We start from the raw sequence: 144,179 nt of genomic DNA, 5'->3' as shown, positions 1-144,179 counted from the left end.
CTTGCTTGGGAAAATTGCCCACTTCCAATGTCAGTGTCTTTCTATCGGAACTTGACCAGATTCACCCTCTAAATGTTCCAGGGAACTGATATGCTAATTCCCCAACTGCCCACTCTCAGCCCCGATCTGGGGCATTTATGTCCAATGCACCCTCTGTATCATCTATTTCAAGCATTTTATTTTGGAGCATCGCCGGTTGGAATAACAAGGTAGCGTACAAAGAGTTTTTTTCTTTCTTACAACTATTTGATATTTTATGTCTTCAAGAGACTTGGCTAGTAGAGGAAAATAGTTTATGGGTAAATGGATTTAAAACCTGGTCCAAGCCAGCAAGACGCCTGGCCCTGAGAGGCCGTGGCCGTGGTGGCCTGGCAATTTTGATATCCACCAAGATAGATGTTTCAGTATCAGAGGTATCATGTCCAGTCCCGGATTCATGCCAAGCATTGTGTATAACACCTAACGCATTCCCGGCATTTATATGTATAAACATCTATTTTCCGCCCTATAATACCTCGCAAAGGGTTCAAATTTGGCAAGAATTCGATGACTTTATTGGCTTGCTGTATCGAAAGCATCCCTCATGCTTATTGATCGCAGGAGGAGATTTTAACGCCAGGCTGGGCCCAAATTACCCGGAGGCTCTTGACGCTCTGGATTTTTTCCCTTTGGAATCGGCCCTCTTACCCCGTTCGTCTTGGGACAATCTAATTAATAAAAATGGACGTGCCCTGTTTAGGACCCTCATAAAGTCTCAACTTTTGTGTCTGAATGGCTCAAGGTTTGATATCTCTAAGGGCTATTACACCTTTATTTCTAAAAGAGGAGCCAGTGCAGTAGACTACATCTTGGTCTCCCCACAGTGGATAGACCATTTAAAAGAGTTTTGTATTGGCAACAGACCGGACAGCGATCACCTGCCCTTGACATTAACTATTTCATCTTTATCCATACATTCGAACCAACCCAAGTCGATGCCGATCCTAGATGCCACCTATGGTCTTAGACGTTTAAGATGGTCTTCAATGATAATGGAAGCGGTGAAGCAACTTTTAATATCTCTGAAATTAGTGGAGCTGCGTCAAAAAGCTTTCTCTTCCTCGTGTGATATTTTGCCTATATATGATCAGATTATTTCCCTTCTGCAACCGCTAGTTGCCACATCTAAACCTCCCTCTACCAGTGTTCACCCAGGTTTTAAGCCTTGGTACGATAAGATCTGCATGACAAAAAAAAAAGCAACTACGTTATCAAATACGATTTACTAGGCTCCATTACTCGGAAGTAGCCATCTCACGACTCCAAAGACTTAAGAAGGAATATAACAACCTCTTGAAAGAGAAAAAATCAATGTATATAGCCACAAACTGGCGATGCTTAGGTACAGCGGTCCTTCAGGGTAAAGATGAGGAGTTTTGGCTTCTGGTCCATGGCAGATTGTCCCACAAATTGCCTATAATGGTCCCCCCGATTCTTCCTGAAATGTGGGTTACACACTTCCATGCTATTTTTAGAGAGTTAGCTCCCCAACACCACCTCTCACTAGTTCCACCTGCAGAACTCCCTCTTTGGCCTCCTGTCTCCTGTGCAGAAATCAGTAGATTAATTTCATCATTACGCACAGGAAAAGCCCCCGGTGAGGACATGGTCCCTCCAGACTTTTACCAAATGGACCCTGTATGGTGGAGCCCCATCTTGGCAGTGCTGTTTACAAAAATTAATGACAAAGGGAGCATTCCCCAGGGTTGGCGAATAAGCATAGTCGTGCCGATACTAAAAAAAGGCGATCCTTCAATTCCTACCAACTATAGGCCAATTAGCCTATTAGATGTGGCTGCCAAGATATATGGACGCTACTTAGTACACAAACTCCATGATTGGGAAAAGGATCAATCTATAATAGCCGAAGTACAGGCCGGATTTAGAGAGGGGAAAAGCACGTTGGACCAAGTGTTTATCCTAAAACATTTCATCAAGAAAGCTAAAATGAAGTCAATTCAATCATTATATCTGGCCTTTATTGACTTTGCGGCTGCTTTCGACTCCATCGATAGAACTTTACTGTGGAAGAAACTGGAAAAAGCAGGTATCGATAAAAGACTACTGTGGCTACTACAAATACTGCACCATGATACTTACGTAAGAATCCGATTAGGCCTTAATGGACTTCTTTCCCACAAAGTTCCAGCAAAAAGAGGAGTGAAACAAGGGTGTATTCTGGCTCCATTTTTATTTATTTATTTTTATTAATGATATTGTTGAAGTAATGGCCTCCCATTTCTTTCCCCCCCCTCGATTAAGGGGAAAAAAGTCCCGTCCCTTCTTTACACTGATGATTTAGTCCTGCTGTCACTGAATAAGGTCGGTCTAAGACGTATGCTACTGTGTCTTCAGGAATACAGTGACAATCAACGTCTCCAAATTAATTATTCTAAATCAAAAATTATGGTTTGTGGGAAGAGCAGTAGATCCCTATCCTCCTGGACCCTAAAAGGCCAGCATATTGAACAAGTAAAATCTTTTAAGTATTTGGGTATCCATATTAATAATAACTTGTCTTGGTCCCTCCATCTGGAGCATATTAAATTACAAGCAAACAGGGCTTTAGGCCAGATGAAGAAATTTTTTTACTCTTGGGGTGGCCAATTAGTAAGACCCCTGATTAAGCTGTATGTTGCAAAAATCCTTCCTTCAATTATATATGGAGCAGAAATCTGGGGGCTTTCCTCCTGTTCCTCTCTTGAATCTTTACAAAACTCCTTTCTTAGGCAGATTTTAGGACTACCTAAAGGAACTCCTTCTGCCCACTTTAGAGCAGAACTAAATCTTCCCTCCATGGCAGCTAGGATGGATCTTGCGTTTATACGCTATTGGAAGAAGCTATTATTAGCCCACCCCAAAGCTCTACCAAAGCTGTGTTGGGAAAACCAACTGGAGAAGGGGGGTTGGGCCACTAAATTTCATGACTTAGCATCTAATTATGATCTATCTGACAATTTCCTTAAGAGTCAGCCCAATTGAATTGCGTAATAGAATATATAACTACGACGCACAACAACATAGAGCGACTATAGCTACGTCGCCTTTTTCTACTTGGTACCCTCTTATTAAAGTCAATCATGCATGGCCTTCATATCTAGACATTTTGACATCTGCTCCCTTACGAAGAGCATACACTGAACTAAGGTTTCAGACCATGCCTTCAATGATCTTACAGGGTAGATACTGTGGCATCCCTTATGTTGACCGCCTGTGCATCAAGGGCTGTAAGGCCCTTGAAGATTTAGTACATTATATGCTCCACTGTCCTTTATATCATGCCCCAAGAGCAAGATTTATAATTCCCTTTTTACTAAAAAGCAATATGGCAACTGAGACTCAGACAGTGGTCACATTACTATCAACTCCCTAGGTCCACATAATAATATCAGTGGCAAACTTTGCTCTTGCTGCAAAGAAGCTTAGAGCTAATTTTGTCAAAAAATTTCCCGATAATTAGTTGTTGGGTTTTAATACTACTTCTTTTGGATTTAATTTGTATTGTTAATTCATTATGTATGTACTCTGTATATTATGTATTATATTTTGTAACAGCCTATGGCTATATACAATTTAATAAATCAACACTAATTTAATAGGTTAATATTTTAATATTTAATATTTAATATTTTAATATTTAACATCTTAACATCTTAATATTTAACCAATTTAATACTTTTTAATATTTAATATTTTAGTGTTGAGTTTTTGTAGCTGCTTATGTGTTTAATTATGTTTAGGTTTCTGGTGTAATTACTTCATTTTTAAGTTGTTTAATATATATTTTAATTGTATATTGGATGTTTATGTTGTGAACCGCCCAGAGAGCTTCGGCTATGGGGCGGTATATAAATCTAATAAATAAATAAATAATAAATAAACACTAGACTTCAGTTTCTATTGTTATTTATAATGGTAGGCTACAATCCCAAGCAGCGCTCAAATTTCAGGTAAGTCTGTGTGGGACTGGCCCCTTTACATTTTGTGTTGTTGCAGAAGGCCGCTGGGGGGCAGGGAGGGAAGATTTAACTAAAATTAGGGAGAGTCAGTGATGGAGTATATGGAATTTATTAAAGGGACCCTGTTCTCCCCCTCACTTCAGTCATTCAGCCACAGGTTCTAAAAATGACTCTTGGCTTGTATTTGCTCAGTGGGATTCACATTTTTCCCCTCAGAAATTCAGTTTCTGTGCCCTTCATAAGATGTCTGCTGAATATATGTGTGTGGTGCTGTTTGAGGAAAACTCCATTGAGCATGCTGAGATCCATCCTAAAAGCACAGGATATGAAACAATAACAAAAATGTGTGAAGTCCCATTCTAGTATTCTACTGGAATTCAACATACTAAAATTCAACCTAACTGAAATGGATTTTTTTTTAATTGCAAAAATCTTTTGAAAGTTGCTTGGGCTTTGACAATTCTTCAGTGAGAGGAGTCTCATAATTTAAGGGCTCTCTCTGAGAATATGGCACGCTGATGAAGTTTGAACCCAGTACATCTATCAGTAGTTCCCAAACTTTTTTCTCCATGGAGCACTTGAAAACTTTGAAGGGTCTTGGCAGGCCATGCCAGTTTTCTGCCTGTTGTAGCAATCATAATGCACTGTGCTAGATGCTGTATGATCCTTAATTGTATTTTTACTCCTTTTATTTCTCATATTGTATTTTAATGTATCACAATCTCCCCAGTTTGAGCTAAATCTCCCCCCCCAGCAGCCTTCTGCAACAGCACCAAATGTAAAGGGGCCAGTTCCACACAGGCTCACCTCTAATTTGAACACTGCTTGGGATTGTAGCTTGTCATTATGAATAACAATAGAAACTGAGGTAATGCATGTCCACTGAGTATAAGTATTACATTGAATGTCATTATGTGCCTTCAAGCTGATTATGACTTATGGTGACCCTATGAATCAGCGACTTCCAATAGCATCTGTTATAAACCACCCTCTGTTCAGATTCAATAGCATCTGTTATAAACTACCCTGTTCACTGAATGTAATACAATGTAATATAATGAAATACAATATAAGAAATAAAAGAAGAAATAAAACACAATTAAAAGTCAATGTGAATTTTGAATGAGAACATGCCACCGACCATCTGAACAAAACTCAAGGACTGCTGGTGATCCACAGACCACAATTTGGGAACCCCTGACACAGATGATATCAAGAAGGTCCCCCACTTCAGAATTGCAGTCAGGCAGAATGCCTTGCCACAACATGAATACCAGGTTAAGGAATGAATCCAGCAGCATCCTGAGCCTGGGAGCTAAACTACACAAGACACCCAAAGATACATGACTGGCTCCCCATGTTTTTAAGTTACAGAGTTCTTCAAATCAGGTTGGAGCTGGGGCAAGGTGAGTTAACTCTCTCATCATGCCATTTTCCCAGTCTAAATACCTATCTGCTCATTGCCCTGCAAAAGGAAACTTATGGGTATTGCTTCTGAGTTTTTTCTCATGGATTTGGTAGCTGGAGGAGAGTACTTCCCTCACTGCCAATCTCTTGATTCAGTTCTCCTCACCCTGCTAACTTGCAGGTTAAAAATAAATCCACAGAAAATCTTATCACAAATCTCTTGATCTGAGTAGAGGCACTGGCCTTGAGTGATAAAGGACAGCTGAATCCCATCAATGGTAGGCATCCCTCCTCTTGTTCCCAGGTCATGGGTCTGCCATTAAATTATAATTCTAGGCTGCTTTCAAATTCAAATCAGCTTACCTGAATCCAGTTCCCAACAGTGGACTCTAATATTTAGTGCAATACTGCCAACAGCCAATGACTCTGTGATGTAACAGTAGAATTCTTTATTTTATTTTTTATTTTATTAGGTTATTTTATTTTTTAAACACACAAATGGGACTTGCAAAAAAATATTACTATGAGAGGTGTTCCGTGTTCCACCCAGCCATGCCTTCTTTCAGGATACTCCATTCAATTCCACCTTACCCTACTTTTCCATTCTCCTCCCACAACAACAAATATTCACTATTTTGAGTGCAACTAGACTGTCACTATTTTGCAGATGGGACTCAAGCACATACCGGCAAATTCAGGTTGCACACATAAAGTGGATTTGGTGCTCTTTTGCAACGGACCTGCTGTAGTGTCAAATGCCCAGCCCTTGCCAAGCACAAAACAAATAAGTTCAAGATTTCAAAGGGATAATGAATACTGCTGATGGTGAAGAAGTTCAAGGTTTATTAGAGCAGCATTTACAGCATTGTTTGTTCACCTCCCTGAGAGCTATTTCGCTATGGGCGGTATATAAATTGAAATAATAAAATAAAATAAAATAAATAAATAAGCAGCTAAAATGAAACTAAATAGCCAGCAGGTTTCTGCCTCCCCCCGTCTTACTCTCCTCACTGGCTGGAAACCTCCCAACAGCACACTGGGGATTCTTGCCCGGGAGGGGTTCAATCTTCTTGATGTTGCTTCTTGATGATACTTTGAGGCTGTGCCAGCCCCCTGGAGGCTTAATCTCTCTGATCTAGGGGTCCCATACTTATACCCAAAAAAACCCCCTAGGAGGGGCACCTTACACCTATTAGATCATTATCCTTCCCATCATTCAAGTAGCTGGTGATCTCTCCTGATTCTGCACGTGGTACAGCTTCGGCTTGAGAACACAGCTGCACCCCCAACTCAATGGCTTATTTTGACTATCAGGCTACTTGTTTACATTAGCCAAGTGAGAACATGCATAAGCCAATTAGCTCACCGTCCCTTCAAAGCTTGAGAAAGTTGCAAACAATCCCACTTGGAAAGCAGGAGTGTGGGACAAGCTATATTGTTTTGATCACTTGAGCAAAGTTTCTCAGACTCTGTGCTGTTTTTGAACACAGGCATAGGGAAACTTCCCAAATGCTGTTTCTGTATTATGGAGCTTGCATTTTGAGATCTCCAGATTCTAATACGCAATAACAGTGTGCAGAAGCAATCAGCACCCCCATAAATCAGGGGTGTGGGGTAATAATCAGGGGACAGAGGCCATACACATGTCATCCTAAGCCTCCTCGATTACATCTAGATTCTTCTGGAGATTGGCCATACACCTGCTTCCCCCCCAAAAAAAATATAAATAGGCTTTTGACAGAAAATACACTGGAAATTGTGGGATAACAACTGAGTCACATGATCAGAGCTTGGCAAAGTTACTTTTTTGAACTACAACTCCCATCAGCCCCAGCCAGCATGGCCACTGGATTGGGCTGATGGGAGTTGTAGTTCAAAAAAGTAACTTTTTCAAGCTCTGCACATGATGTCATATAACCTCCCAAGAAACAAATAGGAATGAATGCTCAATAAACCAGTAATGCTGTATCCCTCAAACATTGTGGGTGTTTGGGTGAATGCTCAACAAATAAGTTTTCTGGAAGTGACCTCAACAGTCTGTGATCACTGAGATGTAGGAGTTCAGACAACCATGGTCACCTGGGCCATTGAGGACCCAGAATATTCTCTGACTGTTCTAGCCTGACCTCTTGAAGTATCTTCTCAAGGACAGGAGCCGGAGGAAAGGCAAAGAGGAGGCCTTGAGGCCACAGAGTGTTGAGCGCATCTGTCTGTTCTACTCCTGAAATCTGGTACCTGGAGTAAAAGTGAGGGGGCTTGAGATAAGATGCAAAGATATTGAGGATTGGATACCCCAGATAGACCTGAAACAGTTTGAATGCTCTGTTGCTGAGAGTGCATTGCCCCGAGTGAATCTGATATCTGCTGAGGAAGTCTGTTGTCACATTCAGCTCCCCTGTGATGTGTTGTGCTCTCAGAGAGGCCAAATTGCGTTCTGCTCATTCTATGATGCCCTGCTGGCTGGGTGAGGTCTGGATCCCCATTTGTTCAAATGGCATTTGGTTGAAATGTTGTCAGTTAAGACTAATATGTGTTTGTGAAAAAGTATGTGCCTGCAGTGTTTGAGGGCAAGGGTCACTGCTCTGAGCTAATTTATACTATACCCTCTCTCCCCTGTGTCCAGGGTACTCTGGGCCTTAAGATGCAGGCAGTGGGCACGCCACCAATGAAGGCTGTTGGCTGTTGCAACCAGAATTCACTGGGGGGGGGGAAGAGTGAAACTCCTTTCAGAAAGTGTCTGAGAGGCAACGACCACTGGAGAGATTGTCTGAGATCTGCAAGCAGCTAGATCGACTTGTGCATTTTGGCTGCAATTGCATCCAAGTGGGGAAGCAGGAGCCACTGTAGCCGTCTGGTATGAGCTCTGGCCTATGGAATTAGATCTATACAAGCTATCAGGAGGCCAGATATATGTTGTAGGTTCTTCAGGTCTGCAAACCTGTGTATTATGAGAGACTGGACTGGGGCCTGGAACTTGGCTATGTGTCTGGTGCAGGGGTGATAATCCCCGTGGAGGTGACTATCAAGGCTCCTAGGTAAACCCAATGACTCTTACCAGCATTGATGAGAAATCTGTGACTCAGATAGAGCAGCGTTTGCTGAATATCGCTTTGTGCCTGAAGTAGTGATTAGGACCTGATCAAAAGGTCGTCTTGTGCATTTTCTGTTGCCTGAGTTGTGTCACCAATTCTATCATGAGCTTGGTGAAAACTCAAAGTGTTGAAGCAAGTCCAAAGGGCATAGCCTTGTAATGAAATTGTCTAAGCGCATAAGCAAAGCAGAGAAATTTGTGATGGTCTGGAAAAATTAGGGCCAGTAAATAAGCCTCCTTGAGGTCTATGGAAGCAATGAAGTCTCATAACTGCCATGCCTCCGTCATGGACTAACATTTCCATCCAGAACATCCTGTATAGAACATACTAAGTGATAGAAGGTTTAAAACTGCCCAGGCACCCCCCTTTCTTGGGGACCAGAGACAGGTGGGAGTAAAGTCCCATCCCCTCCTCTCCCACTGGAACTGGCTCTATCGCTCCCGCTGATAGAAGGTGTTCTATTTGTTGAGTCATGTTGTGAGCCTCGGACTGATCCTTGGGGACAGGTGTGGGATAGAAGTGATGGTGTGGGAGGGAGGAGAATTCCAATTTGAGCCCCTTGGACACAGTGTGTGTTACCCATGCATATGAGGTCATCTGCTGCCAGACCTGAGTTAAGTCCTGCAGCCTGCCTCCGACCTCCTGGGTCCTGGCACTAGAGCTTGCTCCCTTGCCGGGGTTGGCTGGGTTCAGGTTTGGTGTTGGTAAAGGCTGGATTTCTGGAGAAATGTGATCTGGTTCAAGCTGGCCTCTGTCCATAAAAATCTCTGTAATGAAAACCTCCTTTTTTCGGACAAAAAGAATAAAAAGATTTCTTTGTTAGTACATTTATCATCTCGTTTGGGGCCAAAGGCATTGCCTTACTTTGTCTTTCATCTCTACTAAAATGTTATTCAAATTTTCTTCCCCAAACAGGTTAAGTTCCTTGAAGGGAGCTGTAGACAGATTATTACGAGAAATACTGTCAATACTCCAGTAAGTTAGCCAAAGGGCCCTCCTAGCAACTAGACTGGTGAATAATTTGTCAGCTTCCATGTCTGGATCAGCCATTCCCTGAGAAAGCCTCATAAGGGAAGCCCTGGCCACCAAGGAGATAGGGGGACACCAGTAAATAAAGTTGGCAGACTCATAATTGCATTTTGAGGGCCAACTCCACCTCTTTTCCCCGGTTGTTGTAGGACCCATCTATTTAGAAGTAAATCCCAGTATAAAGATAAATAAGTGGCTGAACCACGGATGGAAAACGAATAAATTCTTCCATTCCAGGTTCCAATTTATAGTGAATATTTGCATAGGCTTCAGACATTTTACTGGTTAGGGGAGTGTCCCATTCAGCTCTGGTCAGCCTTTTGGATGATTCAGGTAGTGGAATGGTCTTGGATCAGATCTTCAAGGGAGGAAGAACCGCTGCCCCTTTAAGGTGTGGTTCCTCTGAAGGCTGCTCAGAACATTTGAGACAAAATGGTAGCAATAGCCTTCTGCAAAAAAAGGGGGAGAAATGTTGCACTTTGAAAAGGCATGGCTCAGGAGTAGGTTTGGGTCAGAGGCACATGTTACCCAATTCTTCCAAGCTACGCAGGAAATGGATTGGACTGTGAAAGACCAAGCCAAATTGTGTTTGCATTTTGACCAATTTGTAGGGCAGTCCAGTATCTCAGAGAGGAGGTCAGGTCTCCTGCTCCCCTGGCACATTCACTGTAGCTGCCCAGTTCCCCTGCTTTTTAGATAGAAATATCTGTGGGCTATAGGTACATTCTTAAACCGCAACGTTTTTTGCCTATTAGTGAACTTCTTTTCTCTTTAATCTGGGAGATAAGAAATGGGATCCTGTGCACGTTTGCTGAGAATGGATTGATCATTTGCATGCTTATTAGGTTCAGTGGGATTTACTCCCCTGCAATCATGCTTAGGATAGGTGAAACTGACCACAGGGGATGGGGAGGGGAGGAGGGGGAGGGGAGGAAGGGCAGATGGGGAGGGGGGATAGGAGCAGGTAGGAGGGGGAGAGGAGAAGAGTGACAGGTTTGATCATTTGCATGATTATTGAGTTCAGTGGGATTTACTCCTGTGCAATCATACTTAGGATAGGTAAAACTGACTGGGGGGAGGGCTGGAGTGGGCAGGGGAGGAGGAAGGAGGAAGAGGAAAGAGGGGAGGGGAGGAGGAAGGGAGTGGGGGGGAAGAAGGGGAAAGGCCGGCCTGATCATTTGCATGCTTATTGAGTTCAATGGGATTTACTCATATGCCATCATGGTTAGGATAGGTAAAACTGACCATGGGGGAGGGGAAAGAGGAAGGAGCAGATTGGAGGGGGGGAAAGGAAGGGGAGGGGAGGACAGGTTAGATCATTTGCATGCTCATAGAGTTCAATGGTATTTACTCCTGTGCAATCATGCTTAAGATAGGTAAAACTAACCATGGGGAGGAGGGGGAAGGGGAGAAGGGGATTGGAAGGGGATGAGGATGGGGAGTAAAGGAAGGGGGAAGGAGCAAGAGGGAGGGAATAGGAGGGAGAATAGAGGGTGTGTTTGATCATTTGCATACTTTTTGAGTTCAATGGGATTTATTTCTGTGCAATCATGTTTGAAAATGGAGATGGACTGCCTTCAAGTTGATCCCAAATTATGGCAATCCTATTAGAATTTTCATGTTAAACGCTATTCAGAGGTGGTTTTACCATTGCCTTCCTCTGAGGCTGAGAGGCAGTGACTAGCCCAAGGTCACCCACTGAGCTTCATGGCTGTGTAGGGATTCAAACCCTGGTCTCCCAGGTCCTAGTCCAACACTGACCCAGGGGAGGAGCAGGGGGGTAGGAGGAAGGGGAGGGGAGGATATTGGGTGGGTGGGCACTGGGCAGAAGGGAAGCCCCTTTCCTTTCCAAAAGGAAAACATTGTGAACAGTATCATTGCTTTTCAGCGTTTCTCCCAGCTTTTTAATTCCACAGCAGGCACATATAGCCTCCCACCCAAATTTAAACCAAAGCTGTCCTTGGCCACATCCACACCAGGCCTTTATTTCACTTTGGACAGTCATAGCTTCTCTCAAAGAATCCTGGGAAGTGTAGTTAGTGAAGGTTGCTGAGAGTTCCTAGGAGATGCCCTGTTCCCCTCACAGACCTTCAATCAGAGTGGCTGACTGTTGAACCAGTCTGGCCACTGGAGCTTCATCAGGGGAATAGGAGTCTCCTCTCAGCAACCTTCACAGATTACACTTCCCAGGACTCTCTGGGGGAAGCCATGACTGTCTCAAGTGAAATCAAAGTCTGGTGTGTGTGTGGCCCGATTAGCCAAACCCAGCAGCTGTGAGTCGGGCTTCTAGAATACTGACAGTTGGTTCTTACTGCGCATTGCCGACACTATCATTGAGTTCAATGCAAAATTTCTTAAATTAATTAAAAATCAGCCAGGCATATTTTTAACTTTTAAACTGCAGAACATGGTCAGCGTATGGGGCAAGGTCAGTAATAAGATTACAGGTACTCTGTGAACTTGGCTGATTTTTAATGAATTTCAACTGATTATGAGGACTCTGACAGAAAAAAGTCCAAAAGGGCTCTGGGTTTTTTTCTCTCTTTTTAGATTTTGAACTCTCTATTCTCTCTGACTGTTTTGTGTATTGCCATGAAAATTTAGAGGGTTGTTAAGCAAGCATTTCTGAGTTCAGGACCATACATTTTGTAAGGTTTTGTTTTGAAATGATCTTATGGGAAGCATCAGAATGGCATGGGGGTATTTTCAATTTAACACTGCTGAATGTGAAAAATCCACACTGGCTATAGTATACAGCCACTGTTGTGGCTGTATAATACAAAGTCCACAATTAGTAGGTCACTGGATTGGAGGCTAGTGCTTGTTTATTTTTGGGAGTGGGGAGGGGGTACCCATTTTGAATTGCAGGCAAAATGCCAGGTCCTTAAAAAGAGCCTGCACAAGACTGAAATAATTCAGGTCTCTGTGAGGTTCCTTCACATGCCTAAGAAAAACATCAGTGGAGACTCAAAGGGTCATAGAGTCTTCTGTACACTCTGTGTTCCACCCCAGCAGTGAATTGGATCCTCTCAGTCACCTTCCCAGTTCACACTACTTGGAGAACAGTCAAAAAGGACCCAGTTTAGATGTGAGGGGCACATGATGTAGGGCACTGTTCTTCAACCTTGGGTCCCCAGATGTTGTTGGACTACTCCTCCCATTAACTCCAGCCAGCTTAGCCAATGGCCAAGGATGATGGGAGTTGTAGTCCAACAACATCTGGGGACCCAAGGTTGAAGAACAGTGGTGTAGGGAAGCCTTTATGCTTCTCTCACTACTGATTGAGTATGCTATTACAGGGGCCTATGCAGTTTTTAAGTGAGCCATGAAAAGGCAGATTAATCTTAAAATGTCCAAGAAATGTATGGGTAGTTAATCCAGTTCTCTCAGATTAATTAAAAATTGAATTCAGAGGGTCATTCTTATATTAAGATATATTAATGAGCATAACATGAGTTTCACAAAATTAATTGCATACAAAAATAATGTCTGCTTTTACTCTTAAAACACAGTGCACTGAAGTTTTAGTGGGTTTACATTTATCATATTCCAGAATTGCCATCTGAATGAGCCCAAATTTAGAACATTTGTCCCAGTTTTAGCGGCTTTACTGTCATCATAGTCCTAACTAAAATCTCATCTCTTTGAATTTTATGCTGCTGGCCTATACCATCAGAATGATAGGTGAACGTTGCCTCTCTCTTCTATCTGTGCAGAGGAAATGAAGACCCCCTGTACAGATCCTGGCTTTGTGCCAATCTTGATACCACTGTTGGACAGCACAGACCGGGAGATGTTCTTTCACGTAGTCAGGGCCATTGGTCATATTTGCTCTAAAGGAAGGGTTGACTTTTTGTCTCTTGGAATTCACACAACAGTCAATACAGGAAAAATTTCAAGAAGGCACTTTGCAGAATCAGTAGAGCAATATCTCATCTCTAATCAGAGAGCCAGTGTGGCATAGTGGTTAAGGTGTTGGACTATGACCTGGGAGACCAGGGTTCAAATCCCCACACAACCATGAAACTCACTGGGTGACCTTGGGCCAGTCACTGCCTCTTAGCCTCATGAAAACCATATTCATAGGGTCGCCATAAGTTCGAATCAACTTGAAGGCAGTACACAATCAGATAGGACATTTAGTTTCATATATTTTATTCACTAATAGGCAAAAAAACCTTGCGGTTTAAGAACCTACCTATAGGCCACAGATATTTCTATCAAACTTTAAAAAGCAGGGAAATTGGGCAGCTATAGTTAATGCACCAGGGGAGCAGAAGACCTGACCTCCTCTCTGAGATATTGTACTACCCTACAAATTTGTCAAAAGCAAACACAATTTGGCTTGGTCTTTCACAGTCCAATCCACTTCCTGTGTTACTTGGAAGAATTTGGTAACATGTGCCTCTGAGCAAGTGAAATCAAAGTCTGGTGTGGGTGTGGCCCCCTGATTAGGCAAGCCCAGCAGCTGTGAGTCAGGCTTTTAGAACACCAACAGTTGGTTCTTACTGAGCATGCCCGACATTATCATTGAGTTCCAGCCAAAATTTCTTAAATTAATTAAAAATCAGCCAGGCATTTTTTAAACTTTTAAATTGCAAAAGATGAAGGTGACAGAAAAAAAAGTCCAAAAGGGCTCTGGGTTTCTCTCTCTCTCTTTTTAGACTTTGAACTCTCTATTCTCTCTGACTGTTTTGTTTATCGCCATGAAAATTCAGAGGCTTGTTAAGCAAGTGTTTCTGAGTTCAGGACTATACGTTCTGTAAGAGTTTGTTTTGAAATGAGCTTATGGGAAGCATCAGAATGGCATGGGAGTATTTTCAATTTAGCATTGTGGAATGTCAAAAATCCACGCTGGCTGTATAATACTTAGATCAAGTAATTCACATACATTTTATATGTTATGCAGACACTGCTAAACAGGCCGTTAGCAAGACCAGAGTTGCAGAACATTCGGTGCATCAGCTGCGGTGAGCAAACCACCAAGAGAAGGTAGAAATAATCCTTGAGATTCTACAGACGCTAATGGAGAATGGTAAGTACTTGGCTACCTTGTTGAGATATCCAATGGCGGTTTCACATACATTTTCATGCAATTATCTAAACTGTTATCTAGCTTATTAAATATCTAAGCTAGATATTTAATGGCACATTTCAAACCAATATTTTCAGAACTCTGTCACCTGGTACAAGAGCAACATTCTGTGCCTTGCTTTCTTTTCTATTCCTTGCTTTCTTTTTAATTCAGCTGTTTATAGAAGCATTCAGTTCACCATCTAGAAACTTAATAGCCTCCTTTAAAAGCATTTTAAATATTACCACTACCACCACCAATAACAATAAAAACAACAGATTTTACATCTCACCCTTCCTCCTGAAGGAGCGCAGTCAACAAAATAACTTAACAAACAAGCTTTCTAAAAACAGGTACAACATTCTAACAGTTACAGTTAAAACATTCTTTCATCTAGTGATCTCTGGGCTGCCAGAACAGTTTCCTTCCATCATCAAATGCCTAGGTAAACAGAAATGTTTTCAAATTCCTCCTAAAAGTCAATAGTGACAGAGACAGATGTCCCTCACCAGGGAGGACATTCTACAAATGGGGAGCCATCACTGAAAAGGCTCTAATATGAGTATGAAAACCAGCTTCTGCCATTGTCATTGTAGAAATCTGGATACTGGATCTAGTGTGTATGCTGGCTGTGCAAAAACTTGAAAACCAACCACCAAAAGTCCCAAATTTTATGTTTATGTTTAAGTCATGTGCAGGGCTGGTTCACACATTATGTCAGGAAAGCATGATGCATTGGTTTTAAAACATAGGTTTTATTTTATGATTTTAATGTACATAGTACTCATTTTGTGACTATTTGGTGAAAGGCAGGATATAGGTACAAATAAATAAAATAAATATAAGGAACAACAGCCAAGAGAGATTTCTCTGTGATACCTACCTGTGTTGCATGCATGCCTTAACACATTTGTTACACATTATTTCCCATGTACAATATGATGCCATACTAACAATATAGCATGAGGTGAAGCAGCAATAACAGTGAAGACAGTGGAGGGTGCAAAAGAAGCAGGTACCCAAACTGGGACTGTCATGTTTGTTTGGATGCCTGGCCTGTGGGATGTCCTTGGTTACACAAATTATATTTTAAAAGCTCCCAGAGTCTTTGTTTTGATGAAATCACAGTAGACATTAGTGGCTGATTAATGTAGCATGGTCAACTTCAATTAACCAAATTAAGATTAATGAAATAACTTAAGGGAAGTGTCAGTTATTCAAATCTGTAATTCCGACTATTACCCTACCCACCCACTCCCTTCATTGGTTCATTTGTAATTAAAAGGTAACTTTGTCCTGATTTTAACCAGCAATCTATGTTTAAAGGTGTCTCGGTACACTAGACAAGCAAGTTTAAAAAATAAATAGCTACAGTTATAAAGCTGATAGTTGTCAGCATAGTTGCTCCCTTCAGTCACACACAGGCAGAGGAGCTCATATAGCTATGGTACCCCTCATCGGGCTTGAGCCTGCAAAAAGACTTGAACTGGCAACCTGCCACCACCCAGCTGCAGCAGCAAGGAAGCTTTCACAAAAGGCCAGAGTGTCCCAGGAGATACTCCCTGAAGCTTCTGGGTTAAGACTGCCTGTGGTCTGGGCACCTAGGAGACTCTGCTCTTGGTGGCAATGGATTACCTTTGCATGTCTCTCCCTGCCTTTGCTTCACCTCCAAATGAATAGGAGCAGGGCCAGACAATACCAGAACCACGTGGGCAGAGTCAATTACTTCTTTCTCATTCAGTCATCACTCAGCGGGAGGGATGGCAATGATCAGCTGGAAAAGACATGTAATTGGTCCTGTCCATGTAGTTCCAGTATCCACATATATACTGCACCGCAGAGAAGCAGCTCCCACAGCACTGTGGATAAATCTGAAGGAGACCATATTGCATTGTAGTGGAGTGGTAACTGTCTAATAGGATGAGCAATATAATGCAACATAGCACTGCCTAAACCAGAGATAGCCAGCATGGTTTCCTCCAGATATTGTGAACTTCAACTCCCATCAGCCCCAATCAGCATATCCAATAGTCAGGGATGATGGGCGTTAGAGTCCAACAACATTTGGAGGGGACCACATTGACTCCCCATGGGCAAAACTAAAGTGCAAAGGAAAATGTGCAGCTTAAGGTGGTCCACTTCACAATGCTTATCACACTGTGCTTACCTAATATTATTCAACAAGAAAATAAAGCTAGAGATGCACTCAAAGGGTTTATTGAGCAGCAAGGGCCCTGTTGTCTGAGACAGCCTCTTTCCCCTGTGGCCCTGGCTCTGTTCTGCTGGAGGACAAGCTATTGTCACTCTTGTGCAACTGATCCAGAAACAGCACTTTCTATCGACACACAGCAGCACAGCATGAATAACTTTAGGAATTTTAGTCTAGATAGTGGAGAGGCCTCATAAGATACTTTAGAAAAAGCAACAGAGACAAGATCAAGAATTTTCCAGGAAACAATTGTTTGTTCTGAGAAAGTAAAACAAAAGGCAATTTCAAAGTAAATTACAGAAGGCATGTCCCAGAAGGAAGGGGGAGGATGAGAGATATGAAGAAGAGAGATGAGATGAGATGAGATGGCAGTCAGCCAAGAGCAACTGTATTGTGATCCTCCAGTGTTTGTAAGGAAAAGTAGGGATGTTGAAGGAGTGAAAGCAGAGAAGCTGGAGAGGCAGAGAGAAAAGAAATAAAGGGGATTGCAATTGTATTCCTGTCTTTTCTTATGATCTAAGAACTCTTCAAAGGAAGGAGGATGAGAAGTCTCAGCATCAGGGAAGCCAAAGAAAACTGAGCTTTTCTGAATAAGGGGTGCTTGACTCAAGGTGGCATTTCAGTGCTAAATGGAAGATTGCATAAGAGTCTAGAGCTCTCTCAGCAACCAACAGGTAAGTGATATGATGTTGTCTTAACTGAATTAGCAGAGAAAATTTGGCTTTTATACACCCCAAGAGTTTCCAGATCTGTTTATAGAGGACTGGGACACTCTTTTTTCCATTTCAGTTGAAGGTATCATGGGGAACTGCAAATGCACTCTGTCCTCTCTTATTAGTCTTGGACAGCTTACCTTACAGACAAAATGGAGGACTGAGTAGACCTTTTTTTAAGTGTTACTTTTACTCTAGCTAAATATTAATCTCTTTTTGGAATGAGTAAAAGGCACAATTCACAGGTTATCCTGACAGCATGAGTGCAACTTCTCTACGACTACTTCCCATACTATACCAGGTCATTTATGAGTTGAAGAATATATCTGTGTTACAGAATTAGATTATTTTAATAGCCATTCTCTCTCTCCTGGAAACCCTGGAAATTATAATGTGGGGCAGACGTCAGTAGGGATCTCTGTTAGAGAGCTATCAAACCCTTCACCAAAGTACATCTCCCAGGATTCTTTGAGGAAATTCATGGTAGTTATATGAAACGGATAGAATAAGCATAGATGTGCCATAAGAGATCACATGGAAGGGGGAAATCACATGGGAAGTTGCTTTATCAGGGTCTCCTCCCCATAACATGACCTCCCACACAATCTTATTTCATCTTACCGGGATGGGATGCAAATCATACTGTGAGAACAAGCCCTCATTTGTCTGCAGTTGCCAACACTCAGCAAGAAGCTTTGAACCTGTTTATAATGACTTCTGCAGATGCCCTGAAATTGCAGTTGGCTAAAGGTGGTGTTCAGGAGGCTATAGTGGAGATCCTGCTGAGGCTCCAGGACAGTTCCAAGCCAGAAGACATGTGCAGTTTAAAGGCTGCATCAGATCTGATTGTGCCCTTGCTACTTGGAGGTAAGAATGAGAGCGCCCAGGGAACGAGTCCAGATACACAAAGCAAGAACAGGTGCAGGAGGGCTATCTGCTTCACTGCCTCCCTTTCCTTGCTACAGATGCATCTGCAGCCTGTCGTTTCCAGACTCCTGGAGGAAATTTTCCTCCACAGATGGGTTTTTAAAAACAACACACAAAAAGTGATCATACCCTTGGTAGTATGATTGTAATGCTGATTTTGTTATACATGCTTGCCTTAGGCATTTAAATGCTAGCTAGCTAGGTTTTGGCCAGAGGCTGCAGGTGGATGATTGAATCAGTGTCTAAGGGTAGGAAGTAGGGACACATTACTGGCTTAAAATGCAGTCATCCCTCTTCTTTGAATCTGGTATATATATTGCAACAAGAGATGGGGAGGTAAGATCCATGTTCATCTCTGCCCATCAGTCTCTGTAAACAAGAAGGGGGGGATCTGTCTCCTCTCACTTTTTTTGAAGTGTCAACACCAGGAGAAACAAGATGATGATTTCCGGGGGGTGGAGATGGGGTGGGCAGAGGAGTGGGGAAACCGGGTGCAGACAGCAGGCGACTGGAGACACCAGGATTTGCAAAATCAAATTGAAACAGTGAGAAAAATCAGCCTTGCTGTGTTTTAAGCCTGTAATGTGTCCCTATGCTCAGGCATTCAATCTGCTTGGAGGTGAAACCTGTGGACCTCCAGATCCTGTTGGACTACAGCTCCCATCATTCTTGACCATTGGCCATTGATGGCTGGGGCTGATGGGAGTTGGAGTACCGCAACATCTGAGAGGGCCACAGGTTTCCCATCCCTCCTTAGAACATTCCGCAGCAGCCTTTTACAAGGCAAGATGAAACTACAGGAGTCTTATACGGTCTTTTGTAATACCTGACCTTCTCAAGCCTATACAGGGTTGATTTTAGCTTAGCAACAGTGGGTTAAAAGTTACTGATCTCACAAGGGTATTTTATCAGAAGGATTTCATTTCTCTTTCTTATTGTTTTGTCTAACTAGGTAAAAGAGAGGAGCCTTGGCATCTGTTCGAAATATAAACACTGGGGAATTGCAGTTAATTCTTTTTATGGTTACAAAATTGTAGTAATTGAGACAAACAGAAAGCCATCCATGTAAAATAGGCATCCAATTAATTATCCAGTTGTTCACTTAATATTTACTTGTCACTTATGAGAATTAATTCTGTAAGGTTTGAGGGAGGTTAGTTTTTGTGTTGCTGTTAATTTTTGGTCACTTTCATTGACTCAAGGGTCAGGGCTGATCTATGTCTTACCTTCATCCCATGGAAAAGTTGAAACCGCCTCTGGTTGATGGTTTCCCCACAGTCCACTACTGTAGCATAGACACTGTGTTAGCCATCCACCTGGAGAACCTATGTGCCAAGGGTCAGGACTGTCCTTGCTGGCAGCACCTGGCACTATCAAACACACACTCCATGTGATGAAGAAAAACATCAAATGTCATGCTAAACACTATGGTGGTAGCATGAAAATATTTATTCCCAAAACAGGGGTGGGGAACCATTTTTCTGTTGAAGTCTGCATTTTCTTGGGGGTAGTCTATTGAGGACACATTCTAGTGGTGGTGATTGGGGCTGGACTCAGCAGTGAGCAGTCCACTTTTTCTACCACCTTCTTTTTTCCCCTCTCTCTCCTCCTCCTCCTCACCCAGTGGACTGCTCATGCCAGAGGTCTGAACCGATCACTTGCAGAAAGGATCCTTTACTCCATCTGTTTGGCTTTTCTGCCATTTCCCTCCTGCCATATTTCCCTTCAGGCTCCCCCCACCTACATAAAATTAGGCCAAGGGCCACCTGCAAGTTTCCTACCCCTGCAGTGCCTAATGAAAGCAACATGTAGATTGATCCAACACTGACTCTTTCTTTTGAGCTCTGCTTCTCTGATCTGCTCCTCACTTGTGTAGCAGCATGGCAGCACTAGGGTCCAAATGCCTTTTTCTGTATTCATCTGGGATACAACCAGTTCACACAACTACTTTGCAAATTATTGTACTCAGACCACCCGTGCACTTCCCTGGTTCATTCTCCATATTTTTCCCACACCACTTCAAACTTTCCAACCTGCAGCTTGTGCTCACAGAAAAACAATTCAGTTGGCATGTTTGCCCATCAGCTTTGTGCAATCTGGGCCAGAAAAGAAAAATCACCAATCACCAAGATGAATGAAGGAGGCAGCTGTATTGCCAGTCACTGGAAGATTATCTAGATGTATATTGAGGAGGTGTAGAAATCACATGTGAATGGCCTCTGTCCCCTAATTATTGCCCCAACCCGTTTTATGGGGTGCTAATTGCTTGTGCACACTGGTATTGCTTTGCACACTGTAATTGTAATGTATTGCATTTAGATAGCTCAAAGCACAGGCTTTGTGATATTGTTTAGAAGCTGGAACAGAAGTTTCCACTCTGTCTGTACTCAGATATAGCCTGTGAGAAGAGGTATGCAGTTAAACAAAACAATGCAGCTTGTCCCATGCTTCTGCTCTGTTAGGTGGGATTGTTTATGGCTTTCTCAGACTTGGAAGGGATGATGGCTAATTGGCTTACAAGTGTTCTCACTAGGCTAATGTAAACAAGTAGCCTGATCATCAAAACAAGCAATCAACCTTGAGAATGCAGCTGCATTCTCAGGCCAAGCTGTACCACATGCAGGGTCAGGAGACATCACCTGAGGGGGAAACCAGCTACCTGAATGATGGGAAGATAATGATCTAACAGGTGCAAGGTGCCCCTCCCAGGGGGTGCTTGGGGGATAAGTATGGGGCCCCTAGATCAGGGAGATTAAGTCTCCAGGGGCTGAAGAACCTCCAAGATAACGTCAGGAAAGACCAAACCTCCAGGGGGCTAACATAGCCTCATCAAGTATCATCAAGAAGCAACACCCAGAAGACAGCAGATTCAACCCCTCCCAGGCAAAAATTATCATTGTGCTGTTAGGACGTTTCCAGCCAGTGAACAGGGGGAAGAGCATAAGACGGGGGGGAAGAGCATAAGACGGGGGGAAGAGCATAAGACGGGGGGAAGAGCATAAGACGGGGGGAAGAGCATAAGACGGGGGGAAGAGCATAAGACGGGGGGGAGAGAGACAAAGACCCATTTGCCATTAGCTTCCGTTTAGTGTTTTATTACTTGCAAAAGATAGTTGTTTGTAAATCCTGCTCTAATAAAGCCTTTAATTTGTTCGCTGCCAGACGTGTTCATGATGCTTTTGAAATTCCAAACTTACTAGTCTTGTGCTTGGCAAAGGCTAGGCATTTGGCATTACAGCAGCTTAAATGCTGCACTCAATAGCACATTCTCCACTTTTTATGTGGTATCATAGAACTACAGCATATAGGCATGCCTTCCCCACTGGTGAAATGCATTTCTATTTTAATTATAGTAATTATTTCTAAATTTGAATCTGTTTAAATCAGCATATGCAAATTTTCATGCAAATCTTTGTACTTGGTTTTGATGATGCATTTCCTCTTTTTTATGATGCACAAGTGTCCACCCTACCATCAACTGACTACCAGCAGCTATTCACAACTGCCATTAGCTTTCAAGCTATGCAGAAAAGCCCAAGAAGGGGTGAATCATGTCACAACAGTGAACAAAGCTATAACAATACTATCAATAGCTCTTCATTTGTTGTACTACAGATGAATCCATGCAGCAGTTCTCTTCAGAGGGGAATGGTGTTATCTGCCAGAGCGTTGGAACATGGCTTACATCCAAGCACACCCAGTTACAGCTGACGGGATCTGGCCATTGCTAACTTTGCCAGGAATGGTAAAGAAGCCTATTCACTTTATTTATATGAAGCATATTTATCCTGCTCCTCAATCAAGTAAGCTGCCAGAGTGCTTTACCCGAGATCAACAAAACAATAACTTATTGTGTGATATCCAATTGTCAGCCTACAGAATTTTGCTAGAGAAAGCCTTGTTTTTAGCATAGCACAACAGCCAAATCCAATGGATGTCCTGTGCTTGTGAATGGTGGTGAGCAACTCACTACTACTACCACCACCACCATCATCACCACCCTTTGGAAGGGCAGGGTATCAATTTAATTCATCATCATCTTTATCATCAGCTCTGTGACAGTTAAGCCTGTAAGCTACCGCTTGTACAACATCAACTCTCAACCTTCTTTAGCTAACAATTAAAAATCAATTGGTCAAAATGCAAGTAAAAAAACAAGACAAGAATCATGAGATCTGCCTGTTTGATGGAGAATTTTTCTCCATTGGGATCTTTTGCTGGGGGTCCTTAAAAAAATTTGAGGACACAGGCTTGAAGCAAAAATGTAGGCCTTTATTCTTTACAAGCATATGCAGGGTCTGCCTCTCAGAAACATCCAGGAGAGACTGCACCGAGACACTGTGTGCAGGCTCTTTTATAGTGTACAGTTACAGCATGTGGCAGTGATTCACCAATCTCACGAGTTCCTGCCCACATAACATCACAGTTCCTCCTTACTGCAATAGTTTCAAACCAATTAGAAAGCTTTAGGCAATTCTACTCCTGATTCCAAGATCCTGTCCATCTTGTTAAAATCACCATTGTTCTGCTGTCTTTCAAGACTAATGAATTTTGGGGCTAGTTAAGACCAGTTTCTGCCATACATTTACATTCTGCTATTGTGAATGTTCTTTCATGCATCCCTGTACTTTCATTGTTCTGATCGGCCACGCTGACCCAGGTACACCTGGAGATATTTGAACAGGTTCCTTGAGTTAAGTTTAACTCAACATAGGGTGTTTGGGAATGTATGAGCACCCCCAGTTCTATTCCTTTGCCAATAGGGGTTCTTATGTCTAGAAATCCCATTCCTAATGTGAAAATATGCATAACTATAGAGAAAGGATTGTAATTAAGGCACAAGGCTACATTCAAAGACCACACAGTCCATGGAAGGGACTGGGTGATTCTAAAACTGCCCCCTGCCTCTCAGCCTCAAAGGAACAGAAAATAGAAAAGGCAAGCTACCTCAGAACTAGGGTTGCCAGGTTCATAGCCTGAGACTGATCCTGTATCTTTAGGAAAAGAGAAAGTCAGCCAAGTGCAGGTGTTCTTGCAACCCTGTAATGGGAAAAACCACAAGGTGGAATTCTCCCTTCCCCCTGCACAATTTTAAAGATACAGAAGACCTCTTGGAGGCCAGGCCTGGCAACCAAGAGGTCTTCTGTATCTTTAAAGGTTGTGCAGGGGGAAGGGAGAATTCCACCTTGTGGTTTTTCTCATTACAAGGTTGCAAGACACCTGCACTTGGCTGACTTTCTCTTCTCCTAAAGATACAGGATCAGTCTCAGGCCCTGAACCTGGCAACCCTACTCAGAACCCCTTTTTTCTTACCATGAAAAACATACCTTTAAAGTTGTAGTACAATATACACTGGGTTATTTTAAAATCATTATAAAATCACACCGTTTGTCTCATTATAACTTCTAATACATGTTACATAATTTTTCCCCTAGATGGAGTTCTTGCTCTACACAAGAAACAATCTCCTTGGATCAAAACCAATATCATATCAATCACTGCTTACCAGTTATATGCTGATTGGGTTTACACAATAGACTAATCACTTGTCAGTCACACTCTGGCCAAATTTGGCACCAGCCGAATTTGGCAAGGAAACAGAAGATCACTATGACAGTTGCCTGCTTTTACTCACAGGTCTGACTGAGGCCTTATGGATTTTAGGGTTCTCTTTGAGCCTGGATCTCAGGTCTTAATAGGCCTACAGGCCTATGCTTAACTCCTTATGATTATAAAACATATACCTTCTTAATATCTATGATTATATATGTGTGGATATATAAAATTCCCCATTATGTTCACTATTCAACTTCTGTCACAAATCAGCCTTTTGGCACAAATCCCAAACTCTGGAAGTTTTGAAAAGGAGAAAGGGTCAGCATCTTCTTCTGTTATCCACTTCTCTATATCCTCATCTTGGCCTATTTTCTCTTTCATTTGATGCACTATTTTGTTCATACTCCCTTGTCCTAATTTTGTTCCAACACTCTTTACACAACATATTCCCATTTGAATTAATATATATATAGCACACAAAACCAATAAGATGTGAAGTAGTAAATGTAAAATGGTCCCACTAATACTTCCAAAAATGTCACTAAACCTCCTGTCAAAAAACCAGGAATCCTGGTGTAATTTTTCTTCCTCATGCTGGATTACTGATATCTGGGCATCGATGGTACTAGAAGAATCAGAGACATTATTTTCCTATCAGAGCATATACAACTCCTTTGCTTGACAGGACAAAGTCTAAGGCTAGATGGTTTTGTTGTACCATTTGACTCATTTCTCCTTTTATGGCCTGTAATCCCAATGCAGTGGCATTAGCAACTCTTTCCAAGGAACATGGCAATTTTCAGATCTCTTGCATAGCTAGGCCCACTCCATAACTGGGGATTGCAATACCAAAAATTCTTTCTGTTTCTGATATATCCCGGTAATTGCGTATGCGACCTGCTGGTAGATCACTCAGTACTCGCACAGCAGGGAAAAGGGTGGCAACATAATTTCCTGACCATTTTTTCTGAGAGGTACTTATAGGCTCTGTCCCCACAAACAAAATAGTGGCCTACCAGTGCTGTAAAACCTTTTTTCACACTTGGTGTGAAATTCATTGATGAAATTCATTGATGAATTGTTTTGTTGAAAAACTTGCCTTAACCTTTCCTACATCTTGCTTGCAGTTTGCTTATCTTCAATATATCACTTACAGCTACTGATGTGTCTCATGGCTTTCGTGTTTGTAGCATCCCATTCATCTTTCTTTCCAGATGCCTCTGGCCTTGGTTCTTCAAGGACAAAGGATAACCCCAAAGTATTCAGCAGCATTTTCATTCGAAAGGACCATCTTCTGTAGTTTGTCATTTAGCAGCTCAGTGGCATCAGACCTCCTAGCTAGGGTTGCCAGGTTGCTGGCCTGAGAATGATCCTGTATCTTTAGGAGAAGAGAAAGTCAGCCAAGTGCAGGTGTTCTTGAATCTCTGTAATGGGAAAAACCACAAAGTGAAATTCTCCCTTCCCCTTCCACAACTTTTAAAGATACAGAAGACCTCTTGGTTGCCAGGCCCAGCATCCAAGAGGTCTTCTGTATCTTTAAAGTTGTGCAGGGGAAAGGGAGAATTCTACCTTGTGGTTTTTCCCATTACAGAGTTGCAAGAACACCTGCACTTGGCTGACTTTCTCTTCTCCTAAAGATACAGGATCAGTCTCAGGCCATGAACCTGGCAACCCTACTCCTAGCAAACTCAGAAGTAGCCATCCTTTCTTATCTAAACTGTCTATATTACAGACTCCAGATACTCATCCTTCTTTTTATAAATCTCTATGTCTGGGCCCATAAGCCTATGAAGAGAGTTGCTTTATGCAGCAGAGTACATTGGAGATATAAAAGAATATAAAAGAGTGGTGTTTATCTTTAAAAAATAAACATTTTATTAAGAAAGTACATGTGGATAGGAAAGCCCAATCATCTACACTAGGTGAATTCAAGAGGTAGGGAGAGAGAGAATTGTGGAGGAGGAGGAGGAACTGGAAATGATGATAGCCCTAAGAATATCAGTCTAACCAGTCAGAGATGTGCTTAAACTTGAGGAAAATAATAAGGAGAGAATTCAAGTAGGAGCCCTTTCATCTGTCTAACTGTATCTATTGCCCCTTAGTGGTCAATAGATTCAAAGCACACAGCAAGACAACATATTGACTTAAGTGACACTTCCAGCATTTAACTCATTGTTGTTTTTATTACTTTGAATGTTTTTAAATACCTGTCTTTAACTGTTTTTGCCAATAATTTTATTGTTTTAATTCCTTCTGTAAACTGCTTTTTTTTACAATAAAGTGGTATATAAATGTTGTAAATAAAATACATAAATAAATGTCAGAGTTACTGTGGCCCTTGAATCTCTTTCCTCTTTTAGGAACAAAGGAATCTGCCATATAACGATACAGGCCATTTGTTACCATGTAGCTCAATACTGATGACATGGACTAGCATTGGCTTTCCAGGATTCCAGGCAATAGCCTTTTCCAGAAATTGAATTTTGGAACTTTACATGCACAGCAAATGCCCTACCACTGAGCTACAGCCCTTCCCGTTTAAGTAAGTATCTTTTAAAATTGTTCTTTTCAATTCACTAATTAATGCACAGCACACCTAGGGCAGATCCACACCATTAATTTAAAGCACATTCAACACACATTTGAAGCACATGAATCCTGCCACAGAATCATGGGAACTGCAGTTTGTTAAGGGTGGTGGGAACTATAAATATGAGGGGAAAACTACACTTCCCAGGATTCTTTGATGGAAGTCATGAGCTTTGGAGTTGGATGTGCTTTATATGTAATTGTGTGGATCTACTTCATAAACTTTGCCTGCATGTAAACCATTTTAATTATTTTTAATGGAAATCAGCTACAAATTTTACTGTGACCATGGGCTGCTCACCATCTCTCAGCCTAATCTGCTCCTCTGAGTGAAAACAACAGAGTAGGACCATGACCATCCCAAGGAAGAAAGGCACACTTAAAATGTAGAGGAAATAACATACAGCCATAATGTGAAATCAAATATATATTTATTTATTGCATTTGTATACCATCCCACAGCCGAAACTCTCTGGGTGTCACACGACCTGTAAAGATATTTATAGTGAAATCCTATGCATGTTACTCAGAAGCAAGTCCCAATGTATTCAATGGGGCTTACTCAAACAGGGAAGCATGCACAGAACTGCAACCTCAAGTGATAAGGAACTTAACCAACCCAAAATTCAGAATCATGCCACTTTAAGATGTTTTGCCACTGTTTTATACTTGCTTTATGCTTACTGGATTTTAAATTGATTTATTTCTTGCTGTGAGCTGCCTTGGTTTCCATTCAGCAACCCTACCTCACAGGGTTGTTGGAAAGACTCCATATATACACACATACTGGAGATGTAAAAATACATACACCCCATATAATAGTTTATTGTCAAAACCGGTTGGCCATTGCAGAACATTTTTATTTAAAAAAATGAAATCAGTATTAGTCTTCTACCAAATAAAAGCAGTGACACCTAAGTAAGCCCTGCCTAAATGCTTTAAGATAGGTTTGGAGGGGGTGAGAAAGATTTACAACACAAACACAATCCATTGCTATCTTCATTCAAATGTCCCATTGATTTACAGCACAATCCTAATCACTTCTACTCAAAAGTAAATCCTATTGAATTCAGTGGGGTTTACTCTCACTATATGGGATTAGCATTGCAGCTTGACTCCCAGAAAAGCAAGTATAGGATTAAAGCTTCATATTGAGAAGGTTTTCAAAACTGGCTATGAATTGGACAAATAAACTGTTCTCTTCAACAGCCCAGGAAAATTTAAACTTGTTTTACTTCTCATAATTAGAAAAATATAACGCACTGTAATGGCATCATAAGCTGCATGGACACTTTAAAATTTCTGTTCAAAAATTATTTGAAAGATAATATGTATATTATGTAATTTTTGCAAGTAATTTAAAAAACCTTGCATGTACACTTTTATAATCATAACTGAAATTGTTTACAGTAAACAATTGCCTATCAAGATCCTGCTGTTTTTTTATTCTACATCTTTCACACAGAGAGAGAAAGGGATTTTTCATAGAATCATAGAATAGTAGAGTTGGAAGGGGCCTATAAGGCCATCGAGTCCAACCCCCTGCTCATTGCAGGAATCCAAATCAAAGCATTCCCGACAGATGGCTGTCTAGATGCCTCTTGAATGCCTTCAGTGTCAGAGAGCCCACTACCTCTCCAGGTAATTGATTCCATTGTCGTATGGCTCTAACAGTTAGGAAGTTTTTCCTGATGTCCATTCGAAATCTGGCTTCCTGCAACTTGAGCCCATTATTCCGTGTCCTGCACTCTGGGATAATTGAGAAGAGATCCCGGCCCTCCTCTGTGTGACAACTTTTCATGTACTTGAAGAGTGCTATCATATCTTCCCCCAGTCTTCTCTTCTCCAGGCTAAACATGCCCAGTTCTTTCAGTCTCTCCTCATACGGCTTGGTTTCTAGTCCGCTGATCATCCTTGTTGCCCTCCTCTGAACCCATTCCAGTTTGTCTGCATCCTTCTTGAAGTGTGGAGACCAGAACTGGACACAGTATTCAAGATGAGGGCTAACCAGTGCTGAATAGAGGAGAACTAATACTTCACGCGATTTGGAAACTACTTCTGTTAATGCAGCCTAATATAGCATTTGCCTTTTTTGCAGCCACATCACACTGTTGGCTCATATTCAGCTTGTGATCGGCGACAATTCCAAGATCCTTCTCACATGTCGTATGGCTTAGCCAAGTATCCTCCATCTTATAACTGTGCATTGGGTTTCTTTTTCCTAAGTGTAGAACTTTGCATTTATCCCTGTTGAATTTCATTCTGTTGTTTTCAGCCCAATGTTCCAGCCTATCAAGGTCCCTTTGAATTTTCTTTCTGTCTTCCACAATATTAGCTATGCCCCCCAATTTTGTATCATCTGCAAATTTGATAAGCATTTACTACTGCTTAAAGCTATAAACCTACTGAGTTTATGAAATTTTCAGACGAGCAGGAAAAAAATAACTTTTCTGACTTTGCAATTGTTTCTACTATTGCATGGACATCAACAGATCCGTTGTCAATTTCAACCCTGATTTCACTTATTGGCTATAAACTTGAAAGGGCAGGTTAGAGCAGCCAGCTATGAGCTCATTTAAAAGAAGTTGCAGGGGGGATGGCTGATATTTTGGTGTATATCTCTTGAACCAGACCACCTAGATACTTTGTTTTAAATGAAAGCTGAGAGTCCAGAGATTGGGGAGACTCACCTGGAGATCCAGAGAGGACCCCAAAAATCCAGAGTCTCAGGGCAAATACTGGAGACTTGGCAACCCTAATTCATTCCAATTTGTTTTTGCAGACTTCCTGTCAATCAGTTGTTATCCAACACTTTCCCATCACTTTCCTTACTGCAAAAAGTATTTTTTTTAAAAAAGTAGATTTGTTGCATCAGAGTGCTTTACTTGCACAAACCTAAATTTGTTAGTATGAGATTGAATCCCTCCCGCAAAATAGGAACAGTCTGGAAGTGACCCAGAAGTACCAGAAGTTGTTTACTTTGATAATTCATGTAACAAAAACCAACCCTTTAAAACTCTGTTTCTACCCAGATGATTTCAAACCCACACTACCTAAAGCAATCTGTTATGTACATTATCTCAGCCTTGTGTTGAAACTGTATCCCCTGTTGATTCACTAAAATATCCACATGTAAAAGAAATAAGCAAAACACACAAGCTGAACATGAAATGAAATGAATTAGCAGCGGTCATTAAAAAATTTATGGTCAGGCACAAGGTGTCTTATTAATTTATTAAATCCTCATAGTTCTGCTCACGGAGCTCCCTTTTGAGAATTCTACCACACACAGGGGCCTACAGTTTGACCTTGTGGCTAGTGAAGCCCAATGAAATTACAAAGAAGTTAATTAACCGTCAGATTCTCAACATGATAAAGATTCCAGCAAGGGATTCTGCCCACTGCACTTGCCCTAGGCAAGAAAGCAAGCACCGAAGACTGTTAGGAAATTGCTTGGTAGATTGTTTACATCTATTCCCAGGGAAATTTACTCTTAATGATTACCTGGAATTGTTAGAGTTTTTGGTAGATATATATTGCAGCAGAGTGTAGAAATAACTGGTCTGTTAAGACAGGACATTGAAAGAATAAAGAAACGTAAGGTTTATTACTATAAAAAGGAAAAACCACATATGCTGAAGCAGCCATGAGGCTTCCACTCAGTGAGCCATTAGTAACTGAGAAGACAGGAGGAAATGGGAGGACGGGGAGGAGCAAAGCCTGCAAAAACAACAAAAACTTTAGAAGAGGAATCAGCATAGGGAAAAATGGATTGCCTTTCTGTCTGTCATCCCTCACTGGTTCAGGTCACTTGTAACACTCATTGGTGCTTTACTCTCAACAGGAATTGCTTCACTGAAGGAGTCTGGTGTGGGGAGTGAGTGGGGGAAAACATGTTCAAAGTGGAGCATGTTGATCTTGAAGCAAAGATTATGGCCAGTGGTTTATATACTAGTCTTCTACTGTAATCGTTTTCTTTAGGTTTTCAGACCACCCAGAGGTTTGTCATAATTTAGAACAGAGGTTAAACTTTTGACTAGACTTGGTTGCCTCCATCTCTGCAGTGGCAGCTGGTGACTTTTTGAGGTGGTGGGGCAGTGGCTGTTAAAGATTACCATGCACATGGTTACAAGCATTGGGGAACACATGTAAACCAAAATAATCCAGGCAAACATATGCAGTGTGTTTGTCTTTTTTTAAAAAAAGGCATTTAGCCTCTCAAAAACCAAACACATTTTTCTTCCTAAAACTGAAATATACAGGAGTACATACATGATTTTCAGCTGCAGCTGCTGAAGGGGCTTTCATCAGGAAAATAAAATGGAAAAAATAGTTAACCCCCCCTCCTCCTGAGCCATGGTCCTGATCTGGATTGGGACCATTGAGGATGCTGTTATGTGACACATGCTGCTAGTTCTCCTATCTGCTAGGTTGAGCTTGAGCGGAAGGTTAATTTGGTGAAGCAAAACCAATTGTATTTACTTGTTAAAACAATTAATTGTAATTCGTTGTATTTTTCCAAACACACCCCTTGATTAGGGAGGCCTGGGGACTGCAGTCCATAATGGTAGAGTTGCCTGCTACTGCATCTGCTCTTAAAAGTACTATATAAATACTGCACTTGTTCATTTTTATTAATGTACTCTGTTCAGAGAACTGCTATACCCCACCTTCCTTTAATTTGGGCTGATGAAAAGTCAATGTTTAGATCAAATTAAACAAACTGGATTGCTAAACTACTGATTAAAATAAAGTTTTCTATTTGCAAGTCAGATCTTATAATATGTATGTGGACAAAGTCCATACTAATTAGTTTATACAAATATTACAAAATTGTGATGTAAATAGAATCTAGATCTAAACAGAGTTTTTATACTACCTAGCAGGCAACCCAAAATGCTTTGTTCAAATAACCATTGCACATACTGATTTTTGTAATGAACAGCCCATTCCTTCTGTGGCCTTTAGTAGCTTAGTGATAACTTGCCTGTCTTCTTGTCCCATTTCCCAGTGGCTAACAAAGTTCAGATGCTGGATGAAGGGGTTGGCAAACGCATCCAGATGCGTTTGAGTTCAGAGATACCTCCTGTTCCATTTAAGCTTTTTGGAACATTACGAATGTTGATGGATGGTCAAGGTAGGAAAATGCCAAGGACTGTCAACCTAGTCTAGGATTTGTTTGCAAACTACATAACAAAAGGGGGAAAATATTGTGTGATAACAGCAGAAGTGTTCTCATTAGTGTGGCTAGATTGAGTTTGACACATCAAACCAACTACATAATGACCTTTTTGAAAGCAATGGATGATTTATATGTTTAAAAATAGTAAGCAGATGCTTTATTTGTCAAGGTCAAGACAAGGTACTAAGGTGTACATTATAAAAACAGTTTAATGTGAAGGAGGGCCCATTCTGAGGGCTACAGTGTAAGGACAAGTTTTGCAATGATTCATGCACAGGAAGTAGGCTGCAGAGCAGCTCCATAGAGGCCACACGGAACACTTCACTCCCTCTTTCTTCATCACCAGTACATAAGCTACATTGTGCCTGTGCAATCCATTGTGAGCAGGCAATTTACCTTACTTAGATTACCTTAAATAATATTATTTATTATTATTTATTTATTAGATTTATATCCCACCCTTTCTCCTAGTAGGAGACCAGGGCGGCTCACACAGGAGAATCCAAGAACCTACTTCTCTCCAGATTCCACACAGCCCACCTCCTGCTCCTGCTCAACTCCTGCAGAGAGTTGCATTCAACCTCTTTCAACAGAATGAGTGACAAAAGTTTGAGATTCTAATTACAATGGCTTCAGAATCTCTTTTTTTTTACAATATTTTTTATTCAAATTTTCATAAAACATACAAAACAAAGTCATAAAACATTCAAAGACAAAAAAACAAAACAAAAATGATTAAACAAAAAAATAAAATGTTGACTTCCCATTTGTCACCAATCAAATCAGTTATAAGTCTACAATATATAACAATCCTGTCTCTTAAATCATATTATAAAATCACTTTCCTCCAGTAGTTATCTTAATTAATCATCAAATCTCATAAACATTACTTTATTCTTTCCACAAAAAGTCAAAGAGAGGTTTCAATTCTTCAAGAAATATATCTATCAATTTTTCTCCAAATAAACATATCGATTAATCCATCTCGTTAATAATAATAATCTTATTGTCATAACCATAGTCCAAATAAACATTTCGATTAATCCATCTCATCAAAATCTGTTAGGTCCAACAATTTCAATAGCCATTATTCCATTATCCCTATTAATTTCATCTTCCATCTTCAATAGTCCTGTTAAGTCCAGTAATTTCAGTGTCCAATCTTCCATTATCAGTATTCCATAATAATCTTGCTGTCATAGCCATAGTCATATAATAAGAGTCTGATGGGAATTTCCTCTATCCCAAATATTTTCTTGCCAGCCATTCTGAATAAGTTGCTGAAATGCTGTTGTAAAGTCATATCTCTGTTCTTCTTTTTTACAAAATGCACTGGCTCATCTCTTGAAAGTTTTTCCATTGTCACATGGCTGCAGTTAATTCCATAGATTTTCACTATATCAAACTCCATCACGTCATTCCAGTCCAGAAGATTATCCAAGCCATTGATAACTTTATCTCTAATATCTTCATTAATTTCTTCAGAGATAACGTTAAATTCCAAACAGTAGATTTTATTTCTAATATCCATAAACTCCAGATCTTTTTCCAATTCCACATTTGTTCCAATCTCCAGGGCTTGTATCTTCCCTTTATTTATTCTTTTCTCATCTCTGATCTCATTCTCCTCTCTCACAGGATCCCCTATTCCTTTAAGCTCCTGCGTCATTTTGCTCAGTTCAATTTTCAGCTCCTTACTACCCTGTCGCAGGGTTTGTTTCGTTATCTCAATCTCATCCATTATTTTCTGAAACATAATTACTTCCAGATTCTCAGCCACTTTCTTAGTTGCCATTTTTAAAACCACGAAAACAAAGCAAAACAAAAATAAAGAACCACTTCTTATTTCAGCAACAATTGGGTTAATATTCCAGGCTTGATGACATCACAGTATAAACAGAGCAGCCTGCCTTATCTCTCTATGTTCAAGAATACAAAACAAATTTAGTTCCCAGCATCAAAACAGTTAGTGGCGTCGTGAAGAAGCAGATTCGTCAAAATAAAATAGACCAAAAAGAGAATAGTCCCAGACAATATAACATTCCTCGGAATAGAAATCCCTCTTCTGTTTATTATCTTTAGAATGCACTTCCAGGACAGCTTTTTGCAACAGAAACAGAGATAAGCAGTTAATTTCGTGAATAACAGAGAAGAGTTATAGCTCACCAGAAGTTCTTCAAAGCCGATCAATCTGACAAATCTCCTTTTGCTGCAACAATTTAAACCAAGTAAGAAAAATAATAGAAAGAAGGGTGCTTGCCTGTTAGTCTGTTTTCTCTTTGAAGAAAAGATAAACGTATCGCTTAAAACAGATAGAGCATGTTCGGAAGTCCGTCCAGCATTGTTGGCTGGACCTTTTCTCATAAATTAATGAAATCCAGTCCTCCCAGCAAAAACAGGCTTTTGAGGTTGATCTCTACGTTTCTCCCTGCCCGGGAGAAATTTTATCAGTCAAAAAAAAATGTTCTGACTGATTTATATCTGAATAAGCTTCTTTTGAGGTGGAAGCCCGTCTCAAAAGCAGGCACAAGCGAAGTCACCCTTCCCGGAAGTCTCAATGGCTTCAGAATCTCAGTTTTTAGGGATTATTCTGCAAGATGAATTGTCTTACATCCTGCAAACCTGACTTAGAAGACTTCCAACTTCCCTTTGAATGGACTCCAGACTTTGCACTAGATAAAGAATTTTTGCCTGACTCTTCCCACAGTGCCAGATGCTAAAAGCTTTCAAAAACAACCAACCCCTTGAATGTTTTCCCAGAGAATGAGAAATGTATGAAAGCGTCACAGATATCTATGTATGAATGTGAAAGTTGGACAGTGAAAAAGGGGATAAGAGAAAAATCAACTCATTTCAAATGTGGTGTTGGAGGAGAGCTTTGCAGATACCATGGACTGCAAAAAAGACAAATAATTGGGTGTTAGAACAAATTAAACCAGAACTATCACTAGAAGCTAAAATGATGAAACTGAGGTTATCATACTTTGGACACATAATGAGGAGACATATTTCACTAGAAACATAGAATCTTAGAATAGCAGAGTTGGAAGGGGCCTACAAGGTCATCAAGTCCAACCCCCTGCTCATTGCAGGAATCCAAATCAAAGCATTCCCGACAGATGGCTGTCCAGATGCCTCTTGAATGCCTCCAGTGTCGGAGAGCCCACTACCTCTCTAGGTAATTGGTTCCATTGTTGTATGGCTCTAACAGTTAGGAAGTTTTTCCTGATATCCAGTCGAAATCTGGCTTCCTGCAACTTGAGCCCTTTATTCCATGTCCTGCACTCTGGGACGATCAAGAAGAGATCCCAGCCCTCCTCTATGTGACAACCTTTTATGTTCGTGAGGAGTGCTATCATATCTCCCCTCAGTCTTTTCTTCTCCAGGCTAAACATGCCCAGTTCTTTCAGTCTCTCCTCATACAGCTTTGTTCCCAGTCCCCCGATCATCCTTGTTGCCCTCCTCTGAACCCGTTCCAGTTTGTCTGCATCCTTCTTGAAGTGTGGAGACCAGAACTGGACGCAGTATTCAAGATGAGGCCTAACCAGTGCTGAATAGAGGAGAACTAGTACTTCATGCAATTTGGAAACTATACTTCTGTAAATGCAGCCTAAAATAGCATTTGCCTTTTTTGCAGCCACATCAAACTGTTGGCTCATATTCAGCTTGTGATCGGCGACAATTCCAAGATCCTTCTCACATGTCGTACTGCTAAGTATCCCGCATCTTATAACTGTGCATTTAGTTTCTTTTTCCTAAGTGTAGAACTTTGCATTTATCCCTGTTGAATTTCATTCTGTTGTTTTCAGCCCAATGCTCTAGCCTATCAAGGTCCCTTCGAATTTTGTTTCTGTCTTCCATTGTATTAGCTATGCCCCCCAATTTTATATCATCTGCAAATTTGATAAGCATGCTTTGTACCTCCTCATCCAAGTCATTAATGTTAAAGAACGCTGGGCCCAGGACCGAGCCCTGTGGTACCCCACTCGTTACTTCCACCCAGTTTGAGAAGGAACCATTGATAAGCAGTCTTTGAGTATGATTCTGGAGCCAACTGTGGATCCATCTGATATTGTTTCATCCAGCCCACATTTAGCTAGCTTGCTAATCAGAATATCATGGGGCACTTTGTCAAAAGCTTTGCTGAAGTCGAGATATATTATGTCCACAGCATTCCCACAGTCTACAAGGGAGGTTACCCAATTAAAAAAGATGAGATTCGTTTGGCAGGATTTGTTCTTCATAAAGCCATGTTGGCTCCTAGTAATCACTGCATTGCTTTCAAGGTGCTTACAGATTGACTGCTTTATAATCTGCTCCAGAGTTTTTCCAGGGATTGATATTAGGCTGACTGGTCTGTAGTTCCCCGGTTCCTTCTCCTTGCCCATTTTGAAGATAGGGACATTAGCTCTCCTCCAGTCATCCAGCACTTCACCAGTCCTCCATGATTTCGCAAAGATAATAGAGAGCGGTTCTCAGAGTTCTTCAGCCAGTTCCTTCAATACTCTAGGATGCAGTTTATCGGGCCCTGCCGATTTGAACTCATTCAAAGTGATTAAGTATTCCTTGACCATTTGTCTATCAGTCTCAAGGTCCAATCCTGACCCTTCTACTTCATATTTCCCGGGAGGGTCATAGGCCCTTTTTTGGGAGAAGACTGAGCCAAATTAGGAATTGAGCACTTCTGCCTTTTCTTTGTCGTTTGTTATCATTTTGCCATCCTGATTGAGTAGCTGTGCCACCCTTTCTTTTCTCTGTCTCTTACTATGGACATACCTGAAGAAAGCTTTTTTGTTGCTTTTAGCATCCCTCGCTAGCCTCAGCTCATTCTCAGCTTTAGCCTTCCTGACACCATCCTGGCAATTCTGTGATACCTGCCTGTACTCTTCCTTTGTGGCCTGGCCTTCTTTCCACTTCCTGTATGTGTCCTTTTTTGTTTTCAGGTCATCTCTAAGCTTTTTGTGAAGCCACATTGGCTTCTTCTGCTGTTTCTCCCCTTTTTTCCTTGTTGGAATTGCTTGCCATTGCGCTTTTAGAAAAGACAATAATGCTGGGAAGAACAGAAGGGAGTAGAAAAAGCAGAAGACCAAACAAGAGATGGATTGCTTCCTTTATGAAATAAGTCATAATCGACTTGAAGGCACAACAAACTATCAAACATCAGAGAGATGGAAAAACACAAATTAATTGACCAGCATATCCTCTGTTCCCTGAGGTGGGCTTCGTCTAAGTTTTGCAAAAGATGGAGGAGGACAGGGTTTAGAAATTTCATTTGCAACAGCAGAAGGGTCGCTTTCAATATTTTCAACCTCAAACCTAAGTATGTCAGGCAGTAGAGTAACAGATACTGCCACATAGTCTTTTATGCTGGCACCACTGTTGGTAAGGTACGTAACCATAATCATAACAAATGCCATTTGCCAGAAAAAGAGGAAGACCAAACAAGAGATGGATTGATTCCATAAAGGAAGCCAGAGACCTGAACTTACAAGATCTGAACAGGGTGGTTTATAACAGATGCTATTGGAGGTGGGTGATTCATAGGGTCGCCATAAGTCATAAACGACTTGAAGGCATATAACAGAAGTTTTCAAGCTAGGTACAGTAAGGAGACAGATATGCAATTCTAGTACATTCAGCAACATTTACTGGATCAGCAATTAAAGGAAAGCAATGCAATGAGGAAAGCTGACTAGATGATAATATCGCTGCAATACACGTGTTACTATTCTATGGCTAAAAAATGTATGTCCAACAGACCTATGCATCCCAGTGTTTGGTTAACTATATGATATAAATAAAAACATCCTTACTTTGCCTTTGAGGGAGATACTGGCGACACCTTTTAAAAATAGTATGCAATTTAGAGTTGCCATCATTCACATTGCATCCTCCTTCCCTGTATTTATTTATTTATTAAATTTCTATACCGCCCCATAGCCGAAGCTCTCTGGGCGGTTCACAACAAGCAAGACAGCAAAATACAATTAAAACCATTTATAGAACAATTTAAACATACTAAAATACAAATATACTAGCATACTAAGATGCTAAAAATAAGTTGAGATGTTAAAATGTTAAAATTAAAATTATTAAATTTATTAAAATGCCTCTCTAGAAGTTACATCTGTTTGGAGAGTAGGTATATCCAATTCACAAGTCTATAGAATACATGCTCATGGTCACTTCATGCACAGCCTGATATTCTATATGCTACAGCCAAGGTGATTCATTTTCCATGTTACGGCTGCTAGCCTATGCACATTTCTTTGGTATAAGCCTCTCCCACTGTAGAGTTAGACATGTTTCTGAACATACTTTGTGGATAGGATCTGACTGCACATTGCATCTACAGTTAAGTACAATCAGATCTATTAAAAACGTTAACATTTGGCTCTTTTGGGGGAAAAGGAATAGTTTTAAGGAAATTGCTCTACTTAGTTTACAAGCCCTGACTTGCTTCATCTGTCAGTGTAGGACAGGCAAATAGTACAAAACAAATGAGTAATACTGTATAGCAGGTGGAGACGTTTTAGCAGAGTGCAGAAGTGGATGAGGGTCTCCTCAAGCAGCATTAGTTCTTTATGATAGAGTATTAGGTGTGCAGGATGCTGGAGTTAATCTCAGTAGAACAGAACTGGAGTCTACACAAAAATTAGGGATGGTGAAACGCTTTGGCAGATCTTCCAGGAGGCCTTGGTAGGACTGGGAAGGCAGACAAAGAGAGATTGGAGTAGGCAAAAATGCTGAGTCATGAAAGTGCTTTAAAAACATCTAGAATAGCCAAACCAACCAGGGCAGTACAGTATCTGGCTCTTGTCCAGGCAAACCTTCAGCCTGGCTAATAAAGTATTATTATAGCCAGGCCAGACAGAACCAATAGGATGCCTGAAGGAATGGAGCTATGCTGGAAACAGAGGATAAACACACCAGTTTAGTCCATTTCACTGCAATCTCAAGATGCCTCACGAAAAGGTGCAAGAAAACACAGATCAGGGGGCTCAATTTCAAGTTGTAGTCACTTCTAGCAGGTCAGGCAGTGATCCGTGGCATGAGTACGGGCATTACAAGTACACAAGTACAAACAGTCTCATTGTGTATCTATGAAATGTTGGAGGGTATTGGTAGACTTTTAAAGCAGAGGCTGGATGGCCACTGATCAAACATGCTGCAACAGTGATTTCCTGCATCAGCAGCAGGGGGTTGGACTAATTGACTGTTGAGGTCCCGTCCAACTCTGTGATTCTGTGGGAGATAATAACTGCTAAGAAGAAACAAACATGGAAAGGGTGGAGAGCTGATCTGAGGAAGCAAGTGCTTCCTTTCGACATCCAGGCACCTGTTAAGAGAAGCTATTTTCTTTTCATTAAACATTTGTTTCTGATGCTTCTTATCAAGGTCTAGATTCCAGCCCATCAGAATGAAGAACTTTTGGGATTCAAAACAACAGAAGCCACTCTACCTACCATAACTCAAGAAAAACTGAACTTTCTGTTAAGATCTACCCTTCCATGGCAGTAAGCTCAGAAGCCTCCCACCTTAACTGCCATCTGTTCTATATACCCGTTAGCCAACATTGACCTTAATTAAGGCAGAATACAATCCAGTGAACATGTGTCTAACAAGTTCCTGCTTAAATTAGTTGATTGCAGTATCTAGTGTAAATTCATTACTGTGACAATCACAGAGTGTGTTGATGCCTGCAGAATTTAGAAAGGTAGCTTCCTAATTATAGCAATCTGAATCCTCAATGTTAGTGGTTTTTCTGTAGCATCAACATAAGATAGATGTTTACCAACAGTTCTCATGTCCGCATATCTCTATAACTGAGCCATACATTACATGTTCAGAACCAAAAAAATCTCTTTTGAAAAAAATGTTACCATATGAACTAAGTTCCATATGTCTATGGTAAAATTACTTGTTTGACTCTTACCTAATCTCTCCTAAAACTGATGCATATCCACACATGCAGGTTTATCACTTGATGACTATGCCATTTGAGTGACAACTTGCATTTGGGAATGGGATGATATAATGCCACAGATAGAATTAGCACACCACCTCATACAGAATGTTTTTCAATAGTAAAATATCACCATTGCTTCATTCAGCTGCCAGTCATCAAGGGCTGGTTCATACATGCACGTTTATCACATAATGCCTGGAACATCAAATAATTTACTTACATTGTAAATGGGTTGTCAAAGATCTAACACCAGAGATAAAACTTGCCCATCATCTCAAAGGCAATGTTTTTCAAGGTAGACAACCCACACATTCAAGTTGCAAGCGATCAACTCATGAGCTATCAAGAGATCTATGTGAATGTGCAACTTGGCCCATTTCTCCATCTCTTGCATATCTTCCTATGCACTTGTATAATGTTTAGATAATTGTGATCGACTTTTAAGAGCCCTGACAAAAGCTGCATTGCCACCTGCCTCATCCTTCTTTCCTGAATGTTCGGCTTTTTTCCGCTGAAAAATGTGCAACACTGGCCATATATATATTGTTCCAATCTTTGTCTTTCAGCTGATGCAGCAGAGGAACTGGGCCAGGATTCTATGTCGCTCAACAGACTGGTGCAATGGTGCAATTCAAAAGACCATGCTGGAGTCTGTGGTGAAGCAAACAGACTGTTGGCATCAGTTTTACATCAGTCACTCTCCAATATGAAAGGCATTGGGTTTAGTATTTTCAAGTCTTATTATTCATGTTTAGTATTCTACTTTGCAAATACGGTTGCAGCACAGGTCCCACACTGCCTTCTATGCAATATCTTGATGAGGCATCCTGGGAGTATGGTGTCACAACATATTACCATGACTGGTAGTAACCCCAGTATCCCTTGGCTGGAACTGCTCATCATCCCCCCCCCAGCAATTAGTTTTAGTGGAGAACATATTTGAAGGATTGTAGTCAGCTACAGGATGCAATTCTCCAGGATGCAGTTCCCAAAATGTACTGCCAGCAAGTCCTGTTGCCAGCCATTACATATAGCTTCATAGTTGGTAACTGGGAGGGGATGTGCTCCTCAGTAATTAGATTTGTCCAGGGGCCTCCTATTGCTGATACCTACCTGACTGCCCCACAACCTGCACACACTAAAGAACTAACCACTTATTCTGCCGCTTTTACTGTTAGGCAGTCAAAGGGTGCATAAAAGTCATCGCTCGCTATCTGTAGGTTTCACAGATAAAGAGGTGTCACTTTGCTTTTCTGCAATAAGACACAATTGTCTTGATATTTTCATGGATTCATCTGATCACGTTTTCCCATCTGATAATCATAATTACTGTCATTTAATAGTACACAATTTTCGTTGGATGTCCACACAGAATGATTTTAAGCCAAGGGAGTATTCATGACATGAACGGATAGCCCAAGTCCGCTTACAGATAATAGCATCCAATTAAAAGTATTTGATTATTTGTATTGCCTAACTGGCTGTTTCGCCCAATTATAAATTTGGCCAAGTACTTGATTAATGCTTCCACATTTTAATCAATCCTGTAATGTTAGTTGGGTATTGTTTTTCTACATGGCTTTTCAGTGCATTAAAGCCACATTTACACTGTTCACCCAATATTTAATTCTTCCTCAATGGAAGACAGAACCAAGTAAAACCAAGAAAAGGGAGAAAAGATTCTGAGAAGGGCCAAACAAACCCTTCAGAAAAATGGGGGAAATAAGAGTTGCCTACAGATTATCAACTGGAGGGATAAGGCTATGCCATGCTTGCAGACTTTTTATCAGCCCATGAATCTGTGCCCTTAACGGCTTGATCTATACTCATTAGCAGCTAGCCCACAGCCATGGGTTACACCTGTTGATTTCTGCAGAACAAGCTGCTCGAAAAGGCACAGGAACTGGCCAACCTGGATTTCTTTAGGTAAGTTGGCAGTTCCAGGAGAGGCACACAGCTTTCCATATTACTATCGAATTGGAGATGAGTGCGCTCTCTCTCTCTTCAGGCTGTAAACACACTAGTCACCAGATCAAAGTGTTTCCATTAGCCACACCTGGAGAGAGAACGGGTTGATCTGCTGATCAGTTGTGAAATCTCTTTGAAGCTGAATTTTTTTAAAAAATGCACTCAAGCTACTCCCACCAGGTTTTACAGTAAAAAGGGGTGGGGTTTGACCAGCGTTGTGTGCCCCCATTTTCAGAAGAGAGGAGATGCACTGGAACTGGCAGAATAGTGAGTGTGTTTCTATCCTCAGCCAAGGAACACACTTGAGAGGTTTTACCCAGTACCAAGCAACAGCCTATGCTGTTTTGCGTCCAGTCTCTTCTCAGGCAATGAAACAGATTCATATATTGTATAAAGCAAGTACAGCAGGGTTAAGAACTGCAAATCAGAAGTAGCATTTTGAACCACTGCTTTTCAGTCACTTCAAGTGAACTTACATGATATTCAGCTGAAAATATATAACTACTTCAGAAGAGACTTTCATCTCCAGCAGCACAGACATTTGTGGGGGAAGAGCAACTCTGAGCTTCTTTCATGCTGAGACAACATTCCCATCCATTTGTGAGCTGTCACAGAGAAGTCTATTATCCACTGCTATCCTTAACTGCCTCTTTTGTTCTAGGGTGAAAACCTAGAACACAGCAAACTGGTCTCTCTTTCTCTTTGTTTTGTAAACAGGAAGTTGTCAAAGCAATTCAAGAGGCCCAGGCAGTGAAGCACCTGGTTTCTATGGCAACCAGCGAACATGTCATAATGCAGAATGAAGCACTGATTGCCTTGGCCATAGCTTCTGCAGTCAGTTTAGGTATTCAAGCATTTCCCCTAGATGTTGTTCCTTAAGTGGGCATTCATGCAACAAAGTGTGGACCATTTTAAAAAGCCCAGTTTGCTTACTCAGGCTTTTATAGATAATGTAGGTATTTCTGTTGGAGATGTTACCTACTTCCCTTTGTCATTTTTTTGGAGAAGCTGGGGCCACCCAGAAGCCTTGGGGACCATTTGAACAGGCAGAGAATACTAGGAAACTGATCTAGCAAGCAAGGCCAAAGGACAGAGAAAGATTGAGCAAGACTAAAAAGGAGAGTAGTGAGGTGAGATATTGTGTCTGAGGTGTTTATGGGAGGTGCCCAGCTTCATAGTCAAGGTGTATTGACAGGAAGGCTTATACAGGAAGGAACAGAGAAATGCAAATAAATCATATAGGGAAGGGGTGGCCCCTATGCAGATCAAGTGGCCCTTTATTTTCAAGGGGAAAGTGATGGCTCCACTTACAGGTATTGGTCATAAAGCACCCTTAGAGGTTTTTAATGTGAAACTTTCAAAAAGGGCCAGTCTGTTTTAACTAATGCAGGAGACACCACCAATCCAGTTTATTGAAGAATCATCTCTACAAACAGGTAGGGTTCTGTATTTGTAGAAATTGTTTGAGGGGATAGGAATAATTTGGATTATGTTAAATATTTTGTCTCCTTTGCAGAAATCATCAGAGAGACATTTAAAGCTTGTTCAGAACATACATAAACTACTCCAAGATGAAAGCACAGGTCCAGAGGTGAAATACAATTCAATAGGTCTGTTGGGCAGCCTCCTGAATTCAGGTACTCTCATCCCCGTTAAGTATGAATTAGAATGTGAGTGCATGATGTGAAACCATTTTCCATTAGGAAATTTGTAGCCATAACACAGCGGGGATAAATGTGTGGGGGTAAGGAGGATCTCTCCCTTCCCCCCGTTGGTTTTCAATATACTCAAACCCACACAAAGTAAATTGAGAACATAAAATGCCTTATAGCTAAATTGCTGTAAGTGTTAAATCGAAAATTTCCCTGTTCTTATGTAAGGAGTGGGATACATTATATTTTCCCCCAGGAATGGTGTACTATTGCCATATCTTATGTAGCTAACTAGCTTAGATATTTATGTATTTATTAGATATTTATGTAGCTAACTAGCTTATGCTAGGTGTCATCACAACCATGCCTCTGCAGTTCAAAGACCATGAAGGCTATTAAACACTTCTGAATGGCAGTACCTCACACAGGAACAAAGACAGCTTATGGATAGGTATTAAGTACCCTCCATGTTTATGGTGCTTTGCAGAATATGTAAGCAAAAACAAAACAGGCCCCTAGCCTCATGAGTTTATAATCTAGATTTAGGGGGCTGTGTTTCCTACTGAGGCAAAAGCAGCAGAGGGCAAACACATGTGAATGTAGTTACCCACTCTTCTTCATCCCCGACTGCAACTAAGTCAAAGGGGTTAAAACAACGTCTTCACACTAGGCATGGAAAAATGTAGGTATGCTTGAAACTCCCTCCCAGAATAAAGGAGAAACCAGGGAGAATGGGTAAAATTGTTTTTAGAGGACAGAAGTTGGGGTAGCTCAAACTGCAAGAGCAAAGGTTCTGGATCAGGGCATATTGGGATATGAGAACAGAAAGGTAAGTGGAGAAGACATAGTGGGGTAAGATGAATTTGCCTTAGGAACATAGGAAGCTATCTTGTACTGAATCAGACCATTGGATCACCTAGCTCAGTATTATCTACACTGACTGGCAGCAGCTGTCCAGGGTTTCAGGCAGAAGCCTCTCCCAACCCTATCTGGAGATGCTGGGGACTGAACCTGGGACCTTCTGCTTGTAAAGCAGATGCTCTGCCACTGAGCTACAGCCTTTGATCTGGGAGGGCCCTATGATCACATGCAGAGTCTCCAGTGCCATGCATTATGAGTGATGTTAGTATGGAAGCACTCCATGCAAGTGGGGAATATTCTATAATAAACCCTGTTCAAATATTTTACCCAAAATTCATATCCAGACTTTTGTAGTTCATGTGGAGAAACTGACCAGAATGAAAGCAAAATGCCACAAGGTAGAATCAAGAGTTGGAAGTAATCTTGGAGGTCATCTAGTCCACCCCGATCAAAACAGGACCTGCAATGCAAAATTTAACTGCAGCATCCGACAGATGGCTGCCCAACCTCTTCTTAAATGCTTTGAAAGAAGGAGAGTGCACCAGATTTCTATCTATTCCACTTTCAAATAGCTTTTACTGCTACAGTAGGGCCCCGCTTTACAGCATTCTGCTAATACAGCGGTTGTCAATTGCAGAAAGGCCCCGCTCCTACGGCACTTGTTCCGCTTTTACGGCGGTTTTTGCTCGTCGCGTGCCATTTTTGCGTCATTTTCACGCAATGCACACCATTATCTTCAATGCGTTCCGCTTTACAGCAGGGGTCTGGAACGTAACCCGCTGTATGACTGGGGCCCTACTGTATCAAGTTTCTCTTAAAGTGCAACAAAAATCTGTTTAATACAGAAGATTAGTTTTAGACTGTAAGCTCCTTTAGAACTTTCATTTTGTATTCTGAAAAGGACCATGCTCATTGATGACACTATATAAAAAAATTCAAGAACGTTCTGAAGGAAAATCAGCACACATTCCTAATGGACTTCTCAAAGATGTGGAGATGGCCCACAGGTTCAGCAGTCAACCATACTGGAGTATTTTACATCTTGTCAATGGGCATTTTAAAATCTATTTATTACATTTATATACCCCTTTCTGCCAAGGCAACTTAGTTTAAACCAGCCTTTCCCAACTAGTGGGCCGCCAGGTGTTGCTGGACCACAACTCCCATCAGCCTCAGCCAGCATTGCCAATAGTCAGGAAAGATGGGAATTGTGGTCCAACAACATCTGGTGGCCCACTAGTTGGGAAAGGCTGGTTTAAACTAACCGCTTGATGAAATAGACAATAGAGAGATGGAAGGAGAAAGCGGAAAAGCAATTAGGTGGAATGGCTGTTACAGACAATTCGAGGAATCGAATTGATGGTCCTAGCCAAGCCAACAGACAGACAAGTGAAGTAACATTTTATTGTCATCTCAAGCTAAACCAATGGCACTTGAAATCCTTGCTATTTTAGCCACAATCCTGAGTGCCTAGACAGATAGGAAACTACCTTCCACCAAGTCAGACCTTTGGTCCATTTAGCTCTGTATTGTCTACATTGACTGGCAGTATCTCCAGAGATTCAGACAGGGGCCTCTCTCAGCCCTGTCTACAGATGCCGAGGATTGAACCTGGGACCTTCTGCATGCAAACAGATGCTCTACCACGGACATAATATGGCTCTGATTCTGTTCCCCACCAACAGCAGCTACCTGCACTCTATCAAAATATTACTTCAGAATACCCCCCCCCAAAAAAATACAGGGCTAGCTGTGCAACTGTCTGGGATATCCAATTATATCCAGTGTATTAGAGCTCCTATTGTTTCCTAGTCAAGGGAGTCAAACGGTATAGTTAAATCCTTATACTAGATGTACTACATCACTAAGGCTGCAATCCAATACACACTTACCTGGGAAGAAGTCCCACTGAACCAAATGGAGCTTACTTCTGAGTAGGCATGCACTGGCTTGCAGCCTTAATAGCTCAGGCTTTACTCTTAAAATGTATTTGATCTTTGTTAGGTAATCTAAGAAAAGAAGCCGAAGAGGACAAGATAAAAGAAACTCTTGAGAAACTCTGTGGCCACATCAACAGCAATGTAGCCAAACAGGCTGTAATGGCTCTTCAGACACTGAAAGAGCACAGCCTCTTTGAACCATAAGTGAGGACATCAGCTTTCTGCACAAAATATGCTACTGCCTTGGCTAACAAGCTGTCCTTTAGGTTTGATCTGTTGTGTTTAAACATGCAATAAACTCTTGCTGGAGCTGATGTTATTTATACGGAAGTGTTTGGGTGATGGAATATATTTCTTGTGATTTTGCAGGAGACTGGGAAGTTTTAGGGAACTTCCAAAAGTATAAAAATTTAAGTAGCAATGTATGTTACTGGTAGTTCATAATAGTGTCCCATTTTGACACATTTGCCAAAAAATGACTTTCACCATCTCCATAGATTTTGCCACCATTTTCCTTTGCTACCCTACCTGCAGATAATTATCCAGATAAAGAGGAATAAACAATTCATCACTTTGCTATATGAGTTTGTTATTGTTTTTTAAAAATCTGTCAATGGCATTGTTTATTTTTCCAGGAGTTAACAAAACGACAATTCTTAGAGCCCAATCGTTCCTTAACTTTGCGCCAGAGCATGCCTTACTTTAAATAAGAATGGCTTAGGGAAGTTTAAAAGTAGCCATCTTCAGAGAAGGCTGTCCATTGCGAGTCTGTATGAATCACTTGTTGGGGATTGCCTTCTTGCTAGGATGGCCACTTCTGTATTGCCCAAAAAATGCATCACCCCCCCAAAAAGGATGAAACTTTCCAGATGTTGATTTCTATGGATAAACACACATTTAGAAATAATTCTCACCATATTGCTAGATACATTTAAAAACAATCTTTTTTTAAAAAAAGTATACCTTTACTTTTGACTGGGGGGGGGCACATTCTTCTCCTAATTAGAAGTTTGAGAAATTTGTATAATCAGTGCTACCACCTTTGAGATGACAAGCTCAATAGAGAGAAAGCAGACCATTTACGTGCACAAGTCTATTATCCTGTGCAGCTCCTATTCATTATAATGTAATTTGTTTAGGAAAAGCTTCCTGAGGATCGTGTCCTGATATGCTTTCAAGCAAGCAAAAGGAAAGCTAAGTGTTATGTGGGAGGTCTTCATAGCACTGGCTGTTGGCTGCTAAATTCACAGCACTACTTGATATTCATCAGCCAAGGAATTTGCACATTGGCTTTTAAACCCTCAGAGACTATTGGGCTGCTGCTTTGCTAGATGGGGAAATGGAAGTTATCCTGACTTCTGAACATTATCATTTGGACGTTTCCTGCATTGTTTCTTCAAATCTCATGCCACCAAATGAATTACTGCAAGGCCTTAAGTTTTGCAGAGCTTGTTGGTATGAGTGTATTACCTGGGGCAAACTGAAGGTCCAGCACGGGAACATAAATCAGTAACCAGGAATACTGCTGTTTCTTAAAAGCAAAATCAGCAAGTAGTCATTTTTTCTGACTACAGTCACAGAGAATATAGTAAATATACAACAGAGAGCCTTATCACGACTCTCTGAAAGGAGTTTGTTATCTGAGCTATCAGAGAAAAATCATTACATATGCCTGGAGAGATCCTACCAGTAGATCATGCAGGTGACAAAACCTCTAGACACACAGTCTCTCTTATAGAACCAAAACTACCCGGGAAACACAATTCACAAGAAAGTTGCTCATATCCCACAGAAAACATCTTGTGCACTGCAGAAACAGCTTGTGGTGGCAAATCGTTAAGGGCTCAGTTTCAGATCTCTACACGTTAACTTGGTTAGTCCATAAAATAGGATCATGAATTTTTAAGGTAACATTCAGTTTTATATAAAACAGCATTGTTGATATTTCTGACAGAGAACTGTTCCACTTTAAATGAGAGAAGCACATGAACTCTATTTTGCTGCTGCTGCTTACTCTACATGCATTTTACAAAAATTACACAAATACAGACTTTATAATGTGTTAGGCAGTGTAGACAAGTCCCTGAAAAAAAAGGTAGGCAACATGTAAAGCAGTCCAACAAAGTTAAGCACTTTTATGTCCCATTGATTTTTATACGAGCATTACACACGCATTTAGAGAATACTTAACTTTCAGTACAATCCTATGCATGCCTACTCAGAAATATGTCCTATTAACTTCAATAGGATTTATTCACAGGTAAGTGTTTATATAACTGTTGCCTTTGGCTATAACATGCTCTTCATTAGGAGGAATCCCAAAGCAGTTTTCTAGGGGTCCCTGAAAACACATAATTGACTTTGCTGTCTAGAACTGTGTTCTACAGAGGTATGTAAGTAGAATGGGTGAAGGATGGTTGAAAAATCTGAAGGCACACGCCATCCATTTTAATGAGGGTCACTACTTGCATAAAAGTTTGCATGGTCCACAAGACATAATTCAACCTAATTCAACTGCTTTAAAAGGCAAATGTAATACTTTTTCCTTCTCAGTGGCACACAACCCGTTTATGGCAGGCTCTAGAGCAGGCCTACCTAACTTATCCACCAAGCAGAAGGCATCCCACCAGCCATATACAGCAACCTGCAGCAGCTCCTCTAGCAACTCCCCAGTTTTAACAAAGCACTGAAGGCAGTTTCATCAGGCTACCAGCAGGCATCCATACCTGACTGATGGCCTATTTTCAGCTTGTTGAGTCACAATGTGTGTGCAGGATGGCTGGCTCTGGAACCTTGTTCCGATATGGGCTATAGCATGACTAGTCTAAGCACATCTATTTGCCAGAGGACATACATGGTGTAAAAATAATCAGTACGTGCTTTTTTTCAAAAAGAGCCTTGCCTTATTCAAATACCACTGAACTTTTAAATATATCCAATAACTTGCATATATCTTGGAGACTTTGTTACATTTGTATTTGTTAAATTTTTTCTTAGTAGGGTTCAACTCCACTTAGACCCCAATGCTAACATTCATTGCCATGAAAAAGGTAAAAGTGTGGGCATTTCCAAAGAATGCTTCCATGTATCTAGTAAAACAAGCAACTTCAATCCAACAGATAGATGATTTTAAGAACTACTACTATATGAAATAACGTTAGCAAAATTGTAAGACACGTTTTTCTTCAAACATCTATAAATAATGCCATATTACAAAGGTCTAAAAAGAAGAAATGACATAATTCAGCCTTGCCCTTTCCAAAGGAGGCCTGTGGTCCAATGCTATTGAACATACAAATTACTACTACTTTACAAATCCAGGTAGGTAAGGGTTTTCAATATGATGAGTCCTTTTGAAATATCTCCAGTGTTCTCTTCAGATCTCTAGCATCAGAAATGGATACATTAGATCTGGTCTAATAAGAGGAAAGCCCTCCTTCTGTACAATTGAGGCCCCCCAACTAAGACTTCAGGCAACTCTGTAAAACATGCCTCCCATTTAAAAATCTCACAGTGCATGCTTCAATTTGTCAACGTGTTCAACAATCCCTGAACAAGCTTTTAATATTAAAGGTGTTTCATGTATCTTCCCCAACCCCCACCCCAAGATGTGATCATTTGGCATCATGAAACTTTATTCTAGGCATCGACCGCTTGGAATGTAACAATTCTAACATCTAAGGAATGTTAGAGAACATTCTATCATTCCTTAGATGCCAGAATCTAAGGAAAACCAAGGCAACAGTCCTTAGACAGTAATCGCTTTAGGGGAGGACCTTGTAGTAGTGTCCATTACTGCCTGCTTGCATCGTCACATCTGTGCACAGAAGGATGAAGATAAATATTCTTCCCTTCAAGAGATCAGCATTGTAAAACTATTCATTAGCTGGGTGAGAAGAGGAGCAAGTTTCTGAACTCCAGCTTGAAGCCAGGAAGAATAGCATCCAGCTATGCATTTTTTCTTTAAAAAAAGATATATTATGGCTTTAAGCTCTATTTGTATCAAGCCTTTTCTAGGTCTCTGAGTTTTGTTTCCTCTGTCTTTGCTATCACAGCAAGAAAAATCGATTTGTCTTTACAGATGATCTCTACTTTAATCTTCAGAAATGGTAACCTGCCTTCACAGCTTCAATATCAGAAATCAGTGTTCTGGCCAGGAAAATCCCAAATATCTAAGAAAGAAAAAAAGAGACAAAACAAGTACTATTAAGAAGAGAAATATTTTGACAGTCTGGGGCTCTTCCCAAAAATAATAAAAAGGTACAAATTCCAACTCCTTTGCTAAACCATTACATATAACCTGGAAAGAATTGAACTCCTTTTAAATAGTGCTGGAATATTATGAACCCAGATGCAAGTACTATTTAGCACTGGTTAAAAAAATGCATTCTCCCAGGCTATGGTCTGAAGGCACATGAGGCCACTATCTTGCTGAACCTAAGCAGGTTTGGGTTTGGGCAGTGCCTGGATGGGAGCCTGCCTGAGAACATCTAGGCCACCTTGGGTTCCATGGTGAAAGAAAGGCAGGGTATAAATGTAACAAATAATAATAAATAAATAATAATTAGGATGCAGCAGCTTGGATCCAATGAAATTTGTGTTGCTTATCCATTAAAGTCACTGCATACATTTCAAGCTGGAAAGCTTTTACAATTATTTTGTAACATAGATTTGTCAGCAAAGTTGTTTCAGTCTACAGAACATGTAAGTCTTCTATTTCTCTTCAGAAGGTGATAGCAACTGCACAAGGATGTTGGGAGGGGGAGAGGAGGACACTTTCTCAAACAAATACATACAACAATTGTCTTGATCTAAGGGCAAACAAAACAAAAACAAGCAGAGCAACATTGTCAGGGTTTCTAACCAGCCTGGATTTTACTGGTCTAAACAGCAATACTATTTTCTGTCAGGTAGGCAGTGATAAGGCACCAGAAACGCCAATATGACTCTGGGTTCTTGTGCTTGCCAAATTTTACCCAGGCTCTGGTCCTAGTGCTGGTATTTTTGAAATCTGAAGTTAGCAATCTTATTCATGGGATCTCCAAACAGTATTGGTATTCCAGTGCTGCTGCAGGTTTGCCCAGATATGAAAGAGGCAGGTGTGTGAGGTACGTAACAGAAACAAGAGACCCCTTCCTTGTTCTCTTTGTAAGCAGAAGAACTTCATGAAGTTTAATGAATTAATTTAAAAATGTATACACCATCCTCTGCCCAAATGTCCTGAGGGCAATTTACATTAACATACATAACATCTGTATAACACAAGAAAATTATTTCAATTCAATTCATAATAAAAGCATCAGCATCACACTATCTGTAAATTACTTCAGTCACAGTTCCTCTCCTCCAAAAGCCTGCAGATAGAAGTGTGCCTTCACCCTTTTCCTAAAAGAAAACAATTATGTGGCTAGGTACCACCTTAGGAGAGAATGTCCCACAGACATAGAGCTGTCATTGCTCCCTATCTCCTCTCCACTATCTTCTGTTCAGCAGCATAACAATATTGAAGAGACATAACCTCATTTTCCCGATTCAAAGTGGAGATTTGGGGGGGGGGGAGAATGGGGATCTAAGTAAATTAACTTTTACCAACTCTAGCAGTGGGGGATGTTGGTGATTGTGTGTGCCAGAAAGAATTGTATGACAGTAGATGATTATAAACATGGAACATGGTGGTTGGAGTCTACTACCGACCACTCAGTCAAGGAGAAGACGAGGATGAAAGTTTTGAAAAGCAAATTGCCAGTAGTTCAAGGAGGCATGATGTAGTAGTAATGGGGGACTTCAATTACCCTGATATCAGTTGGGAGACAAATTCTGCCAAACACAGCCCCTCCAAGAAATTCCTGACTTGTGTTGCTGACAATTTTCTCCTACAGAAAGTGGAGGAAGGATCAGCTATCCTTTACTTGATTCTAATTAATAGAGATGACTTAGTGGATGAAGTGCCAGTTACGGGAACTCTGGGGGAAAGTGACCGTGTTAAGAGTTCTTGATTTTAAAGAAAGCAAAAGCTGAGTGTAACCATACACATATCCTGGACTTCAGGAAAAGCAATTTTAATAAACTTTTATCAATTGTAAGTACGGTTCCATGGCAAGCGACCCTAATGAGAAAAGGAGGCCAAGATGGGTGGGAGTTTCTAAAAAGGAAATTCTAATGGTACAACTGCAAACAGTTCCAACAAGGAAAAAAGCAGGAAGACAGCATAAGAAGCCAATGTGGCTTCACAAAATGTTTAGAGAGTACCTGAAAACACAAAATGACACATACAGGAAGTGGAAGGAAGGCCACAAAGGAAGAGTACAGACAGGTAGCATGGAATTGCAGGGATGGCAACAGGAAGGCTAAAGCTGAGAAGGAGCTGAGGTTAGCAAGGGATGCTAAAAGCAAAAAAAAAAAAAGCTTTCTTCAGTTACATCCATAGAAGAGAGAGAAAAGAAATGGTGGTTCAGCTACTCAATGATGATGGCAAAATAACAGATAACAAAGAAAAGGCAGAAGTACTATAATCCTACATAGGCTCAGTCCTCTCTCCAAAGTGGGTCTATGAACCTCCTGCCAAACATATACAAGTTGAAGGTACAGGATTGCAACTTGGGATTGACAGACAAATGGTAAAGGAATACTTAATTACTTTGAATGAGTTCAAATCTCCATAGCCTGACAAACTGCATCCTACAGCAATGAAGGAACTGGTTGAAGAACTCTCGGAATCACTGTCTATTATTTTTGCAAAATCATGAAGGATGGGTGAAGTGCTGGATGACTGGGGGAGAACTAATGTTGTCTCTATCTTCAAAAAAGGCAAAAAGAAGGAACCTGGGAACTCTGGACCAGTCAGCCTGACATCAATCCCTGGGAAAATTCTGGAATTCCTGGGAAAATTCTGGAGGCAGGCCAGCTCCAGACACTCTTGGATGAGACCAATTATCTCGATCCATTTCAGTCGGGTTTCAGGCCTGGTTTTGGTACGGAAACAGCCTTGGTCGCCTTGTATGATGACCTCTGTCGGGAGAGACAGGAGGAGTGTGACTCTGTTGATTCTCCTTGATCTCTCAGCGGCTTTCGATACCATCAACCATGTTATCCTTCTGGGAAGACTGGCTGAGTTGGGAGTGGGAGGGACTGCATGGCAGTGGTTCCGCTCCCACTTGACGGGTCGGCTCCAGAAGGTGGTGCTTGGGGAACATTGTTCAGCACCCTGGATTCTCCAGTATAGGGTTCCGCAAGGGTCAGTTCTGTCCCCCATGCTGTTCAACATCCACATGAAACCGTTGGGTGCAGTCAGTTCTGTCCCCCATGCTGTTCAACATCTACATGAAACCGCTGGGTGCGGTCATCCGGAGCTTTGTAGTGCATTGCCATCAGTATGCTGATGACACGCAGCTCTATTTCTCCTTTTCATCTTCTTCATCTTCATTACTCCCTATCTCCTCTCCACTATCTTCTGTTCAGCAGCATAACAATATTGAAGAGACATAACCTCATTTTCCCAATTCAAAGTGGAGATTTGGGGGAGGAGGAGAAGCTGTCGATGTGCTAAACCAGTGCCTGGCTGCGACAATGGACTGGATGAGGGCTAATAAACTGAGGCTCAATCCAAACAAGACTGAGATGCTGCTAGTGGGTGGTTCTTCTGACCAGATGGTAGATGTCCAACCTTTCCTCGATGGGGCTGCACTCCCCCTGAAGGAGCAGGTTTGTAGCTTGGGGGTTCTCCTAGAACCATCTCTGCCACTTGAGGCTCAGGTAGCCTCAGTGGCACAGAGTGCCTTCTACCAACTTCGGTTGGTGGCCCAGCTACACCCCTATCTGGGCAGGGATAACCTGGCTTTAGTTGTCCATGCTCTGGTAACCTCCAAATTAGATTACTGTAATGTGCTCTACGTGGAGCTGCCTTTGAAGACGGTTCGGAAACTGCAGCTTCTGCAAAATGCAGCGGCCAGATTGGTAACAGGGACCAGATGGTTCGAACATATAAAACCAATTCTGGCCCACTTGCATTGGCTGCCTGTTTGTTTCCGAGCTCAATTCAAGGTGCAAGGTTTTAACCTATAAAGCCTTACACGGCTTGGGACCACAATACCTGATGGAATGCCTCTCCCGACACGAACCCACCCGTACACTACACTCAACATCTAAGGCCCTCCTCCGGGTGTCTACTCAGAGGGAAGCTGGGAGTCTGGCAACAAGGGAGAGGGCCTTCTCAGTGGTGGCCCCCAAATTATGGAATGATCTTCCTGACAAGGTGCATCTGGCGCCAACACTGTTATCTTTTCGGCACCAGGTCAAGACTTTCCTTTTCTCCCAGGCATTTTAGCATGTTTTTAAATTGCTTTTTAAAAATGTGTTTTTAAATTTGTATATTTGTTTTTAATGTTTTTAATTTTTGTAAACTGCCCAGAGAGCTTTGGCTATGGGGTGGTATATAAATGCAATAAATAGATAGATTAGATTAGATTGATCAACAGACAGACAAACTATAAAGTAGTCAATCTGTAAGTACCTTGAAAACAATGGCAGCCATTATGGGTTTGTCAGGAACAAATCCTGCCAGACTAATCTTATCTCATTTTTTTATCAAGTAACCTCCCTGGTAGACTGTGGGATTCTGTGGACATAATATATCACGACTTCAGCAAAGCTTTTGACAAAATGTCCCATGATATTCTGATAAGCAAGCTAACTGAATGTGGGCTGGATGGAACAACTATCAGGTGGATCCACAGTTGGCTCCAGAATCGTACTCAAAAGTGCTTATCAATGGTTCCTTCTTAAACAGTGGGGTAATAAGCAGAGTATCACAGGTCTCAGTCCTGGGCCCGGTGCTCTTCAACATTTTTATTAATGACTTAGAAAAGGAAGTGCAGGAAATGCCTATCAGATTTGCAGATGATACAAAATAGGGAGGGACAGCTAATATCCTGGAAGACAGAAACAAAATTCAAAGGGATCTTGATAGGCTGGAGCACTGGGCTGAAAATAGAATAAAATTTAACAGGGACAAGTGCAAAGTTCTACACCTAGGAAAGAGAAACCAAATGCACAGTTATAAGATGGGGGATATTTGACTCAGCAATATTACATGCAAGAAGGATCCTGGAATTGTTGCCGATCACAAGCTGAATATGAGCCAATAGTCTGTTGTGGCTGTAAGAAATGCAAGTGCTATTGTAGGCTGTATTAATAGAAGTATAGTTTCCAAATCATGTGAAGTACTAATTCCCCTCTATTCAGCACTAGTTAGGCCTCATCATGAGTACTGTGTCCAGTTCTGAACACTGCACTAAGACGGATGTAGACAAACTGGAACAGGTTCAGGAGGGCAACAACAATGATCGGGGGACTGGAAACAAAGCCCTATGAGGAGAGACTAAAAGAACTGGCACGTTTGGCCATGAGAAGAGAAGACTGAGGGGAGATATGATAGCACTCTTCAAGTACATGAAAGGTTGTCACACAGCGAAGGTCTTGATCATCCCAGGGTGCAGGATATGGAATAATGGGCTCAAGTTACAAGAAGCCAGAAAAACTTCCAGCAGTTAGAGAAGTCCAACAACACTGGAGGCATTCAAGAGCCAGCTGGACAGCCATCTATCAGGTATGCTTTAGCTTGGATTCCTGCACTGAGCAGGAAGTTGGACTCAATGGCCTTGTAGGCCCCTTCCAACTCTACAATTCTATGAAAGCAAACAGTATACTAAGTGGGAGAGACAGATCGACAGAAACTTATTAACGGTGGAGGTATTGGGCACAAATTCTAACATGGATTTTTTTCTTTAAGTGGGTCTTCCCTCACCCCCTAAAAATGCATGCTAGATTAAGTTCACAGAAGAATAAGCAAGACAGATAGACTTGGGCACCTTTACTTCTTGAATAGCCTTGTAGTCCACCCGCAATACCATTTTGCAATTCACTGGTGAATTTTGAATTACTGTGTTACAGCACTTGTTCACTGCATAGCACAGTTGTCTTAATAATTTGTTTGGCGATCTCAGACCTTTTTTTTAAAAAAAAAAAAACAGAATTTCTGGTGAACTGTTTCTAGCTAAGTGGGGTCAGATGGAACTTCATGAAAAAAATAAGTAGCTTGCAGCAATTTGACAATCTGTTAGAAATAGGTTAACCCAGCCACTTGGAAGCTACAGGATGATTTGAAATTCTGTGAGATAGTGAATTCTCACAGAATCTATTGGGTCCCCCTCACAGAGAATACCAAGTCTACTGGTCCCCTTAACTTCAGAGAACCTATAGCAGCAATGGGGAAACTGCAGCCCTCCAGAAGCCATTAGACCCCAATTCAATTGTGCTGTATTTAATTGTGCTGTTTGTGTGTTGGTTGTTGTGTGAATGAGATTGAGTGGATGTGTGTATTTGTATTGTTTGTTGTTTTTAGTGTTTGTCTTATTAGATTCATTTTAAGATGTGCCTGGGAGAACATACTCCGGCCCTAGTAAGGGGATTTTCGGGGGCCCCAATTAACGTAGTGACGGGTAATGGGAGGTATGGTGTTGGGAGGAGAACGTGCCAGGTAAGGGGAAGTCGTCCCACACAAGTTGTGTCTGTGCCTTGTTCCGGTTCTCCTCATATCCACAGGATTGTTGGTTGTACTGTCAGCCAGCCCTCGGATCTCCAGGTGCTGCTCTTAAATGCTAGATCGGTTGCTAATAAAACTCCCCTTATCCACGATCTTATCATGGAGAAAGGTGCCAATCTTGCGTGTATTACCGAGACCTGGGTGGGCGAGCAGGGAGGAGTTGCTCTCTCCCAGCTCTGCCCACCTGGGTACTCGGTGCAGCACTGTGGTAGATCTGAGGGCCGGGGAGGTGGGGTTGCTGTGGTCTATAGGAGTTCTTTCTCTCTCACCAAGCACCCTGTCCAGACGGCGACTGGTCTGGAATGTCTTCATCTTGTGCTGGGCCAAGGAGACAGACTGGGAATACTGTTGGTGTACCACCCACCTTGCTGCCCAACAGCTTCCCTAGCTGAGCTGACAGAGATAGTCTCGGAGGTATTGTTGAGGTCCCCCAGACTCGTGGTACTGGGGGATTTCAACATCCATGCCGAGGCTGTCTTGCTTGGGGCGGCTCAGGACTTCATGGCCTCCATGACAACCATGGGGCTGTCTCAAATTGTTATTGGCCCGACACATGTATCGGGACATACTCTTGATCTGATCTTCGCCACTGGTCATGGAGATGGTGATCTGAGGGTGGGGTATTTTTCATCTACCCCATTGTCATGGACAGATCATCGCTTGCTGAGTTTTAGACTCACGACAGCCCTTTCCCTCTGCAGAGGTGGGGGACCTATTAAGTTGGTCCGCTCCTGGAGGCTTATGGATCCTGTAGCTTTCCAGAGGGCTCTGGGAGTTTTTCCGGCTGATAGTACTGGTGCTCCTGTCGAGGCCATGGTTGACCTGTGGAATATGGAGATGACCCGGGCCATCGACATGATTGCTCCCGCGTGCCCCCTTCAGTGCCGAACTCATACAGCACCGTGGTATACCCCGGAGCTGAGAGTGATGAAGCAAGAGAGAAGGAGGCTAGAGTGCAGGTGGAGGCGAACTCCTGACGGATGTAGTCATTCCTTGGTAAGTGCTTCCACTAAGTTGTACATAAAAGCGGTTAGGGCGGCGAAAAAGTCTTATTTTGCTACCACCATTAGTTCATCCCTTTGCTGCCCGGCGGAGCTTTTTAGGGTGGTACGAGGGCTTCTACATTCTGGCCCTCATGATACTAAGGACACATCGGAAGCTCGCTGCAACGAATTTGCGGAGCACTTCTAGGACAAGATTGCATGCATCCGTTGGGACTTAGACTCTGATGTTATGACAGATGAATCCATTGAAGTGTCCAGAGCGCGGCCTTGTCCTTTATTATTGGATGAATTTCAGTTGGTGCAGCTCAAGGAAGTGGACAAGGTGCTTGGAATGGTGCGGGCGACCACGTCTGCTCTGGACCCTTGCCCATCTTGGCTGGTGAAGACTGGCAAGGCTGTAACCACCGGCTGGGCCAAGGAGGTAATAAATGCCTCCTTGAGAGAGGGAGTAGTCCCTGGCAGTCTCAAGGAGGCAGTAATAAGACCTCTTTTAAAGAAACCTTCTTTGGACCCAGATGTTTTGAACAACTATAGACCGGTGGCGAATGTCCCTTTTTTGGGCAAGGTTTTGGAGCGGGTGGTCGCTGGCCAGCTCCAGGCGCTCTTGGATGAAACCGATTATCTGGATCCGTTTCAATCCGGTTTTAGGCCTGGTTTTGGCACTGAAACAGCCTTGGTCGCCCTGTATGATGACCTTTGTCGGGAGAGGGACAGGGGGAGTGTGACTCTGTTGATTCTCCTTGATCTCTCAGCGGCGTTTGATACCATCGACCATGGTATCCTTCTGGGGAGGCTCGCGGAGTTGGGAGTTGGGGGCACTGCTTGGCAGTGGCTCTGCTCCTACTTAACGGATCGTCGCCAGAAGGTAGTGCTTGGGGAACATTGCTTGATACCCTGGACTCTCCATTGTGGAGTCCCTCAGGGGTGGGTTCTGTCCCTCATGCTCTTTAACATTTACATGCAGCCTCTGGGTGCGGTCATCAGGAGTTTTGGAGTGCGTTGCCATCAGTACGCTGATGACACGCAGCTCTACTTCTCCTTTTCACCTTCTTCAGGTGCAGCTGTTGATGTGCTGAACCGTTGCCTGACCGCGATAATGGACTGGATGAGAGCTAATAAACTGAAACTCAATCCAGACAAGACTGAGACAATGTTGGTGAGCACTTTCCCTGCTCAGATGGTGGATGTTTATCCTGTTCTAGATGGGGTTACACTCCCCTTGAAGGAACAGGTTCGTAGTTTGGGGGTCCTTTTTGACCCTTCCTTGTCGCTCGAGGCTCAAGTGGCCTCGGTGGCACGGAATGCGTTTTACCATCTTCGCTTAGTAGCCCAACTATGCCCCTATCTGGACAGTGATGATCTCGCCTCTGTTGTCCACACTCTGGTAACTTCTAGATTGGACTACTGTAATGCACTCTACGTAGGGCTGCCCTTGAAGACTGTTCGGAAACTTCAGCTAGTGCAAAATGCGGCAGCCAGGCTGTTGACGAGGACCAATAGGTCCATGCATATAACACCTGTCCTGGCCCACTTGCACTGGTTACCTATTTGTTTCCGAGCTAGATTCAAGGTGCTGGTGTTGACCTATAAAGCCTTACACAGTGTGGGATCGCAATACCTTGTGGAACGCCTCTCCCACTATGAACCTACCCGTTCACTTCGTTCAGTATCTAAGGCCCTCCTCCGGGTGCCAACTCAGGATGCCTGGAGAACTGTTACTAGATCTAGGGCCTTTTCTGTGGTGGCCCCCGAATTGTGGAACAGCTTACCGGAGGAAATACGGCTGGCGCCTACGGTTCTTTCTTTTAGGCGCCAGGTTAAGACCTGGCTATACTCCCAGGCATTTTAATGTTCAATGTTTTATGTTTAATGTTTTAGTTTAATGTGTTCCTCTCCGTTACTGATTTTATTCTATATTGTATTTTAATCTCGTTTTGTACACCGCCCAGAGAGCTATTAGCTATGGGCGGTCTAGAAATGAAAATAAATAAATAAATTCGCATCAACCTCAGCCAGAACGGCCATTTAACTGACTATTGTTCAGCAACAATATTTTTTATGGAACAAAGAATCTCTATTAGTAAACACTCTTCCATCAACTGATGGCAGCGGCATGAGTGGTGGCATGAACAGGTTCCTGTGGGGTTCCTGTGAGGTTGCAAGAAGACAGCAGAGAGAGAGCAGCAGGCAAGCTGCTGGTGCTTTATTTTGAACACCTTTGCTACTCGGGTCCTGTGCAGAGCAGAGTTACCAGCAGAGGTGCAATTGTGCCACCTTTATTTTCCAAAAGCTCTGGGGCTATCGAACGCCGCTCGCGTCTTCCTTGCTGCCACCCTCCCTGCTGGGCTTTTTGTTGTCCAGTCTGGTGGAGAGGCAGCTGTTCCTCCTTCACCTTTGAAAGCCCCAGAGCCACCAAGGGCCACCTATCTGTCTTCGCCACCGCATCTTTTTTTTTGCTGCCGCCCTCCACGCTGGGCCTCTTGTGTGCCAACCTGCCCATGATGGCAGACCCGTACCCACTCTCTGACACATGAGCTCCGGCACCGGGCTTCACCTGCAGACAGATCCATCTACACCGAGCAGGCTTCCACCCCTTTCCTCTCCAAGCCAGTCGTTTCCATCTCTCCCATGGGCAGACCCACCCACGCTGAGCACACTTTTACTTCTTTCCTCTCCTTTCTTTCTGAGGCCGTCGTTTCCCCCTTTGCAACGACCTACAAGAGCCGGAACATCAACCGCTTCATCCCCGTGATCAAGTTGAAGTACTGCTTACCGTGGACACCATCTAGGTTGGCAAAAAGCTGGACTGCTCCTGCTCCTTTTCCTGTATTACATTATGTTGTGGTTTATTTCTAGACCGCCTTTTGGCCAAAAAGGCCCCCAAGGCAGCTTACACACAAATAGAAAAACACAGATACAAAATACAAATAAAAACAATACAATTTACAAAACTTCAAGCCAACAAAGTCTTAGCATTTCCAAAAAGCAACAACAGCTAAAAACCAAAAGCATGCATCTTCCTGGTAAAGGGCAGTCCCCAGAAAAATGTCACTAAGTGCAGGGGTGAGGGGGCAAAGCAGAGGGAAAAGCTTGCCCCTGGACAGTCCCAGCGCAGTCTCACCCCTGCAGCAGTACCACTCAGTCTGCAGCTCCTCCTTGTAAAGGTCCAGGCAGAGGGGTGGGGAAAGGCAGGTGGAAAACGCTTGGTGGAAAAGCTTGCCCCTGGATGGTCCCAGCACAGTCTCACCCCTGCAGTATTAGGACTGGCAGATGCAGTACCAGCAGGACACCTCAGTGGTATCATGTTCTGATGTCAACATATTGATATAAGAACTAGTAGACATTGTCTAATTGTTAGGAATTTATTAGGAAAGTGTCAGGAAAGTGTGATTTGTTATTGTCTTTTCACTGAAAGTCGTTATTGTTCCCTTTTAATAATAATATTACCTTATTATTTAATTTTTGTAAATTGTACTGTTTTTATTGATATGTATTTCTATATTTGTGTTTATTTTTTGTAAGCCGCCTTGATGGCCTTTTGGCCAAAAGGCAGGATAGAAATAACAAGCAGGAACAAAAGGGAACAGGCACCAGACTGAAGACAAAAAGGGGAGGCAGGTTCTGGTGCCGAGTAAGATTTATTGTAGTAAGATTTATTGTAGTAGGGATAGAAATAAACCATAATAGTAACAATAATAATAAATTACTATCTTTATATAAGTATTCATTTCTAAAACTTATTCATTACCCAAACTCTGTGACAGTAGGCAGCAGCAGATCTAATCAGTGGATTAGAAATAATATTTGCTGCTTCAACAGTCCAACGAAACTCACCTGCAATAATGAAATGGCTACAAAGATTCCTGCCACAATGTAAATATTCCGGGGCAACCAAGCTTCCAGAGCAGGGATGCAGCCTCTGATAAAGATCCGTTCATCCCAATAGGATATGGACTAGGAGAGGGAAATGGGGGAGGAGGGAGGGAGATATATATATACAAATATCACACTTTTTTTTTTGTTATGAACTCTATTTTCATGAAAAATAAAGAGAGACCACAATGAAAATCTCCCTACTATGAGCAAGACTAATTAAAATTCTGCACCTAGAAAAGCTGGACTGTACAAACAGCATGATCTCTCATTTTGAGTAATTTGTTCTGTAGTTTTTGTTATCTTGCTTTATTCATTGCAATAGTTTGACTTCTACCTTGCTTCCCAGCAACGCCCTTAAAGCATGTTACAAAGCGTAACACGCAATATCTACTCTATTCCTTCATACCGATTCAAGCCACCTCTTTAGCTTTTAGGATTTCAGCAGGCATTGTCCACACTATTTAAAGCAGCCTTGTCCAACCTTTGGGTTCCCAGATGTTGCTAGACTGCAACTCCCATCGGCCCCAGCCAGCATGGCCAATGGTCAGGAATTATGGGAACTGTAGTCCAGCAACATCTGTGGCCCAAAGGTTGGAAAAGGCTGATTTAAAGCATCTCTTCAAAAGCATAAAGACAAGAAACTAGTTATCTTTAAAATGAAAGCCAAGATGCTCAGAAATCAGAATTCTATGCCTGCTACCACACATCCTTCTTCTTCACTCTTGTGGAATCCCAATTACATGCACAGCTCTCACTGTAGGGTAGTTCACTTACATCTACAGGGTCGTATGACAATCTGTATGTGCAAATGAACTGTCACAGGTCTAACAATGCAGATACAACTTTTGTATCAACTTAAAAACACTACAAGACTTTTTGATGAAATTGTCTCACACCTCAACCTGCCAGTCCTCAGAAATTATAGGAAATCAAGTCATACACATGTACAGTTCCTTGCAAAAGTATTCAGACCCCTGACCAATGCTCCCATATTACTGAATTACAAATGATACATTGCAATATCATCTGTATATTTTATTTTGAAACACTGAAACTCAAAATCAATTATTGTAAGGTGACATTGGTTTTATGTTGGTAAATGTTGTAAGAAACAAAAAAAATTGAAACATGTTGCTTGCGTACAGTAAGTATTCATCCCCCACACATTAATATTTGGTAGAGCCCCCTTTTGCTGCAATAACAGCTTTAGGTCTTTTGGGGTAGGTATGCACCAGCTCTGCACACAGTGTCGGAGGGGTTTTGGCCCATACTTCTTGGCAGATTTGCTCCAAACCGTTCAGGTTGGTTGGACGTTGCTTGTGGACCGCAATTTTCAAAAAGCGCCACAGATTCTCAATGGGATTGAGATCACGACTTTGACTGGGCCACTGTAAGACATTCACCTTTTTGTTCTTGAGCTACTCCAATGTTGCTTTGGCCTTGTGCTTGGGATCACTGTCCTGCTGAAAAGTGAATTTCCTCCCACGCTTCAGTTTTTTAGTGGACTGAAGTAGGTTCTCTTGCCATATTTCCCTGTATTTTGCTCCATCCATTCTTCCTTCGATTTTAACAAGATGCCCAGTCCCTGCTGATGAGAAGCATCCCCACAGCATGATGCTGCCGCCACCATACTTCACTGTAGGGATGGTGTGTCTTGAGACGTGGGCAGTGTTAGATTTGTGCCACACATAGAGCTTTGAGTTTTGACCAAAAAGCTCTATCTTGGTCTCATCTGACCACAAAACCTTTTCCCACATCGCAGCTGGGAGCAATCTCCAGATGTGCTTTCAGATGGTACTTTTTGAGTAACAGCTTCTTTCTTGCCACCCTCCCATACAGGCCACTTGATAAGGTTGACTGGTGCACCATTACTCCACTCCCAGCCACTGCACTCTGTAGCTCCTTCAAAGTGATTGTTGGCCTCTCTGTGGCTTCTCTCACAAGTTTCCTTCTTGTTTGAGTGCTGAGTTTTGAGGGATGGCCTTTTCTTGGCAGTGCCTGGGTGGTGTCATGCAGCTTCCACTTCTTGATTATTGATCTAACTGTGCTCACTGGGATAGCTAAACACTTGGATATTAGTTTGTACCCTTTTCCTAATCGATGCATTTGTATTACATTCCTGTATCTGTAGAATGTTCTTTGGTCTTCCTTTTCCTTCAGATCCACAGCCTGACCAATGACCCTTCAACAGTGGGATTTTTATCCTGGCAATGTGACAGCAACTTTAATGGTTCACAGGTGGAGGCCAATGGTAAGGTAACTGTGTCCTCGACAGGGCAATTTCTTTCTTCTGGGTAAACTGGGAGCTTCCACAGCACAGGCATTGAATACTTATGCAAGCAACATGTTTCATTTTGTTGGGTTTCTTACAAGCATTTCCCAACATAAAACCAATGTCACCTTACAATAATTGATTTTGAGTTTCAGCATTTCAAAATAAAATATCATACAGAACGAAATTACAATGTACCATTTGTAATTCAGTAATATGAGAGCATTGGTCAAGGCTCTGATTACTTTTGCAAGGCACTGTATATCTGAACTAGTCCTCTATGAGATTTTCACACACACATTTTCACAATTAAGCCTTCAATGAGAAACTCTCATCCATGAAAGCATTTGGGGACAGTATTCCCATTATCGTCTAACAAGGGGCAGCAACATTCTGTGTTCCCATTCTTAGCTGTTTTAAACTACTTCCAGACAGCAAAAATCAGTTATGGAAATGGCCCAATCCCTAGCCAGGCACATTCATCTGCAATATAGTGAGCATGCTTGTATTTATTTATTGCATTTGTATACCGCCCCATAGCCAAAGCTCTCTGGGCGGTTTACAACAATTAAAAACATTAAAAACAAATATACAAATTTAAAAACACATTTTTAAAAAGCAAGCAATCGGCTGTGGGCCAGAGCACCAGAGAAGGCTCAGAAGTAAAGTCCACATCCACTGAAAACATTAAGGTTACAATTCTAAACACACTAACTAGGGACTAAGCCACACTGAATACAGGGGAACCAATTCATGTAGGATTTTGCTTTAAGGATACAGTTAGAATCAGAAAGGTCATTGTGCGTTGGGAAAGTTCAAAACATACCTAATGGCAACAATTACACATTCTGAGGTGTTATTATTTGCCACCAGCTACTATCCAGCTATCCTTTGGCCTATTTTCATAAATACAAACTTCAGAAAATTGAACAGATTAGCTCAAGTTTGGCCTTGGGAAAGCTCAATTCTAGCTGATAGGACAAACCTTCTTCTCCACACACCCCATCACCTCCCCTGGAGTAAACCGTGTGCAATTTCCTTGACCAAACATAAGGGTGCTTGCAGGAGGGGGGGAGAGAAGCACAGTGGTTGAAAGCCTGATGATGAACAATTTGAGGGTCTAAAGCATGGAGAAGAATGTGGACCAATAAAGTATGCTGCTCAAAAGGAGGGCCTACAAATGATATCTCTCATCTTCTCCTCACATATTCACTATTTAGAGGTCAGCCAGAAACATCTTCTTCACTTCAGAAAAAGGTAGGTAGAATCTGTGGGCCATCTTGTGCCCTACATAGGTAGACTTCCCTGTTCCCCTGGTTCATAGGGTCTCCAAAGCCTGGAACAAGGGGCAATGCTGCCCACCACACTCTTTCACAGGTCGCAAGAATCACAAGACTAGAAAAAAGAGGGCATCTTGGAACACTACGCATCCAAACCTCCCATGCTCTGTCATATATTTATTTAAAATATTTCCATCCTGCTCTTCTGCCCTATGACAGGGCACTCATGGGGTCTCACAATATGATCATATACAGTAAAAAACATTAAAAAGATAAAAATAGATAAAAATACATATATGGAGTTGGGAAATCTAGGGGAGTGATAGCAAAAGGGGACTAAAGAGGTAAAGCTAAAAAAGGGGGTGGGAAATAAAATCAGTTTCAGGCTCAGCCTTCAATCCAGTAAGTGACAGCACACTGGAAAGGAGATTTGGGAGACCGGGAACTCCTCCATGCTTGAGGTATATGTATAGAACATCCTGAGGGCAGATGACAAAGACAGGTAACGGGAAGACAGCTATTGTCAACTGTGGTTTCCCACGGAATTCTGGAAAGACTACTGATATGGCAGGACACTTCTTGGCTTTTATTCTAGTTTCTTGCACAAAAATCTACAAGTTTAATTGTCAGACGCTTCCCTTTGCACTGGGCCCTAGGTACTAAGCCACTGTAGGAAACAAAAGCAGGAGCTGGGGATATTTTGGAAGAATGGTAGCACAGAAAATACTCACCATATTTCTGACATCATAGCCACACTGTGTGTTCACAACCTTTTGCTGAAGATAGAGGGGAAAACATTAGAGTTAACATAACTGATCAAACATGTTGGGATTTGTATATGTGTGTTATTTTAAAGCACAGAATCCCAGTATGAAGAATCCTTCAGGGAGCAGCATACAGTCAAGACTTTAAAGACTATTTCACACACTCAGTTTGGGAAACATTTCCTTTTCCAATCTCCAGTATTAATACAGAACTAAGACGACTGGAAATAGCTCACAGCAGGATCTTGGATGCAGCAGGAAAAAGGAACCCCACACCTCTCACGGCTTTTGCTTGTGCTACTGCAGTTGAAGTATATGTTAAGGTTCCAATCATTTGGTTCCTGGGCACCGCAGCATTGATTCTGTAATAGATAAATCACTCTGTGTTACAATAGGAATGTACAAAAAGAAAAGATTGAATACAACAGCTTCCTGGGATGGTAATCCAACTATCACATCTGTTTCATAAACAACACATGCAGAAGGCTGTAAAAGTTATCTGTGTACAACACAAGCTAGATGTATCATCTGGCATTCCCACTGCCGCTAAGCCACACATGAATGTTTTGTTTCTGGTTTATTTTATTGGGTTGGTGCAACTGTTTGAGGGAGAGATCTACATACCAAGCATACAACCAGCATGTCCACATAACACACCAGCTGCGAGGCTCAAGAATGCAGAGGGGTGTAAAATGCCTGAATGGCCCCTCTATGTAAAATGTAAATATGTCAGAGCAAATATTCTAGACTATAACCTCCATTCATCCTCTACAATTCTATGGACAAAATTCATCAGAAAATCCAACAAGTGGCACAGAATAAACAAGCAGTTAATTTTCTAGCCTACAGGCTGAAGAGAAGAATATAAACACAGTAAGAAAAAGTTCTGTCTGCTGCATGGCTGTGCCTTTCTGTCACAGCCTTCTGCCACATTGCCAATATTACCTCTTTCGTGGCTCATCCTCAACCACATTCCCCTCACACAAGAATTTTAAAAAGGGTATCATTCACTACTGATTTTGCCATTTAAAAAGAACCATGCAAAAATCAAGTATAATTTATCAAGACAGCTTACCATTTTCTGCAATGAATCTATGAGGTTCTGAAGGTCAATGTCATCTCGGTAAGACTTAATATTATTCTTGAAGAATGTCTCCACCCGGTCCCTCACCCAATCCTGGAACAGGAACGCCAGCACAGCTACTGCCATCTCCAGGACAAATATTAGCACAATTGTGCCACAGAACTACAAAACGGAGACAGGGAGTACGACAAAAAAGAGAGAGGAATGAGGCTTTGCTCAAAACAAAAGTAGACCAGTGGTTGTCCATCTATGTTTCAGGGAACCTTGAGATTCCTCAGAATCTTCTTAGGGGTTCCTCAATAAGACAGACAGCAATTGTGATCAAATTTCCCCAAAAGACAGCTTGTCCACCACTACTGACAATCTCCTGTCATACACAGTGCTGTCCTTCTTGAAGAGTTAGAGCCTAAATGAAGCTGCTTATGATGCTACGATTTGGGCTATTTCAATAAGCTATTAGAACTGCCAGATAAAAGATTTTTACAATGTAATTCTATGCATGTCTACTCAGAAGCCCTAAAATACTTAAATAGGACTTACTCTCACGGAACAAGGTGTGGATTGCACCCTTAGTTGATGAATCATCTGCCACCACAGCCATTTCATTGGCAAATTAATTAAACTAAACTAATACATATTTTTGTTAAGAATGTAGAAGAGCCCAGCTGAATCAGACCAAATGTCTATTTGTTCCCACAGCAGCCAGCCAGATAATTACGAGCAGAACATGAACATAAGAGCATTCTCACAGTAGTGTTCATCACTTGGTATGTTTTAATTGTAAAAGGCAATTCAAAAATTTATATACAAATAAAATTTAAATTTGTGTATTTCCAAACCCACAACGTAGATACCTTGAGAAGATAGAAGATATTTAAAGACTTCTAACACTCATTGTTAGAAAAGGCAATCTTTAAAGTACACTATCACTAAAACAACAATAAAACAAAGGAAATTGTTAGCTCACTGCCCCACCAAGTAAAATTGGCCTTCACTGATGAATTACGTAAAACTTTTGTTGATAACCTACTGACTAGATTGCTGTAATATGGTATGATTTCACTTAATCCAATTGTACAAGAACTGAACAGAGGACAAATCTAAAATGCATCCCTACTTAATAAACCCCAAATCCAGACTAAAGTTGACACATTCTGGCTTGCACTTCTTTAACTGCACCACAAACCTACCTAAAGGTAATGGTGTCCCCGCACTTGTAGTGCGAGTTGTTTCCAACTCTTAGGGTGACGTCTTGCGACGTTTACTAGGCAGACCGTATGTATGGGGTGGGATTGCCAGTTCCGTCCCCGGCCTTTCTTTACCCCCCACCATATGCCGGGTACTCATTTTACCGACCACAGATGGATGGAAGGCTGAGTGGACCTTGACCCCTTTTACCGGAGATTCGACTTCCTCCTTTCGTTGGAATCGAACTCCGGCCGTGAGCAGAGCTTCAGCTGCATTACCGCCACTTACCACTCTGCGCCATGGATGATCTACAAACCTACCTAACTGCACCCAAAACCAGCAGATTTCAAACACACACACACAATCCAATTACTTACAAATTTCAGGAGGCAGATGTTCTCCCGCAGGGCTCCTACACAGCCAGCAAATCCCAGAATGAACATTACCCCACCAACAAATAGAATGAGGACCACAGGGTCAAAGCCATGGAGGCGGGTCATTTTGGATAAGTCAGACAGCACTCCCTAAAAAAACCCAAAAAGCATAAAGAGTGAGAACCTAATCCACTTGTACTAATCAGTTATTACTTTAATGAATCAAAGCTTCGTATCATTCTACTGTAAGGATATCTTATACCTCAATGCACAACTCAAAAGCAGAGCTGCATGCATGTTAAGATCCCACAGAAAGGGCAAGATGTGGCAATGGGTGCAGTATCCAAATTCCTGAGAACGGCAGCTCACTCACTCTCTTAGAAACAAAAAAATGCAGGTTTTGCCCTTATGGTTGCAAAAATGTGCTTAGGAAATGCACGGGAATGCATGTTGTAATCTCAGAAGTAAGAAAGATGGCTGAGTAAGATTTCTATTGTTGAGAGTGGAATTTCAACTGTCCTTGCTCTTCCTGTGACTAGGAAAACCAGAATTATGCGCAGTTAGCATCATATACACACACCCACACCCTCCTTGACCTTCTGGCAGATAAATTCTGTGGCCAGCCAACCAAATTAACCATTTTAATGTGAAATTGTCAATTTTAATTAATACTTGTAATAAGGCTGTGCACTGTCTTTAACCTTGTGTGTTGTTCGGGAGATATAATAATTGTAATTAGTGTAGATATAAGTATTGGGAATGAGAATTTGGAAGAATTAAAAGATGTTGAGTTAATTATATATAAAAAGGTTACATTTTGTAATTTGGGCTGTGTATGAATTTGATAACGGGTGGATTAAATATTTGCATGAGTTGTATGTATGAAGTGCTTGCACACAGTAATTCTGAAAATAAAATTACATATTACAAATGGAAGAAAAAGAAGTATTTCTTCCATTTACAAGATTCAAGGAATGCATTTCCTCCATCATTTCCCCTAGGGAAAGGGAGAGATCACATCCATTTGGATACTCACATACTCTATCTTGTCTAAATCCCAAGTTGTGGAGGGAGGGGGGAGTGTTACTTCAGTCACCTGACAGGGCATTTCATTGCAAGAAGCCTCCATGCAGCAAGGAAAATAATTTCAACAGCAGTGGGACTTCAGGCCATGTCACTTTTAAAAAAAAAAAAACCTGTATACCCAAACATGTAATCTGCAAATATAACAAACATGTTTGAAATGTTTGCATCAATCAATACAATCAATGTACATGCATTGAGGATTGGCTCCAGCTCTCTGTCAAGTACACCTTTGGTTGCAACTCTCAGTTTGTCATCATGAAATGATTCTAAATATCAGTTTTTGCCAAACAGAACCTTGCAGCCAAACAGGCTTCCACTAGATGGCGCTAAGAAGTTGCAGCATGATTTTTATTTCTGCTTGCAAGCAGCAGCCTGCCTAAGGCTACATGGAGCCATTTCCCTGCATCTGAGGCAAAACAGCTTCATTTCTGGGTGGATAATGTAGCTACCATGTTATCACCAAAGTAATAACTGATTATAACAACACCGGGCCCTGTTTTTGTTCTTGCTTTTTGACACCTAAATATTTACATTTCAAATAACGTTTCTAGGTATATAGAAGAGCTCCAGTCAGGTACGCGTCCTCTATATACAATCTTTGGAAACCTGGGGGAAATGTATTACAATGTCTAGGTGCAATGGAAATAATTTAAGAAATGCCAGGGGATACCTCTCTCAAACATCATTTCCTAGCATCATTCAAATATGATTTGCTTCAGGGGAATGCCTTTGGCGCCAGCTTCGGATTTCCTTTTAAAATTGACGGCACCAGCTATCAAAACAGTAGAAGAGCGAAAGTTCCAAAATGAAGCTGGAAACATGGACTAGATTCAGTGGGCACACAGAGTGAGTGTTTAATTTGTACAACATGAAAACGTCTCTTTACACACTCATAGTGAGAACCAAAGAACGATAAGTGGAAGTAAAATAGCACCACCCTACAAACCGTTGCACAACTATTAACATAAACATTTGTGCAATACTGTAATACCAGAGTGATTCTACAGTGGTTTTTGTACTTAGTCTGCCCAAACGGAAAAACAGCTTTGGGTTTGGTTTCACTTTTACCATGCAACACTCTTTGCAAGGTCCAATAGTCCTTCAAGTGAGCAAAAGGCACCTTCCACAAGCAGGACACCTCTGGACCCAACAGTCTGACAGTTCTTTGGAATGCATGAGAACATATGGAAAGGCCTGCTGGATCAGAGATCTACCAGTAGATCCCAATCTATCTTTTGTCCACCCCTATTCTAAGTTATACCACCTGTCAACACATCACAGGTAAAGATAGGGATGCCCATTGTTTATATTTGTAACACCCCAGTTTTCTCACTAAGAACTGCTTTTCCCATCTTCGTCTCTGCCCCACTCCCCCCAAAATCATACACTGATAAATCTGTTGCCTGAATATGCTCCACTGCAATTTCTACGGTTGCAGTGGTTTGGCAAGTGCCTCTGAAATAGTGAAAAACTGCAGCAATATCATGATAGCAACAGTTCACAGGGTATATTTTTCTCTGTGATATTATTTATTTATTTCATTTAAAATATTTCTATCCCACCCTTCTACCCTATAATAGGGCACTCAGAGAGGCTTACAATAAAAGTACATAATAAAATTGTACACAATAAAAATCACAAAAACATTAAAATAAATTAAAATACAAAAAATGCAATTAAAATACATAAAATAATATATATATATATATATATATATACACACACACATACACACATATATGCATATATAAAGAGTGGTACTGAAGGGACTACTGAGGTAAAAATTGACATAGAAGGCATAGAATCAGTGTCAGGCTCTACCTTCAGTCCCTCCCAAAGGCTCTCCGGAACAAGATCATTTTCAGAAGTCTACAGAAAACCATCAGGGAGGGAGCAGAGCGGGTTTCTTGGGGTAGAGTATTCCAAAGCTTGGGGGCCACAGCTGAAAAGGCTCTGCATGCCTGTCAGTCTAACATCTTTCACTCCAGGCACACAGAGGAGACCCAAGGCAGATGATATTAAATCCCGGGCAGGTACATATGGGCATAAGCGGTCCCTCAGGTACATTGGTCCAAGCCTATTTAGGGCTTTAAAGGTCAGAACCAGCACTTTGAATTGGGTCCGGAAACAAACTGGGAGCCAGTGGAGTCGATAAAGCACAGGGGTGATATGCTTCCTGCGCCGTGATCCAGTTAACATTCTGGCTGCTGCATTTTGAACCAACTGTAATTTCAGAAGCGTTTTCAAAGGCAGCCCCACATAGAGTGTGTCACAGTAATCCAGCCTCGATGTCACCAATGAATGCATCACTGTGGCCAAGTCAACTGCTCCCAGGAACGGGTGCAGCTGGTAGACCAGTTTGAGTTGGCCAAAAGCACTCCTGGCTACCGCAGCCACCTGATATTCAAGCAGCAGGGCAGGATCCAGGAGGACTCCCAAACTGCGGACCTGCTCCTTCAAGGGGAATGCAACCCCATCCAGAATAGGTTGCAACCCTATCCCTGGAGCAGTTTTCCCCTTGACCAGCAACACTTCCGTCTTGTCTGGATTAAGTTTCAGTTTGTTAGCTCTCATCCAGCCCTTCACAGCCTCCAGGCACCGGTTTAGGATGAGCACTCCCTCCCTGCAATCAGGTGGTATTATTTATTATTATTTATTAAATTTATTAGTCGCCCATCTGGCTGGATGTCCAGCCACTCTGGGCGACGTACAGGATAAAAACAATACATTAAAATGTTAACATTTAAAACCATAACAATAAAAACCTAACCCACCCAAAAGCCTGCCTGAAGAGCCAGGTCTTCAAGGCCCGGCGGAAGCTCATCCTAGAAGGGGCATGGCGGAGATCATTTGGGAGAGAGTTCCACAGGGTGGGGGCCACTATTGAAAAAGCCCTCTCTCTAGTCCTCACCAGTCTAGCTGTTTTAACCGGTGGGATAGAGAGAAGGTCTTCTGAGGCTGATCTTGTTCAGCGGCATCCCTGACGATGCTGGAGGTGCTCCTTTAGATAGACTGGGCTAAAACCGTATAGGGTTTTAAAGGTCAAAACCAACACCTTGAATTGGGCCCGGTAAACAACCGGTAGCCAGTGCAGCTCCTTCAGCACTGGAGTGATGTGATCTTGCCGGCGGCTACCTTTAATCAGACGAGCCGCCGCATTCTGTACCAATTGCAGCTTCCGGACCGTTTTCAAGGGTAACCCCACGTACAGTGCATTACAGTAATCTAGGCGAGAGGTGACCAGGGCATGTACTACCGGTGGGAACAGATGGTTGGGAAGGTAGGGGCGCAGCCTCCGTATCAGATGGAGTTGATACAGCGCCGCCCGGCTCACAGCCGAGACTTGAGCTTCCATGGTCAGCTGGGAGTCAAGAACGACCCCCAGGCTGCAGACCTGGTCTTTCAGGGGCAATCGTACCCCGTTGAGCACCAGGTCCACATCCCCCAGCCTTCCCTTGTCTCCCACAAACAGTACCTCGGTTTTGTCAGGGTTCAGCTTCAGCTTATTCCTTCCCATCCAGCCACTCACCGACTCCAGGCACTTGGACAGGGTTTCTACAGCCAACCTCGGTGAAGATTTAAATGAGAGATAGAGCTGCGTGTCATCCGCATACTGATGACATTGCAGCCCAAATCTTCTGATGATTGCCCCCAGCGGCTTTATATAGATGTTGAACAGCATCGGGGAGAGGACGGAACCCTGTGGCACCCCACAAGTGAGAGGCCAAGGATCCGAAACCTCATCCTCCAATGCCACTCTTTGGTACCTACCAGAGAGGAAGGAATGGAACCACTGCAATACAGTGCCCCCCATACCCAACCTCTCCAGGCGGTCCAAGAGGATAACGTCGTCAACGGCATCGAAAGCCGCTGAGAGATCAAGGAGGACAAGGAAGGTGCATTTGCCCCTATCCCACGCCCTCCTCATATCATCTACCAAGGCGACCAGGGCTGTTTCAGTCCCATGTCCAGGCCTGAAGCCTGATTGAAATGGATCCAGATAATCCATTATTATGGTAGGAAGAGAGAGTTGAGTGTCGTCAGCATATTGATGACATGGTACTCCAAATCTCCGGATGACCTCTCCCAGCAGTTTCATATAAATGTTAAAGAGCATGGGAGACAGAATTGAACCCTACAGTACTCCATAGGCCAATGGCCAGGGGGATGGGCAGTAGTTTCCCAGCACCACTTTCTGGGTCCTGTCCATCAGGTAGGACCGGAGCCACCGTAAAACAGTGCCTCCCAATCCCATCATATCAAAGGCCACTGAGAGGTCCAGCAGCACCAACAGGGATGCACTCCCCCTGTCTGATACCCGGCGTAGGTCATCAAGCAGGGAGACCGGCAGTCTCTGCCCCATGACCAGGCCTGAAACCTGATTGAAAAGGGTCTAGATAGTCCAATTCATCTAGGAAAACTTGGAGCTGAGCAGCCACTACCCTCTCAATCACCTTGCCCAAAAAGGGGAAATTAGAGACTGGGTAGAACTTGTTAAGATCCGCAGGGTCTAACAAAGGCTTTTTTAACAAAGATCTTATCACAGCCTCCTTCAACAATGTTGGCATAGAACCTTCCCTTAGGGAGATGTTAATTACATATGCCAACCAGTCAACCACTCCCACTCTGGCAGATTTGATTAACCAGGATGGGCAAGGGTCAAGGGAACAAGTAGTGGCCCTCGATTCTCCCAGAATCCTGTCCACATCCTCAGGCTTTACAAGCTGAAACGTATCCATAGAAAAATGACCAGAGGAAGCCTCAGGGACATCTGGCACAACTGTAGTTAATGAGGAGTCCCAGTCAATCCAAATACGAGCAATTTTGTCTGCAAAGTGCCTCGCAAACATGTCTTATCTACTTGGGGACAGTTGGGAGAGATTGCAGAGAAGGGGTGGGGTAAGCCAAGTTAATCAATAAAACAAGTTATTTCTAATTTTACACTGCTTTTTTTGTTTGTTTTACAAGACCCACCACCACCAAAAGCAGCTTACAAATAGCAAAACTAGACTCTAGAAACCAAGAAGATTAACATTCACATTAAGACATCATTATTACTAAACAGAAGGCAACAAATTATAAGGTCCCAGAGCCCTAAAGATCAAAAGCCTGGCAAAATGAGACATTGTCATGTCCCCGCTAAATGGCCAAATGCAACTTAAGCATATGAAGTCAGTCCTTAGAGGAGAAAGGGTACAATTCTCTATTTTCTTCAGTATCTGGAACTTTGGCCATTTTGCATGAAGCTTCAGAGATAGTCTGTAATTCAAGTTATATGTAAATACGCCAAATATCCCTTTGCCTTCTCTTTTCCTGCCCTGACTTGCAAATCTCACCATCACACTACGGTTAACTGCAGAACAGCCAACATGTCTAAGAAACTCAGAACCTACAATCATGTAAAGGGGAGCCATTTGAAAAGGGATGACCTTAGAATCAGGAAAGCAGAAGCTCAAAAAGGATGCTGAGCAAAAGACTTGTGTTTTTTCTTCAAACCGAGCCCCGCAGAGAACCAAGGTGACACAAAAGAGTGATGGTGAGATGAGAGGATGGTGTGTGTGTGTGTGTGTTCTATTTTTTAATTCTAACTCAGAACTTCTGATTTTTCCAGAAGTTTTGACACAGAATGAAAGCTGAAGGTTTTCAGCTGGTATTCAGACACATGATTTCAGTCCCAACACTGCTGTTTAATTTTGCTGAACCTGGTGTCAAAATGTCTTCCCACGGGTTCCTCAGGTGTGTTTCACAGCACCTCACAGCATAAGGGGGGGGGACATCTGTGCGGCACTAGGCAAGATGTCTCAGCTAACAATAAAATGTAAGAAGTTAGGCATCCACCCATTCCAAGCTTCGACTGAAAGTCACGTGGAAGCCACTCTTCAGTAGCAAGATCTTTTATTGTTCTAGGAACAGCTGTATGCCAAAGTCACAGATCAGGGAAGCGTCATAGGGCTATTACAATACCAAAATCAGCAGCCCAGACTGAGCGTGGAGGTGAGGAAATGGTGTGGCTTCCTCACTGCAAGTTAAATGCTTGACTGGGGCCTGACAGGGCAATCCTCCACATGCGTACTCAGAAGCAAGCCCAAAGGAACTCACTCCCAGGTAAGTGTATATCATACTGCATCCTCAAGTTTCTTCCCCAGAAACAAATCCCAGTGCACTCAGTTGGACTTTCTGAGGGGACTTGTTGCAACACAATCCAGGCTCTTTGCATCCCTTGAATTTGATTTTACATCAGATTTCTAAAAATAAGCATGGAGATAGAAGAGGGGTATAGCTGGCATTTCTCTTCGTCAACAGAAAGGTTAATGACAGCGTCACAATGTTCTTACCTTTTCACTCCAGGCCCAAAGACCAGCACCAAGAAAGGCAACTCCAGCTAGCTTCAGGGTGGGTGGGGGAAGAGAAAGTTTTATTATTTGCTAGAAAGCATTGTTTAATCATTACCCCCCAGTGCCCACCCACCCTCAGACACAATCAATATGATGCAATACCTACACCACATTTTTCTAAAGGGTTGGATCAAAATGCAGGATACAGGACATCTGGTACACAAATTCATGAAAGCTTCACTCTAGATGACATCTTTATAACTGCTACTGGTTTTTTTTAGGTATGAAAAGATTCAGGGCAAGTGCAGAGTGAGGCACACTGCTGAAGAGATGTTGAGGTATAGCGGATAACTCAATTAAAATTCAACTTAGGGTGCCGTGATGGCACAGAGTAGGAAATTCTGTTTTAGGAATGATTAGGAAAGGGACTAAAAATAAAACTACCATTAATATAATGCCGGTATATAAATCTACGGGGCAGATTAATTTTTGTGTAGGTAGTTCCCAAAAGACTATTGGAGCAGAGAGAGAAAAACTACAAAGAAAGGACAATGAGAATGATCAGAGGGGCTGGAGTATCGTCCTTTATTACAAGCATTAGTGTTATCAGTCTCCCTGTTTTCAAAATGGGTCTCCTGCACGTGGACGGAAAAAATGTGGAAGGGGGAAGCCAGGCCAAAGTTCATGCATAACAGAATATGCAGGGAAAACTGTGGCTTTAAGAATTACCACCACCAAACACCTTAAAATCCATGAGGACTGAGGCCTCCACATGCCAGCTGAGAACACAGCACAGGTTGTTTGGCTGAACAAGAGGACCCAAAAGAGAGAGGGAATTAGCACCTTCTGAGCCTAATTCTCTCCCTACCCATATATGACACCCAAATCCCTCACACACACATCTAAAGGACCAAGGAGGGAATTACGCTAACTGAGGTGAAGGCAAGATGGCCCTACTCTGGACCTTCTTGCCTACTGACTCCACAAGGCAACTGGCCAATATAAATCCCTGCAAGGCAGCAGCCACATCCCCCAGCTGCGATCTGGGTCTTCTTGACTACTGACTCACAGGAGCCAAAGAGACCTGCCGCAGTTTCTCTGTCCAAACCAGGCACCCCCCGGCACAAAAAGAGATGCTACCCCCAGATCTGGCTCTATGGAGCTATGATGGTCAGAGAAACAACATGAGAAAGTCTCCACCTCTTGCCCTGTCCCACTTCTCAGTCTCCAGGAAAGAAGATTTCACCCATTTATGGGTATTGACATTAACAACATGATTGCCAGAACCAGAGGACCCTCTCTAGAACAGGGCTGGAATTCAGATGTAGAACCCATAAACATCCTAAAAGGGAGTGTTTCTAAGGAGAAGATGAAGCTGAGAAGGTGATGAACAGGAGCAAGGTCAATTAGTCTACAGAGAGGCCACTATTATCTTAATACTGAATTTCTGAACTTGTTTATACACTCCATTAGGACCAATCACCTTTTTGCTACCCTTCTAGCAAAAACAGGTCTGGATTTCATCTTAGTTACCGTCACACAAGTATGCCCTTTACTCCTGGCCCCAAGCAAAGGGTGTTTGTTTTGAGCTCCCAACTATTAAAACAGCTGGGTGCCATTTCTATTTATTTATTGTTACGCAGCACAAGGCCAAGAGGAGATCCATTTAAATATTTTAGAAGAAGAAAACACTTTAGTCTTCTCAGAAAAATAGTAATAAAAAAATCATGCAGGCTCAAGAAGGAAGACCAGGGCACGATATGCATCATCGCTGTATGCACTCAGGGAATTATAGGGAGATGTCCTGAACTAATTCCTCTACATAGGTTAGATACTAGCTGAATACTCCCACAGGCCTTGTGATCTAAGTATAACAAAATGACCTTTCAATGACCTTTCACTGCTTTGTTGGCTGGGTCCATTCTTGCCTACCCCACATTAACTATTTCCCAGCTTTGAAAAGGTGTATTTCGTTATAGAAACAAAGACAATGCTTGTATTTGATTTGAAGAGTGGCCTGGTGCACTCTTAGTATAAAAAAAACCACAAGGCTTTCACAGCGCTTCTCTGTTTTAGCACCAGTCCTCGTGTGTGTGTGTTTGTATGTATGTGTGTTTTCCTAACAACATCTACGAAAAGTTAGGCTCTCACTGAAATGGGGGTGCGGAGGATGAATTTCCAACCCGGTCCCCAGGGTCCTTTCAGCAATAATGAAAAAGCCCTGCTCGTTGCCAAAAGCCAGTTAGCTGAAGGCCTATGCCAATTCTGTGCTTCAGTTAAGAGGTTCCTTTAAGAGGTACTGCACTCATGCCACAGGATATTCTCTTGCAGCATTAAAGGAAGCGCACATATAGAGTCTGTGGCCCAGTTGACCTTTTCTGCAAAGATATGGAGCCTTCCTTCCCTGCCTTTCTTCCCACATGCATACATCATATTTTCCTAACACAAGGGGCAATTAATAGTTGGAATTGGGGTCATAGCCACACGTGTGTGCGCTGTATGTATGGATCTGGCATCTTTCCTGAGTTTTTACCAAGAAAAAAAATGGCTTACAACAATATAAGATCAATGCATGCTGACAATTTTCTATTCGATAAGCTCCTACCTCCCAGTGCAACATAGGAAGCTGCTTTATTCAGACTGTTTATTCATCTAGCTGGGTGCTATCTACTCCAGCCTTCCCTAAATTGGTGCCTTCCAGCTATTTTGGACTACAACTCCCATCAACTTTAGCCAGCATGGACACAGTCACTGGTATTATGGAAGCTGTAGTCCAAAACAGCTGGAGGGCATCAGGTTGGGGAAGGCTGGTCTACTCTGACCTGCATGCAAAATGTTCATTCTGAGCGATCGTCTTCCATTTCTGGCCACTGAGTGCAAAGGCATAGGTATGATTGACAAGCATGTCACACTTAAAATATATGAACTGAATGCGTTAAGACTACTTGGTATTTAGGTTTCTGCAATTTCTCATTAAATTCACAATATCCCCAGCACCAGATTTCTGGTAGCAGGCCTAATCAGAACATAAGCACCTTCCCCATACCCAGAGATCCACATAGCAAGGAGCTATGGAAGATAAGGCTATCACTGGCTACTAATCAGGATGGTTATAAGCTACCTCCAGGATCTCAGAATACCAGTCACTGGGGAGCAACAGCAGGAGAAGGCTATTGTTTCTGTGTCCTACGTTTCCCATAATAGGCATTTAGTGGGAAACAGGATGCTAGACTAGATGGGCTTTTGGGCTGATCCAGCAGGGCTCTTCTTATGTCATCATTCAAATCACAGTATACACACCAAAACAAAAAAAATGCATGAATACATACAGCTCACCCATTAGAACCACAAGTTGTAACATGCTCCATGTGTGCTGGCATCATAAATTACAACCGCATCCATGCATGGGGATCATAGGCAGTAATCTCAATCTGGTACAAAGAATCAAGGTTTTGCAAAACCTTTAGACCAGCAAAAGTCTAAAAACAGTTACTATGATGTGGTTTGAAGTGTGTACTTTTCATTATATAAAAAAATCTCACTGGCAAAGGCATATCAATCACCCCCATTTATATACCAGAACGTGTATCTATTATCTAGGCTTAAAAGCACCTGTAAAAACAGAGAGGAGCTTAATATGATTTAGACAGCTGTTTCAGCTTCCGCTTTCAATGGCAACACTGAGCTGTTGGATTTCAGAACAGACACTGGGAGGCAAGGTCATAGTTGGCAAGTGGGCACAATTCTCAGTCCCTCAATCCCTGTGGCAGCTTTGGGATTCTGAGAATTTTCTCCATGTTCTCCACCTTCCTAGAAAGAACTATCACCTTGGGTTGGCTCCCAGAGCCTGTTGGAACCCAAACTGCTCAGTGTTCCAAATGAAGGTGGAAACCAAAATAGCTGTGAAAGACATTTTAAAGCTGTTACCTTCCCATAATTTTCCTGCAAGTGCAGTCAACGCACAAGGCCGAAAGACTAACCAGATAGAAGCAAGCGTGATCTGCAATGACTGGGTCTCTGGGGATCACCGGAGCAAGCAGCAGACATGGTCCCAATCTCTACACTGTCCTCAAGTACACCCCCTCCCCTGCTTTTCCCTATCAGAGTTAATAGCAGCCATCCACTTCTATGGGAGAAAGTGGAGCGCTTACACTTGGATACTGTTACAATGAGATCAATTGCACCCCGCTCCCCAATGCTGCCTAGTCCTCAACAATATGGATCCTGCACCAGTTGCAATGTGTACACCCAAAGCAAGCAAGAGATACAATGCAGCAGCTCCCAACCCACCCACCCACCCCGGCATCATCACCAAAACTCCTCAGTCCACATACAGCCCACAGGAATTTTGCAAACCTTCAGACAAACATCAGCCTCTTTCACTTCCAACCCTCCACCTGACAAAGAACATGAGCATGCTTTTGTGTCCAATCCAGCGACATTTTCCAGGTGCATTTTATCAGCTCCTTATAGCTTAAGCCACGCACCTATCCTGTAGCATCTCAAAAAACACTATATGTATTGTAACACAAGCTTCGATAGGCAAAAACAAGTCTCCTAGACAGTCTGCCTTAGGGCTTCTTATTTTCATTTCCAGATCTTTGTTTTTTGTTCTAATGTAAAGGACAATTTGTACCCTAATCCCTTGTGAAAGCCAAAACTATCACTGGTCTCTGCTATCGATGTTACCTTGCTTTATTATAACATAAAAACCAGGAACACAGCAGGAAACGGCTGACAAGTGTGGTATCTTTGATAAGGATGAAAGGGAAAAAGGGAAAAATAAACGCAACACACAACTGTTTGTATTAAGCCAGAAGACCCCATTTCAAAGGTCATTGAGTGGAAAGGGGGGAAACACACACATACAGGAAAGTGTTTTAACACACATATACAAACAAGTCAGTGCACAGATGTTCAAATTTAACATATAAGGACTAGTTAGAGGATTGGGCATTTTTATTTTTTCCATTTCACAAAAGGTTTTTGTTCTTATTTTTATTTCTAAAGCAGGGATAGCTAACCCCTGGCTCAGGGCTGGATCCAGCCCCACAAGCAATTTTTCTGCCCCCTCCCCAAGGCCCCACCAATTATGGTAGTTGCAGAAAAAAGAAAAATAACGTACACACAGAGCTAGGCTGGACGATAAAGTGTATGTGTGTGTTTGACTGTGTGGTGGCCACCCCCATCATTGGCATGTGGCCCAACCCCCACAGGGAATTGGCCACAGGTGGAAAAAAAAGCCACCCTGTTATAAAGGCTGGTTCACACATTCACGCACATCACAAGATTTCTCTACTCTTGGTAACTGGAAGCAAAGTTTCTAAACAGATTCTGTTCAAATGGATTTATGCCCGAGGTGGTATGAAAGTGGTCTCTGGGATTTATATATTTCATTTATTTATTTATTAGATTTATATCCCACCCTCCTTCCCAGTAGGAGCCCAGAGCGGCAGGTAGAGCTCAGGTAGGAATGTTATACCTGTGATGGTCCTTTCACCTGTCCAAACAGGGCTATAGAAAATCTCCTTGCCAATGGCAAGAGGCAAAACAAGCACCCCTGCAAGAACCACATGCAAAGTGCCAGGGCTACACAGCACCTCTCAGCATTGTTCTGCCTGGTGTGCCAGAGAACACGGTTGGACTGGCAGCCCCTGTCCTGAGGCCGGGCCAAGCAAGAGGGCTGGAGCCAAGAGAGAGACAAGGCCAACTCCTATCTCTCCGCTACCCAAAAGGAGGGAGGGTGAATAGTGAAGCATGACGAGGAAGATGAAAGAAGGCTCCTGCCCTGTGGCCCAAATGCTCCCTCCTTGTCCTTTCTTCTGATCCAGAGTTGTTTTAACAAGTGCAGAGGGGAGAAAGGTATTAACCATTTGGGGGAGAGAAGGCGGGTTGACAGGCAGTTGACAGCATATCAGATTTGGCACAGGGGGATTCCAGCAGCTGAAATGATCAAATGCCCCTTTAAAACTGACATAATCCAGGGAGGCAATCAATATATATACCTTGCTAGAAGTGACATGAAAATCTCTCCCTTGACTTATTGTAAGTTAGAAAAAAAGTATTCCTTAATGCTTGTGCTCTCCTCTATAGTGAGGGCATTCCCTCATCAACCTTCCCTCCAGCTGATATACACAAGGCTGTCTTCAACATGCAAGAGTTGACCTGGTAAATCAGACTAAGATCCAGCTACTCCAGTGATCCATTTCCAACTGCAGCTGGTCAAGTGCCTGAAGAAAGCCACAAGCAGGGCACAATGGCAACAGCCATCACATCATTTGCCTCAGTAGCCAGCATTCAAAAGATGCACCTACAATAGTAGCGAATGTGGTGCCCTCCAAATGTCATTTGCCTACAACTCCCATCATCCCCAACCATTAGCTATGCTGGCTGGGGCCCATGGGAGCTGAAGTCCAACCATGTCTGGAGGGCATTACATCACCTGCCCCTGATATACTGTTTCTGAGAAGGAAGGTTCCATTTTGATATCTTGACTATCCATTGGTAGACCTATCCTCGAGGAATTTGTCTACTCTTTACAAAAAGCATTTAAGCCAGTGGCAATGAATTTGTGTGAAATTGTACACTGTGTGAAGAACTACTTCCTTTTGGCTGCCCTAAAGCTGCTGTCAATTAGCTTCACTGGGTAGCCTTAAGTTCTAGCGTTATGAGAGAGTGAGAAGAATTTATATGACTCTGTACAGATGCAACGTTGCCCAATTACCTTACCATTGTTAGGTACAGGCATACCCCGTTTTAACATTCGCAATGGGACCAGAGAGTATACTTTAAGCGAAAATAACCTTTAAGTGAAGCAATTGTCTTCACTTGTACTGCACGCAATCACCACTAGATGGCAGCGGCGTCATGCCAATAAAGTGTTCTTTATTGCAAAGCACGCGAACATTAAGCGGGGTATGGGGACGTATGGAGCATGTACGTTACAGCGAGGCAACGTTGTGAAGCGACGTTAAGCGGGGTATGCCTGTAATCAAGAGCACCTTGCAGGCTCACCTACTTCTTCTCCCACAGGCATTTCCCTTTTAGGGAGGGGCCCTTTCAGTTTCACAGCTAAGCACTTTCAGCATTACAAGGGCACGGGCACTCACTTACCATTGGTGCCAAACCACTATTCTGCAACCAATGTTAGAAGGAGGATTACAAACTGTGGCTTCAGCTAACTATAAATCATAAGCTAGTATACTAAATTATAGAACCAGTTTGGATGACACCAGATATTTGGTCCTATGCCGGACCTGGTCTGCCACCTTCGCAGCTACAATCCAGGCAAGAAAAATCTGTCCAAATGTGGCCTACATATATACAACCCTACCATGTAAGCCAAAATGATGTGGCAGATTCCCCAGATAAGATCTAGAACTCAACCATGCAATTTTGGATACTACACATATAGGGTTGTACATGCACAGGTCTCATTTGAATGGGCCATCCCTGCATGGATGGTGGAAGAAGCATTATAGCCTCAGCAAGTTTCTATCCACTTTGTCCTCAGCACTCACAACTTTAAAGATCTCTGTCATGCCCTCTATTTCCTTCAAGAGAACTACGCAAACTTCATTATGCATGAGGAAATTCATTAAGTCGTCTGGGGTCAGAATCTGTTGCTGGATCCTCTCCCGGGGCATTTCTAGATTGCATAACTCTAGCTATGACTGAGGAAAACCATATTGCCACAGTCTGTACAGGGCTTCAATATTTCCAACACAGCCCAAGAACCTGCACAGCAGAAAGGCTGTGGCCTCTTCATATGCTACACCAGGGGGGATAAAAGTTGTGGCCCTCCAGCTGTTGCTCAACTACAGATTCCCCAGCACTACATCAGGTATACATCCAAGAAATGTAAAGTGTAAAAGTGACACACATGTTTTTGAAAACTCATCTATTGTACAGGTAACCCATGCAACTTCTACTGAGTGTGTGCACTCAGGGGTGCCTCTTTGTAATACGTGAAACAACTTCTGGACCACGAGTTTGTAAGCAAGGAACTCCCTGGTTCAATCCCACCTCAGCCATACACTCACTGGATGCTCTTAGGCAAGCTCAGACTTCTCTGAGCTTCAGTTCCCTCCTGTCAACCCCACTTCTAATACGGGGATATTGCTAAGTTGACTGAAGTAGCATACATCGAGTGCTCTGAATGCTCTAAAATGCACTATTATAAACAAACATTTATATTTTACATTGGACTCATTTTTTTCCTCCACCACCTTGCCCTAACTTCCTCAAATAGGAGAAAGAATATTTACTCTGGGCAGTCGCTTCTTTTCCACATTTATATTGCACACACATACTTCTAGTGGCTTAAAAACCTTTGTTCAGAAGATTTGTCTCAGCATTACTTGTTTCTGTTGGTAAACAAAAAGGAGTTACTAGGAGGGGCTGTTTCCGGATTCCCACATTGTATGGACAAAGGGCAACAGAAATAATATCTTGAATGGATCAAAGAACAGATTACAATGCCATAAACGTTTGAACTGTTGTAGGAGGTCAGGTTAATGCCTGTACAGCCAGGTCTGCTGTGCTTAGAAAAAGAGAAGTGAAAACAGACTGTGGGTTTTTTTTACCGGGGGGGGGGGAGTAGGAGGCTGGTTTGCCTGTGCAACTTGTGAGCCCACTGGAAGTCAATAAATCACCCTGGCTTTGCTGCTTGCTTGGAGCTCCAAAACCAAGGAGGTTATCAAGCATGTGGAAAGCCCCACACATGGCCAGAAACTGTATTGATATATGTTTTATGGTTGATGGTTTTATCATTAATCACTTTGGGATGCTTCATGGGAAGCGATTCATAAATAAAATGAAATAAATAAAATAAACAGTGGGTATTGGGTTTAATGGATCACACTACACACAGCCCTATAAGAAGCTGCCTTGTTGATGGAGGAGTGGGAGGAGGGACAGAGAAAAGGAAATGGGTGCCATCGATGGGAAGTTAACCATGTCAAGAGGCTCCCTACTCAGTCAGGCCAATTGAGCCACACCGTCACAACCCCTTGGAAGACAGTGGTCATCTTGGTGTAAGAGAATCATCTCAACTGCATGGAGATCTTTTTAAACAATACTTCTTAGTTCCTAGAGACTTTGGATTTAAGCTTCCATCTCTCATTTCTTTAGGATCAACATGTCAACATCTGTCTAGAGAATACATTAGTAGCTGGTGATCTTTCACCGAAGGGGTTAGAGGCTCCCGGCCCAACCCTTTTAGGGTTCAAGGTTCAAGGAAATGGACATATATCAACACAGACAATTAGAGGTTCCAGGCAGATAGTAAGGTTTCATAATGAAAAAAACATTTACTGACCTTCTTAAAAGGAAGAACCAAGAAATGGAAAGATTCCAAATTATCCACATTCATACACTGCCAGAAAACCAGTATTCAAATGATATCCCAATGCTGCTCTATATGTGTGAGCAAGAGGGATACCTTATGTCTTCACCCTTCTGGTATTATAGGTTGCTATTTTTGTTTGTTTGTTCTGGCCCTTCTCCTGTGCTTTTAAAACGGCAGCTCAACATAAAAAGCAAGCAGGTGGGAACACTTTTAAGCCTGGACATCAAATGGTGGGAAGACCTTCCCTGGCTAAGTTTGCATGCGTTAGCTAGCTGTTGAAAGCATATGAACAGCGCTACCTGTCCAATTCTGAAAATCAGTCCTGCAGGGAGAATATGGATGAGGGCACCAATGTGCTATTTCTGAATACACGGTGTCTTACTCCACTCTCTTTCCTATGCTCAATGCATTTAGTTGGAAGTCAGTCCTTGATTTCAACAGAACATTCTTCTAAGCCAATATACAAAACACCTGGGCAATGGAAACATGGTTAATTTGGCAAGATAATCCTTCTCTCAGAAAGAAAAAAAGACTCTTATACTTACCCAGAAGACTATGTTGTAGCTGAAAAGTAGATATTTGTACCAACAGCTGACTTCAGCAGAAGAATACCGGTAATAGTGCATCTTTTATAGAGCTGTGACTGTACAGGATGAGCAAGAAGAAAAGAAATATTAGTTAGCAAGAGAAATGCAGTGGCAGTCAACTTACCCAAATCACTCCAATGGTACATAATCAAAGTAGAGTTTTCATTACTTGAGTCAAGTTGGTTCCAGCAAATATTGCAAATGTATGATCCATGCCAGTTTCCCTCAGAACCAAGTTCCACAGAGCGGTCACAGGGCCAACTCACAAGTAAGCATTCATGAAATCGCAGCCTAAGGCATGCCTACAAGCTGCCACACAGTACATAAAGCGGATACGTTCCAGACAATATTTGATGTCTTTCTAGAGATGCCATTTCTTTTTTAAAAATCAAGTTGTCTCTTTAGGTGCAAGATATATTAATTTTGAGAATGCTATGAAGAAAACAAATAGAGGCTCTCAAAATTAAAACACAAAAGACAAGGTCAGGCACAATATTGCCAGCTGCTAATCCCTCATTTCTAAGAACTTCAATGTTGGTTTCAGCAGTTTATACCTATTGTTGAGTGGATCACCTTCATTGGTTTACTGGACTATTCACACTTTTTGTCTATTGTAGTGCTGCAGAGTTTGCTGTGAAATAATGGCTCAGTTTGCACACAACATGAAGCCAAACCATGTTCATGAAAATAACTAAAAGACTCCTAGGGCATCCTGGTCGTTCTGCTGTTGCGCTGAGCCAAGCCATGGTTTGACTTAGCATGTCATCCAAAGCTGGGCTTGTGGTTTAGCTCTCTCCAGATATGCCACAAGCTGTAACCAAGGTTTGTCCTGTGGTTTACAGTTCATGAATTTTCTGGAGAGCACTAAACCACAAGCCTGGGTTCAGACAACACACTAGGCAAACCTGATGTCCAGATTTCGACTGGACATCAGGAAAAACTTCCCAACTGTTAGAGCCGTATGACAATGGAACCAATTACCTAGAGAGGTAGTGGGCTCTCTGACATTGGAGGCATTCAAGAGGCAGCTGGACAGCCATCTGTCGGGAATGCTTTGATTTGCATTGAGCAGGGGGTTGGACTTGATGTCCTTAAAGACCCCTTCCAACTCTACTATTCTATGATTCTATGAAACCACACTTTAGTGCAGCAGCAAAAAACTGAGGAGGAGTAAAACAGCCATAGTCTTCTCCTCAAGCACCCACATTTAATTGTTCAGACTATTAGTGGTTCCCCCCTACGCGTAAACCTATATCATTCTACTCATTCCTCCCTCAGCCATCAATTCAGAGAACAACGATTAGCAAGTCCTCTTGACCGATTAGAATGCCTTCGAGCAAGCAGAACACATGCCCAATATAAACTAAGTCACCCTTACTTATTAATACAAGAATCTCCAAGTTAACAGCTTGGATCCTAAGGTATGTTAACTTAAGGTAGTTAACAGAAGGAAAGCTTCCTGTCTCCTCCTTCTCCTTAGCAGCCCCCTGTGTCCCATTCCATATTGTTCAGGAGCCACCCACCCACCCTCTGAAGAGGCTTTTGGGGGGTTGCAGGCTGCTGCAGGAGTAAAAGGGGGGGCAGGAAAAAAATCCTTAAAATTAACATCTTAGGATCCAAACCAACATCTTGAAATTAAAGCATGGTTCAATACTTCAACCTTCTCTCCACATTTCTGATGACTGCTATCAACAGCAGCTTTGGTGGTTCTCCAGGAAATGTTTTCGCGTTTTGTCTGTACATGTGTTTTGTAGTAGTTTATTGTTATTGTCTACAACTTATATGCATATAGGAAAAATGCTTCATCCACCCACTCCAAAAAAACAGTGGCCTCACCACTGTTGCCAGGACAAAAGCGCCCTGAGAAGCCATAGGAAAATCTCTGTTTAGCAAACTGAATCAAAGCAAAACACAGACAAGAGAGCTCTTACTTCTTTATTCTAGGACTGCTGTATTTAATCTCATTTATCTGATCCAAATTCTAATTTACAGCATATCCTGTAAGCAACACCAGAAACGTCTGGCTTTAGGTCAAGCTCAGGACAACCATTAATGCAATATGAATAATGTGAAATCGCAGACGTTAAGAGTCACACATCTATATCCACTTAGCGAAAAGCTGGAGCTAAAATGTAGTTGGTAAAAGTTATGGACATTACTTGCTTCTAAATTTTAACGATAACTTTTGACCAACCATTTTGACAGGGTTTTCACCAGTTTATATCCCATTTTGAAGTATCCAAGTCATCTTTCAGGTGATACATTAAAATGACATGCACACTTTCAAATGGACACATTCACACGTTGTACTTTGATTAAGATGCTCATCAATTTGGACTCAAGCCATTTCCTTCCCTTCTCAGGGCACCCAAACAGGATCATACATACATATTAAATGGCCTTCAATTTTAATGGTTAGCAAAAACTAATTTTTAAATTTTTTATCCCACCTCTCTTCCACAAGGAGGCTAACACAATCCATAAAATATCATTAAACATCAGAAACAAAATAAAACCATATGCATCGTAAAACATCTGTTTATGAATAAAAAGTGACTGAGCAGTTCTAAGCAATTTAGTTCACACACTTTCTTTTAAGAAGGTTCTGGGTTTCATTTATTTGAAATGCCACCATCACTGAGGCATACCTGTTCGGAATCTATCTTACTTGATGTGGGCTGAGAGTGCTCTGCATTCTACTCTCCCACCCGTGAACTAGCAACTTGCTGAGAACCTTCTGGAAAAAGGCTGGAGACAAAACAGGCAATTTGCAGGGGGAACCAGCAGGTGGGATTAAGATACTTAGTCCTTTCCCTGCCTCCCTCCCTCCCTCAAACTGCTCCTCCTCCCCTGCAACCAGGATTTCAGGGGGAAGCGTCTCCCACGGATACTTCTCTACAGATCGATTTCTCCTCATGCTGTTTTGCAAGGAATACAAATCAGCAGGGGTTTCAAGGATCAAGGTAGCAGCAGGAGCCACTGCTCCAACCTCACTCAGATTGTCCACCTTTTGTCCATGGCAGTAGACTGAAGAGGAGACAGGTGAAAGAAACAAGGAGAAGATATTCTTAAGCATTTCAGACAAGAACATTCTGACCTTTCCAGGGCATTTTATGTCTTTTAGACAAAGTACTATTTGCAAAACTGCTTGCACATGTTCACCATAGCACATTTAAAGTCATAATGCTGCTCGATGTCTCAGAAAACTAATGCTATGGCTGGCATCAGGTCTAGCCTGTCTAGAGCAACAGAATGTCCCAAATAGAAACCAAACCCACCTAAAGCCCAGTTTCTCAGCAAAACAGTAAGATAACATTGAGCATGTGTCTCCAAGATCTAAGCATTTGGGAAAGAGCACAAGCTTGCCCACAGTAAGTCAGCCTGTGCAGCAATTCCATTTCTTTTTCTGTCTAACTCTCCAAGCAAGTTACCCACATCACCTCAGGAGAAGTGGTATTTACACTTTGACTCCTGCCTTCTGGTTCTGCTCTCTGCATGTCTATCTCTTCATGTCTATCACCCTCCCATCCCCTTATATGGTATAAAAGTCCCTCTCCTCAGCCTTCCTACACAGTAGGGCCCTGCTTTATGGTGCTTTGCAGCAATTTGCCAATACAGCAGTCTCAATTAGACGCAATTAGACTAAAGCCCCACTCATATGGCACTCATTCTGCTTTTACGGCGGTTTTCGGGCATCATGCGCCATTCTATTCAATGAGTTCTGCTTTACAGTGGTTTTCACTTTACAGCGGGGGTCCGGAATGTAACCCGCCGTATGAGTGGGGCCCTACTGTATCCTCCTCCTTTTATTTTCTCTTAGCTAATCTTCCCTCACCCTCTATCTTCTTGATAGATTTAACTAAATAATTGCTGCTCTGATCAAAATACAGTCTATGTACCTTTTCTGTCTATTGTTGTAATACACACATATTGGATTACTCTAAACCAAGGGTGGGGAACCACTTCTGGGCAGAGGTCCAGATCCAGAAGTAGCCAACCCTCTGTGGACCACATTGACAGGGGGGTGGGGTTACCCACCTGCCACATCACCTGACACCAAAGATTCTTCCTTTGCTGCCACAGCTTGAATTTGGCAACAAAAAATTCTGTCATGTGTGGTGACAGAAAAAGGTGGCAAATTTAAAAAACCCCACCATATTCAAGCAGTGGCTGCAAAAGTAGAGCACACTTAAGAGTGAAATCCTGACTCTTCCTACGCAGCAGTACCTTGGATTCTTTTTTTTAATCTTCCTAGCTTTAACTCTCTTGCCCCTGACATCATATGACATCAGATCCAGGAAAGGTGGTTGTAGTTTGTTCAAAATGGCCTGGTGGGCCTAATGAGGCCTATGGACCAGACATTCTTCACCAATGCTTTAAACTCTGGCTTGTTGTCTTGCTGCCAATTCCCCCATCCTTGGGGAAAAAACTCAATTTTTCCCATGGCACACCTTGACTCTACCTTAACAATCTCAACAAGGGTCATTCAAGTATAGGTGAGTATCACAGTCACATGTAGATTTTTATTTATTTATTATTTGATTTATATCCCGCTGTTCCTCCATGCAGGAGCCCAGGGCGGCAATAGATTAGGACATGCAGTAACAACCCGATGCTACATTGAACAAACAATGAGCATTCATGTATGCAACAGCCCTGAGAATCATGTTCTCTTTCCACTCCTACAGATGGCTATCCTACAAGTCCTCAGGTCAGTCTCAAATTACATGGTTTAACTTATTTTCCTCACTAGGCTCAAAATGTTATAGCTTCCATGCTATAAGCAGTCAAGGTGCAGACTTTTAACTCTCTTAAGGGTTCATAGATTAGTCAGCCAATTGCCACAGAGTACTTTCATCATGTAAAATAACAAACTGCTGGCACAGCTTCTCTAACTCATTTCAGACTTGAATTGTTTACACAACTGAGAACGTCTAAGGTTGAACGGATCAGCAGTGAATCAAGAGCCTCAAAATAAGAGATAGAAAGTTCCCTTTCCTCTGTACTTAATGTCCAGTATAAGGGGTAGACAGATCTGGGTTTATCTTACCACTTTCAGTAACGGTCTGGAGAGTTAATGACACAAGACAGCAGTGGTAGAAGACAGTGGGGAATGTGTCCTGGTATTCCCTGCTCATTAAATATTATCTAACATTAATGTGAACCTGATCATTTAAACAGTCCTGAAGTCATCAGCATTCACAGTTTGAAACCTCCCACCATTAAAGAAGTTATCACCATCAAGATGGGCTATGTGGTTCCTCCTCTCTTCCATTTAATCCTCACAGAAACCCTGTGAGGAAGGTTATGGATAATGACAGGTCCAAGTCACCCAGTGAGCTTCACAGTTCTGCAGGGATTTAAACCTATATTTCCCTAGTCCTAGTCCAATACTCTAACCATCACACTGACCCTCCATAAAAACAAACTCACTTTTCACCTTCAAACATTTAGGCCCTTTATACACTTTCATTCTGTAGGCTCCACATCCATGGAGTCCTTCATTCCTTCTACAGCAGCCTTTCCCAACTTAGTGGGCCACCAGGTGTTGCTGGCCCACAACTCCCATCAGCCTCAGCCAGCATTGCCAATGGTCAGGAAAGATGAGAATTGTGGTCCAACAACATCTGGTGGCCCACTAGTTGGGAAAGGCTGTTCTAGAGTATCTCAAGGGACAAAACCCTTTTTTATTATTCCTGCAAACTATTCTATCCACCCACTGGGTTCTAGCAAGGTTCACTGTTGCCCCATTCATATGTCCTGCTCCATCCACAAAATCATTTTAGGGTTGCTGCAAGAAATTCAAACAAGTTCAGTTTCTCCTACTACTTAATGCTTTTCTGGTTTCTGACATGGAAACCTGACGACTCTGGTATAAGCAAAGCTTCCTCATTGGCCTGGTGGAGATATGAGTGGAACAAATCCTGGCTCATTAAGAGATAGGGAAAGTCTGCACCAGGGGTTAATATATTTCTACTCATCTTTCCATGCAGACCTCCATTTATATGGCCTTACTGCCATTCATTATGGAGAAGAATTTCTGTGACTTAATGGAACCGGCATGCTTCATCTTTCTAAGATGAAAATGTTATCCCAAAGAAGACATTCCAGCAAGAAGCGGAACACAGCAGACAAGATTACAGCCAAGGAAGGGCTCCACGCCCTTGGACTGGATTCCACCATTATCTGCAAAAGCCAACATCATGTACTTTTTATATGTTTTGCCAGCATCACAAAAATTATTCCCTGCCCTTGGTTTCTCAACTACTGAAGCAACACAAGCCAGACCATGATAAAAAATAATAATTCTACATATTTTAGAAGTGACTTTGGTTACGAAGGGAACGAGTACTCAAAAGACAGAGAACTGCATATCTAAGAAAGAATTAAGACAGCTCTGCCCTCAGCCACTCACCTCAAGGTAGCCAACGCTGGGTGAACAGAAATAACCATTTACCAATGTGTATGTGACTGTGTGGGAAGCCAGTTGTTATTAAATATCTATCCGTCATTCCTCCCAGAAGGAACCCAGGGCAGCAGACGAATGACAAAACACTAAAAGCATCTTAAAAACAAAACATCTTTAAAAAACATCACAAAGACAAGACTTCTTCAAAAAAATCTTGCTTAAAAAAAATTCTTTTACAACATCTTAAAAACAATTCCAACACAGGTGCAGACTGGGAAGAGGTCCCTACTTAAAAGGCTTGCTGAAAGAGGAAGGTCTTCAGCAGGAGCCAAAAAGGCAACACAGATGGCACCTCTTTAATATTTAAGGGGAAGGAATTCCAAAGGAGAAGTGCCACGACACTAAAGGCTCAATTCCTATGCTGTGTGGAACAGACCTCCTGATGAGATGGTATCTGCAGGAGGCCCTCGCCTGCAGAGAGCAGTAATCGACTGCCTCTGTAAGGGACAAGACGATATTTCAGGTATTCTGGCCCCAAGCTGTTTAAGGCTTTATACACCAAAATCCGCACCTTGAACTTTGCCCAGTAGCTAATGGGCAGCCAGTGTAATTCTTTCAATAGCTGGGTAACATGTTGGCGATGTCTTGCCCCAGACTGCTGCATTTTTCATCAGCTGTAGTTCCGGACCAACCTCAAGGGCAGCCCCATATAGAGCACATTAGCGTAATCCAGCCTGGAGGTTACCCAGTGCATGGACAACAATGATCAAGCTATTCAGATCCAGAAGCAACCACAGCTGTCTTATCAGCCAAAGCTGTTTGCAACATCCTGTAAATTGTTTCACTAGATTTCTTTATTTTTTTTAAAAAAAAATAGCACATGGCAAAAATCTAACAAAGGAGTAGCTAAGTTCATCATGTCATTTGGCAGATTGCTACAGATGACCAGGTTGCTTCATGGTTATAAGCACAACATGGCAAATTGCCACAGTAAGTTATTTGCCATAATCATGTAACTGTTTCTGGACAAGTGACATTAATGATAAACGTTCTGGAAACTTTTCTGCCCTTCTTCCCTTTCAAGATTGCCACTACTCCCGAAAGCCCCAAATAGTGCACAGAGGATTGAGAATTTGTGGCCCACCTATAAACAGCAGCCTCCAACACAAGTTGGCCTTCTGGGCACATGGCAGGCCATAAAACATGGGTTTCATGATATAGATGGCAAGTAGTGGTCTTCATATTTATAGCACATTATCTTTTCCAAATGAGGATGGTTGGCTGCAATTTCTCTCTCTTGAAGAAAGTGAAAATGAAGCATGCTAAATGTATTGACATGCAACACCATGCACAATGAAAAGTAAACGCACTGGAAGTCTTTGGAACAGAGACTCTCAAATTTAGTTACAGCATACCACCCTAGGTGAAGAGGGAGGTGGAGGCAATGAGCCTCTACCCAAATCTAGACAAAACGGAGACATGGAAGTGGGTACTTCCATTGTGACTAACGTAACACATGTAAGTTCCTTCACATAATATTTTGTGTTTTAGCTATTATTTGAACTCCAATTAACATTAAATTATTTGTTTGTTAATAGAATTGAACTTCCCTTCAAAAATAATCAAGGTATGCCATGGGTAGTTTAGATACTTTCTTTTCATTGTGTTTTAAAAGATGTGATCAACGTAACAGTTTTAGCAACCTTAAGAATTTATCTGCAACTTAGATAACTGAATTATCTAAAAGTATTGATTTTTATTATTATTAATCTGCAGCAATATACGTGAAGAGCTAATGTTTCATGTGCAAGTGTCAAACCTACAGTATTGTTTATTGGAAATTGTGGAAAAAAGGTTTTCTTGCAAATAAACTGTGACAAATGTAACATGGCCAACAACATGTAACAATTCATTGACTGACATCCACAAATAAATGCCTCCAAAGCAAAACCCTGTGCACTTTACTATGTATTCACAAGTGCAGGTAAGCATCAGGTCCATGTGGGAAGTTGTAATGCCCATGGGAATTTACACCTGGCTGTGCAACACCCTAATGATTAGTTTCTTTTCAACCCAACATTTATCAACATTTGCAGGGAAGACAAATGTCACAGAAGTCCCCCTTTTTAAGAAGAGGATTTCATATTAACAATCATATTGCATTCACCTGGCCAACAATTTTTTCTTTTCAATTTCCCTGTCTCAATTTCAACAATAACAAAGTTGCCCCCTGACACCAGAACTTCAGTGGCTGTTTCTGCTTCTGCGCATTCTTTTAAGAAAGTCGCATTTCCCATAGGGATTTTCTGTGTTTATGGGGTTTATTTTAAATTATGTGAAAAATCCATTTGTGTTCAAGGCTGCCTTCAACCTTTTACAAGGCTGTACTGTACCCTGAGATAAGGCAAAAGAAGTGAATTTTCCTATCTCTAGATAAGCTCTCCTATTCAGCCTAGCTAGGGAGAGCCAATTAAGACAGGCCAGCTTCCCCGATACATCGGAGAAACTGGCAGAAGCTACTACATCCTTCAAAAAAAGGGGTTGGAGCTCTAGTAGAGAAATCAATTCTAACACTTTTCTAAATCACACCCAGGTAGAACTTACTGAAAATTAACCTAAAATGTTATCTAATTACTAAACATATTAACAAATAATTATATTTCTTCTAGAAGCAATAACGTATGTCCATTCCTTTCTTCTATGATTTTGTCTTTCAGACTGTACACTTCTTGAGGGCCTGTCTTTTTGTAAAACCCAGTAAGGTGCCCTGCATTGATGGTATGGTACAAATAATAGGCCTAATAATTATTAAATTTTCAGGGAAGGTATTACGACACTCCTAAAAGGGGATTTAAATGGCACCTATGGTAACACATTTATCCTATGCATGTTGCGAATTATGGTATTGTGTTGGTCACAAGAACTGTTGTCTGTAAAACACATCACATTTTCTTGATGTCAGTAAATTCCAGGAAGAGAATAAAGTTAAAACATAAAGATTTTTTTCATTTATTAAGGGGAAAAAAGTATCCATTTTTGTGACCAACTTAACATGTTCAAGCAACGTAAATTTATTGTCTTAAGCTCATCTGATTTTGTTCCTAACATAAACTTTCTTCTCACTTTACCAAATATGAAAGCAAGGCTATCAATATAATAAAGGGTTAATAACCCATTGTCTGTTTTCTTGGAGAGGTCTTTAACTGACTTTAATTAACTTTAATTTAACTTTAATTAGAAATAAAAATAGAAAATTCTGAGTCATCTTGCAGGTGGTTATTTTACTCAGATATAATATACCATTTTGAAGAACTGTTGCCAGACCATGAAACTGGAAAATTATCTTTAAAATGATATAGAACATGTTAACTACATATGAAAATGAAAAATGGATCTGTAGGTTTACATTTTCATGGAATTACACAAATTACATTCCATTCTATGTTGGAAAAATTATAGCAAGCTGGCTGAAATGGTCAATTTCTTTTAACCAAAACAAGAAAAATCTGAAGCAACTGTGAATCTTGTGATGCTATTTTGGACCCCAAGGTGTCCTACCAACAATTTAAAATGGCATCCCTTCACATTCTGCAACAGTACCCTTCCCACTTTCTGCACATTTTCTTCTTTCAATCTAAGCAGATTATAAAACTTTTCAAATCTGGGGAGAATGGCTCATGTCCAAACCAGTCTCACCTTCTGCCAGAATTCAACTCAGCAGAAACTGTCATTAAGAGGGAATGATAAGTAGCTCAGTGTTAGAGCACACACTCTCCATACAAAAGGTCCCAGGTTCAAAACCCAACATCTCCATGTAGTGCTGGGAAATTTCCTGCCTGAGACCCCGGAGAACTGCTGCCAGTCAGTGTAGACAATACTGAGCTAAATAAGCCATTGGGCTGTCTTGCTATATCACAGCTTCCTATGTTCCCATCTGTTTTGCAGATACTAGAAAAGCAAGTACCAAAGACCCACTTCTAATTTGCCTTTTAAGCATGCCAGCCTTCCAAGTTTGACACAGGTTTTACCCACATCCTATATTACATTTTCAGTTACCTTGTGATGCTGTTACCCCAGAGTAGGCTTACAAATATGAAAAGCAGCTCCAAGCCTTTTGGCTAGGTTGTAAATTGAACTTCTAACATTCACTTCTATACCATGATATGGCAACATGAATATTCAAAAGCAGATCAGCTCAAACAGCCCAGAGCCATTTGAGTAAGATGAAAAGTCTCCTGAATGAAAGGCTAGCAGTTCAAAAGGAGAAAGTCCAAGGAAAGGTTTAGCTGTGCAGACAAATTAAAAATCTGCCTCATATAATTTGCTGGAGAGACTACCTGGGATGCATCAAACATACCTGAATCCTTGAGTGACAAAGTCAGAAACTTCCACCTAGTTGGCCCTAACAAAAGTTATCACAGGCAACAGATATCAGCAGTGTACTGTTCAACTACTTCTAGAAATCATGTTATTTCAGCTAGTTGCCAGCATTATTAATGCAGGCAGTGAAGCTTCCCATCACAGTTCCACAAGTTCACTGAACCCTTACCCATTTAAAAAAGAAATTGGAAGAAAACTTATACCACAACCACCCTGCTCATCCTCATTACATGTGTGTTTTTGCAAATGCATATGAGCAAAGGCATTCTGCCCCACAAATCCAAGTGGGAATTGATTTGTGCTTGATAAAAACTTGCACAGGATCAGACAGCACAGAAGACAACTGAGTGGTGGTTCATGGGGAAGCGGAGTGTGGTCATTTCAACAGACCTTTCTTCTGCCTTCAGTTTCATAGAAAGACACTGAGACATCTGACATTTGCTTGACTGCTGCTTTGAGGTTAGACAGCAGGGTGAGCCCTGTTCTCCCTTTCTAAAACTCCCCAATCCCTCCAATACCTTTACCCTTCTGCTCCCCTCCCCCACTGTCACTAGTTCAGTCTTCACCACCTACCACCCCAATCTCCCTACCTATCTCCCAAGATCCCCATTTATCCCTCAGCTTCTACACTAAGGAAGTTGGAAATCACCCATATCAAACTGCACATACCAAACTACATGATAAACCTCTCTAATTTGAACAGATGCCAGTTGTGGTTGCTTGGCAGTGATTGAATTACATTCTGCACATACTCAGACACACTCTCTGCTATTTTCACATTTCCAAGACAGAGCCCTCAAGCAATACTGCTCATCATACTGTTTGGCTCCTGCCAAAAGGCTCCCTTTTGCACACAGCTATTTATGGTACAAGAGACCTTTTTGACATGGTATTGGGCAGCCATAGACTCTTGTCTAGCCTTGGACAAATACTTTTTTTCTTTCAGTTTTAATTCAACCTATAAAAGGGGATTCAAAAGTTATAGACTGGTTAAGGATTCTTCTGACAGATTTATTATCTGCCCTCTGACAAGCCACTTTCCCATGATCTCTGTTACGAGATGGGATGATAGAGATGTGTGGCAGGAGGAAAAAGAGTTAAGAGTATGTGGGACAAGGGCCGAATAGGGGGAAAGGGGCATCATGTCAGAATGTCCAGCTCAGAGAGCCTTGCAAGAAAATATTTTTTCAATTTCTTGAATGTTTAGCAATATTTATTTTGAAGAACAAAATAATGCACTTTAGCAAAGATATAATCCTTACTCCAGTTGCAGAAAATGTGAAGCGTGATTTATTCCCCTCCCCTTCTATATTTACCAAACCCACATTTCACAAAGGAGCTGCGTTAGGTTCTAACACCCTCCACCCATCATCCAAACACACAAGGGCAGAAAAAGAAACTAAGTTTCAAAACAAACAAGCCTTGGTATGGTGCATGTCAGTCGATCATTATTATTGTCCTGAAATCCTGTTTAAGAAGAAAACTATACCCTACCAGGCATGTGTAAAATGCAAAGTGCAATCTTTTCGCCTAAAGGCATGTTCTTTTCCTAGAGATTTATAAAATGTAGTTGAAGAATACAGTCTTCCAGCACATGGAAACTTCAGTACCTCTCCTATTGAAGGGCTCCTTTATGAAAGCACCAAGTCAGAAGAAATCAGATGCCTAGTAGGAATTCCAAGAGATTACAGAGTTAAGATTATCTGTCCTGGAGCTGGTGAACGTGTTAGGCTCCAAAGCCCTTTTTCAATGTCTTCAAATGTAAACATAGCTGCTGTGATTATTTGAGTAACTGTTATGAGATCCTATTTCCAGCTACCCCAGTATATGGAAGAGGCTGCTTGGTTGGTTAACAGTTAACAATGGGAGCACCCTGGCTATACTGTACCTTGCCCTGCGCCTGCCCACTGCTTTCTTATTCTACTTGCTGTGACCTCTTCCTACAATTAGCCTCTTTTGACAAGCTTCTTCCCTTATTTATTTATTACTGATGTTTGTTAGTAGCTTTTTTTCAACAGTGGAACTCAAAGCAACTTACAACAAGAAAAAACACAATTAATTGAAATAACTTATAACAAGAGCAAACAATTGCAAAACAATTCCAAACAAAATAATACAACCATAATAAAAAAATAGCAAATATTACAACAATACAAGAATTCCCTTGTACTTGCCTAGTGTGTCTTTTTCCTGACACCTCACCCTATGCTCTTTTCATATCCTGAACCTGCACAAACCTATTGTTGGTCCCTAACCAGCTAGCACATCATGGTGAATCTGCATTTCTGCAAAAGGCCATCAAAAAGCAGTCTTGTCAGAGTACCAACATGTTCATCATCGTCTCCCACTCCAGCCTCACTGAACTGAAACACACATTTATTTATACAATAATTTATACAGAGATGTGCATAATGAAACAAAAGCCATTTTGGAAGGAGTACATTCTAGTGGAGAAGTCATTGGGGGTGCTTAATCCTTTTCTCGATTGCTGTTTTCCCTCTCCAAAGTTTGCTCCCTAAACTACTTCCCAACACCTCAACACCACTCAAGAAGTACCAGACATGTTTGTGAGAGTACAATACTGGATCCTGGGATGGGAAGGAACCGGGGGGGGGATTTGGAGCTGAAAACACAGCTTGCAGGGAAAGGGTTAAGCACCCCCACTCCACGACTTCTCTGGTTGAATACACCCCTTTTCAAAAGCAGCTTGTGTTTTAAAAAAACATTTTTAGAAAGTTTTTCTATGCATTTTGGTCAGGAAAAAACCCAAAACCTCACAAACTATGGGACCTAAATAGATTGCCATGGTTACCATGCTGCACAAGCAACCACTTTGTAAGCCAGTCATTTGAAGTGTCTTGTCAAATGGTGAGAGAAACCTTACCATATTTCTGCACCCAATCAGAATGTCAGGGGCATAGTAAGATTCTTCTCACTACTTGGCAGGGTAATGCAGGTGAACAGCTTACTTACTAAATGGTTGAACGCGAACTGTGGTCTGACAATATGGGGGGAAATCGGCAGCGGTATTCGCCCTCCTCATGACCCACTTTCCCCAGCTACATTCTAAACTGCAAGAAACCAGTAGATTATTCAGTATCCTTTCTAAAAAGAGTTAATTAACGGACTTCCGGGAAGGGTGACTTAGCCTGTGCCTGCTTTTGAGACGGGCTCCTGCCTCAAAAGAAGCTTATTCAGATATATCAGTCAGATTTTTTTTTTTTTTGACTGATTAAACTTCTCCCGGGTAGGGAGAAACGAAGAGATTAACCTCAAAGCCTATTTTTGTTGGGACGACCAGATCTCATTAATTTATGGGACGAGGTCCAGCCGACGAAGGTGGGACGGATTTTCAACAACAAGCTCTATCTGATAAAGCGAACGTTCATCTTATCTTCTAAGAGAGAACGCACTAACAGGCAAGCACCCTTCTTTCTATATTTTTCTTTTACTTGACTTAAATTGTTGCTGTTTAAAAGAGATTTGCCAGATTGATCGGTTTTTGACATCTCACTGGGGAGCCATAACTTCTCTCTGCTACTCACTAATTAATAGCTTATCTCTGTTTTTGTTGCAAAAAGCTGTCCTGGATTTGCATTCTAAAGATATACACAGAAGAGGGATTTCTATTCCAGATTTTTATTTTGAAGAATATTATATTGTCTGAGACTACTCTCTTTTTGGTCTATTTTATTTTGACGAATCTGTTTCCTGACGACCGCCATTAATTGTTTCGATCCTGGGAACTGCATTTTGTTTACTTAAGCATGGAGAGATAAGGCTGTCTGCTCTGTTTATACTGTGATGTCACCAAGTTTGGAGTATTAACCCAATTGTTGCTGAAATAAGAAGTGGTTTTCCTATATTTTTCTTTTAAAATGGCAATTAAGAAAGTGGCTGAGAATTTGGAAATAACTATGTTTCAGAAAATAATGGATGAGATTGAGATAACGAAACAAAACCTGCGACAGGGTTGTAAGGAGCTGAAAATTGAATTGAGTAAAATGAAGCAGGAGATTAAAGATATAGGGGTCCCTGTGAGAGAGGTGACCCTGGAAGGGGTCCCTGTGAGAGAGGAGACCCCGGAGATTGGAACAAACGTGGAACAGGAAAAAGATTTGGAGTCTATGGACTTTAGAAACAAAATCTATTGTTTGGAGACACAGGAGATTAAAGACATAGGGGTCCTTGTGAGAGAGGAGACCCTGGAGACTGGAACAGGGGTCCCTGTGAGAGAGGAGACCCTGGAGACTGGAACAGGGGTCCCTGTGAGAGAGGAGATCCCGGAGATTGGAACAAACGTGGAACAGGAACAAGATTTGGAGTCTATGGACTTTAGAAATAAAATCTATTGTTTGGAACTCAATGTTATCTCTGAAGAAATTAATGAAGATTCTAGAGATAAAGTTATCAATGGCATGGATAATCTTCTGGACTGGAATGATGTGATGGAGCCCAATATAGAGAAAATCTATGGAATTAACTGCAGCCATGTGACAATGGAAAAATTTTCAAGAGATGACCCAGTGTATTTTGAAAAAAAGAACAGAGATATGATTTTACAGCAGTATTTCAGCAACCTATTCAGAATGGATGGCAAGAAAATATTTGGGATAGAGGTAATTCCCATCAGACTCTTACTATATGACTATGGCTTTGACAGCAAGATTATTATGGAATACTGATAATGGAAGATTGGATACTGAAATTACTGGACTTAACAAGACTACTGAAGATGGAAGATGGATAATGGAACTAATAGGGATAATAGAACAATGGCTACTGAAATTACTGAACCTAACAGATTCTGATGTGATGGATTAATTGAAATGTTTATTTTGACTATGGTTATGACAATAAGATTATCATAATTAGTAATGAGATGGATTAATCGATATGCTTATCTGGAAAAAAAAATTGATAGATATATTTCTTAAAGAATTGAAACCTCTCTTTGACTTTTTGTGGAAAGAATAAAGTAATGTTTATGAGATTTGATGATTAAGTAAGATAACTACTGGAGGAAAGTGATTTTATAATATGACTTAAGAGACAGGATTGTTATATATTATAGACTTATAACTGATTTGATCTTTGACAAATGGGAAGTCAATATTTTACTCTTTATTTTTTATTTTTGTTTTTTTTTTCTTTTTTTCTTTTTGTTTAACTATTTTTGATTTTGTTTTTTGTCTTTGAATGTTTTATGATTTCGTCTTGTATGTTTTATGAAAATCTGAATAAAAATTATTGAAAAAAAAAAATAAAATAAAAAGAGTTAATTAACTCACACACTATTATTCGTATTTGCATATTACCATACATGCTGGTGTTGTTGTAGGGAGTTTCATAAACAAGCATTTGTTTGGTCTATTTGTTCCATGAGTATATATTCCTACTGTCAATTCTAACTCACATTCTAATTTAGTTGTGTGGATGTGTTACATTCATAAAAAAATAAAAGGATTCTTCTTCTTTAATTCTCCGTGTGTGTGTGTGTGTGTGTGTGTGTGTGTGAGTGAGTGTGTGAGTGAGTGAGAGAGAGAGAGAGAGAGAGAGAGAGAGCGCTTCATAAATAAAAATATGCACAAGCAAAGACCTTGCTTTGTATATGACTGACAAGGACTGGAAGCACACATAACAATCTCTTGGCCAGTGAGGCAGCTTAGCATTTCTAGATAGATAGCCTTTATCCCAGTTTACAACTGAGCTAATCTCAAAAAAGAGAACAACTTCAATAGTGAGTTTAATTAGAATTAAAAAGTAGTGGAGATACACATACATGCTCTCTTATATGAACTCTCCAAGCAATTTTCACCAAAAATGCAAAAAGATGTGTGAAAAGTTACTCATCTCCACTGTATTATTTAGGAAAAAAGGTTTCCCAACACACACACACACACACACACACACACACACACACACACACACACACACACACACACACACACACACACACACACACACACACACACACACACACACACACACACACACACACACACACACACACACACACACACACACACACACACACACACACACACACACACACACACACACACACACACACACACACACACACACACACACACACACACACACACACACACACACACACACACACACAGAGTATATAGTGGCTCCCGAACTATGGAATGGTCTCCCTGATGAGGTGTGCCTGGCGCCGACGCTGCTATCTTTTCGGCGCCAGGTGAAAACCTTTTTATATTCCCAGGCATTTTAATGCGTATTATTATATGTATTGTTGTATTTTGCTACTGTTTGATTATTTTTGTTTACCTTTGTTGGCTTGATTTTATTGTATTATTGTATTTATATATTTCTGATTGATTTATTTTATGTACACCGCCCAGAGAGCCCTTGGGCTTAGGGCGGTATATAAATTAAATAAAATAAATAAATAAATAAATATAGAGAGATAGACAGATATAGATATATCACAGGCACACTCAACCCACTCAAAAATAGGATGGGGGTCATGAGAAAGTTTAATCCATTGTGACATGACTGGGTTTTGTATCCTTCACAGGAGACGTAGACAACCTCTCTGAGAACTCTTTTGTATCACAGACCTAAACTGAAAAAGGAATTGTTCAGCAGTTCCTGGAAACCCTTTGAAAGACCTTACAAAAGTTACCCCAAAGTGACACTGCAAGAATGTGCTCAGAACAAAAACGTCAGAACTACTACGATGCAGTCACCTTTCTAGGCATTAAGCAGCCTTTGGCTCAACCAGCTGATGTCATGCCCATTGACACAGGAAGAGAAATCAAGCCTGCGAGATTACAACTGGTGGAAGGGAATGTTTGCTTCAGCCAAGTTTTACAGGCCTAGATATTGTCCATTATGCAGACCTGGAAGGATCCCATTATGTGTTTCAGCACCCACACCATTCCCTAATGTAAGATAGGGCTAAATGTTCTGCTTTTAACACTGCCTGCCAAAGACATTTTGCTGCCTGAAGCAAAGCTTGAAAGGACCCTATACACCCTGAAAAGGGCAACACTTTTTAGAAGTCTAGTTGCCCCAAACACTAATTTGCATCTTTATCTTTCCCTCTGCTCCCAAAGCACAGGTCTATGCACACTTGCCTGGGAGTAAGTCCCACTCCAGTGGGACTAACTTCAGTTTAAACCTGCATACCTCCACAACACTCTCCACCCTCTCCACACACACTTTTTCGCTTGCACCCCAAAACTGAGCTCAGCTTTCTGAGGCCCTGCACCTCAGATCATTGTTGCTATGGCAGCTACTCCCCAGTCCAGCATGATGCAGTGTTGTGGGTGAACAAGTGAGCTGGCCAGAGGACACACTGAACCACCCTGTTCCATTCCTAATAGCCAATAAGCATGCACGGTTGCTGTTACTCACCTCCAGCTGGCCTGGTGAGGCAACAAGGTGAGCGAAGAGGGACAAAGTAGAGTTGGGGCAATTCTGTGGTTGGGCAGCAGCAAGGTCACCTTTTTTCTTTACTCAGAATAATCTGTTTTTGCATCTGTCAGTTCTGAAAGATGTCGCAAGTCTGCTGCTTGAAGCAGTTCCGCTTTCTGCATAGCTGGGCCTTTGTGTGAAAATTAAACACCCTGTCTGCATCTAAGAGATTCCACTACAACAAACCATCTGTGTTTTGTGATTATGCATTTTTATTTTATTTACTTAGGAAACTCCTCCCTTTGCAACACTCAGGGCAGCTCACATTGATTACAAATAAAAACACACACTACTCTAGATTATCTATAATTTGATATCACATCTATCCTCCAAGGAGGTCAGGGGTTGTGCTGTTTTATCCTCAAAACCACCCGATGGGGCAGATTAGGCCGAGTAATAGTGACTTGCCCCAAGACTTCCCTGAGTGCTTCAAGGCCAAACAAGGATTTGAACCCAAATCTGCCTGGTCCAAATCCAACGCTCTATCCATTACATCACACTGGCCCTTATGTGACCACTTGCAGCGGCAGTTTAAAATCAGGCTAGCTGGGAACTTTCCCCCCATCATGCTCTTTTTCCTTGAGGTTCCTTTCATTTGTTTATGTCTCAACTGTGACCTGTCTGAACTCTATTATACTATGTAGAATGGTCAAAGAAAGCTTTGGGTTATAGCTAGGAGGATTGCTGTGGTAGAGCAATCAGTCACTGGTGTTACCACCGAGAAGGCTAAAGTTCAGGATCTCCTGGCACCATGCACATAAACCAAGGCTCTTGTTTGCCCATTTTAGAAAGGCAAAAAGGGCAGACAGGCCAGTTCCACCATTAAGCAACCCTAGGCAGTTCCAAAGGACATCACTTTTGTTAAACTTGCTGCAGCAGCTGATGAAAGAAATTTCCCATTCCAGTGCTGCCTTGACAGGTGTGGCATTTCTGCTCAGGATCAACTGGGAGTGATGGAGAACTGATTCTATGGAGAAGCAATGAAGGGTCAGGCAAGAGACTCTAGGGGAAAAGAAAAGATTCCAGTGGGATGCACAAGGCATGGACACGTGAACAACAGCTGCATTCAGGATCACACCCATCTTCCCCCTCTTGTCTGCCATGACGCAAAACAAGCACATGTAGTACTTTTGGAAGCTGAAGACAGGTGGACAATGGCCACAGGACAAGAGACTGCCCAACGGCACCTCAGCTGCAGAAACCAGTAAAAGCATATGTTTTCTGCCATGAAATTAGGAGCTGCTGCTTGCAACCAGTGATGTGGGGTTGAAATGTTTCCACTTTTAGAAAAGCATTGTTTCATAAAATTAGATGAACACAATACATGAGCCAAACTGGGCAAATGGAATGGTTACTAGTAAGATATAAAATCAACGGTAATTAATAAACTAAAGGCAGATATATAGGCATGTGTGCACAAAATCTAATAACAATGTTGTAATTAACTAACCCTAGGAAGCAGATATATTTATACGTACAGTTCATCATGCATGAGTATATTCACTAATAGGCAAAAAACCCAAGAACATAACTATAGCTAACAATCACATGTAAAACTGACCATGGGGGAGGGGATTGGAAGTGGGGAGGGAAGGAGGAAGAGGGGATGGAAGGGGCATGAGGGGTGAAGGAAGGGGGAAAAGGGGGGATAGGAGGGAGGAGGGACGAGCAGGTTTGATCATTTGCATGCTTTTTGACTTCATTGGGGTTTACTCTCATACAATCATGCTTAGGATATGTGAAACTGACCAGGGGGCAGGGAAGGGGGAAGGGGAGGAGGGGAGGAAGAGAAAGGAGAGGAGATTGGATGGGCAGGCACTGGGCAGAGGGAAAGCCCCTTTCCTTTCCAAAGGGAAAACATTACGAACAGTATCATTTTTTTAAGGGTTTCTCCCACCTTTTTATTCTACAGCAGGCACATGTAGCCTCCCACCCAAATTTAATCCAAAATTGTCACTGGCTACATCCACACCAGACCTTTATTTCACTGTAAACAATCATGGCTTCCCCCCAAAAATCCTGGGAAATGTAGTTTGTGAAGGGGGCTAAGTGTTGCTAGGAGACACCCTATTCCCCTCATAGAGCTACAATCCCCAGAAGTCTGGCCACTGGAGCTCTCCTAACAACTCTCAGCAACCTTCACAGATTACACTTCCCTGGATTCTTTGGGGGAAACCATGACTATCTAAAGTGGAATCAATGGTTGGCATGGGTGCGACCCCCTGATTTGCCAAGCCAAACAGCTGTGAATCTGGCTTTTAGAAAACTGACAGCTGGTTCTTACTGAGCATGCCCAGGCTTATCATTGACTCCAATGTTAAATTTCTTTAATTGAAAATCAGCCAGGCACTTTTTTTTAACTTTTAAACTGCAGAGGGTGAAGGTCAGAGTATGGGGCAAGGTCAGTAATAGGATTACAGGTTACTCTGTGAACATGGCTGATTTTTAATGAATTTCAACAAATTACAAGACCACTGACAAAAAATTCAACAGGGGTCTGGATTTTTTTCTCGTTTTACACTTTGAACTCTCGATTCTCTCTGACTGTTTTGTATATCACCATGAAAACTTAGAGGGCTGTTAAGCAAGTGTTTCTGAGTTCAGGACTATAAGTTCTGTAAGGTTTTATTTTGAAATAAGCTTATGGGAAGCAGCAGAATGGCATGGGGGTTATTTTCAATTTAACATTCTGGAACGCGAAAATCCATGTTGACTATAGTATATAGCCACTGTCGTGGCTGTAAAATTAGTAGCTTTCCGTGCTTTCTTCTTTTGCCTTAAAATCTAGATAATGTAAGGGAAGTATGTATTATTCAGTTGCCTATTTAAAATATTTACAAACTTTCCAATAAAAATAATCTCAAGCAAAGCTTTGCATTTGAGCTTTTAAGCCCCACACTTGGAGCAACTCTATATTTTATTTGGATGGGAAGAGAGGGTGGAATCCGTAGAGGAGCTATCAATGCCCCCTACCAGCTTGTTGCAGCCATAGTAGGATGCTGGGAGTTTCCCCATACCTTTTTTCCCTGCATTCCTCCAGTTCTTCATCCAGTGAATGTGAGGGAGTCAAAAAGACCAGCTCCATGACTGGCACAGGTGAGGCTCCTTTTAGGGATGTTTGCAAAAAAGGATTGGGGGGCTTAATGAGGATGCTGTAGATCCTTAACTGCCTCTGACACATGCCTATAGCCCCCATTCACCCACAGATGCTGCTGGGAGAACACACTGTTGGTGGCTTATCTATGCCAACAGAGTTTTGGGGTGGCATCCGGTGGTATAAGCCCTCTCCCACTAGTGGTCCTTCCTCCCAGCCAACACAGCAGCACCTACACTGCATTCAGTGGCTCTTCAGCTGGCCTTAGGCCTGCAGCCTATGTGCACTTTACTGAATTTCCCCCTGTAATCTTGTATTTCATTTCAATAGCTTTTGCCTCCTTGAAAATCATTTCACATATTTATACAAAATGCAAAACTAAACACAATATTATTATTAGTTTTGTTTTAAAATATGCCCAACAAAAATGCTAAATCAGATTTCCATTGATTGAAAGCACTGGACATCTTTACTTATTTTTCTAGAAAACCCACGCTTGAGGCTGCTTTGTGCGGGACTTTAGTTGTGTCCTTTTAGTACCTTTTCTATTGTATAGCACAAAGGACAGGATACCAATGCTTTGAATGCTTGATAAAAAAAAGGCAAATTTATAAATAGCGGAAAGAAATAAAGAATATATACAGGTTTCTGAGGTTGCTGAAGGAAAGAGAAGGCCATTCTTTGTGGAAGCTATTCTCGTATTTCCTCCTTCTTGTATCTTCCCATTAAATTTAGCCAGCAGAAGTGTATCTGTCTGTACACATTTCCCAATTTCCTCTGTCTCTTCCTTTAGGCCAGCGTCTTCCAATAAAAAAGGTGGCCATCTGGCCACCTTATTTAAACTAACTTGGTAATTTTATTATTTATCCTTTCAACTAAAAAGAAAGAAAAGGGGAGATACTTCATACAAAATCTCAAAAACAGCCACTGTATAATCAAATATCCACAAAACATTTTTTTAAAAAGTTAGTCCACTATATAGACCTGACAGAACAAAATTTCTCAGAAGACAAATCTTTCTCTCTCGTCCCCCTCTGGAAAAAAGCACTTTGCAGAATTTTCACTGAATATTCTCCACCATTTTTTTGTGGCAGCCTCCATTTGCCTTCTACAACGCCCTGGAACAATGCTAGGTAGAGGGCATTGTGAAGTATACAAAGTTGCAACTTGACAAGACAGTTGCAGTTGCTGTCACTTGCTGCTGGAGCCGCCACCCCCCCCAAAAAAACCTGAGGTAAAAAAAGGGAGAAGCTGTGCTACTGGCACTGCTCATGGTGAGTCTGAGAAACTACTACTTCTCCCTGGTGAAATTCAGTCTCCCAATTTCTCTGTCCACAAATAGGGTAAATAATTACAAGAGGCATTTTTGCATTGTCCTCTAACAAAACCTCCCTGTTTATTTTTCTTAACATCCCCATTGCAATATTTGCCAGACTCCTCTCAGAAAGAGGTTTCATGAGAAATATCATCATGACAGACAATGAGCGATTCTGGATCACCAACAGCCCAATCTCCAGAAGTAATTTATGCCATAATAAATGTGTTCTTACAATGTCTTTTGAGGAGTAGCAAGTCTTCTTGTTTTTTTTTTTTTTCTCTGGGAGCAACAGCACGTGGAGCAAAGCCTTGCTCTCTCGCTCTCGCTCTCGCTCTCTGTGTGTGTTAATTATGGAAAGGCTTCTCCCCACCCTACCTTCATATATTTCTTTTAAAAGAAACCTTAAAGGCTAGATAGTGGGCAAATGTAAATACATGCAGATGAGTAAATAGCTTGCACAACTACCTCTTCACCTGAGATGCTGCAATCCTACCCACTCATCTGAAGAAACAAACAATTTGTAAAGATGGTTTCAACTAAACAACCTTTTCCGCATTTCACGGGAACAGCATGCAGTCTCTCTGTGGCCTGGACGCTGGCTACAAGATAAGGATCAGATGCATGCACACCCCTTATCACCACCTCTTCATGGGACACATCTCTCCCTCCCCTTTTTGCCCTCTTTAACCATTTTGAGAGCCAGTGTGGTGTAGTGGTTAAGGTCCTGGGAGACCAGGGTTCGAATCCACACACAGCCATGAAGCTCACTGGGTGACCTTGGGCCAGTCACTGCCTCTCAGCTTCATGAAAACCCTATTCATAGGGTCGCCATAAGTCGGAATCGACTTGAAGGCAGTACATTTACATTTATTTAACCATTGTTTAGTGTTACTCTGCACCTACTAACTATGGGGAATTCCAGTTAGCATTAACATTAACATCTTAACCTACTGAAAATCCTGATTTTAAATTTGGGTTTGCAAACCATGTTTAGTATTAACAATGGCTAGTGTCCTTGCGGATCTAATGCTTAAAGCACAGTTAAAAGCCAATAAGGGAAGAGCTGGAAATCTGTGCCAGAGAGAGGAGAGAAACCATAAGCTCACAGCCCACTAAGAGATCCCAAGTGGGATCATACTTAAATAACAATAGTTCTGCAGAACAGCTGTTTTAAAATATTTTTAGGCTGCCTTTCCAGGTAACACCCTTTCAAGGTGGCAGCATCTGTACTAGGCCTCAAGATTATGCCCTTCCACCACCCCTCCCTCCTACACATTACTAATAAGAAATGTATCCTTCACTGATGCCAGCAGCTTCTCTTTCTCAAGGCACCAAGTATTTGCCTGCAGATGTTTTGCAGCACGGAGAAATACAAAGCAAAAGCTGTGGGCAGAAACATTCTTGGCTCTTCAATGAGAACTGTGTATCAAATGCTCACTGGGTCTCCCACAATTGAATGGCCCACACATTTTAATCCAAAGTAATCAAGAGGCAGGTTCTTGATAGGAGGAAGCCAATACTCACTTGACTCACTAAGCCTCTAACTTAAGAGTTAGCTTAAGACACTGACTTGTTCTGATTCTGGCAACCACGGTTTCCTGATTTGGATGCAACAAGAAACTATTGTTAATAGAAGACTTCCTAGATTAACTGCTCCCTTCAGGTGTTCTCTATGCAATTAATAATCACGTGGAGAAGAAGAGCATCACCTATCCTGCCATCCACACGTTGGTGGAGAAAGTCTGAAAAGGGGACCCTGCTCTATTTGCAGAGGTCCTCCCTGTGATCAGGTCATGGGGGGGGAGTCTATACACTTAGAGAGGCCTCTCTTTAGATCTCTCCAAATGCATGGATAAGTCAGAAGGGGGGCATCAGGCATGCTCCCCCATTCCTCCATGCAATTACAATCAGCTGTAGGACTGTACATAAAGTAGGCTCCCACGAAGTGAGGAGGGAAGGGGCAGCATATGGATAGAACACAAAGGCAAAGACTCGTGCATATCTTGGCTTGCTTGAGCCAAAATATGTACATCCAAACTGGACACATCTACCATCCATGCACAGGGCCAGACATACCTGATCACTACTGGAATAATTCCAAAAAATGACAGCTTCCAGGCAAGCAATTTCTGATTCAACAACAGCATTTTTAAAAATGTGTACCTTGTTTTCTAGAGAATGATGCCCAAAACTGTGCATGGTAATTAAAAGATAAGAGACTGTCAAAAAACATTAAAGCATTGCAACCAAGTTGCACGCTAAGCAAAGAAATAACAAAGAGTAATTAGGAAACATTATATAATTGGCTAACTATCATAGGCCAGATAATATGACGTCTCAACAAGCCACTTGAAAGTGAGTTAAGCAGCTAACCAATGAAGTTCTAGAATAAGAGAATTCAACAAGTTTGCTACTATAACCAGGGTTACCAAAGTTTCTGGTGCTCACCAAACAGGCCTCCTACTGGTGACGCACCCTTAACAAGGCCTCATGTCATTGCCTTAAAAACAGACCGGCATATACAAGAGAAGGAACTCCAAAGAGTATGCAGGGTCTAGACCACATAGAGCATAGAGGTAATAGACAGTAGGTTAAAATTTGTGCATGAAAAAGTACTTTTCATACGACTCAGCCCCATCAAAAGAGAGCTAAGAAAAGCATAGCATGACACACAGCCTTCAATTTTTATTACCCAACTGAAAGCTGCCATTTGTGGAACAGTAACACAATATGGAAAGGAGAGCTGCTACTGTTCTCTTTCTCTGGTGCTATTTGCCAGAGAATGATTACTCAGTCAAAAGCAGCATTCAGTGTGCGATTAGCCAATAACACTGGCATTCCAGAGATCTGCAATTCCTTGACTGCAGGTCTCAATGTCCTCCCCGCATCAACTGCAGAGAAGTTTGTGCACAGATGTAAAGATTCTCAATGTAAGAGGAGAGACAAGAGTACTTGTAAACCTCAAGAGCATGATGGAGTTTCCTTTCCACGGGCATCTCACCTTCTGTGGTACCCCTGTCATTACTGCAACACATGCCTTGGCAAGCTTACAAAACAGAACTACAGGAAGTACCTTCAAAGCCACAACTGCCACATGTTCCCCACTACAGTCATTAATGTGCTTTAAACACACACCCTCCCCAAAGTCTGATCCATCAGATGGTAAAATGTTTCACCCCTACTCAAATAAAGTGCCTTGCAAAAGTAATCAGATCCCTGACCAATGCTCTCACCTTTCGCTGCAATAACAGCTTTAAGACTTTTGGGGTAGGTATGCACCAGCTCTGCACACAGTGTCGGAGGGGGTTTGGCCCATACTTCTTGGCAGATTTGCTCCAAACCGTTCAGGTTGGTTGGACGTTGCTTGTGGACCGCAATTTTCAAAAAGCGCCACAGATTCTCAATGGGATTGAGATCACGACTTTGACTGGGCCACTGTAAGACATTCACCTTTTTGTTCTTGAGCTACTCCAATGTTACTTTGGCCTTGTGCTTAGGATCACTGTCCTGCTGAAAAGTGAATTTCCTCCCACGCTTCAGTTTTTTAGTGGACTGAAGTAGGTTCTCTTGCCATATTTCCCTGTATTTTGCTCCATCCAGTCTTTCTTCGATTTTAACAAGATGCCCAGTCCCTGCTGATGAGAAGCATCCCCACAGCATGATGCTGCCGCCACCATACTTCACTGTAGGAATGGTGTGTCTTGAGACGTGGGCAGTGTTAGATTTGTGCCACACATAGAGCTTTGAGTTTTGACCAAAAAGCTTTTTCTTGGTCTCATCTGACCACAAAACCTTTTCCCACATCGCAGCTGGGGTACTCTCATGCTTTCCGGCAATCTCCAGACATGCTTTCAGATGGTACTTTTTGAGTAACTGCTTCTTTCTTACCACCCTCCCATACAGGCCAGTGTTATGCAGAGCTCTTGATATGGTTGACTGGTGCACCATTACTCCACTCCCAGCCACTGAACTCTGTAGCTCCTTCAAAGTGATTGTTGGCCTCTCTGTGGCTTCTCTCACAAGTTTCCCTCTTGTTCGAACACTGAGTTTTGAGGGACGACCCTTTCTTGGCAGTGCCTGGGTGGTGTCATGCAGCTTCCACTTCTTGATTATTGATCTAGCTGTGTTCACTGGGGTATTCAAACATTTGGATATTATTTTGTACCTTTTTCCTAATCTATGCATTTGTATTACATTATCTCTCATTTCTACAGAATGCTCTTTGGTAGTCATTTTCCTTCAGATCCACAGCCTGACCAATGATCCTTCAACAGTGGGCTTTTTATCCTGGCAATGTGACAGCAACTTTAATGGTTCACAGGTGGAGGTCAATGGTAAGGTAACTGTGTCCTCAATAGGGCAATTTCTTTCATCTGGGTAAACTGGAAGCTTCCACAGCACAGGGGCTGAATACTTATGCAAGCAACATGTTTCAGTTTTTTAGGTTTCTTACAAACATAAGACCAATGTCACCTTACAATAATTGATTTTGAGTTTCAGTGTTTAAAAATAAAATATCATATGGACCGAACTTATAATGTACCATTTGTAATTCAGCAATACGATAGCATTGATCAGGGGTCTGATTACTTTTGCAAGACACTGTAAATAAGCTCCAATTTAGAAGTAAATGTAGTTTGTCAACTACAAGAGGCATTTAAATCAGAATGAAGTTGCCTTCAGCTAACTGGGAAATAACCACAATGCTTGATGACTCAATGGGAAGTACTAGGCAGGGTGTAGTTGTGTTTAAAGCATCAGCATACCAGTAACTGATGAGATTTTGCCTTGCCTAGCAAATCCACAGGTAGTACCACTCCCAAGGGTTGTGAGGTTTTACCATTTGTGTCTAAGCAAAACGCCTACCATCACCACCTTAGCAGTGCCATCATTCTAAATTTGCACAGAGCACCCAAGAAATTCGGGTTACCCACATTCACCTCTTCCAGGTGGAGAGGGCCTACCTAAAGAGGGTACCCTGCCCATCACAGCTATCTTTTCCAAGGACCTCTGAATTTCTGGCACACCCAAGATTCACAAGAAAACTGGTAAGTAGCATAATTTATTTATTTATTTGTTTATTCGATTTCTTAGTCGCTCATCTGGCTGGCTACCCAGCCACTCTGAGTGACGTACAAAGCAAAAAACATATAAAACATCAAAAACACCAAACACTAAGCAAGAAAGCTAAATAACATAGAGACTAACTCAGTTACAATAAGGCTTCTCATCTGTATAGTCCAAAAAGTGTGCATTCAGATGGAAACTCGTGATATGAGTCTTCCCACCCTTGCACAAAGACCGGTGTGAGTGAGAGTCCATATGCAAGACCGAAAAACAACACCCCCTCATCAGGGAGAAGTTAGCTTTCTGTATGCAAAGAGTTTCATCTGTAAACACATGGAAACAGTCAACCATGCAATCCTCATATCTGCAGACTTCAGTGGTAATTCCCAGGAAGGGCCGTGCCACCTGTCTCTGCATGTTCAATCTGGGGAGGAGCAAGACACTTCAAACACACAACTATCAAAGATATTGAGCCTAAACAGATGACAATTTTCAGCACCTTTTTTACTATTTGTAGTACAGATATAGATTGTAAAACCCTCTTTATAGGATAGTCTGTAGGGGGTCATCATAGTCAAGATTTTACCTATATTAGGTAAAATCAGGGATGTTCAGAATTTTTATTTTTCCTGTTTCTTACAACAGGCCACAGAAGTTTTATTTATTTATTTATTTATTTTGCAATAGCATCAGGGCTGGCCCAAGATATTTTTAGGGACTGAGGAGGACAAGATGGCACCCTCCTACACATTCCATATGTGGAAGCCAACCAGACTGCCAATCAAACTGGGCATCATCACTGACAACAGGACAGTGTCCTCCACTGTACCTACAGCGCAGGAAGTTAGCTTTGGGGGCAGAGGGCAGCCCACATGCAACACACAGCACTGTCCTCTATCTTGCCAGTGCTCCCCATCCTGCATAACAGTAGGGCCAGCATACAATTAGTTTAAGAGTTATAATAAATTAGCACCAGGGATACTTTGCTTGGATGGTTTAGTTTTGAGCCTACTAACTAGACATCTTATTAACAACCCCCCACTTATCTATGTAGATTGTCTCGTCTGTATATACCTATCGTTTACTCATTCTAACTTCCCAGAAATAAGATAGTGTCTCTTCCAAAGCTTTCACCTGAAACCAACCAAGTGACTAAGTAGTTCAGAAAGCCAGAGAGATGAGACAGGGTGTGGCGAATAAGTAATAATTTTCCAGTCAAATTAGCTACACAAGTACTCTATGGAAAGTTAGGAAGTTATCCTCAGGAAGTTTTGGAGGTACAGAATTCAGTTACGGGGGGGGTATCATATAAAAACCTTTCAATACAAGTTAAGGCTCCACTTACCCAAGTCTGCACATTAAAATATTTCAAGGGAGGGAAACTCAAGAATCCCAAACCTTGTCCCCAAATGGAAAGTGCAGTAAAATCTGACAAACAGTACTTCTAACATAATATTTCCAGAAAAAGTACTGAAGTTCAAACGGAAAAAGTGATGTTTATCGATAAGTTTGTTTTATTTTCAATAACATGAGCAGCTATGTGTAACTAAACGATTAATAGTATTTATATTCTTTCACCTGAAATCGAGAGAAATTGGGGGGGGGACGTCCAGGCTCATAAGAACCACCAACAGACACCACAATACACTGATTTTGGGTTGTTTTCAATACTGAAAAGCAGAGAACTCTCTGCACAAGGCAACTTGCTATCTCGATGCCTTCTGAATGCCTCTCCACTTCCTAAAAGGCCCTACACATAACTGGGAGATTCCCCCCCTCCAATTCTGAAAAACTAAATCCCAGTGGGCAAAAATCACACAATAGAAGGCTTGCACCGCCACCAGAGAACAGAGCATAAAAGGATAAACAACCGACCTTATGGTAATAGATCGACAGAAATCAGCAATGAGCTTTTTTTAAAAAGGGGGGATGGAGGAGATGGGGTGGAGAACTGGGGGGGGGGACAAGGGAGAACGAGGCGCGAAGTTCAACGCGGATCCGTTCGGAACACAGGAAACAAGACTTACCAAGTAGCAGCCTGGTTGGAGCCTAGTAAGTTTCCACCAAGTTGGGGAAAAGAACCCACAAGTTCCTTTATATTTTTATATATGAAATTCCATGAGATCGAGTTCTTCTAACGCACAAATAAAGGCACAAGATTCGCGGCTGAAGAAAAGCGATGTGGGCGTGAAACTGCTGAGTCCCTGTTTCGTGTTGTGTACGTCGCTCTTCACTCTGTTCTTAGCAGGACAGGAAATCTACTCATGTGCGATCTGGCCACGCCTTGTTTTACAACCCGACGCGCCCTCCCCTACAGGCGGTTCTTTTTTTCTCCTTCCCTATAGAAAGGGGAAGTGCTAGACAGGGGCCATTTAGCTCCCCCTTCCTCTGTGCAACATAACATCCGTCAACCCGCTCAGCGTTTCGACAAGCAAACTTTATCCCAGCGTCCCAGACCGATCCTCTGTAGGGTTAGGGGGCACCTAAGCACACTGAAAGGAATGCCTTGGGCGTTTCTAATTTTGCCTAGGATTCTAGTACTTACTACATGGGAGGATCTGTAAAAACGAATTACATGGTGCAACCAGTACAATGTTTATATACTTGTAATTTCAGTGAGCTCTGCCTTTATGACATCAACCTGACATTTTGTTCATTTAGCCAAATGTTGCCCTTTGTGGACAACACACATTATATATGTGTGTGTATCCTTTTCTGTTATGGCACCCTGACTATGGATCATTCTTCCCAGGGAAGCTCACCTGTTGCCTGTCCTAATGTTATTTTTTTTGTTCTCCCAGGCATTTTGATTCTATGTTTAATCTTGTCTGGTTTTGTGTTGACCCATTAGCTGCTGCTGATTTTATTGTTGTTATTTCATTATGCTACTGATCATTATTGTCATCATACTGTGTTTTAAAGATCCTCCGTGGCGCAGAGTGGTAAGCAGCGGTAACGCAGCCGAAGCTCTGCTCATGGCCGGAGTTCGATTCCAACGAAAGAAGGAAGTCGAATCCCCGATAAAAGGGGTCGAGGTCCAGTCAGCCTTCCATCCATCCGTGGTTGGTAAAATGAGTACCCGGCATATGCTGGGGGATAAAGAAAGGCCGGGGAAGGAACTGGCAATCCCACCCCATATATACGGTCTGCCTAGTAAACGTCGCAAGACCCTAAGAGTTGGAAACAACTCGCACTACAAGTGCAATGATACCTTTACCTTTACTGTGTTTTATATTTTTATTGTAAGCCATTCTGGAAAAGGTTCTTTCTGAAGGGTGATGTCTACATGTTTTCAATAAATAAGGTTTACTAGGTTTACCTTGGAATGACATTCCATACTGCAGAACCTTGTAAAAGTCTGATACAGTCGGCTCCACATTTTTCAAAGAGTTGCTTCCTTTGCCTATGCGGGCTTTTTAGTTGTGGCAATATTATTTATTACATTTCTATCCCATCCTCAAAGAGCTCAGGATGTGGTACATGACTCTCACCACATTGTTATCCTCACAACACAGTGTGACTTGCCCAACATCACCCAGTGAGCTTCCTGGGTAAGTGAGGATTTGAACCCCTATCTTAGAGGTTTCTGGTTATGACACTGCTGCTTCTCACTTTTTTCTCCTTTTGCTTACAAAAGCAACCTTTGAATACTGCAAGGCATTTGTTTATAAATTGATCGCTGTGAAGAGGTGATGGATGCTGCAAGGACAGGATTTCAGAGGTAAATCTGGATGCAGAGGCATTCCTACAGCGCCAGGAAAAGCTCTGGTGTACTTTCTTTGAGGATGAGATGAGAGTGGGGGAGAGGCTCATTTATGGTCTCTTGCCCTGAAGCTCCCTAGTTTGATGCCTTTTAAAAGGACCAGTGGGGCCCTGCAACAAAATGTTGCATTGTGGAATGCTACTGTTCAGGGTTTCAATCACTCTATTCCCCTTAACAGTCACACAGCATTTCATGCCCACTGAGCACACTCTGTCATGACTGGCCTGTTTTAGTTAGATTGTTTTCTCCATCTGAAACCCAGCCACCGGCCCAATTTGGGGTTTGTGATTTTTGTTGTTTTGGAGTGGAGTTGAACACACTTGTTTTTATCATTGCTCCACTGATGTCTCTGGGCAGCTCTTTGTGCTGGGGTCGGGACACTGAAAAATAGCTTCTCAGTGTAAACCAGGAAATGATCTATCCCAGAATGAAACAGTTCATATATTTCTCTTGATCCTGTTCCAGCCATTCCATTCCCCTCTCTGGCCCAGTTGTCAGCTTTCGCCCCCTCTTACTCTCTCAACATTGAATGCCACTGAGTTATTGGAAGGTTTGGGGGAGAGGGCCCACCCCTTATGTTTTTTTCTTCAGTGTTTGTGTACTTGTGCATACCTCGGGGAAGTGGCAGAATATCTGCTTTGCATGCAGAAGGTCCCATATTCAATCCCCAGCAACTCCAGCTAGGGCTGGGAATGTCCTGTAGGAAACCCTCAAGAGCCACTGCCAGTCAGTGTAGACAATACTGAGCTAGATGGGATCAATGGTCTAACTCAGTATAAATCAGCTTCCTATGTCCCTATCCCAACACGGCTGATACTTTTCCTTTTGTGTGTGGGTGGAGCTGTTTTGGCTGCATAAGCACAGGAAGACTCAAGTGAGTATTAGCACTAGACAAATTCTTACAGGATAGCTCAATCCATATCGATTAGTTGTGGGAAACCACAATCCCAGAGGCAGCACACCTATGAATACTAGGTGCTAAGGGCAAAGAACGGGAGAAAGCTGTTGCTTTTATTCCTTAGCTGCATGCAGGTCTTCTCAGAAGTCCAGAGGGACCCAGGCTAGTTCTAGCGTTTGAGGCCATTAGCCACAATAAAAACTGGGGGAGGGGGAGAATGACACACACGAACAAAATAAGGCATACAAAAAAGAGTGAGTGGTTTGATTATATATCAGCCGATCTGAGAAAACACATTCATCACCGTCTAATCTTGTGCTATCAGAACCAATATATCTCTATTAATATTTATGAACATTTTAAACTCTTTAATATGATAAAATCTGTATGGATTAACAAAAAAGTCTTATTAAATCACTTTTCCTATATGCTTAAACTTACAACTGTAAACTTAGAGGGGGTGCAACATTTTGGTCCAATGTACATAAAAGCAAAACTTATCAAATGCCAAAAAATTAACAAGGGTCTAAATTTGAGGTCCCGTTTGAGCTTGAGGCCCAGGCCTGCTGACCCCACCCCCCTTCTGGTTGGCCCTACTTGCAAGCTTTCCAGAAGCATCTTTAGCTGGTCCCTGTTGCTAATAAAATGTTTGCCGCCTAAATCTGACTCAGCAGGGCCCTTCCTGCTTTCTTAACTTGCAGCTGGCCCTGAGGAAGAGGCATATGACATGGCTCCAAAAGGATGAGGCAATCTTTTCCTGTCTGCTCCACCTTTTTCTGCTTATCACGAAGTTCACATATGGCTGGTGCTTCTGTCATGGTTCCTCTTTCTTTGATCACAGGGTGAAACTGCAAGGGCATGAACCCTAAGTCAATCAAGTGACAGAGAAGCATTTGTGTATGTTGGGGGGTGGGACTGTCATAACCAATCCACTCCCTTCTTCCCCAACACATTTTCTCTCTTTCTCATCATCCTCAGAACAGCAGAAGAAAGCCAGGTGGAGAAGGGAAAACATTGCTATAAGCCAGAGGCAACCAACATGGTGCCCTCTGGGTATTGTTGGACTTCAGCTCCCATCAGCCCCAGCCAGAATGGCCAATGGTAGGGATTATAGGAATTGTAGCCCAGCAAGATCTGGAGGGCATCACACTGGCTACTTTTGCCATACGCTGTCTGCTCCCTTCAGCCATTCCCAGATATTCAAAATCGATATGCACACACAGAATGTACATCCTCCAGGCTAAACTCCTCTATCCCCAATTTAGGGTCCAGGTATAAGAAGAAAATGATGGTTTGCTTGCTTCCCTTCAACTTGCCTATCTTTTTGCAATGATCGAGGATAGCTACATGTCCTAATTTACAGAAGACAGCCCTCTCTTTGAAGGGCTGTCCGGTCCAAATCTGGTTTAAAGATAGATCCATCAGAAAGAGGAGTGGGGGGCTTAAAGTTGCCTATCATCTGACTTCACTCATTGGCTAAGAACACTGATAGGCAGGAACAGCCAAGCTGGCTCATTTCTCAGAAGTCACTTAGAAGGGTACCTATACATTTTGCTCCATAACTTCTAGGAGGGCTTGAGACGCGTATCTTTTAATGAAAGCTCAGGTTGTGGGCTACCTTCAAACAGTGCCACTGAATGACTTTGCAGGCACCATGGCACCTGCAGGCAATGAATTGGCAACGAGTTGGCAACTCCTTTTTTTTTCAGTTTGTGGGCCACATCTCCTTCTGGGTAACCTCCCAAGGGCTGCATCTCACTGGTTGACAGAGCAATGGATGTGATTTTTACCTTTGTAAAATATACTGCATGCCAGCCATGCTAAACTTGGAGGTTTCTATATATGTGCATGCATGCTCCATAGCTCTCTCCATTCTCCTTCCAGGGAAAGAAGAGTTCAAGGACATATTCCAGCTAAGCAAAAGCATGACCTGTGGAGAATCAGAGAGCCAAATAGAAAGGCCTGGATGGCCACATTTGAAGTTCCTCACCCTGATCTATACATATAAATTAACAGATGCAAATTGTGGGTAAATCTGTGTTCTCTTTTGTAGTCTTGTTGGTGATATTATGTGGCCACCTTACAACCATCTGAGAGCTCATTCTTGAGCATAACTTTCGCTGTCAGGGTTCCCTGGGAAGCATGAAGGCAGTGCACATGCACAGGCCTTGCTAGTATGGAAGGCTGGGAAGGAGCTATTACGAGACCCCGGTACTTTACTGCCACAAGGGTAGATCTCTCTCACTTCAATAAAGACCCTGTCCTCCTCCTGTTTTGGCTCCAAACACATCCATTCATGGCCTATTCATAATGCAGTGTGAAACTGCTGAATTAAAAAAAAATCAAGAGGTTCAGTATTATCACTTGTGGATTGAACTGAGACAAAGGATACTGTATTTACTTATACTTACCGCACACCTGTCATCAAATTATTCTAGAGTGGGTTTCAAGAGTACAACAATTAAAAACAAATATAAATTACATTAAAATCATAAAATAAAGCCACAGAACAACAATGGCAAAATAACAGCACAGGCAGTGCACAGCAACACAGGAGGGAACACATCTGCTTAAAGGCCTGGATAAAGAAATAGGTCTTGAGACCAACCATTGAAAAGCATGCAGTGATGGCACAAGAACTACCTCAGAGGGGAGGTCATTCCACAACCAGGGGGCCACCACAGAGAAGGTCCTCTCTTGTGCTGCAGTTCCTCAAACCAGTGTAGCAGCAATACCAACAGGGCCACCCCTGCTGATCTTAATACCTAGGCAGATTAAAGTAGAGGTGGTGTACCTTCAGAAATTTTTGATGCAAATCATTTAGTTTTATATATCAGTGTTGACACCTTAAATAGGACTCGGGAGTGAATTGGTGCCTGATGCAGGGTTCCTAATACGTATTTGTGAGGTAAACACTTGTGATGGAGGGAGCAGAGGTAATTTAATGGAAGTGACAGGCAAAGTAAGCGTTAAGCACACCCTGCCACTTCACTGCATCAAATCACCCTCCTCTGTATCCACTTTTCCCTAGAAGCCACAGCTGTTGGGGTTGTGTGTTTGTGTGTTTAAAGGCATTTAACATATAGTTCGGCCCTGGTCTACAGTAGGAAACGGTTGCAAGTAAAACAAGTGTAATTGGCCAGCAGAGGTCACTGTTATAACACAACTGCCATTACTGTGAAAGATTAGACTGCTGGTTGATCATATTTTCCTTCAATCAAAAAATCATATGGTTTCCCCCATTCCCAGCATTTTACTAATCAAATCCATACTTTGACTCTTTCAATAAATTATTCAGTTAAAATGTGATCATCTTAATGTATTCCACCACTATTCTCATGATTTTCAGTCTTTGTTTCGGTTCCTTCAGCACAGATAACTGCAAGTTACACCAATTAACAGTATAATTCTAACCATGTCTACTCGGGTCCTATTGAATTCAATGGGGCTTAGACGGTAGCCGAAGACTACAATCCTGTGACATTTATCCGGCGTTACTTCCAAGTAAACATGCAAGTCACCTTATTCTGAAATTTCAGCTACCAAATAGTAAACAATCTACAAAACTGCTAAAACAAACTCACTACTGTATTAACCCCGAAAAAAAAAGCCGTACAGTAATCAATTTTTTTTGCCTCTTTGAGGATTCACATCCTTACATGGTAAAGTAAAAAAAAATCCTTTGTTTAGTTTAAGGCTAAGCAATATTGTTAGAAATTTAAGCACGGGGGGGGATTATGCACCCCTAAAATGCAATCTGTCTTTTTTTTCTAATGACATTCTAAGGGCGCAATCTAACTCGTATTTGCCGGGTTGTGTGGAATAGGATGTGGGGGATCCCCGGCTGAGCCAGCAGGCTCCTGCCTCCGCCGATTGAATCCCCAGCCCGGTAGGCGGAGTGCCGGCGGAAGGCCTTAATATGGAGCATTGTGGGTGCGTGGAAGAGGAGGGGGGGACTTTCTGTGTTATCCTCCTCACATTTGGAGCGCTCCCGCGGCTCCCAATCCAGGTAATATTTCCACCCGCCAATAGGCTAGGGAGTAAACTTATTTCCATGGAGGTCGATGGGGGGCTTTTACTCCCCGGTAGGGGTATTCGCGGGAGCCGGCTTTTGCTTTTATGATCCCCCCGCGTGGCTCCCGAACAACGAGTGGATGCCCCGGAGCTCCCTGCCAGCTCCTTGTGTGCCAGCCGCCCCTCCTGCCGGCTTCCCATGGTTTGGATTGCTCTGTACGAGGAAGATGATTTCCCATTTGGAATTTGCTGGCTCAGGTAAATGCTTCATATTACAGTAGGGGCAGCTGTGTCACAGCAACCGCTAGGTTGACTTGCAGAGACAGCCACTTGACATACGGAAGCTTGCGATTACATTTGAGAACCCACTGATCCTACAGCCTTTGTACCATTTGCCCCTAATTTTTCTTCCTCTTATTTCCATCCGAGAGCCAGTGTGGTGTAGTGGTTGGACTCCAACCTGGGAGAGCAGGGTTTGAATCCCCACACAGCCATGAAGATCACTGGGTGACCGTGGGACAGTCACTGCCTCTCAGCCTCAGAGAAAGGCAATGGTAAACCACCTCTGAATACCACTTACCATGAAACCCCTATTCATAGGGTCGCCATAAGTCAGGTTTGACTTGAAGGCCGTCCATTTCCATTTTATTTCCATCCAAAAGTCTCCAACTGCCAATGTTGTTCCTTATACAGGAAAGATTCCATTCCCAGCCTGCCCTTCTGCTTCCTGTGGTATTAATCATCCTAAGGATTCTATTTTTGTGGCCAAACCTGTAATCTCTGTATACCACTTAAACCAGAGAATCTAGGGGGGGGGGAATACTCCATTTTTTTCAGGAAAGACAATATGCACGCACAACCTCTAAACAGCCAAGGATGTTTGTAATCTCTAGCATAATAGGCCTTTCAGTGGAAAGGGTCCACGGTCAAATATTAGCACTATGCTGCTCCCAACAACAGCCCACATGACTAACCCCATCCATGTAGTTCTGGTACTCAAACACTTACCATCAGCAGTGTGGGATCTCAACACAAAGGAATGACTCCTGGTGCCAGTGAGTTAAGTATGAGCACCAGCACATTCCTGGCACATACAGTTGTCCGATTTTTCAATGCTCACTATCACTTCCTCTCTCTGACTACAATTTCCCTCAAGGTGAACGAGGAAGGGGGCATGAACCTTCTGGAGGCCTTTAGCTCCCCAAAGAGCATTATGAGCTATCTTTGCCCATTTATGCTGCAGTTGGCTCCTCTGGGCATGACAGGATCCCTCATGAGGTAGTGTGACAGCACAGACTTTAGTAGGACACAGAGATTACAACATCCTAAGAAAAGTTCAACTAAGGAGTCTTATGTAGATCTGTTGGCCTTTTAGTATGAAAGGAAATGGGAAATCTTGAGGTGTCTGTGAGATCTTTGTCTCCAAGGGCTAGGCAGTTAATGTCTGCTACTGGGGAGGACAGAGTACCTATCCACGAGAAATGGGAAGTTTCAGCCTAGATCAAGTGGCCTTCTTGCAGCATGACCATGAGTTTACTTGTAAGTTTTAGTAACCTGTACAACAACCTTGTATAGTAGCCAGAGTTATTAGTATTCTGTTATTGCAGAGTGAGGTGGAGGGAGGCTGAGTGTGTGTGTGGGGTACCTAAAGATGAACTCTTAAATGGAGATTTCTCAACTTGCACTGTAAGTGCAGAGCTGCATATATTACATGCGAATACTTGTAACAAAGGCCCTGGTGATCACTTCTTCTAAGGCAATGTTTTTCAAACAGTGGGCCTCAGGCCACTTTACGGTGGGCCTCAGTGCCACAGCCTACCTGGTGCTTCCTCACTCACTTGCCCCATCCCCTAGCCATGCGAAAGCCTTTTGGTTGGGCCAGTGCCAACACCAGCATTTCATTGCATGCTAAGGAAAGGTGGACAGGAGACAGAGGAGTTTGGGAGGGAGGGAGGTCTTCCTATATTGAAGGGAATGGCCCAGAGATGGCATGAAAGGAAATTTGAAAGAGATAAAAGTTGTGAGTAGTGCTCACCTGTATGGAGTACTGGCACCTCTTTTTTGGCTGTCTATGGCAGCCATTTTGTGCTGGCATCCATAGCACTTTCATCAAGGTATCAGTACCATTACCTCATTTATTACCAAATAAAACCAGACTGGATAACACTGGATAAAGGGATTATGATAATAAAAATTGTCATAATCATCAATTGAAAAAAATAGGGAATAAAAGGAAGGGAATGAGGAAAGCTGTTACAGGAGGAAAAAGTGAATGTAAAAAGATTGAGAAAAGATGAAAGAAATTGGCAGGGTTGGCAGTTGAGTGCCAGAGGAGGAGGGGTGAAGAAATGATAGAAGTGAAAATACGTTGAGAGGCATGTGGGGTGGAAAAGGAAAAATATAAAAGAAAGCCTTCCCCAGTTAAAGCCTCTGGATCAGCCAATTCTTTCTAGAATGGGAAGGTTGAGTCACAATACCTCCAGAGCAAATTTCTGTACTTATCTTGAAAGCCAAACTATGCAATTCCTTGTCACAACTCCTTGTTAGGGCAAGGAATTTAGCAATTTCCAAAGCTGGATTAGCTCTCAGTACAAAGCGACGCCTGGTTATTCTAAACTCTGCCTACACATCTGCCATCATTTTGTGACTGGTGGGCCTCAACTCATTTCCAGCTATCTCAAGTGGGGTCTTGGGGTAGAAAGTTTGAGAACCCCTGCTCTAAGGAAAAAGCAGTTTGAGAATGTAAGGGGTTAAGCATCAGCACCCTGCCAGTTTTCTAGTATGGCCTATCACATCCCTATTACACTTACTTGCCTGTAACATAAGGGAAGGGGTTCCAGATTATTCATTCCCCACCCCATGTGTTAAAAGAATGTATGAGAGTTGCAGGCTGTGAGAGTGACCCCACTCACACACCGATGCTCACAGCAGCTATGCCCCCCTCTGTCCATACTTTTCACCTGTGTGTGAAGGGGCTCTATGAGGATCCTGACTGAGCTTGAGTTCTACCTTGTTCTCGTGGTGCTCTACATCAGCCTTTCCCAACCTTTGGGTCCCCAGATGTTATTGAACTACATCTCCCATCAGTACCAGTCAGCATGGTCAATGGTCAGGAATTATGGGAATTGTAGTCCAGCAACATCTGGGGACCCAAAGGTTGGGAAAGGCTGCTCTACATGCATATTTGTAAACTGCCTAGAGAGCTTCGGCTATTGGGCAGTATACAAATGTAATAAATAATATACAAGTAGTCTTTGGACATGTAGGTCAAGCATTGCTGAATGCATTGGCAACAGCAGGGGTGGTCCATCAAGCCCCACAACACCCTCATGTTTTTTCAATACATGGGATGTGTCATCTGATCCCACCTCCCATGCACCTCATTCCACTCCTAGTCACTTGATACTACCAGAACTCAAATGATTGTTAAGAGTAATGATGAGAAATGTGGTCAAAAGATTGAGAAAATGTACGTATGGAGTTTAACAGGTCAGTTTCTTTAAAAAGAGGGCCAGTGTAGCTTAGTGGTTAGAGTGTTGGTCTATGACCAGGGAGACCAGGGTTCGAATCCCCACACAGCCCTGAAGCTCACTGGGTGACCTTGGGCCAGTCACTGCCTCTCAGCCTCAGAGGAAGGCAATGGTAAAACCACCTCTGAATACCACTTACCGTGAAAACCCTATTCATAGGGTCGCCATAAGTCGGAATTGACTTGAAGGCAGTTCATTTCATTTTCATTTTTCTTTTAAAAAGGGGGGGAGTACTAAGAGTGTGTGAATGGGCAGAAACCTGAATTATCTGAGAAAAAATACATTGTTCCTCAGTTGACAAAGGGATAGAATCCAAATTCTCCTAGGAGCTTTTCATTGTGGTTGGAAAGCAGTTCTTTTATTATCTTTGTGATTAGATAAAAATCTCATCTAGTTATCGAGGCAATTCCAAAATCACAATGCAGACAGTGACCTATGGTATGGCAAGTAAAAACAAATAGGGGCTGATATGCAGGACGCCGTGTGTGTAGATTGAAATGGAAATAGACTGCCTTCAAGTTGATCCCAACTTATGGCTTCCCTATGAATAGGGTTTTCATGGTAAGCAATATTCAGAGGAGGTTCACCATTGCCTCCCTCTGAGGCTAGTCCTCCCCAGCTGGCTAGGACCTGCTCAGCTTGCTACAGCTGCACAAGTCAGCCCCTTCCTTGTCCGCAACTGCCAGCTGGGCGGCAACTGGGCTCCTTGGGACTATGCAGTTTGGCCACGGCTGCACAGGTGGCAGAGCACGTAACCCCTGAGCCACTCACTGGGGGGGGGGGGTGATCTTTAGCTGCCCTTGACACCCAGGAGACACGAGTGGAGATTTGAACTCTCAGACTCTAGACTCGTAGCCAGGCTCTCCTCCCCACTGTTCTATACCAGTTGTGCTTTTAGATTAACACAACTGAAATTTTCAGCACAACTTTATACATCTAGGCCCATGTACCAAATCTACATTTTCCTTGACAAAGAAAGGTTTTTTGCCCCAAAGGGATAGGATGGGAAATTGGGGCAACCAATTGGAGTCATGAGAGGAATAAAAACAAAACAAGTTTTTTTCCTCAGTAAGGGCCCCCTCCAAATGTCCTTTTCATTGTTTTTTCACAAGGATTCGTGCTCATGATGGTATTGGGGTGGTTATATGCTATCCCACTTTCAATACTGTTTGTGCCTGCAAACATTTCAGGGCTGACATAAGGCTTTGTTTCCAGTGGGTGCATGTCCTTTAACTTCTTGCTGAAATCCTATCACTTTTCATATCACAAGTGGTCTGGGTTTATTTTCTGTCCTGCTTTTGTAATGCTATAGAGCAAGAGTGCCTCTCCAGATAGCAATAATGCGGCAATATTGGAAAAGCATCAAAGAACAACTAGCAAAACAGAATTATGTGTTGACGGTTCTGTAATGCACTATCATTGTATCAGTGACATGTTGCAGAATACACCTGTAAAGAGACACCTGTCTGGAAGGGCCCTAAGATTTTAAAACAGTTCTTGCGTAAAGCAGGTTTGTAATGAGATATGTAATTGAAAGGCCTACCTTGGCCAGAATGCTCATATGCATTGCAAAAACTTTATCCTCTACTATCTATCTCTGTACTTTATTATTATGCAATTTGTATGCCACTTTTCTACACAAATGCACCCAAACTGGCTCAGAACACAACAGCATATAACATACTGATGATCAGAGCAGGAAAAAGCTCAAAAGATGACTCTTGGGAAAAACACCCTTTGACTGAGGGTCAATCAAGGTGTGAGAGAGGAGATCCAGTTCTGTGTTTGGGAGGTCTTGTTTTGGTAGGAACCAGGGATACTTAAATGTTTTTCCCAAAGGGCAATTAATTGTGAAAGTAGCACATGAGGAGTATGCCCTCCTTGGCTATCCCAATATAATCCTCACCCACCTGGTTGGGTCCCCCCTCCGCAAATCCTGATCACAGTTATCCAAGATCACAAGTAGTGTCACCCTTTGGGCAGGAAAAAAAAGTCCAACCAGAGTAGGAGTAGGAGCCATAAAGAAGTAAGGACTGGGTGGTTAGCAAGGTGGCTTCCAAAAGCAACGAATAAATCATTTAGACTTTGAATAATTCTGAATGTAGTTTTTATTAGTTTCCCACCATCAATTATCCATACTAATATCCAGATACACCTGGCACTTTTGTTCTAACTGGAAACCATCTTGGCTAGATCTTCAGGTTTCAGACCAAGCCCTTCATTAATCCAGTAAGACAAAGATGGAAGGAATACCTAGAGCCAATAGTAGTACCAAACAGCCATTATGACGGAACATTATGTTGCTGATATGTGGGAAGGATTTAGAGCCTAACAGAGATACAAGAAGAACTATTTTTGTAGCGAAGAGGGCCATCTATCTTTATTTTTTATGTTCTGAAGGTTATGGCTTGATCTTCTTAACAGCATCAATGACAGCATCAAGACTTACTTTGTCTCCAAATTCCTTCTCACGATGCTCCAATAGAACACCCTAAAATAGAAAGGAAAATATGGGTCAGCTATGCACTTTGTTTGCAAAAGACTGCACTCAAGTCCCTTAAATGTCCGATAACAAGGGGCAGATTCTCTAACCTCTTTAAAAAATAAAAATACAAAGCTAAGTTCCTAGCCCCATTGCTGAGATTTAAAAATAAAACAAAACTCCAGCGTTCAGAGGTCCCTCTTGCAAGGCATCTAGTTATACAAGGAACACAATTTTCAGCATCTACAGAGATACTTCCTCTCATGATTAGATGCAGATAATGTTCTCAAGTATCAATTCTTATAAGGAAAATATAAAGCAAACAGAACTGAACCAGTTGCATTTCTTCAACATACCCATTTTTATCTGGATCACCTTTTAGTTCTACACCTTTTGTTCCCTTTTAAATTTCTTCACAACTTTGCGAGACTCCTTAATCAAAGAAGCCAACAGTACACTTTTCAGGAATGAACCTTGAGTCACTGGAGCTATCTGAGCTTTCTTTACTGAAGCCATCTTCCCAGCCCTACAAGGATCTCTGGCAGGGTACAGTAATTTCTGTGGTTTTCTAAAGACTCTAGGCTAGTTCAAAGATGGCTCCAGAGAGAGAATTACATATTTTGTGAGACATAGGAGTATTGGTTCCAGTAATTATTAGTTCCACATTTATTTATTTAAAAGTATTTTAACCCAGCTCTTTAGCCTAAAAGCTTCCATAGCGCTTGCAAAAAATCAGCAGTAAAACATTCCCTGCCCTCAGGCTTAAAAAGACATGACACATTAAAGAAGAAAAAAGCAAACAAAAAAAAATTACAGTATTCTTGACACAATCAGCTGGAGTGGAAAGAGTTCAAGGAGGAGGAGCCAAAAGATGTTTTCTCAGCAGAGCCAATCAAGCGGCCCCACTTCACATCTCTCCCTTTGCTGTAGGTGGATAGAACTGAAGCTGCTGAAAGCATGCGGTCTGCCACTGAGCTATAGCCCCTTCCCCCCCCATGACACATTTGAGGCCAAAGGCACCCACAAAAGTTGACCAACACAATACTCAGTACTATTAATATGCATTTTGTATCTCCAGTGAATGAACAAGAGAAGGAAATCCAAGAGTAGAGTTGACAAAAGCAGAGCCTCGAGGTACCACCCACTGTCCCACATGTGGTACAGGAAGGCTGTGGAAGCCAGAAACTCACACATGTATAATAATTGCATGTATAATAAATACAGCCAGACAGTGCATGAATTGTTTTGATAAACAACCCTGACTACATAATCTTGGGGGAGGGGGATGCACTCCATACATGACATTTCTTATTTACTTTATCCTGCTACACCCTTTAAAAAATCTGAAAGTGGACACCCAATGCCCCTGGTTAGGTATCAGTATTTTAAACTTTGTTACATTTATAAGAATGGCCATTTTATTCCCTGGCGTTGTGGGAAAGGGTCAGCTACCAGAATCAAGACCTGGGCAGAAGCTTTTCACATCATTCCTAAATCCTTACACCAAAAAGGGGGACCTTCCTCTGTGAAGTAGTTAGCACAATATTGAATTCAGCCCTACTTCGACTTATCCCAAGAGGCGAGACTAGAGGATTGGTCTCCAAGACCCTTCTATGGGCTGAAAGCTGCACAGAACAAAGCTACCTCCAGGATGCCTGGAAACGAAAACTAATGTTTTGCACTCTTGCTCTTTTTTACACACACACACACACACACACACACACACACACACACACACACACACACACACACACACACACACACACACACACACACACACACACACACACACACACACACACACACACACACACACACACACACACACACACACACACACACACACACACACACACACACACACACACACACACACACACACACACACACACACACACACACACACACACACACACACACACACACAGAGAGAGAGAGAGAGAGAGAGAGAGAGAGAGAGAGAGAGAGAGAGAGAGAGAGAGAGAGAGAGAGAGAGAGAGAGAGAGAGAGATACCTGCTTCCCAGGACCAACAACGAACACTCCTCCCAGGATAATGCCTTCTCCTTCCAAGTTACCAGTATAACCACTCTTCCAAGCATGGAAGAAATTCCTCCAGACGCTATAGCGAATTAGACCCAAGAACAACATCTTTCTTTTCTGAGGCCCGTAGAATCGTTTCTGGAGAAAGGGATTGGAAACACTGAGTGAAAAGAGAGATCTTCCCAGAGAACTGCAGCAATATTTACTGACACAGTTATCCATGCAGGAAAAGGAAGCTGTAGTTATCATAGTGTAAACAGGGTTCAGCTTGCTACAGATAAGACTGTGTGTACACTGCCATTCTACAGGAGTGCAGAGGAAGCACAGAATATGGTGCTGGGCACCAACATTCAGCTTCCTGAGAATCTTGGCTTGCATACAAGAATAAAAAAACAAGTTTCTAGCCCTTATGGCTGCAGAGATAGGCTTGAAAGGGTGATGCCTGTTGAAATCTCACAAGCCAGAAGGATAGTTGCGCAAGATTTCCAATGATTGGGAGGAGGGCTTCAATTTGAAATTTGAAATCCAGGTTCTCTTGGCACAGAATTTAATCTTCTAAGCTGAATTTTTTTAATTTCATTTTAACACCCTCTCCTGAATATAGAGTTGCTCACCTCTCTCACACACATGCTACCTTTTCATTAATCTCTGATTCTCTTGCCAGCCTCCTTCTCTCCCCCCCGCCCCAATTCTAATCTATTTCCTAGTTCATGCACCATTTGCAGATTGCTTCACCAACACAAACACAACAGAATAAACTATGAAGTGATGCTTATAGACATTGGGATTCTTTTTTTAAAAAAAATGCTATTCAATATTCTGATGTATTTGCTATGCAAATTGTGTGAGAAACTAGGTCCATATCCAGGCAGGCACGTAGGCAGGTGCACACAGAGTTGGGCTCACTAAAAGAATCAGAGAAGGAACTGTTTTCAAAGATAGAGCAGTTTGACCTTATCAGCAAGCTGCTATCCAAGAAACAGCTTGGAGAAGCAGGGTTTGTGGGTGTTCGTTGCTGAGCAATTCTTTATAGCTATGAGCCACAATCCAATATAGGGTGATTAAAAGGTAAAGGTGTCCCCGCACTTGTAGTGCGAGTTGTTTCCGACTCTTAGGGTGATGTCTTGCGATGTTTACTAGGCAGACTGTATATATGGGGTGGGATTGCCAGTTCCTTCCCCGGTCTTTCTTTACCCCCCAGCATATGCCGGGTACTCATTTTACCGACCACAGATGGATGGAAGGCTGTGTGGACCTCGACCCCTTTTACCGGAGATTTGACTTCCTCCTTCCATTGGAATCGAACTCCGGCCGTGAGCAGAGCTTCGGCTGCATTACCGCCGCTTATTGCTCTGCGCCACGGGTGATTAAGCATGCCTAAATCTCTGTTGGACTGTTGCCATAAAGTTTCCTACAGGAATGAGGAGAATATATGCATGCATGCTTTTTTGGGGTGGGGAGAAAATAGGAAGGGCAGAATGAAATGTGGCTATATAGTAGGGATGGGCGAGAATTTAGCTGAATTTGGATTTAGCACCAGATTTTTCAGTTGTCTGCATATCCTCCATCTTTGCAGAGTGATCCTGTTTGCTCAATGGTTTCCCCCCAAAGCTGTTTCCCCCTCCTAGAATATTCCTTCAAATATATTGTTCTCGTACTGTTTCTACTTGCAGCACAGCATGACAGCGCACTCTCTCTGCCACCCCCACCCCCACTCCAATAATCCAAACTCCAAACAGGAGGAAAAAAGCCAAGTCTCAACCATGTTGACTCTCAAAGGGGGGGGGGGGCACAGAAAGCTGTTTTCCTCCTCAGCCAGTCTCTGCTTGCTTGCTAACATGAAAACTGACCAGCCTCAGTCACAGCGGAGGAGGCAGCGACAAAACCGCTTTTCTTTCCTTTATCAATATTTTCTTTCAAATTATCAATCTTTTCTTTCTGTCAAAATATTGGTATTTTCTTTCATTTGATATTTCCTTTCAAAAATCAGTATTTTGAAAGAAAATACTAATCTTTTGAAAGAAACATCAATATTAATATCAATATTTTGGGAAGAAAATATTAATATCAGTATTTTTGGAGGGGAAAAATCAGACTAGTAAAAGCAGCAGAAAGCGGACAAAGAATGAACTCGAATCAATACTGCCTGTTAGGTTGACGGCATGCTTTTGAAGCGGCACCAGGTAACAGATCCCACCCCTGCTATGTAGCAAGTGTAACTCACTGTAGGGACCAGACAGTCTCCATAACTATACAGGGAATGCAGAAGCAGGAAAGAGGATAGGAACTTCCATTAAAAGGGGATCTGTTTTTATCCAACCCTGAACATTTGCCTCCCGATTATAGCAAAATAGCTTATTTCCCCTCAAGATCAACATACTGTACTCAAGAGGCACAACCTTCCATTAGTAAACAGAGCAAAATGTCATCAGTTACACATATCTGTTGTTATTTATGGGCCATGTGCATTTTCACTTTCCCAGCCCTTTTTTTATTTTTAGTCCCTGCTAAAATATAGGATGCCTAATCAAGACAAGCAGCCCAGTTAAGAGGGGAATAAATAGGTGCCCTAATACTTCAATTTATTTATGTGTTTTATAGGGAAATCATGCAAAGACATGCCAATAGTTCAAAGCTAACCTGTTTTCTGTCTACATCCTTTAATGATATATAAACAGAAAAGCAAAAGCCAATTAACCTCTTCAGTAGCAGTTCTGCTAACATAATCTTCATGCCATGAACTTCCCTCCAGTTACAAGTGAAGGGACATGAAGAAGTATAACCACATCTCTTACCACAGTAGCTCTGATGGAGGGATCTGTGTGCCACGCAACAGGTGGGATCACAGACCAACATGAGCAGAACTGATTTCTGAAGCTGGTCAAAGCCTCATGTTTGAGTGCAACTTTATTATATGTGTCGTCCCCCCACCCCTGCAAAAAAGATAGTAAGAGAGGTGTGCCTTGTAGAAGGGAAAAAAGCTGTCACCCACACTACAGGCATTTTAACACACGAGCATTAAAAAAACTAAATAATTTTGCAATGCAAATAATAGCCAAAATACCAGTTTGCATTCCAAAACATTGCATTCCATGTTTACAAAGGATCACAGGGTGCTTTCCCCACAAGCTCATGATCCCTGTTTCAGAAGAGAGGCATTTGTCAGGTGAACAAATGAGCATTTCCACAAATTTTCGACCTGCTTTACAAACCAATTCAACCTACTATAGCTTTATGCCTCACAGAGGAAACAATTTTTAGGCAGAATGGCTCAAAGCTTCTGCTGTAATTATCTAGGAGACAGATTAACAATGTGAGTGCAGTTCAACAATTACATCTACCTTTTCATCCAGAAATATTTCCCCTTTGAAATATGGTTGAAATTCCTCCACCTCAGTCCCAATCTTTTCTTTCACGACAGCATACAGGGGTACACCCAGCTGGTCAAGCTGGGACTTCAGAGAGGACAGCTCAGCAGCCTCCTTAAAAATGAGAGAATATAAGTGTTATGTGGTTGCAGCCTACAGCCATCCATTTTTAGCTATGGCACTCACGCAGCTCTATCAAGACATTAATAGTTGTGCTCATGTTAAGATGGCATCACAGACAGATATGGTGGCAGGGTGGGTGGGTAAAAGTGAAGTTCCACGCTGTTAAAGCTAAATGGCAAATCTAAGGAATAGGCAGAAGCCTTTCTTATAGTGGCACTGCAACTGTGGGCCTCCCAGTGTAGTAAATAAATTCCTTCTTTTTCCTCTTTAGAGGGCTGGTAAAGACCTTTTCATTTCAGCTGACTTTCAATCTGCAATCTGCTGCTTTTCACATTTTAATTGCACCATTTGCTAGAAGTTGTGGTACTGATGCCTTCTTTGAATTACTATTTTATTAGGTGGACACAGCCCAAGAAGGCAGCTTAAATATATTTTTAAACACTGTACATTGCTTTGTTATTGTAATAAAAAAATTAAACCAACTAAATGGAGAATTATGTCTTCCTTGTGCAAATCTACAGCCAAACAACACGTAAAAGGTCAAAATGCATATTTTAACCCAAGGAAAGTTAAGCTCAAAATTCATGGCAAGTTCAACAGCTGAAGGGTCTCTCCACTGCATCCAAGACATCCTCCTGCACCTCCTCAATTCATGGCACATTTTCAGGAGTCCATCCCAGAACAATAGGAGGAAGGTAGGTGTAGGAGGACATGAGCATTAAAGAGAAAATGCCAACAGTAATGTTTCCTACCACAACTTTTCCAAATGGAAGAAAAAGGAGGAGAGGAAATGAATGCAGACCAATCAGAAAACCTCAAGAAGCATATTTTCATTCTACTGGGAGGAAGGGTGGGATATTAATCTAATAAATAAATAAATAAATGTGAAACAGTTGATATAATATAAAAAAATTGCAAAATGAAAAACACAAGGAGGTGCCCAAATGTGGTTATAGCAGACTGTATACCATTTAACATAAACATAAGAACAGGCCAGAAGCCAATCTACTCCAGCATCCTGTTTCCTAGACACCGCTTAGAAGTACACAAGCAGGATGAGCTCAATCTGCTGTTCTTCCCCAGTGAGAACCACAGTGTTCAGAGTCATGCTGCCCCCTATGCTGGAGGATTGCATATACTGTAGGCATCATTACTAGGAGCCAGTGATAATCTCATCCTCCTTGAATTTGTCTAACCCCCTTTAAAGCCATCTGTGCTATTTCAGTTCAAAAGCCTCTAGCATAGTCTACCATAAGAGTAGGAAAAACTTTAAAAGCTGCCTCTTTCAAAATGGCACCAGGCAGCATCTTATGATGACATCAAGCTCTAGCGTTGCGAGTTGGCTGGCAGAGGCAGCTACAAAGTCCTTTTGCACAACACTCCTTCCCTACCAAACCGGCTCACAGGCAGAAGCAGCTGCTAGGTGGGAGGAGGCCACAAACTATAGCTTGGCTATTTCTGGCAGCAAGCCCTGCCCATACTGTGCTAAGAGGCAGTACTTAAGACAGCATGTCAGCAACGCTACAACTAAACCACCTGAATGTAGCATAGATCAATTTTAGCCAATAATCTATGAAGAGCTTTCCTTTCTTGCAGCCTATAGAACCTTACTTCACTGCAATGCATATCCCTGTGCATAAGAACTTGCACGAAGCAAAGGTTTCAGAGGAGGGCTGATTTTGGTGAGTTGTCTTGGCCCAGTTCTCTCTCAGGTAGCCAACCTGTGTCTTGCCTGTACTACAAGCAACACTACAAGGACCCTTAATGTGTGTTGTATTTATTTATTTATTTTTATTATTTAATTTATATCCCGCCCTTCCTCCCAGCAGTATTGTGTATAACACACCTAGACTGTACTACTTCAGACTGTATGCCAGGGCTCACACGACTGAATGCTGTTCACAGGGCTGGCACCAGGTATGACAGGGCCCTTGGGCACTAGCCAGCCCTGGGCCCACAGTGCCATAGCCCAACCCCCCCCAATACAGGTGGTGCAGGGCTAATAAGCCTGCCTGCATGCCCCATCTACCTCTGATGTCATGTGAATGACATGCTCATGTAGCATGCATGCACTTCATCACCCACAATGGTGGGGAGGCATTAGCCCCTTAGGGAGGCTCCCACCACCATCTTTGGTGATGGTAGGCATGCACACACAGCACACACGACATTCGCACTGACAGGAGAGGTAGATGGGGCATATGGACAGGCTACCTGTATTGGAGGGGTGCCTGCGAGCTCCCTCTCTGCAATCCACAGCAGGGCTGGGTTGCAGGATCCGATGCTACTGCAGATCATGGAACAGGAGTGCTACCCTCCCACCATAAGGAGGAACCCTTCAGGGGCCTCTCTGGGCCACAGGGGCCCTCGCCCAGGGCCCAACCTGGCCACTCTCTGCTGCCAGCTCTGGCTGTTCAGTACACACACAAACATCCCTCCACATAAAAAATAAGATGTTAGAGACAAAGGTTCTAGCCTAGCCTCCTTACCAACACACTGCTATTCTATGTAGAGCAGTGGTGGAGAACATGTGGCCCTCCAGCTGTTGTTGAACTCTAGCTCCCATGAGCTCTAGCCAGCATGGCCAATTCAAGGATGATGGAAGCTCTAGTCCAACAACATCTGGAGGGCCACAAGTTCCCCATCTGATGTAGAGGCAATTTTTGTGTAGAGGTACATTCAGTCGTGTGACCTACAGTTTGAAGTGGTACAGCCCAGACATAGGTTTACCACCTCAGTGAGAACTAGACCCTCATCTCTTTATCCAACCCAAAAGCTTCTGGAAATCACAGCTGGTTAAACCCCATCAACTGCTCTTCAGAAAGAACCCATAAATAAAACACACACACAGTTACCTCTCTGCACAAAAATCATCCAGGTCGCCGCACTGCCATGATGACAGCACCATTCTTCTTCCACAGTTCTTCTGCTTTGAATGTTCTTTGCTCTCCTTGGAAACAAACAGTAATATTGTTATATATTCTATACTGCAGTTTGTTCACCTGGGCAGGTGTGTGTGATGATGAATTATGCTGTTGCCATCCACTAAGTTGTTTTGGTACTATTTATGGAGGTTTTAAGAAGGCTCTGGAGACTACACGAATGTCAAGGACCATGAGCAACATGTCAAATTGAATGCTATAATCTAAGACACCATGTCATGGGCTCAAAAACTGTTCTCTGTAAGCAAAGAATGGTTGAGTTGTCAGATCCTTTCACTGAAAAGGGAACACCATTCTCATTCTGAAATGGAGAACAAGTGGGATCTGTAACAAAATATTGCCGTGTGGAGTACTTCTGTTCAAGATCCCAAATATTCCATTCCATATAATGCTGACATTCCAAGTCAGTCAGCATTATGTGCCCCCTGACCATGCTCAGTCCTCACTGGGATTTTTTTAGGTTCCCCACTTAGAGTTTTTTTCCTAACTTTTTTTGTACTTTACAGGCTGCGGGGCTCTCCCAAGTTCTTTGATGTATCCCTCTTGCGCATGGTGGTACCATTTTGTCTAAAACAATGGCACATATTGCCTGAACACTGGAAATAAAAGGAATGATGGTAACCTCTATTCCACAGATTAGAAAGTTGCCAGTCAGCTTCCATGAGCAAAGTGTGCTCCAAACCTAGGATCTCTCCCATAGAAGTGGATGTGTGGGCTTTCCATTAGCCTTTTTTCCATACTCAGAAAACAAGGTTCTTTCCCCCAACACCATTTCCAAAGCATACTGTACTGCTTTCTAGAACATTCAGTTCTCAGCTCATAGAGGATCCTCTCCCTCCAGCCTTACCTTCTCCCAAAGTCTTCAGATCTATCGCCTCTAGAAAATCCAATGAAGCCTTTTCTGTTTTAGACAGAAATAAATCCGTATTGGCAAGGATTATCCCTGTCACAGCAGCCCCTATGGCTCCAAGGCCAATGGTCCACATTGCCACAGAAAGGTAACCCACATCGAGTTCTGAACACATGTCTAAAAACAAAGGAAAGCAGGCCCATTACTCCAACAGCTGACAATGTTTCAAAATAAAAAGGTCATACAAAACAATTTTATCCAGAGTACTGTAGGGATTATTTTGTTAAAAGGTACTGACTTGATGTTCAAAGAGTTCCCAGCTTGGACCACTGTGCATTTCCCAAGAAAACATAATGGAGCCACTGGTTATGTGAATCAAAAGGCACTTGGGAGAGAGGGCATTAGGGCTGGTTGGTGGTCTGGTTTGTCAGTAATCAGTTCATATGGTCAAGAACATCCTTGACTGTCGTGTCCAGGTTGGGACTCAGGAATCAGACCAGTTGGTGAAAGCAATTCAGTTTTTACTAACATAATATCCAGACAAAGACTACATCTTCTCATGAAGTTTCACTACAAAAACATAACCTGCGACTTGGAAGAGAGTTGACAGAACAAGGAATCACTATGCCCCCTGTCCCTTAAGAAGGGGGCAATCGAGGACTTCCGGGAAGGGTTGCTTCGCCTGTGCCTGCCTTTGAGACGAGCTCTCGTCTCAGAAGAAGCTTTTTCAGTTTTAAAATCAGTCAGAACGGTTTTTTTGACTGGTAAAGACTTTCTCCCGGGAAGGGAGAAACGTAGAGATTAACCACAGAAGCTTGTGTTTGTTGGGGGGACTGGATTTCATTAGTTTATGAAAGAAGGTTCAGCCAGCAGCACCGGACGGACTTTCAAACAAGCTCTAACTGATTAAGCAAGACGTTTATCTTTTCTTTAAAGAAAAACGGATTAACAGGCAAGCACCCCTCTTTCTATTTTTATCATCTGGCTTAAATTGTTACAGCAAAAAGAGATTTGTCAATGAATCAGCTATAAAGAATCCCTGGGTGAGTTATAACTCTTCTCTTTCATTCACAAAATTAAGGAGGAAAGAAATCGAAATAGCTTATCTTTGTTTTTATTGCAAAAAGCTGGCCTGGAATTGTGCATTTTAAAGATACAAACGGATGAGGGATTTCTATTCCGAAGAGAAAATAAATAAATAAATAAATCTGATTTATGAATTTTTGAGTATTGTATGTCTGGGACTATTTTATTTCATTTTGACGAATCTGCTTGTTCTCGATGCCACTAACTGTTTTGATGCTGTGAACTAAATTTGTTTTGCATTCCTGAACATATAAGAGATAAGGCAGGCTGTGCTGTCTACACTGTGATGTCATCAAGCTTGGAATATTAACCCCTTTGTTGCTGGAATAAGAAGTGGTTTTTTTTTTCTTCGTGGTTTTAAGAATTGCAATCAAGAAAGTGGCTGAGACCCTGGAAGTAATTATGTTTCAGAAAATAATGGATGAGATTGAGATAACGAAATAAACCCTGAGACAGGGCAGACAGGAGATGAAAATTGAATTTGGCAAAATAAAGCAGGAGCTTAAAGAAATAGGGGATTTTGTGAGAGGGGAGGTTGATGAGATCAGAGATACAACTGGACAAGCATCAGAAGACGAAAAAAGAAAAATTAAAGGGAAGATGCAAGCCCTGGAGATTGGAACAAATGTGGAACTGGAAAAAGATTTGGAGTTTATGGATATTAGAGATAAAGTTTACTGTTTGGAATTCAGCGTTGTCCTTGAAGAAATTAATGAAGATATCAGAGATAAAGTTATCAATGTCTTGGATAAACTTCTGGACTGGAATGATGTGATGGAGCTTGACATAGAAAAAATCTATAGAATTAATTACAGATATGTGACAATGGAAAAACTCTCAAGAGATGTGCCAGTGCATTTCATAAAAAAGAAGAACAGAGATATGATTTTACAACAATATTTCAGCAACACATTCAGAATTGATGGCAAGGAATTATTTGTGATGAAGGAAATTCACATCAGACTCTTATTATATGACTATGGCTATGACACCAAGATTATTATGGGACACTGATAATGGAAGAATGGCTACTGAAATTACTGGACCTAACAGGATTATTATGGGTGCAAGGATGGAAGATGGAAGATGGAATTAACACTGATAATGGAAGAATGGCTATTGAAATTAGCCTTGTGACTTCGGTAAATCAGTTATAAAATCCACGGAAAGGTCCTTCCAAGGTTCAGTCGGCATGGGTAGAGGGTTCAGCAACCCTACCAGTTTTCCCGTGTCTGTTTTCGCTCACATACAGACAGAGCAGGATTTTACATAGTTCTCAATGTCTCGGCGCATTTGGGGCCACCAAAAATCCTTAGCCACATTCTGAATGGTCTTAAAGATGCCAAAGTGCCCAGCCGTGATAGAGTCATGACATTGACGCAAAATTCTGAGTCTTAGGTCCCCCTTTGGCACATATCTGGCAGCTTTAAACCACAACAGTCCATCCTTCCAATGGAAACTTACTTCTGAATTCTGGTCCTGTTCCATTTCCTGGATATATTGTTGCATGCATGGATCCCCCTGCTGTGCCTTCCTGAGCTCCTCTTCCCATGAAGGCTGGCATGATCCCAACATCAGCTTCTCCGGCGGGACAATGTACTGGGGGGGACTGCCAACTTCATCTCCTTTGTATTGCGGTTGTCTAGATAGAGCATCTGCTCTCTGATTTTTTGCATGGGCATGGTAAGTAATCCTGAAGTTAAACCTGGCGAAAAACTGCGACCAACGTATCTGTCTCTGGTTCAGCTTCCCAGCTGTTTGCAGACTTTCCAAGTTCTTATGATCAGAACGTACTTCTATCTGATGCTGAGCTCCCTCCAAATACTGTCTCCAATTCTCAAATGAGTCTTTGATGGCTAACAGCTCTTTTTCCCACACTGTATAATTTCTTTCGGCATCCTTTAATTTTCTGGAGAAATACGCACAGGGATACAATTCCTTCCCGTCCATGCCTAGTTGCAAAAGAACCCCCCCTATGGCTAGGTCTGAAGCATCCGCTTCCACGACGAAAGGGCGGGTAGAGTCAACAAAACGCAAAATAGGCTCAGATGCGAATTTCCTTTTCAGTTCCTCAAACGCTCTTGCTGCGTTCTCTGTCCATTGAAACTTTCCTTTTCCCCTTAGGCAGTCAGTAAGGGGGGCTGTTAGTTTGGAAAAGCCGGGGATAAATTTTCTGTAGTAATTGGCAAATCCCAAAAAACGCTGTACATCCTTCTTGGTGGTCGGCTGGCCCCAATCCAATACACAACTCACTTTTCCTGGATCCATCTCCACTCCTCCTGCTGAGATTCGGTATCCAAGGAAGTCCAAAGATGACAAGTCGAACCCACATTTCTCTAACTTGGCATACAAGTGGCTCTCTCAGTCTTTTCAACACAGTTTTCACGCGTTGATCAAGTTCTTCCTGGTTCTTTGAAAACACCAGGATATCATCCAGGTAACAAATCACATACTGATCCAAGAGGTCTCTAAACACTTTGTTCATAAACTTTTGAAACACGCCAGGGGCCCCACATAGCCCAAAAGGCATCACCAAGTATTCAAATTGACCATAGGAGGTGTTGAAACCTGTCTACCATTCATCCCCCTCCTTCATTCGAATCAGATTGTATGCCCCCCTTAAGTCCCGTTTCGTGAAGATTGTCGCAGAACGCAGTCAGTCTAACAGCTCCGGAATCAGGGGCAACGGATAACTATTTGGTATAGTAATTTGATTTAATGCACGGTGTCAGCTCTACACTGCATCAGCAGTGTCAGGGGGGGCTGGAAATTCCTGGGTCTTTGGCAGGGAAGGAAAGTCCTTAGCCAGCAGTCGGGTTGTAAATCTGCCAGGCCTATCCGAAGCGTACTTGCCGAGTCAGAAGTCCAGAAGCGAGGTCAGTGGAGGTCCGGGATCAATTGCCAAGGAGGTCAGTCAAAGAGATGCTGCAGGGAAACTAGGTCTACACAAAGCCACGCCTGACGTTGCAGTCAGCAACAAGCTGCAGCCAAGGTGTGCCTTATAAAGAGCAGGATGGACAGCAGGTGTGAGCCCTCAGCGTTTGGGCCTTAAGGAGACAGGCCTGCCTCTCTTCTGCCTGACCTTCTGCTGTCTACGTTCTGCAGGTGAGGGGGGAGTATCCTGTTCACTGTCTGTGTCTGGCTACAGGGCCTCTGCTGTCCCTGGGGTGCTCTGCAGCTGAGGGGCAGAAGGAGCTGGATTCTCAGGAGGCTCCTCCGTGTCTCCTGCTGCTCCTGGGTCTGCTGCTGTTACTCCCGAGTCGTCCTCATCTGAGGAGTCCTCTGACGGGGCCATGACACACGGTAATCATTACAGGGTCTGAGTTCACCTCCTTTCTTCTTCACGAACAGCAAGGGGGCCCCTGCGGGGGATTGTGAGGAACAGATAAATCCTCGCTTCAGATTGTTTTCCAAAAACTCTCTCAGAGCCGCTCTCTCTTGTTCTGTAAGGGAGTAAATTCTTCCAGCTGGAATGCTTGCTACTGGCACTAAATCAATGGCACAGTCATACGGACGATGAGGAGGTAAGGACTCTGCTTCTTTTTCATTCAACACATCCTCAAAATCCACATATTTCGAGGGAAGGGCCACTTCCTTGACGCCCTGCACAGCTCCTGCTAGACCCTTTGCGGTTATCTCTGGCTGACAGTTCTCGTGACAGTACTGAGAAGTGAACCATACAACCGCATCCTTCCAGGCTATCTTTGGTTCATGCTTTGCTAGCCAGGGCATTCCCAGAACCACATTAAAGTTCGAGAGATCTGACACATACAAGGAAATTAACTCTTCGTGTCCAGGAATTTCTAGTTTCAATTCCTCCATGGCACGCATCACTCCGCCTGATTTCAAAGGTCTACCATCAATAGTTTCCACTGACAAGGGGGTGTCCAGTTTCCATTGGGAGATTCGGTAACGTTTTGCCAACTTTGCATCAATAAAATTGGTAGAGGCTCCACTGTCAATCAGCGCTGTAGAGTTAAACATTACTCCTGTGGAAGTTGTAATCCGAATAGGCAACACCAGTAACCCTTTTGAGGGGGGCTGTGCTACCAGAGGCCCTTTGTACAGAGCAGCCCCCAGCCCTCCAGCCTGTACAAGAGCTGGGTACTTTAGTTTCCCGATGGCCCTGTTTTATCCCCTTTTAATCCACATTCTCTAGCTACGTGGCCCGGCTTTGAACAGTAAAAACAGAGACATTCCCGACGACGCCTTTCTTTTTCCTCTTCTGACAGCTTTGGACGGGCCCCTCCCTGTCCTTCTCCCATGTTACCTGACATCCCTGGAGTGGAAGGAATTTTACTGCAAGATGCTGAAGCTGAGTATCTGTGTACGTCCTGTTTCTTTTCCAGGCGTCTTCCCTCCCACCGGTGATCGATTTGCAGGCACAGCCTAATCAGCCCAGGCAGGTCAGTTGGGGGTGTAGTTCTGGCCAGATCATCCAAGATCTCGGCATTCAGTCCACTTTGGTACATGAACATCAAGGCTAAGTCATTATAACCAGTTTCCTGAGCCAGAATTTTAAAAGCATTAGTATACTCTGAAACAGTTCCTTTCCCTTGCTTCAAAGCGCTTAATTGACTCGCCACGGTCTCTGCTCTTTGAGGGTCCTGAAACATCTCAGTCATGGCTTGCATAAATCCTCGATATCTTCCTAGAATGGCATCCTTTGTTACCAGATAGGGAGTGGCCCACTTGGCAGCTTCCCCTTCCAATAGACTGATCACGAAGGCCACTCTGGCCGCATCACTAGGAAATTCTGCATTCCTAATGTCCAGATACATTTCGCATTGAGCCACAAAGGTGGAGAGTTGGTCACTCTGTCCCGCATATTTAGGTGGTAATCCGATCGGGATCTTAACCACAGCGGCTGAAGGGGCTGTCCGCATTTGAGCTATTGTGGATTTCAAGGCTTGGTTGTCAGTTTTCAAAGTCCTTACTGACGCCAACAAGGTTTGGACATCTGCCTGTAAATCTGCAACATTAGTCCTCAGCTGTCGCACTTCCTCCGACTCAGAAGTGGGATTTGTCCCCCCTGCTGCTCCCCATTCCATCTTGTAGCGTTCAAGTGGTAGAAGCGTCGAGGGTGGGGTAGGTGGTTCTGTCAAACTGTCGTGTCCAGGTTGGGACTCAGGAATCAGACCAGTTGGTGAAAGCAATTCAGTTTTTATTAACGTAATATCCAGACAAAGACTACATCTTCTCATGAAGTTTCACTACAAAAACATAACCTGCGACTTGGAAGAGAATTTATTTATTTATTTATTTAAAAAGTTTATATCCCGCTTCAGTTCCAAAGAATTCTAAGCGGCAAAAACAATAACATAATATAAACAGATTATACAATATAACAATATATAAAAACAATTATCTCTCACATTATACTTCAAAAGCTAA

At 42.3% G+C, this 144,179-nt stretch overlaps 2 protein-coding genes and 1 pseudogene across 4 annotated transcripts in view; 1 reads left to right on the top strand and 2 right to left on the bottom strand.

The window, feature by feature from the left end:
* LOC133388621 (rap1 GTPase-GDP dissociation stimulator 1-like) overlaps positions 1-46,715 on the top strand; it is a 60,872-nt pseudogene extending 14,157 nt beyond the window's left edge.
* A 1,558-nt stretch (positions 46,716-48,273) lies between these two features.
* On the bottom strand, positions 48,274-116,013 carry TSPAN14 (tetraspanin 14). 3 transcript variants are annotated; one of them, XM_061634981.1, is made up of 9 exons: positions 115,716-116,011; positions 85,924-86,021; positions 76,030-76,080; positions 68,612-68,758; positions 67,038-67,208; positions 66,199-66,324; positions 65,930-65,974; positions 61,605-61,724; positions 48,274-50,338 (listed from the first exon to the last, which is right to left on the bottom strand). In XM_061634981.1, the coding sequence occupies exons 2-9, from the start codon at positions 86,002-86,004 to the stop codon at positions 50,267-50,269; spliced, it is 813 nt and encodes a 270-aa protein (XP_061490965.1). In that variant the 5' UTR covers positions 86,005-86,021; positions 115,716-116,011; the 3' UTR covers positions 48,274-50,266. The 3 variants fall into 3 exon arrangements, with proteins under 3 accessions (XP_061490965.1, XP_061490967.1, XP_061490966.1); XM_061634983.1 differs by lacking the exon at positions 115,716-116,011 and adding an exon at positions 84,297-84,395 and having other exon boundaries at positions 85,924-86,006; XM_061634982.1 differs by lacking the exon at positions 76,030-76,080 and having other exon boundaries at positions 115,716-116,013.
* An 11,970-nt stretch (positions 116,014-127,983) lies between these two features.
* The window catches only part of PRXL2A (peroxiredoxin like 2A), a 21,728-nt gene continuing 5,532 nt past the window's right edge, over positions 127,984-144,179 (bottom strand). Inside the window, exons 2-6 of the mRNA XM_061634311.1 lie at positions 137,697-137,876; positions 136,763-136,857; positions 133,758-133,898; positions 130,390-130,554; positions 127,984-128,384 (exon numbers count right to left, since the gene is read on the bottom strand). Coding sequence (XP_061490295.1) covers positions 128,295-128,384; positions 130,390-130,554; positions 133,758-133,898; positions 136,763-136,857; positions 137,697-137,876 — 671 coding nt within the window. The 3' untranslated portion in view covers positions 127,984-128,294. The remainder of the gene's footprint in view (positions 128,385-130,389; positions 130,555-133,757; positions 133,899-136,762; positions 136,858-137,696; positions 137,877-144,179) is intronic.

The sequence above is a fragment of the Rhineura floridana genome, chromosome 7, assembly GCF_030035675.1.
Source record: "Rhineura floridana isolate rRhiFlo1 chromosome 7, rRhiFlo1.hap2, whole genome shotgun sequence".
NCBI lineage: Eukaryota > Metazoa > Chordata > Lepidosauria > Squamata > Rhineuridae > Rhineura > Rhineura floridana.
This window is presented reverse-complemented; position numbering and strand designations above follow the sequence as displayed.

Coding starts and splice junctions, on each gene's coding strand:
- TSPAN14 (XM_061634981.1), bottom strand. CDS start 86,004: ATGCACTATTACCGGTATTCTTCTGCTGAAGTCAGCTGTTGGTACAAA. Junction 76,081..85,923: donor GCTACAACATAGTCTTCTGG/GTAAGTATAAGA, acceptor CCCACCCTGAAG/CTAGCTGGAGTTGCCTTTCT. Junction 50,339..61,604: donor TAGCCATTTCATTATTGCAG/GTGAGTTTCGTT, acceptor TTTCTTTCTTAG/ATATTTGGGATTTTCCTGGC.